Source organism: Thalassophryne amazonica, chromosome 7 (genome assembly GCF_902500255.1).
Source record: "Thalassophryne amazonica chromosome 7, fThaAma1.1, whole genome shotgun sequence".
Classification (NCBI taxonomy): domain Eukaryota; kingdom Metazoa; phylum Chordata; class Actinopteri; order Batrachoidiformes; family Batrachoididae; genus Thalassophryne; species Thalassophryne amazonica.
In genome coordinates, this window is record NC_047109.1 from 120,123,745 (window position 1) to 120,247,604 (window position 123,860).

General features: G+C 41.6%; 2 protein-coding genes across 4 annotated transcripts; both read left to right on the forward strand.

Annotated features, from left to right (window-relative positions):
- The first annotated feature begins 294 nt into the window (after positions 1-294).
- On the forward strand, positions 295-25,862 carry pnisr (PNN-interacting serine/arginine-rich protein). 3 transcript variants are annotated; one of them, XM_034175427.1, is made up of 12 exons: positions 312-366; positions 756-869; positions 8,898-9,074; positions 18,821-19,056; positions 19,414-19,576; positions 19,877-20,067; positions 20,212-20,367; positions 20,491-20,590; positions 21,158-21,211; positions 21,551-21,739; positions 23,645-24,722; positions 25,588-25,862. In XM_034175427.1, exons 2-12 carry the CDS (start codon positions 779-781, stop codon positions 25,619-25,621), a joined length of 2,469 nt encoding a protein of 822 aa, XP_034031318.1. In that variant the 5' UTR covers positions 312-366; positions 756-778; the 3' UTR covers positions 25,622-25,862. The 3 variants fall into 3 exon arrangements, with proteins under 3 accessions (XP_034031320.1, XP_034031318.1, XP_034031319.1); XM_034175428.1 differs by having other exon boundaries at positions 351-369; positions 758-869; XM_034175429.1 differs by lacking the exons at positions 20,212-20,367; positions 20,491-20,590; positions 21,158-21,211; ... (1 more) ...; positions 23,645-24,722; positions 25,588-25,862 and having other exon boundaries at positions 295-366; positions 18,821-18,992; positions 19,877-19,973.
- Positions 25,863-31,415: 5,553 nt separating this feature from the next.
- On the forward strand, positions 31,416-110,422 carry coq3 (coenzyme Q3 methyltransferase). The gene is made up of 6 exons (XM_034175432.1): positions 31,416-31,595; positions 36,093-36,230; positions 37,209-37,308; positions 41,178-41,435; positions 67,089-67,248; positions 109,808-110,422. The coding sequence occupies exons 1-6, from the start codon at positions 31,480-31,482 to the stop codon at positions 109,951-109,953; spliced, it is 918 nt and encodes a 305-aa protein (XP_034031323.1). The 5' UTR covers positions 31,416-31,479; the 3' UTR covers positions 109,954-110,422.
- The last annotated feature ends 13,438 nt before the right edge of the window (positions 110,423-123,860 follow it).

The following is a 123,860-nucleotide window of genomic DNA, read 5'->3' on the forward strand; positions in this document are numbered from 1 at the left end:
ACTCATAAATAGTTGGATGGATTCGTGTCAAAATTGGTGGGCATACTATTTGAATAGATGTCACGAGGTGATTTGTTTTTGGAGTAGTTTGGTCAAAAGCACACACATTTATATAAAAACGGCACAATCTGCAAAACTATTTTTATGTAACACCTGTTTTCAGCAAACTGTCTCAAAAACTGAATTTATGTAAAGAGAGCGCTTGAGCAAAGGTTGTAGTGTCACTGAGGTGCCAGTTTTGGCCGTGAAGGCGCGCTGTCCGACGGTTCGTGAAGGCAGCAGCTCCTCCTCTTCCGGAAGCGCTCAGTTCGCACGCAGCCGCCATTTTGACTCGGAGCTTCATTCGGAGCCTGTTTGGAAAAAAAAAAGGTGAGAATAAAGAGTTCAGCAAAAAACCCCACAAATCAGTTTCCTTCACATTTCCCATCATTACCACGGAACTGTGGTAGCGTGTGACGTTGGCGGTTAAATACACATCTGTTTATAGCGACGTAGCCTAGCTTTTAGCTCTGCTCACGGAGCGCCTGTTAGCTTGTTTAGGGCGATAGTCGCTCCCGACGAGACGATGTAAAGCTTTACGCACCCGAATATATTTTAGTGTTTTTATCAGTGATGACTTAAGACTCCCCACTAAATGATTTCTAGCAAAAGTGGAAACGCTCTTGTAGCTAGCTGGTGCTACTCTTTAGCGTCATTGACGTCACAATATCACGTTCGTTGCGTCCGGTGAGGTGATGACGTGTGTGACTGTTTGTAGGTGTGACCTGAGGCCGGGGTGATGTGGGACCAGGGAGGCCAGCAGCCATGGCCCCAGTGGCCTCTGAGCCAGCAGCAGTGGATGCAGTCCTTCCAGCATCAGCAGGATCCAGGTGACCCACTGAACCCGCTGCCGGACATGCGGCGTAGGGTTGACATTATCAATACGTAGAACTAGGGATGTGTATGGAAACCCAGTTCCTGTTAAGAATCGATAAATGATTCCATCCACCAACATCAATAGCCTTTCCTTGTCGGTTCTTTAGTTCACATTACGCTGGAGCAGCCATTGTTTTTGAGGGTGTGTATCCTCTGTTGTGGGACTAACTGCACAGCTCCAAACGACGTGCAGCTGTCTGCCAAGTAAAGTTGGAAAGATAGATTTTGATCTGAATTAATAACTTCAAAGGTAACCAAATGACACCTCTCTCCAAAAGTTGTAATACAGACAACAAACTACAACTGACCAAAATGAGACATCCTGCGTTCTTTATGAATTACACTGATCTTGAAGTGCCTCATTTATACCTGAAAGGAAATGCTTTTGACAAAAACAGATGATAAAGGTAAAACCGCTTAAATCATTCTAAAGTCAGTTTTAAGCAGAAACGAGGCCGTTTTCAGCAGAACTCAGCAAAACTCTGTGACGCTTTGAAATAACCAACGCACAGTGAACGCATCAGCTAGCAGCTTGTTTTGCCACAATGCTCTATTCGCTTCATCTGTCTTTTATGATGAAATAATGCTGAATTTGTGTGGAAGTGATTGTACAAAAGCTTCAGATATCTGTCGTTAAGATGGATGATGACGGGAATGAAGTTTTAAGCAGAAACGAGGTGATAATACGTTATGGGTTAAAGTTCTCTGTCACCACGATGGATTTCCGTAATTTGGAAAACTTAACCACACATACACGCGCGCACGTGGTGTTGAAATATGATAGTCTCACTGTCAAAACAACATCCCATTCTGCACTAATCAAAGCAGCAGCAGTGTCAGCATGGATGGCGCTGCATGGCGGAGGAAGGGACTGTGTGAATTTTCACTCCTCTCTGCTCTGTTTGCTGCTTGCCATGAGCCACGGTGCTTCTCCTCCCTATGTTTGTGGGAACATTGGCAGACCTTCCCCAAGTAGAGCAGGATGTGGCTTTGCTTTGAACCAATGAAGCAGTGCTTTGTTGGTTTTTTATTTGTATATGTCTATGACGTTTTCAGTGTTAGCATTAAGCTGTTCGCATCTCAGCACGTTTGTGTGCATTTGTTTTCTGTATAATAATTTATGGCTCAGTGTTTGTTGCCATAAAAGAGTCAGATGTATTACAAATTGTAATATTTTTAAAATTTATTTATATATATATATTAATAATAATAGCAACAACAATAATAGTAATAATAACTAATAATGCTACAATTCAATTTTAGAAAAACAAACAAAAAGAACCTGATAAAACAGAAAAGATAAAACCAACAATGAACATAAATAAATACATATAGAAATAAGTGTTTCCTGTGAACACCTAGTGACTCTTACACCTCCACTTCATCCTTGTTTTATTTAAGTTTAATGACAGTTTGTTCCGGTCAAACCACATCTAAGCTTTACACAAGAAAAAATAAAATGCAGTAAACTGCACATTTGTGTCTTTTTTCATGAAAATATCTTATTGTTGTTGTTGCCAATTTGGCTGCTCCCATTTTTGCCTCTACTGGTGGTTGGCTCTCACTGCGGTATTGTATCACTTCCTGTTCCGGAGCACAGCGGTGTTTTTCTGTATCTGTTAGCTGTTTAATCTGCGCAGTTAGATTGATCTAGTTATCTAGATTACGATTTGTTTCCCAGTGTAATCTTTACGTGCCTTAACTAAAGCACTCCTTCTGCTGAATCACCTCTAATTATTTACACATTATTCACTTTGCGTGTTTTTAGGAATCCGCTAGCTTAGCGTAGCTACTAGCTCTTAGCCGATTAGCATGGCGGCTTCTCCTGTCTCTCCCCGCACTTTTCTGCTCTGGGTGTGAAATGTTTAGTTATTCCTCGGCCTCCTTTAGCAGTAACGGTACTTGTAATAAGTGTAGCTTATTCGTAGCTTTGGAGGCCAGGCTGGGCGAATTGGAGACTCGGCTCCGCACCGTGGAAAATTCTACAGTTAGCCAGGCCCCTGTAGTTGGTGCGGACCAAGGTAGCTTAGCCGCCGTTAGTTCCCCCCTGGCAGATCCCGAGCAGCCGGGAAAGCAGGCTGACTGGGTGACTGTGAGGAGGAAGCGTAGCCCTAAACAGAAGCCCCGTGTACACCACCAACCCGTTCACATCTCTAACCGTTTTTCCCCCACTCGACGACACACCCGCCGAGGATCAAACTCTGGTTATTGGCGACTCTGTTTTGAGAAATGTGAAGTTAGCGACACCAGCAACCATAGTCAATGTCTTCCGGGGGGCCAGAGCAGGCGACATTGAAGGAAATTTGAAACTGCTGGCTAGGCTAAGCGTAAATTTGGTAAGATTGTAATTCACGTCGGCAGTAATGACACCCGGTTACGCCAATCGGAGGTCACTAAAATTAACATTAAATCGGTGTGTAACTTTGCAAAAACAATGTCGGACTCTGTAGTTTTCTCTGGGCCCCTCCCCAATCGGACCGGGAGTGACATGTTTAGCCGCATGTTCTCCTTGAATTGCTGGCTGTCTGAGTGGTGTCCAAAAAATGAGGTGGGCTTCATAGATAATTGGCAAAGCTTCTGGGGAAAACCTGGTCTTGTTAGGAGAGACGGCATCCATCCCACTTTGGATGGAGCAGCTCTCATTTCTAGAAATCTGGCCAATTTTCTTAAATCCTCCAAACCGTGACTATCCAGGGTTGGGACCAGGAAGCAGAGTTGTAGTCTTACACACCTCTCTGCAGCTTCTCTCCCCCTGCCATCCCCTCATTACCCCATCCCCGTAGAGACGGTGCCTGCTCCCAGACCACCAATAACCAGCAAAAATCTATTTAAGCATAAAAATTCAAAAAGAAAAAAATAATATAGCACCTTCAACTGCACCACAGACTAAAACAGTTAAATGTGGTCTATTAAACATTAGGTCTCTCTCTTCTAAGTCCCTGTTGGTAAATGATATAATAATTGATCACATATTGATTATTCTGCCTAACAGAAACCTGGTTACAGCAGGATGAATTTGTTAGTTTAAATGAGTCAACACCCCCGAGTCACACTAACTGTCAGAATGCTCGTAGCACGGGCCGGGGCGGAGGATTAGCAGCAATCTTCCATTCCAGCTTATTAATTAATCAAAAACCCAGACAGAGCTTTAATTCATTTGAAAGCTTGTCTCTTAGTCTTGTCCATCCAATTGGAAGTCCCAAAAACCAGTTTTATTTGTTATTATCTATCGTCCACCTGGTCGTTACTGTGAGTTTCTCTGTGAATTTTCAGACCTTTGTCTGACTTAGTGCTTAGCTCAGATAAGATAATTATAGTGGGCGATTTTAACATCCACACAGATGCTGAGAATGACAGCCTCAACACTGCATTTAATCTATTATTAGACTCTATTGGCTTTGCTCAAAAAGTAAATGAGTCCACCCACCACTTTAATCATATATTAGATCTTGTTCTGACTTATGGTATGGAAATAGAAGACTTAACAGTATTCCCTGAAAACTCCCTTCTGTCTGATCATTTCTTAATAACATTTACATTTACTCTGATGGACTACCCAGCAGTGGGGAATAAGTTTCATTACACTAGAAGTCTTTCAGAAAGCGCTGTAACTAGGTTTAAGGATATGATTCCTTCTTTATGTTCTCTAATGCCATATAACAACACAGTGCAGAGTAGCTACCTAAACTCTGTAAGGGAGATAGAGTATCTCGTCAATAGTTTTACATCCTCATTGAAGACAACTTTGGATGCTGTAGCTCCTCTGAAAAAGAGAGCTTTAAATCAGAAGTGTCTGACTCCGTGGTATAACTCACAAACTCGTAGCTTAAAGCAGATAACCCGTAAGTTGGAGAGGAAATGGCGTCTCACTAATTTAGAAGATCTTCACTTAGCCTGGAAAAAGAGTCTGTTGCTCTATAAAAAAGCCCTCCGTAAAGCTAGGACATCTTTCTACTCATCACTAATTGAAGAAAATAAGAACAACCCCAGGTTTCTTTTCAGCACTGTAGCCAGGCTGACAAAGAGTCAGAGCTCTATTGAGCCGAGTATTCCATTAACTTTAACTAGTAATGACTTCATGACTTTCTTTGCTAACAAAATTTTAACTATTAGAGAAAAAATTACTCATAACCATCCCAAAGACGTATCGTTATCTTTGGCTGCTTTCAGTGATACCGGTATTTGGTTAGACTCATTCTCTCTGATTGTTCTGTCTGAGTTATTTTCATTAGTTACTTCATCCAAACCATCAACATGTTTATTAGACCCCATTCCTACCAGGCTGCTCAAGGAAGCCCTACCATTATTTAATGCTTCGATCTTAAATATGATCAATCTATCTTTGTTAGTTGGCTATGTACCACAGGCTTTTAAGGTGGCAGTAATTAAACCATTACTTAAAAAGCCATCACTTGACCCAGCTATCTTAGCTAATTATAGGCCAATCTCCAACCTTCCTTTTCTCTCAAAAATTCTTGAAAGGGTAGTTGTAAAACAGCTAACTGATCATCTGCAGAGGAATGGTCTATTTGAAGAGTTTCAGTCAGGTTTTAGAATTCATCATAGTACAGAAACAGCATTAGTGAAGGTTACAAATGATCTTCTTATGGCCTCGGACAGTGGACTCAACTCTGTGCTTGTTCTGTTAGACCTCAGTGCTGCTTTTGATACTGTTGACCATAAAATTTTATTACAGAGATTAGAGCATGCCATAGGTATTAAAGGCACTGCGCTGTGGTGGTTTGAATCATATTTGTCTAATAGATTACAATTTGTTCATGTAAAATCTTCTTCACAGACTAAAGTTAATTATGGAGTTCCACAAGGTTCTGTGCTAGGACCAATTTTATTCACTTTATATATGCTTCCCTTAGGCAGTATTATTAGACGGTATTGCTTAAATTTTCATTGTTACGCAGATGATACCCAGCTTTATCTATCCATGAAGCCAGAGGACACACACCAATTAGCTAAACTGCAGGATTGTCTTACAGACATAAAGACATGGATGACCTCTAATTTCCTGCTTTTAAACTCAGATAAAACTGAAGTTATTGTACTTGGCCCCACAAATCTTAGAAACATGGTGTCTAACCAGATCCTTACTCTGGATGGCATTACCCTGACCTCTAGTAATACTGTGAGAAATCTTGGAGTCATTTTTGATCAGGATATGTCATTCAAAGCACATATTAAACAAATATGTAGGACTGCTTTTTTGCATTTACGCAATATCTCTAAAATTAGAAAGGTCTTGTCTCAGAGTGATGCTGAAAAACTAATTCATGCATTTATTTCCTCTAGGCTGGACTATTGTAATTCATTATTATCAGGTTGTCCTAAAAGTTCCCTAAAAAGCCTTCAGTTAATTCAAAATGCTGCAGCTAGAGTACTGGCGGGGACTAGAGGGAGAGGGCATATCTCACCCGTATTGGCCTCTCTTCATTGGCTTCCTGTTAATTCTAGAATAGAATTTAAAATTCTTCTTCTTACTTATAAGGTTTTGAATAATCAGGTCCCATCTTATCTTAGGGACCTCGTAGTACCATATCACCCCAATAGAGCGCTTCGCTCTCAGACTGCAGGCTTACTTGTAGTTCCTAGGGTTTGTAAGAGTAGAATGGGAGGCAGAGCCTTCAGCTTTCAGGCTCCTCTCCTGTGGAACCAGCTCCCAAAAATTTCAGTCAGATGAAAATTTATTGCTTTAACCCATGTAATATGTGAACTGCGTCTGAGGCATGCGCAGTAAAGGCAGGGGGGACCAAATTTTTTTTTTGGTGGGGGGGGCTGTTTGGTTGGCAACACCGCATCCAGTGTCATCAATCAAATGGTCTCACTTGGGAGAGTCAGCAGCATAATTTCTGAGCATCAGCAGTGATTCACTGATTATCACCTCATTTCTGCTTCAAACTGCCTCCAGTCATCTGTCTCAGCGACAGATATCTGAAGCTTTTGTACAATAATCATTTCCACATAAAGTCAGCATTATTTCATCATAAAAGATGGGGAAGTAATCAGGGCGGCACGGCAGCATGTCTGAGTCTGATGTGCTGCTGCGCCTATGTTATTTCGGCGCGCCAGCAGCAGTTCACTGATTATCGCCTCGTTTCTGCATAAAACGGATTTAGGAGGTTTTCCTATGCCATCTGAGGTTAACGATCACATTACTCCCTTTGATCGCTTTGGGTTTAGAGCAGCTGTGCCCAACCCTGTTCCTGGAGGGCTCCTACCCTGCATGTTTTCTAACTCTTCCTGTTCCACTTCCAGGCACTTAACTCTATCAGACGTGCTTAGCCAATCAACAGCTGGAAGAGACCACTTTAAAAAATCAGGTGTGACTTGAGTAGGTAGGTGTGGAAAACTTGCAGGCCAGGGGCTCTCCCAGAACAGGGTTGGGGACCCCTGATCTAGGATAATACAAAATATATATAGCAGGGTGCTCTATTTTTACATTCAAAGGTGAATGTAAAAAAAAAAAAAAAAAAATCAGAGACCCCTCCCATCCTGGATATTATTTGTTTGAATTGCTGCCATCAGGCAGATGATACAGGGCACTTAAGGCCAGAACAAACAGACTTAAAAATAGCTTTGTGGGAAGAGCTATTTGTGCACTGAAAGCTGCACCTTTAACTAGGTTTTATGTAGAATTTTTTAGGGTTATTTATTTTATTTATTTATTTATTTTAATTGTGCTTTTATATTGCTTTTTTATTGTTTTAATTTCATTGTCATGCACAGTATTTTTTTCCTGGTGCCATGTACAATTATAATAATAAATTCTATTCTAAAAAAAAAAAAGAACAAAAAAAGTTTGTGAATATAAATTCCAGACATACGGATCAGTCCTGGTTTACTGGCTCCTACTATTGCTCTCCTTCCCGTCCTCTGTCTTGTGTCCTGTCCTGTGTCTGTCCTGTTTCTCCTCCTCCTCCCCCTGAGTGAGGAGTTATGCAGTCTGATGGCCTGAGGGACAAAGGAGTTTTTCAGTCTGTTGGTCTTGCACTTGGGAAGCAGCAGTCTGTGGCTGAAGAGGCTCCTCTGGTTGCTGATGACGGTGTGCAGAGGCTGACTGGCATCGTCCATAATGTCCAGCAGTTTGTCCTGTGTTCTCTGCCACCGTCACCAGAGAGTCCAGCTTCATGCCAACCACAGAGCCAGCTCGCCTGATCAGTTTGTCCAGTTTGTCCAATATAAAGATGATTTACTGCCCCCTGCTGGAAAGGCATGTGAGTCCAAAATGTAATTAGCAACGTTAGCTAATATTCATAGCTTCTCCAGCTGTGCTCTGTTTGTCTGTGATCAAAGTTTGACCAGGCGTTGACATTAAGCTTTTTTGTGTACTTGTCCATAGGACAAGTAACCCTGGCAGTTTACTTGTCCTATAGGAAAAGCTGGTTGTCCGGACAAGGGAGCACTGCAGGTGCGAGCCGCGTGAAGTGTGCCAAAGGCATGCGATTGGCGCAAACTTTGGAAACATGAAGGCTTTCAACTGTAAAATAAAGCCTATAAATTGCCTGGCACAGGTGGAAAAAAAAAACTGTCTGCTGCTGCGCTCCCCTCAAACTCTCCCCAGAGAGGAAGAGTCTGACACATCAGAGGAGTTTTAAGGTTGATATAAGACTGACTTTTGGTTGTGCAAATAACTTTTTTGGTGCAAGTAAGTTTTTTGTTACTAGCACCAGTGCAAGTAGGTTAAAAAATGTATTTCGACCCCTGCTCACCACTAGTGTGTGCCTGGGCAGTGGTGCAGCTTGCAATGGTATAAAACATATGGAACCAAGTTTACACGGTAAATTGAACACAACACAAATGGGATGAATAATACATGTCACATGACATACAAAGCACCAACCAAATGACAAGGATCCTCTCAGCCATTACATAATGATGAAATGTTGGTGAAAGTGATGTTGGACCTCCAGTAACCTACAGTACATATAGCAGGAGTGTATTTTCAAGTGTTTATTTCTCTCTTTGCACAGGTCAAGTGGACTGGGCTGCCCTGGCGCAGGCATGGATAGCCCAGAAAGAATGCACAGGAGCAGAACCACAAAGCCTACAGCCTAATGGCCAGGACATCCCTGGCTTGGAGCCTACTACACAGAACAGTCATGGAAACTTCCAGAGTGAAACATCCTTTGGTAGAGTGTGGCAACCAGGTACACAGTTAGCCTCTCTATACCACGGGGATCTCTTCTCCTATGTTTCTAGATAATTCTGTCAGCTGTATTACTAATTTAGATCTGCTGAGATCTATTTACAGACCTACATCCTTTGTGACAGAGTTTGAGTTATTCAGGGTTGAAATTATTTTCAATGATTTGCTAGGAAATTGGCAGCAAGGGGTTAAATTTGATGCTTTTTTTGCCTGTATTTGGCTAATCTAGATGAAGGACGTAGTCATGGTAACGCCCCACCTCATTTCACACAGATTAATGGTTTTTGAACAGACACATTAAGATATCATACTGATGTAATGGCAGCATCTTACATTAACATTCATATCACAAGGACGACTCATCTTTTTTTTTTTTTTTTTTTGTAACTTTTTATTTAGGGTGTTTTTCCACAACTCAAAACAGAACATTACTTCAGACAAGTGATAAATTAAATAACATAAAAATTGTAATAAAGTGCAATGTATATAATATTGCATATGATAGTAAAGCACATACATCAATAAATATGTATTATATAGTGAAATAATATACAGTGAGGAAAATAAGTATTTGAACAGCCTGCTGTTTTGCAAGTTCTCCCACTTAGAAATCATGGAGGAGTCTGAAATTTTCATCTTAGGTGCATGTCCACTGTGAGACACATAATAAAAAATAAAAAAATTCGGAAATCACAATGTATGATTTTTTTTTTTTTTTTTTTTTTTATAATTTATTTGTATGTTACTGCTGCAAATAAGTATTTGAACACCTGTGAAAATCAGTGTTAATATTTGGTAAAGTAGCCTTTGTTTGCAATTACAGAGGTCAGGTGTTTCCTGTAGTTCTTGACCAGGTTTGCACATACTGCAGCAGGGATTTTGGTCCACTCCTCCATACAGATCTTCTCTAGATTTTTCAGGTTTGGAGTTTCAGTTCCCTCCAAAGATTTTCTATTGAGTTGCCCTAGCTGTGTATTTGGGGTCATTGTCATGCTGGAAGACCCAGCCATGACCCATCTACAATGCTCTTACTGAGGGAAGGAGGTTGTTTGCCAAAATCTCGCAGTACATGACCCCATCCATCCTCCCTTCAATACGGTGCAGTCGTCCTGTCCCCTTTGCAGAAGAGCACCCCCAGAGTATGATGTTTCCACCCCCATGCTTCACAGTTGGGATGGTTTTCTTGGGGTTGTTCTAATCCTCTAAACATGGTAAGTGGAGTTGATTCCAAAAAGCTCTATTCTGGTCTCATCTGACCACATGACCTTCTCCCATGCCTCCTCTGGATCATCCAGATGGTCACTGGTGTACTTCAAAGGGGTCTGGACATGTGCTGGCTTGAGCAGGGGGACCTTGCTGCCCTGCAGGATTTTAAACCATGACAGCATCATATGTTACTAATGTAATCTTTGTGACTGTGGTCCCAGCTCTCTTCAGGTCATTGACCAGGTCCTCCTGTGTAGTTCTGAGCTTTCTCAGAATCATCCTTACCCCACAAAGTGAGATCTTGCATGGAATCCCAGACCGAGGGAGATTGACAGTCATCTTGTGTTTCTTCCACTTTCTAATAAATAATCATAACAGTTGTTGTCTTCTACCAAGCTGCTTGCCTGTTGTCCTGTAGTCCATCCCAGCCTTGTGCAGGTCTACAGTTTTGTCCCTGGTGTCCTTAGACAGCTCTTTGGTCTTGGCTATGGTGGACAGTTTGGAGTGTGATTGATTGAGTGTGTGAACAGGTGTCTTTTATACAGGTAACAAGTTCAAACAGGTGCAATTAACACTAGATGAATCTGTGCGCGCGCACACACATACATACATATATATATATATATATATATATATATATGCCTCCTTGCTCTCGGCCGAGACGGTCACATTTTTCTCTTCTCCCTCCCTCCTTATCTTTCCTGCTTCTGTGGCGTGTTGTCTGTGAGGCTGCCAGCTTTGCTCTTCTGGAAACAGCAAAAATGGATCTGTTAAAGTGGTCTCTGAACGCAATTGACACTATTTTTTCTACAAGACACTCGGGAGTGGAGGACCTGACCTGTCCTGCCGGGACACATGTGATGGGTTACGTGATGGACAGTTGGAGGAAATGGCAGGTCATGTGCCTTTACACGCTGTCTGTAGAGGACGTCGAAGATGTGTATATATTTGGCATGGTGGTGACCCGGTTCCTGCTGTGTGGAGCGGGCATAGCGCTGGTTTACCGGAAAATTAAGAAAGTGGAAGCGGCAATAATTGGCCCGTCCAGGCTGCCGTACATGATTGATTCGATTGGAAGGGCAGTGTCAGCTCAGTCGGCGGGTGTTAACCGCGCGTTGGATACCATCTCCGGAAGAATGGCTGCACTGGAAAACCGCATTGATCGTCAGTAATGACCACATCTCCTCTCCTAATTCAGATGTATTGAAAGCCATTCTGTCTCAGACTGTGGAATCGTTCAGGCGTCTGCTAATCTGGATTTTCATTCGGCTTCCCAAAACACAGCTGCACTTCAAGGCCGCTGTGATAAAAACCTCCTGGAGAAGAACAACGCTCATGCCTCACTCACCTGGTCTCCCCCCGCCCTCAGCTTCTCCAGCTCTGACGTTGACAGTGGACTGTTCAGGGCTGGGCCCCTCCTCCCTCCAGAATGGACGAACAAGGCCGTTTATGGCGCCTAAAGGCGGCCTCCGAGTGTTCTGTCTGATAACTGGACTCTTACAAATCTCGGTCGTCGTCTCTCATCCTGTTGTTGTGTGTGATCATTGTTCATTGTGCTGATGGGTTTTTTCCTTCATTGCTGCTGCATGATTCAATGCAGCAGCAATGAAGGTTTTTCTTTCCCAAGTTTTACCTTGTGTGTGCTTTTTATATGTGTTCATGTACCGGGCCGGCTTATGTGTGTTGTGTGTTATGTGTCTGTCGTCATGAGGCCGGTCATGGTTTGCTCAGTCCTGCTGTTGACCTAAGGCAGGATATACATCTGGAGCTGGTCCCCAGGTGCCTAAAGGCGACTTCTGCTCCTAACTGGCAATTAGGATGGGTTAAATGCAGTAAACACATTTCATTGTGCAGGGAACATGTTCCTTTGTGCATATGACAATAAAATTCTTTTGAATCCTTGAATTAATACAGGTAAAGAGTGCAGAACAAGAGGGCTTCTTAAAGAAAAATTAACAGGTCTGTGAGAGACAGAATTCTTGCTGGTTGGTAGGGGGTCAAATGCTTATTTGCAGCAGTAACATACAAATAAATTATTAAAAAAAATCATACATTGTGATTTCCGGATTTTTTTTTTTTTTGATTATGTCTCTCACAGCGGACATGAACCTAAGATGAAAATTTCAGACCCCTCCATGATTTCTAAGTGGGAGAACTTGCAAATCTGCAGGGTGTTCAAATACTTATTTTCCTCACTGTGTGTGTGTGTGTGTGTGTGTGTGTGTGTGTGTGTGTGTGTGTGTGTGTGTGTGTGTGTGTGTGTGTGTGTGTGTGTGTATATATATATATATATATATGTGTGTATATATATATATATATATATGTGTGTATATATATATATATATATATGTGTGTATATATATATATATATATGTGTGTATATATATATATATATATATGTGTGTATATATATATATATATATATGTGTGTATATATATATATATATATATGTGTGTATATATATATATATATATATATGTGTATATATATATATATGTGTGTGTGTGCGCGCGCGCGCACAGATTCATCTAGTGTTAGAACTGCTTTCCAAAACGTTCTACACTCTTACACTTTAAAGTCAGAGAGATTCTTTGACCATGTGCTATCGCAGATTAAAAAGGTCCATTTTGATTTGTAACGAAGCCGTCATTTTTTCCATCATATTCCCTGTGTTGTAGCCTCTGTTTCCATTGTTACAGTTGGTGACTTCACGTTCTTCAAATTCACAGTAATGATTTTCTTGGCAATCAACAATAAAATACGTAAAACCTATCTTTTGTCAGCAGTGAAAACGTCAGCCAGTGTAACACAGAATAAATCAAACAGTACATTTGAAGGGACGTCTCCTTTAACAATTTTCTAAATCTCTTCTTTAATGTTTTTCCAGTACTCAAAAGTGACTGGGCAGTCTCAGAATATGTGTATGATTGATCCCCTATTTTGCCACATTGTTTCCAGCGTAAAGCTGCTGAGGAATTCTTTACAAAATTTGAAATAACCAAAGTGGTATAAAAATATCGGATTTTGAGTTTCCAGTTAAATTCTTTCCACTGCTGATACTTGATTGGCTAGAAAACTGTTTTGGGATTACTGGAACTGCTCTTGCATGGTTGACGTCTTATCTGTCTGGTTGTTCCCACTGTGTTTTGTGCAATGACGCTACCTCTGATTTTAGGGGCATTTAGTTCGGGATTCTGCAGGGATCCATTCTGGGTCCCCTGCTTTTTTCCCCTGTATATGGCAACCCTTGGGAACATTTTGCAGTGTTTTGGGGTTGCTTTTCATTGCTATGCTGATGACACTCAGTTGTATATGCTGATAGCTGCTGGAAATCCTGTCCACATAAAATCTTTACAGGACTGTCTCGCAGCAGTGAGAAGTTGGATGTCTAGCAACTTTCTACTTTTGAAGTCTGATAAGACTGAAATGGTGGTTCTTGGTCCAGCAAGACATCGGCATCAATTTGATCAGCTAGCGCTTAGCCTAGGTTTGTGTGTTATACATCATACTGATAAAGTGAGGAACTTTGGGGTAATTTTTGATCCTACGTTGTCCTTTGACCTCCACATTAGTGACATTACTAGGACTGCTTTCTTCCGTCTAAGAAATATAGCAAAGCTTCATCCCATCCTGTCTATGGCTGATGCTGAGACTCTGATTCATGCTTTTGTTCTAGATTGGACTATTGTAATGCTTTGTTTTCTGGTTTACCACAGTCCAGCATCAGGGGTCTTCAACTGGTTCAAAATGCTGCTGCCAGACTTCTGACACGAAGCAGTAGGTTTGATCATATTACGCCGGTTCGGTCATCCCTTCACTGGCTTCCGGTCTCTTTGAGATCGGATTTTAAAGTATTACTATTGGCCTATAAAATTGTTCATAGACTCGCGCCCCCTATCTGTCTGGCCTGGTTGAGTCCTATGTGCCGGCAAGGGCTCTGCGTTCACAGGGTGCAGGACTATTGTGTGTCCCGAGGGTGAAGAAAAAGTCCACGGGTTACAGAGCTTTCTATCACCGCGCCCCAGCTCTGTGAAATGATCTGCCTGTGCTGATACGACAGTCGGACTCTGTGGAGACTTTTAAAGCCAGGCTGAAGACACATTTGTTCTCCCTGTTTTATCATTAGTATTTTATATGATTGTGTCTTTTTTATTTCTTTTACTTCTTTTACCTTTTTAGGGTTAAATTTTTTTTATTATGTTTTAATCTTATTTCATTTTATTCTTCTTTTAAATGTTTGTGAAGCGCCTTGAGGCGATTAGTTGTGATTTGGCGCTATATAAATTAATAAATTATTATTATTACTATAAATTATTAAAAAGCCAACACTTCCCCTCTCACTTGACCCGATGGCTAAAATATTTCCTACAGAAACTTCTTTCAGGCCTTACAATTGATTTCCTTCTGTTTTTACTCTTTAACTCATTGAGTGCCAGCCATTTTCACAGTTCAGAACATCCCAGTGCCAGGATTTTTCAGCATTTGAGTGTTTTTTCAAGACCCATAGAAAATTTAGTTAGATTTCCATGTCAACAACAAATATACCGAAAGAAACTTCAGACTTTATCATCAGAACAAAACCGTTTGTTTGTACCTCTTTCCATTCTTTAGTAATTGTCTGCAGAACATGGGTGGGTATCACTAAAAATGCTGATTTCTGACAAAAAACTGAGAAAATTGGCTTTTTGTGACAAGCAACATTTCAAGGAGAAAATGTCTTTGATTATAATTGTTTTTGCTTCAGTGACATCTCAAACATTATGAAAAGTGATCCTATTGTATAATGCACAAAAAAAAAAAAAACATCAGGGGAGGGACTCCGTCTGTCTCTTCTCTCGGCGGCGCATCTTTTCCCTCTGGCTCCCGCGTATCGGACCTTTTTATTTTTTTCAAAAACTTGATGGATTTGAATCACGTGTGCTTGCATGAGCCTGTCGATTGCATCATTTGCTTGTAAGCAGCCTTTGTGTGAGGTGTGTGTCGTGCGCTCGGCGTTTTTTTATTCCAAGGAAAAAGACGGAACTACTGGAGCAGCGCGACTGCATCACAGTTTGACAGACAGCCAGGTGGAAACCAGTCGGATTAGGAGCGGTAGAACCGTAAGACGTCCGCACAACGGTGGAGAGCGAGCCGTGCTCCGGTCCACACTCACACTGCTACCACCCACAGAATGGGTTCCCTTGTGATTACAATTCTAATTTTTTTACACAAGCTAGATCAGCTGATTACCCCCCCCCCCCATAAAAAATGTAATTGGCGCAATAACGTGTCTTTGGCGCTGAGCGTTACTATCTGAAAAGACGTGTTTAAGCGTCAATGGCACTCAGTGAGTTAATAGATAAACCATTAAAAAATGACCAGATATATTTTTTGCCTGTATGCTGAAATTGGCCTGCATCAATTTTATTTTTATTTTTTATTTTGGTGGGTTTCACAGACTACGGTACAGCTGGTGCTCAGGACGTGTGCGTTTTAATGTTACTATGCTGTTTGTGCCTGTGGGGTTTTCCTGCTGACAGACATCAGTAGTCGGGCTGCAAACTCACATGGCGTGTTTTCAGAATTTATTATGGGGCAATAAATTGTAAGCATACATTTCACATGTAAATATTAATAAAGTCACTGTATACCACAAATATTGTTTTGATAGGTTTTAATCTCTTTAAATGATTTACATGTACTTGCATATAGTTCCAGTATATTTCAGAGCTCATTGCAAGTTAAGAAAAGACATTTAAAGAATAGTTTAAGCGAGTTCAGTGATAACTGTCCAATGCTATGGCATTTATATTAAGTACATATGCTACAGCATGAGGCAGGTATCACTGAAAGAAGATCTACAGAGACAGATTCTGTTATTACAGTCAGGTTTCCACAAACCCCAGCATAGAGACGGACAGAGTTTTCTGGGTTTGTTTTTTTGTTTGTTTTTTTTTTTCCCTGACGGAGCCTCGTCTCTAACCTGTTGTTCTTATCATGATGTCACAGGAAGTCCTGCTCATCTTGAAGCTGGTCTGTAACTTATAATTATGAGCCTAAATATGATTTGTGCCTAAATTAATATGTTCACATAAAAGTCATTTGTTTCAAATACTGATGAAAGTTTTCTGGAAATTTCTGTAAATCTTGTTTTTTTTCCTTTTTTACTTACATGGTGAATGTATCCGGGTTATTTTTTAATCCACAGTTGGTGGTGATAATGCACTGTTAGTTTTCAAACTGCCACTAAACTCAAAAGAAGAAGGGTTATTTTTGCTTTCCTGGCATGTCTTATTTAGTCTGTGGTCTGTTTGTAAAATTGTTTGGAAGCGTCTCTGATGAGATGTCACAGTGGACATTAAGTCTCTCATTTTCATGTCTTGATCTGAGACTGAAGGATAATGTTACGCAGCACCGGTGGACCACACAGCAGCCAGTGAGAGACACTGTTACAGATTTTACCATGAATTCTGCATTGTGTTGAAACAGCAAAAGCAATGAATGAAACGTTCTGCTGCAGGGAAAAGTTCATCATGAATAAATTCAGATGGGGCTGGTTCGACCAAAATGCTGACCGGATTTTTAAAATCATTTATACGGAAGCATTTACACTCCCAATAACTCTTTGATCTTATTATATCATGTTTTTGATGGAATTCTTTGTCAGTTGCTGTTATTTATTTCACACAAATTGAACTGTCTTTGGGATGAATTTACTTCAAATTGTCTCCATGCAGATGTGATATGTTAGCCTGCTAAATTTGCATTTTATGATTCTTCTGTCACATGGATGTGAAATATTAATGTGAATTAAAATATAAATAGCATGCTTGTAGAAGTCAGATATTGATGTGAAAAATGTTTTTGTGTCATTTTGCACAACACATAAGTTGAGTATCCCAGAAATGCTGACACACAAACATTTTTCACATCAATATCTGGCGTCTGCGAGCATATTAAATATTTATCATATTTGAATTCACATTAATATTTTACATGCATGTAACAGGAGAAAGCATAACATACTTGTATCATCACAATACAAGTTATGTGAAAAGACTCGTCTCTGGGGTGGAAAAATTAACCTGATTCAAGGATTCAAAGGAATTTTATTGTCATATGCACAGAAGAACATGTTCCCTGCACAGTGAAATGTGTCTACTGCATTTAACCCATCCTATTTGCCAGTAGGAGCAGAAGTCGACATTAGGCGCCCGGGGACCAGCTCCAGATGTACATCCCTGCCTTGGTCAACAGCAGGGCTGAGCAAACCAACACCGACCCATAACAAACAACACACACACAACACATAGGCCAGCCCGGTACATAAAACATATATATGAAAAGCAAAATACGAGGGATAAGGAGAAAAAAAAAACCCTCATAGCCGCTGCATTACACAGCGGCAATGAGGAAAAAAAAATCCCCATCAGCACAGAAAAACAATAATCACACAGACAAAAACAAGGACACAGGATGACAACTGAGATTTGAAAAGGTCCAGTTTATCAGAACACTCCGGAGGCAGCCTGTTTGGCGCCGTCAACAGCCTTGTCCGACAATCCTGGAGGGGGAGGGGCAGCCCTGAGCACAGTCAGCGTCAGAGCTGGAGAAGCTGAGGGGAGGGGGGAAGACCAGGGAGCGAGGCTTAAGTGTTGATCTTCTGAGGAGGTTTTATCACAGCCAAATGAATAGCCAGATTAGCAGACGCCTGAAAGATTACACAGTTCTGAGAACAGAGTGGCTCTCAATGCATCTGAATGTAGAATGTGGTCTTCACAGACGGTCAGAGCGGGTTTCCAGGGCTGCAATTCTATTCGAGATGTTTTCCAACGCGCGGTTAACCCCCGCCGACTGCGCAGCCACTGCCTTCCCAATCGAATCAATCATGTAGGGCAGCCTGGAAGGACCAATCAAAGCTGCTTCCACTTTCTTGATTTTCCGGTAAACCAGCATAGTGTCCGCTCCACACAGCAGAAAGCCGGTCACCACCAAGCCGAATATGTACACATCTTCGACGTCCTCCACAGAAAGCATGTAAAGGCACAGGACCTGCCATCTCCTCCACGAGTCCATCACGTAACCCATCACATGCGTCCCAGCAGGACAGGTCGGGTCCTCCGCCCCCGAATGTCTTGTAGAAAAAATAGTGTCAATTGCGTTCAGAGACCACTTTAACAGATCCATTTTTGTCGTTTTCCAGAAGAGCAAAGCTGCAGCCTCACAGACAACACGCCACAGAAGCAGGAAAGATAAGGAGGGAGGGAGAAGAGAAAAGTGCGTCCGTCTCGGCCGAGTGCAAGCTGGCAAAAAAATCCAACAAAAATAAAATTTTGCTGGGTAAATAGACCTGAAAATGCACCAGCTTGCATCCGAGAGTTCAAATGTTTCTGGGGAAGAACCCCCCCGCCGGGGGCTTCAGGGCCTTCGACCGTTGCCAAAAACTTTCAGGGTTTTTTTTTTTTTTTTTTTCATTGCCCACTTTCATCATTGTTCAAAGAATAAAAGCTTGATTTTCTATAATTTTATGTTTATATTCCAATGTTTTCCGTCACTAACAGAATGGGGAATTTCTGGCCAACCCCCACCTCCTCCACCTCCTGACCAGACCTGGATTCCTCCAGGGTCAGGACCGATGGATGTGGTCAACCCCAGTGAGGACAGCAACAGCCAGGACAGTGGAGAGTTCACCTCTGAAGCCCGCCATGGGGTTTATCCCCAAAACAGCCATGGGTATGGGGCACAGCCCGACAGCTACGCCATGGCCCCCTTGGCCATGAACCAGTTTGATTATCAGGTATGCAGATGCAACAGTAGAAACTGTTGAAGAGTTTGGCATTTAGTGTGTCACCAAAGTAACACCAGAAGGAGCAGTCCATAGAAACTGCCGGATCCCAGCTTGTAGGTGTATCAGTCGTTGCTTTCTTGTTGCGTTGCAGCAGAAAGTGTTCGATTGTTGAGACCCCAGCATGGTTTGGTATTACGAGATGACTTTACTCTTAAGAATTTCTTTAGAGTTGGCACAGACAGAGCCAGTACTCTGGAGTGAAGGATGAATACCAGCCATGCTCACTGGCTGTTTTTGGCAGCAGTATCAGAGTGCCTTTTGTGCCTTGGCTTGCTTTCATTTTATGTTTGTGCTGTTTCTCCACAGCATGGTGCTGCATCAGCTTTTGGCCCAACATCTGCAGGCTTTCCTTCCACTTATTGGCAGGGACCTTTACAGAATAGGCGGGAAAGCCGACCACCTGGGTTTAGAGACAGACCCCGCTCCCCTATCCAACTTCCTGTCAAACAGGAAGCCCCAGCAACACTAGGTAAGAGTTTTCCTATTCAAGAGGTGGCCAGCCATTCTTTTTAATACAACTGGAGCCGCATGCATGCTGTCCAGAGGTGTACGAACTGTTGAGAATATCTGAACATGTGTATTTAGAGTATTGGTTAAGGAAGCTCGTGGCACTCCACTATAGCTGTTGATTGGCTTGGGACATTTTCTTGGGTAGTTGGAGTACTACTTTACTCGCTACTCTCTGTTCACTAACATGAATAAAGTGAGAATATGCCCAATGTACAAACTGATACGAGGCTATCGTTTTGATCTTGGGTTTCATCTTAAGATGCTATAAAAAGACGAACGCTGCCGGCATGGATCCGAGAGGGCCTTGAAAAAATGGACAGAGACAAACAGAAGAAACTGGAGCAAGAGCGAATGGAGAAAGAACTTGAGGAAATGGTAAACGATGAAGACGAAGCTCATGATGCGGGTCAGCAAGTCGACGGGCCACGTGTTCCTCGCAAAAGCAAATTTGTAAGAATTCCATTTCTCCTTTTGAATGCATACTGCTTTGTTTGGAAAGGTAAATGACATTTGTGGTCAAGAAACACTGACTAGGACACATCTGAGCTGTAGCCATGATGTAGATCTGAAGTTCTCTTCTTCCGTTTGCATCAGGACAGTGACGATGAAGGGGACGAAGATGACGTTGACGATGATGCTGATGACAATGAAAAGATCTCCAATAAACAGGAGTTTTCCATCCAGAGCCCTTCGCCTCCTGCAGAGGACAGTGAATCTGAAATGACTGAGGAGGAAAAAGAGTACCAGCTGGTTGGTTGGACCATTCGGATTAGATCAGTTTCAACTAGATTTCTGTAGTTGATTTGGCCATTTGTTGGCCCAGCATTAATTGAAAATGGTGGTTTGTTTCCTAATGGTGTTTCTGTTTTTCAGATGATCATGACAAAAATGTTGCTGACAGAAATTCTCCTTGAGGTCACTAATGAAGAAATCCTGCACGTCGCTAAAGAAACTCATCGGAAAGCCACCAGAGGTTTGTTCTTGTCTCTTGCACCTATTGCATCAACAGTACTTGTCTGTAATTTAAGTTGGACTTAAGTCTGAATAAAATCCATTCTGTATTTGATAATGTTTTGAAATATCTTCAATTTTCCCATTTAAGATACTGAGCAGAACACTTAGGATTATGTCCAAATTGTGTTTTCAACCATTCTCTGCTAATGCGTCAGGAGATGACAGAGTGAATGTTTCTCAGTAAGAGTAGCTGAAATCATGCATTTCTGGTACAAGGTCTGGAAGAGCCTGTTGAATTACTCTGATTAAAGTCTCAGCATTGACTCTGGCCAGCACCCGCCGCCTCTACTCAAGTGACTTTGCATTAGTACAGATTGGTTCTTTCCCTCTTGTCCGACTGTTTGACTTGGAATGTGTGTCAGAAGTTTAACTCTCTCTCTTTTCTCCATTTTTTTTCTCTTGTTACCAATGGCAGCTGTTGTGAATAGTGCTTTATCTGTGACTCCCGTCTCTAGCGACTCATGCCTTTGAGAAAATGGCAGTATGTGTTTTAACATGTTGTCCCTGTTGTTGATGTGAATCAAAGCTCCTGCAAAACAGCTGGCACAGTCAAGTGCACTGGCTTCTCTGACTGGTCTCAGTGAGTATCCCTTTTTCTAATATTGGGGAGGGCACAGAGTTCTATATTTTTTTTTGGGGGGGGGGGGGGGGGTGCACAAGGGGAAAACTGCTTGGACAAGAAAAAACAAACTTCCAAATCATCTTCTGTCTCATTTTTAAGCTTGAGATACAAGTGTCATCTCAGTGATTGATTTGGGTTTTGTTTTGCACTTTGATGATAGAAGCATGCTGTTGAGTAGTATATGAGTGCCTTTGATGGGGAACGTGGGATTGAGGGGTTTCACCAGTGGAACCTGTTTATGAGGACAGATCTGGGTTTGCTCCGATGCTCAACAACGCGGGGGCTCTGTTGTGGCAGGCGGGCTTGGGGACTATGGTTCAGACGAGAGCGAGGACGACCGCAGTGTCCGAGGGTCCGAATCTTCCGACACGGACGAGGAGGAGTTGCGCCATCGTATCCGGGAGAAGCAAGACGCCTTCCGTCGCAAAGAGCGGGAAATGCAGCAGTTACAAGAAAAGCAAGCGCAAGAGGCTTTGCTTGCACGAGGTAAGGCAGGAAACTGGTTTTGGATTTTTAATCTGGAAGCACACTACATGGCTGAAGAGACTGCAGACAGATTGAGATCTGGAAGAGGTGGGAAAGAAGTGGGAGGTGTTTCTTTATTTTGTAGTTGATGTTTCTGTTGCTGGACACCAGCTATCACTGGATCAACAATAGTTGTGGATGATGTTAATTGTTACAATATAATTCCCTGCTGCAACCTTGTAATTATGGTCCTTTGCAGTCATGATGGCTTAGATTTGGAAGAGTGCGTGAGTCAAAATAAGACGTAATGGTGGAGCTTATTTTCCTCACTGCTGTATGTGTTTTACCCCTTTTAGATGGTTCTATCTAATGAGGTCTGGGACTTGGGCACCATGATGTCTTAGTGGCTAGCAGTATTGCATCACAGCAAGAAGGTCCTGTGTTCTCTACCCGCCTGGTCCTTTCAGTGTGGAGTTTGAATGTTCCCCCAGTGTCTGCGTGGGTTTCCTCCCAGCACTCAGTTTTCCTCCCACAGTCAAAAACTTGCTTATTTAGGGTCTGCTCCTTTCTCTGCCCCAGACCAAGGCAGCCTCTGCATCTGGATTTGGTTCCCAGGCGCCGGACTGGCTGCCCACTGCCCCTAGTGGTTGGATTGTGTCTAATTGTAATTAGGGTGGTTAAACGCAGAGGACTTTTGAGGAACGCAGAGGAAATTTCATTGTATGTACAATGACAATAAAGGCTCTTCTCTTTTAAGTACAGATCATCACAGGGTGGTACAAATTGGCCACAGTTGAGTAAGAGTTGATAAATGTGTTAAATGCATTACTTTTTAAGAGCTTGAACATGTTGAGCAGCTGTGAGATTTTGGTTTCTGTGCTTTCAGTTGAACTTTCCCAAAACACCTCTCACTTATCCATGCTTGGTGCCGAGTCCTCCTAACAAGCCACAGCACAAGTCATAAAAGTGTTATTTCTTTTCTGTTCTATTCTATTTGGTTATACTAATGTCTCTTCAGAAGAATAAAGGTCCAGGTCTTTAGGGTCCTGGTTTTTCCTGTGGGACAAACCAACAACCAAAGGTGACAACTGGATGTTTTTGGGACAAGGTTTCTTTGCAAGATGCTTGAGTCTCGCAATAATTAATTTGTGTCAAATGATGGGTTACTTAGAGAACCTCAGATGAGGAGGATCACCTGCACTGTGAGGGAATGTCTGGTGTGAAGGTTTGGCTGTGTGGTGTGTTTTTCTGTTCATGTTCCTGCACATAATTGCATCAGTGTTGAGGAACCCGATGGCTGGAGAAGGTCAAACGGACACCCATGTTTGACCTGGCTGCGGTAGAAGATGATTACTTTTTGAGAGTTGGGATGGATGAGTAGTGCCCCTGGGTGGTTGCCACCTAGGACATTTTGGGTGATTCTGTGATTTGCTGGATGCACTAGAACAGGCAGCCAGACCTGACTTGATTATGGTCAAACTACCAACCACCTCGGCCCAACGTGCACTCAACCTGGGACGGACTGGTTAAACTTGGTGCAACTGTGTAACTCCAGGCAAAGTCATGTACACACAGGGTGAACTCGCACTCGACTCGGGGTAGCTTGGGGTAAGTCTTTCCATACTTGGCTTGAAATTTAGGCTGCAGTTTTCAGCTATGCTGAGCACGTTGATCCAAGGTAGCCAGGAGTCACATCAAACTGTTGAAAAAGTTGAACATATTGAAAACTGGGACAAGTTTATCAGACCTTCCGAGACTTGTGCAGTCACTCCCTTTGGAAAACATGCCTCTAAACCCGTCCAGGTGTGAGAGCTGATTTTGTAAGTGGCCGTGGGCGTCGCCACAGACTGTCAGACGTGTAGTGTGCTTCCAGTCTGAGCCGCTGATGTCTTCTGATTGTGAATGACTGTCTGTTTGTTTTCGCAGAAGAAATGTTGAAGGAGAAAGTGAGCAGAGAAAAGGGGGCTTATGATGAGGGCCAGTCAGATATCCCACAGAAACAAGATGTGAAAGAGGGGGAGGCAGAGCCCATGGCAGAGAGGCGTAAGTCCCGTAGCGAGAGGGAAAGCAGTGAGGGCAGGCAGTCCGTTAGGGCGAAGGAGCGATCAGGGCGAGGCAGCAGCGATTCCCCAGCCAATGGTCACAGCAGCAGCTCCCGCTCCTCCTCCAGTCACAGCAGCAGCCCTTCATCTTCCTCCTCCTCTTCCTCCACCGCATCTTCCCGCAGTTCCTCCCCATCCTCCTCACCGCGCCGTAAAAGACGGCGCAGCCACTCTTCCTCCCGCAAGGCTCAGCGGCGCAGTCGCAGCCACAGCTCCCACAGGCGCCGCAGTGACAAAGGCAGGGACAGGAGGAGGAGCAGCAACGAGCGCTCAGGCCACCACAGAAATGACCGCAGCGCTTCCAGGGAGCGCAGGAGCTGCAGGAGCAGGTCCAGAGACAGGGGCAGGGCACGAGCCAGGGACAGCCACAGTCGGAGCAGAGAGAAGGGGAAAGATCGGGATAAAGAGAGGAAAAGGAGCAGAGAGCGCAGGGAGAGCAGTCACAGCAGCAAACACAAACTGAAAGCCACCAGCAGGGACAGGGAGAGGAGGAGGGAACGGAGCCGCAGTCACGACAAAGATCGGAGAAAGAGAGACAGGGAAAAGGAATCGGACAAAAGGAAAGAAAAGCCGAAGGTCAAAGAGAGAGAAAGGGAGAGGGAAAAAGGCAGCGCTGTAGTTAAAGAGGAGAACGGCAAATCCAGGAAGAGGAGAGAGACCGACTCTTACACGGACTCCCAGAGTGACAGGTATTCCCGGCAGGACAGCAAAACCAGCAAGAAGGGCTCTGCCAAAGCTAGCAAGAGGTGCTCAGACTCTGACTCCAGTAGGTCCCCTACCCCCGAGGTTAGCAAGGAAAAGAAATCTAAGAAATCCAAACGTAGTCGTTCAAGGTCGACGGAAAAACCTCACAAGTCTGGTAAGAAGGCAAGCCGCAAACACAAGTCTAAGTCACGATCAAGGTAGTATTCCTTTTTTACTTCTCTCTTTTGATTGTTCTCAGTCTGTGTCTCATTGTCATTTCTCAGGAGTCCTTTTAACTGACTTTATTTTGAAAAGTTATTGCCAAATTAAATCACACAAACTTGTCCATATATTAAAATGTTTCATTCTTAAAAGGTTTTTATTAAGTTCTTTGTTTTTTTAAGTTTATTATCTTGATTTCACAGGACTGCCCCCTGCTGTCTAATCAGAGAATAGCAGTCTAGTCAAATTGTGTTTCCACCCTGACAGAAAATTAGAATTGAATAATTATTTCCATTAAGGATGTCCCGATGCTGATTGAACGATTGGAATCGAGCCCAATCAAAGCATTTTTTATTGATTGCATTGGATAATTTCAACCAGAAGACATTTTTAACACATCAGAAGTCTGTTTTTTAACAACCTGAAACACAACCATTGTTCCATCAAAATCACTCATAGTTTTCAGTCGTAGTTTTACTCCTACAATCCAGCACTAAGTGGAACTGATGAGCCACATAAAGATTGTTTATTTCAGTTCTTTAAAAATAAATAAGGCATTAAGGAGCGTCTTGGATGGAAGGCTTAATTTTCCTTCCCTTTTTAATACATGGCAGAGCTGGTGGATTGACTTAATCTGTTTGCACTGTGCTCTGCAAGTGCAGTACCAAAGTCCAAGTATCAGATCGGGTCTCATTATCAGCACATACTCGATATTAAATGACAAAACAAAAACCTGATCGGGACATCCCTAATTGAGTATTCTGCAGACTAGGATGTGTGTCATGTTATAATATGGGGGTGCGGGGGGTGGATGGCTGAGTGTAATTAGTGCAGTATTAATGTGTCCACCTCTTTGTTTAGGTCGGCGTCACCCTCCCGTCGCAGCAGGCGCTGAGGAGCACAGTTGGCCTCTGGATCTGTGCACGCCCAACAATTTCAAATTCCATGAGTTGAGCAGGCTTGTCTCATTATAGAGGCAGTGGTATAGGTGACTCCCCCCCCCTCCGTACACTTCTCTCGCCTTTTGTAAATATATCTGCTTTTTAAAGTGTGACTGAAGAACAAGACATTTGGAATGGTAGGACTTTCTACTTGTATTGTTACACGACCTTCAAATCTTGGTGGACACTTAAAAATAATTTAAAAAATGCAAGTTGTCATTTTAAACTGTGACACAGTACACCCCCCCCAACATACTGTTGTAACTTGTACAATAAAACTTTGTCTCTGGTCTTCCTGACTGTGTCAGTGAGTTGCCGCATGTGTGGAAACGGCAAGTTTTCATGTCAGAAAAATTATAAATATACCAAAGAAAATGGTCAAATCCTCTATTAAGGTATGATGAGCTGAAGCAACAGGGTGACGTATTCTGAATGAGTCCTTCATGTGTACAGCCCCACGGCCCTGTACACATGAAGGACTCATAAGTTTACAGAGCATCCGGAAAGTATGTTTTATGTTTATTCCAAAATGGATGAAATTCAATTCTTCCTCAAAATTCTATGCATTATACAACATAACGACTGTGAAACTTTATTTTTGCATATATATATATATATATATATATATATGCAAAAATAAAAGAAATCACATTTCCATAAGTAATTCCATGTGTATATAAGTATTCACATTCTTTGCCATGAAGCTCTAAGTTGAGCTCAGGTGTCTCCTGTTTCCACTGATCATCCTTGAGATGTTTCTACAACTTAACTGGAGTCCACCTGGAGTCAGTTCAGTTGATTGGACATGATTTGTAAAGACACCTGTCTACATATAAGGTCCCACAGTTGACAGAGCACAAACTAAGCATGAAGTCAAAGGAATTGTCTGTAGACCTCAGAGACAGGATTGTCTGGAGGCACAAATCTGGGGAAGGGTACAGAAATATTTCTGCTGCTTTGAAGGTCCCAATGAGCACAGTGGCCTCCATCATCTGTAAATAGAAGAGGTTTAGATCCACCAGGACTCTTCCTAGAGATGGACGCCCGTCTAAACTGAGCGATCGGGGGAGAAGGACCTTAGTCAGGGAGGTGACCAAGAACCTGATGGTCACTCTGTCAGAGCTCCAGCATTCCTCTGTGGAGAGAGGAGAACCTTCCTGAAGGACAACCATCTCTGCAGTAATCCACCAATCAGGCCTGTATGGTAGAGTGTCCAGACAGAAGCCACTCCTTAGTAAAAGGCACATGGCAGCCCACCTGGAGTTTGACAAAAGGCACCTGAAGGACTCTCAGGCCAGGAGAAACAAAATTCTTTGGTCTGATGAGATAAATATTGAACGCTTTGGTGTCATGTTTGGAGGAAACCAGGCACCATCCCTACAGTGAAGCGTGGTGGCAGCATCATGCTGTGGGGATGTTTTTCAGCAGCAGGAACTGGGAGACTAGTCAGGATTGAGAGAAAGATGGATGCAGGTATGTACAGAGACATCCTGGATGAAAACCTGCTCCAGAGTGCTCTTGACCTCAGACTGGAGCAACGGTTCATTTTTCAGCAGGACAATGATCTTAAGCACACAGCCAAGATATCCTTGAGTGGCCCAGCCAGAGCCCAGACCTGAATCTGAACATTTCTGGAGAGATCTGAAAATGTCTGTGCACCGACGCTCCCCATCCAACCTGATGGAGCTTGAGAGGTGCTGCAAAGAGGAATGGACCAAACTGCCCAAAGATAGATGCACCAAGCTTGTGACATCATATTCAAGAAGACCTGAGGCTGGAATTGCTGCCAAAGGTGCAGTATTGTATACAACCCCTGGCAATAATTATGGAATCACCGGCCTCGGAGGATGTTCATTCAGTTGTTTAATTTTGTAGAAAAAAAGATCACAGACATGACACAAAACTAAAGTCATTTCAAAAGGCAACTTTCTGGCTTTAAGAAACACTATAAGAAATCAAAAATTGTGGCAGTCAGTAATGGTTACTTTTTTAGACCAAGCAGAGGGAAAAAAATATGGAATCAATTCTGAGGAATAAATTATGGAATCACCCTGTAAAGAAAATTGGATTTACATACAGAAAAGCTAAACGAAAGCCATCATTAACACCTAAACAGAAAAAAACAAGGTTACAATGGGCTAAGGAAAAGCAATCATGGACTGTGGATGACTGGATGAAAGTCATATTCAGTGATGAATCTTGAATCTGCATTGGGCAAGGTGATGATGCTGGAACTTTTGTTTGGTGCCGTTCCAATGAGATTTATAAAGATGACTGCCTGAAGAGAACGTAAATTTCCACAGTCATTGATGATATGGGGCTGCATGTCAGGTAAAGGCACTGGGGAGATGGCTGTCATTACATCATCAATAAATGCACAAGTTTACGTTGATATTTTGGACACTTTTCTTATCCCATCAATTGAAAGGATGTTTGGGGATGATGAAATCATTTTTCAAGATGATAATGCATCTTGCCATAGAGCAAAAACTGAAAACATTCCTTGCAAAAAGACACATAGGGTCAATGTCATGGCCTGCAAATAGTCCGGATCTTAATCCAATTGAAAATCTTTGGTGGAAGCTGAAGAAAATGGTCCATGACAAGGCTCCAACCTGCAAAGCTGATCTGGCAACAGCAATCAGAGAAAGTTGGAGCCAGATTGATGAAGAGTACTGTTTGTCACTCATTAAGTCCATGCCTCAGAGACTGCAAGCTGTTAGAAAAGCCAGAGGTGGTGCAACAAAATACTAGTGATGTGTTGGAGCGTTCTTTTGTTTTTCATGATTCCATAATTTTTTCCCTCTGCTTGGTCTAAAAAAGTAACCGTTACTGTCACAATTTTTTTTTCTTGATTTCTTATAGTGTTTCTTAAAGCCAGAAAGTTGCCATTTGAAATGACTTTAGTTTTGTGTCATGTCTGTGATCTGCTTTTTTCTACAAAATTAAACAACTGAATGAACATCCTCCGAGGCCGGTGATTCCATAATTTTTGCCAGGGGTTGTAGAGCAACAGACTTTTTCCAGGCTAAAGGATCTTCTAAATTAGACGCCATTTCCTCTCCAACTTACGGGTTATCTGCTTTAAGATACGAGTTTGTGAGTTATACCACGGAGTCAGACACTTCTGATTTAAAGCTCTCTTTTTCAGAGGAGCTACAGCATCCAAAGTTGTGCTCAATGAGGATGTAAAACTATTGACGAGATACTCTATCTCACTTACAGAGTTTAGGTAGCTACTCTGCACTGTGTTGGTATATGGCATTAGAGAACATAACAAAGAAGGAATCATATCCTTAAACCTAGTTACAGCGCTTTCTGAAAGACTTCTAGTGTAATGAAACTTATTCCCCACTGCTGGGTAGTCCATCAGAGTAAATGTAAATGTTATTAAGAAATGATCAGACAGAAGGGGGTTTTCAGGGAATACTGTTAAGTCTTCAATTTCCATACCATAAGTCAGAACAAGATCTAAGATATGATTAAAGTGGTGGGTGGACTCATTTACTTTTTGAGCAAAGCCAATAGAGTCTAATAATAGATTAAATGCAGTGTTGAGGCTGTCATTCTCAGCATCTGTGTGGATGTTAAAATCGCCCACTATAATTATCTTATCTGAGCTAAGCACTAAGTCAGACAAAAGGTCTGAAAATTCACAGAGAAACTCACAGTAATGACCAGGTGGACGATAGATAATAACAAATAAAACTGGTTTTTGGGACTTCCAATTTGGATGGACAAGACTAAGAGTCAAGCTTTCAAATGAATTAAAGCTCTGTCTGGGTTTTTGATTAATTAATAAGCTGGAATGGAAGATTGCTGCTAATCCTCCGCCTCGGCCCGTGCTACGAGCATTCTGACAGTTAGTGTGACTCGGGGGTGTTGACTCATTTAAACTAACATATTCATCCTGCTGTAACCAGGTTTCTGTAAGGCAGAATAAATCAATATGTTGATCAATTATTATATAATTTACTAACAGGGACTTAGAAGAGAGAGACCTAATGTTTAATAGACCACATTTAACTGTTTTAGTCTGTGGTGCAGTTGAAGGTGCTATATTATTTTTTCTTTTTGAATTTTTATGCTTAAATAGATTTTTGCTAGTTATTGGTGGTCTGGGAGCAGGCACCGTCTCTACGGGGATGGGGTAATGAGGGGATGGCAGGGGGAGAGAAGCTGCAGAGAGGTGTGTAAGACTACAACTCTGCTTCCTGGTCCCAACCCTGGATAGTCACGGTTTGGAGGGTAAATATCCACTAATTTTGATATTTGTTCTTCCAGGAGATGCTGAAAAAGTATCATTAGATAAAAATTTAATTCTGGGGCCCCACAGGGCCCTAGACCCCGGCTCCTGGACGCTGTGCACCCCCCCAGACCCCCTGCAAATTTTCCTCGGATTTCACAATTTTCATTTCACAGCCCTGTATGATAAATTTGCAAAAATTTCAATAATACACTTTCATGTCATTTTGGGGTGTTGAGTAGAATTTTAAGGGGAAAAATTAATTTTCTCCATTTTGGAGTAAGGCTGTAACAAAATGAAGAAAAAGTGAAGCGCTGTGAATACTTTCTGGATGATTTAAGTTTGTTGCCGTTGAGCTACTGTTCAAATCACAGAAATTTTCCTATTATGAGAAGAAACCTCAAGCAGATCAGACTGAGGGGACCATATGCTTTGGACACACTAAGAAAAGGTTGTCATAACACAGTGATAAAAATGTAGCTAAGAGACTATGTTCCCCAGTTTCATGATGACAGAGTGCTGAACAGACAACTAGGAAGCAGAGTCTGGTGTCCAGTCAAGTCAACTGGTGATTGCAAGGACACTAGCTGACCTTTAGAATGGGTTGTTTCCCTTCTTAATAACCCAACCCACCCACAGAATGATGGGATGGTGGTTTAGGGGTTAGCACTGATGCCACGTCAAGGTCATGGGATCAGATGCCCACATAGCATCTCAGAAACTGCAGGGAAGTAATCCAGTCCTAGAGAAACTGTACTCCTTTGAAAACTGTTTCCTTTTGTTTTTAGGTTTTTGTTTCGCAACTGCACAAAATCTGAAGGCGTGAATGCCACAGCGACGTCACAACCCGAGCCGTGTGCAAATGCGTCTGTAGGGGCGCTATTACAAATACTACATTTTCTTTAACCTAAAACTCACAAGCTGTAGGCGCGGAGACGTCACTTCCGGCGAAATGGCCAATCCGAAGGCGAGAAATCGTACCTCTGCAACGGGCCGCCTGATGAAAACACACTCGGGCTGCATTGTCTTTTGAAATCAGCTGGTTTTGTTTTGTCTCCAACAGTCAGCTGACGGCTCTCACTGCCTGGAAGGACGAAATTTATACACCAAGCTGAGCTGAAATGAACCATTATACATTAAATTGGCTTTATTGACGAGTCCAACCCCTTTGAAAAGCGACCAAATTATATGTATTTGTATTAAGTTCGGCGGGGTTTTCATCGGCCAAAAATGGCCACCAGAGGGCGCTCAGGTAAAGTCCACGGCAATCCATAATGACTGTAATCAATAAACCAAAGTAGAAAAACGCAAGAATTAAACAGGAAGGACAACGTGTAAGGTCCGATTTCTTAAAACCTCCTTCCTTTAAGAAAAACGGATAAAGTAAAATGTCAGTAAACTTTGGGAGTGAAGTTTATTTCATCTGTAAATGTTATTTTTCTTCATTTGTTATTTTCCCGCTCTCTCCGGGTGGAACTGTGACCCGGGTTCCGTGTTTCCACCCGAACGCCTTACGGAGGTAAAAACCCGCAGTCCGACTCCGACTGTAGTCGATCCGGATCAAACATGAAGTGGGTTCGGTCTTTCCGTCTGACGGTGGGACTGTGGCGGCGGAAAGCAACAAACTTTTGCCCTGCAGGTCGAACCGGGTTCGAACAGCCGAACCAACGACACTTCTGCAGGTAAACTATCGACTTTTTACAGATAAATATAACGCAGTTTAACATTAAATATGGTGAAAGTCCCGTGTAGAAACTAACCACAAACACTAAAAAACAATTTACAGCGTTAACAGCTCACGGAAATCTTAGACACGCCCACTGACCGGGACAAACTAAACCCCGGGCGGATGGTGGAGTTTGAAGCCGGTGTAAGAACCCGCACGTCCACTAGGTGGCGAGTATGCTTTAGCCGAAGATGGCCGAAGTTTACCGAGCCGGGCTCGGAGCTTTCCGTTTGTTGTGGTGGTTTCGTCTATTGGACCGAGGATGGTTTGTCTGAAGATGATGCAGCCAGAGTGTGCAGGTTGTCTTGCTGATGGCCGCACGTCAGAAAAGAAGAACCAGGACCTTGAAACCTCCAGAATGAAATGAACAGAGTGCCATAAACATAGGTTAATTCATATTCATAAACGGCCGTGCGCCATTGTGGGCCGTCCTTAAAGCTGTAGTAGCAGACCTTATTCTCTGTGAAGCCTGTAAAATTTTCACCGAAAGCCAGATTAATTTTTCGAATGGTTTCCAGCTGCCTGTCTCTAACAGTTTCTGAAAAAATTCTGATGGGAAAAAAAAGCCCAAATCATTCCGCCATTTCCTCGCAATGAAACAACGAGAGGGGTGGAGCAGTGCTCACTCAAAGCCTGCCCACAGGCGAATGACGCAACCAACATGCGTGGAAAAACTCACGCATGCACACGAAGGTTCAAGCTTGGCTGATTCACACGTGATTCAAATCCATATGGTTTTTGAAAAAAATAAAAAGGTACGATACTTTTCTAACAGAACTCGTACAAATAATCACTGATTTGCAAATGTGTTCAGATATCCACAAATGCAAATTTCATATTTGTAACTTGTAAATTGGTCTTTGGAAATAATGTTGTATTTGCAAATATAAAACTTAATTTGTAAAAAAAAAAATTACATTTGTAAAACTGGAAATTGTATTTGTGAATTGAGTTTCAGCATTTGTGGATCACCAATTACATGCAATCATCGCTTTCCTCTGTGACGTAATTTTGAGACATTCTTTTCGCGAAATCCACAGATCCACAAACAAATGCCTACTGATTCACAAACACACACTCACGCACACTGGATACCCACTAGATGGCAGTGTGGTTCCATTCATTACACAGCAGTCTATTTAGATCTCTCAGAGCCATTTGACTCATTTTGACTTCTGATATGAGCTGGACAGACATGGACTACATTAGATGATGACGACTGCTCTCCTTGTCCGTCCAGCTCATATCAGAAGTCAAAATGAGTTTATGTCACAGAGGAAAGCAAAAACAAAAATAAACAACTGTGTTTCATTTTGAAGTTATTAATTCCGACTGGACTCCATCATTCTAACTTGACTCGTCAGAGAGCCGCGCAGCGTTTGGAGCTGTGTGAACACAACAGAGGACGATTCTCGTTTCCTTCTCGCAACAAGACAGAAGTCCCAGTTAATAACTAATCTGCACAAACGTGACTCACGATTGACATATTCAGGGATGAAAGTGGTGAAAAACAAAAAAAGCTGAAACCCAAAATTACCCCCCAACACCACCTGCACGAAAATGTTTGAATTCTAGAAGCTCTGAAATGCAATCTGGGACTATTCCAGACGATAAACTGGAGTGAGTGCAGCATCCATTTAGTGAGAAAAACTTACAACTTTCCTTATTCAGATTCATTCCAGTAGTATTCTGCTCTTACTAGGATGCAGCAGTTTTCTAGTTTGTCAGATAGTTCTGGAGGAAATCACTGAAGAAATTAACAAACTGAAAATATAGTTTGACCGAAACAAACTGTCATTAAACTTAAATAAGACAGGGATGAAGTGGAGGTGTAAGAGTCACTCGGTGTTCACAGGAAACACATTTATTTCTGTATGTATGTATTTATTTATTTATTTATGTTCATTGTTAGTTGCTTTTATATTTTCTGTTGTGTTTCTATTCAGGTTCTTTTTGTCTCTTTCTCTAACATTGTATATAATAATCATTAGATTATTAATATATAAACAAAAATAAATTTAAGAAATACAATTTGAAAACAAATGCACCCGAACGTGATGACAGCTGCAAATGCGTAATGCTAACTTTAACATTGAAAATGCCATAGACATGCTAATGCGTTAGCATCGCTCCCGTTTTTAAGTTATAAAATACATCTATCAACTGTTTCAGAAGACCATAACAGGTCAGTTTAACATACAACCCCTGGCAAAAATTATGGAATCACCAGCCTCGGAGGATGTTCATTCAATTGTTAGAATAAAGTCAGTTGTAGAAAAAAAGCAGATCACAGACATGACACAAAACTAAAGTCATTTCAAATGGCAACTTTCTGGCTTTAAGAAACACTATAAGAAATCAAGAAAAAAGATTGTGGCAGTCAGTAACTGTTACTTTTTTAGACCAAGCAGAGGAAAAAAAATATGGAATCACGCAATTCTAAGGAAAAAATTATGGAATCACCCTGTAAATTTTCATCCCCAAAACTAACACCTGCATCAAATCAGATCTGCTCATTGACATTGACCCTATGCCATGACATTGACCCTATGTGTCTTTTTGCAAGGAATGTTTTTGCAGTTTTTGCTCTATGGCAAGATGCATTATCATCTTGAAAAATGATTTCATCATCCCCAAACATCCTTTCAATTGATGGGATAAGAAAAGTGTCCAAAATATCAACGTAAACTTGTGCATTTATTGATGATGTAATGACAGCCATCTCCCCAGTGCCTTTACCTGACATGCAGCCCCATATCATCAATGACTGTGGAAATTTACATGTTCTCTTCAGGCAGTCATCTTTATAAATCTCATTGGAACGGCACCAAACAAAAGTTCCAGCATCATCACCTTGCCCAATGCAGATTCAAGATTCATCACTGAATATGACTTTCATCCAGTCATCCACAGTCCACAATTGCTTTTCCTTAGCCCATTGTAACCTTGTTTTTTCTGTTTAGGTGTTAATGATGGCTTTCGTTTAGCTTTTCTGTATGTAAATCCCATTTCCTTTAGGCGGTTTCTTACAGTTCGGTCACAGACGTTGACTCCAGTTTCCTCCCATTCGTTCCTCATTTGTTTTGTTGTGCATTTTCGATTTTTGAGACATATTGCTTTAAGTTTTCTGTCTTGACGCTTTGATGTCTTCCTTGGTCTACCAGTATGTTTGCCTTTAACAACCTTCCCATGTTGTTTGTATTTGGTCCAGAGTTTAGACACAGCTGACTGTGAACAACCAACATCTTTTGCAACATTGCGTGATGATTTACCCTCTTTTAAGAGTTTGATAATCCTCTCCTTTGTTTCAATTGACATCTCTCGTGTTGGAGTCATGATTCATGTCAGTCCACTTGGTGCAACAGCTCTCCAAGGTGTGTTCACTCCTTTTTAGATGCAGCCTAACGAGCAGATCTGATTTGATGCAGCTGTTAGTTTTGGGGATGAAAATTTACAGGGTGATTCCATAATTTATTCCTCAGAATTGAGTGAGTCCATATTTTTTTTTCCCTCTGCTTGGTCTAAAAAAGTAACCGTTACTAACTGCCACAATTTTTTTTTTCCTGATTTCTTATAGTGTTTCTTAAAGCCAGAAAGTTGCCATTTGAAATGACTTTAGTTTTGTGTCATGTCTGTGATCTGCTTTTTTTCTACAAAATTTAACAACTGAATGAACATCCTCCGAGGCCGGTGATTCCATCATTATTGCCAGGGGTTGTACATGAATTGAAGTGTAATTGAATATTAAAGTGTATGTCTGTATTGATATGTAGTGTGTTGTGAATTTGTGTTTATGTTATTATGACTGTTATAATTGTTGGACTTGTACTAGCAGGGGTGGGCGTTGATAAGCTTTGCTTCTGCCCACACCCTTTCAGACTCACAGGCTTTGTTATATAACATTCATGTTATTTGTATGTTTCTGTTCTTTTGGATTTGTGTGTGTGTGCCGAATAAATCTATTCATTCATTCATATATAAATATTTTGCACTGGGATACCAATTAAACATCTTCAAACTATAAAGAAGCTGATGCTCATACGGCTGAGGGTATTTTAACGTTGTGTCATATTTTTAATGTTCCAGAGGCCAAAAAACAACAAATACATCTGAAAGTGTTCAGAAGGCAAAATCTGTGTTTTCCAGTTGAGTAATCTGAACCTGCTGCTGTTTTATTAATGCAAGTCTGAGACCATGAGCCAGTGCCCTGGGTCCTGCTTTGGTTCCTGGATGGCAACCACCCACACAGGCAGCCGGTCAATCCTCACCTCTCTAACATTACCATCGGCTGCAGCCAGAGGGAGTGTGGGCGTGCTGCATCACGCATCAGTACCATATTTCAAGTGTGTCATGCTTGTATCCTGTGTGTGTGTGTGTGTGTGTGTGTGTGTGTGTGTGTGTGTGTGTGTGTGTGTGTGTGTGTGTGTGTGTGTGTGTGTGTGTGTGCCTGCAGCACTCGGCCAGTCTCCCAAACCACACTGGACCCCAGTGAGGTGAAGAAGTTCCAGTCACTGTCCAGGAGGTGGTGGGACGAACAGGGAGAATTTGCAGCTCTTCACACCATGAATGACCTGAGGGTGCCGTTTGTACGGTATTGACATGTTTTATGTTTTATTTTGGGGGGGGGCAGAAACCTGCAGACGTGGTGTTTGAGCGTGAAGTAAAAAAAACATCAGTGTCACACTTCACTGCCACATGATGATCAGTTCATGACCCAGCTGCCTCAGAGGCTGTTGTTCTTCACTTCATGGTGGCGCTGTGACAGAGCCACTGTATATCTGAGGGGGCTGCTATGGCGCCACCCTCAGGCAGCATCTGAATGAGACACTGCCTGAGGATCCTTAAACAATCTGTTGCAGCAAAAGTCAAGGTCATTGGGGTCAAACGTCAGCGTTCCACTTGTGTGGTTTATTTGTGAATTGTCAGCTCAACGAGGTGATGCGTTATTCCACCGAGCTGCTTCATGCACATTTGTACTGTTGCAGAGTAAAGCCTTGCTCAGACCGAATAATAAATCAATGAATAATGAGCCACATATGGATTTGTCAGAAATTTCAGTGATTATTCCAATAATGAGCCACATATATGATGTTCTTCTGAATGAATTGCAGGAAACAGATGTTAAAAAAGGCTACAAGGGTTTTCTCAGAGTGGGACATGCTCTGTTGCAGGTGTCCTGTCCTGTTCTCGTAGGTGCCAGGTGCTCAGATATTGGGCCTCTAACGGCCTCGTACTCGCCACTAACATGCCTGTAACATCCTTGTTTGTCCTCATAGGATCTTATACACAAATCGTCCGTGCTATTTTTGCTAAATTTTGAACTTCTCGAAATCAGTGGCATGCTCAGAGATGACCCTCATTAGCAAAATATTCTGCCTCTAAGAGCCTCTATTCTCCCACAATTGTTGAATAACTCGACTTGCACAAAAAATTAATGCTGTGTGGTTTATTATTCATCATTAATTATTTGATCTGACCAGGGCTTTAAACCCTTCATGCTTTGAAACTCAAACGTATGAACTCTACATCAGCTGACTGAAGACAGTTTTACTACTTTCTGTCTGTTTAGAGATAATCTGCTGAGTTTGCACAGCAGCCATCGGCCTGGAAAACCACTGACAGGCCTCAGAATCCTGGACGTGGGCTGTGGAGGCGGCCTGCTCACAGAGGTAATAAAGATGTCTCAGTTTATTGTTTGGATGAGGATGCATTAAAAAAGAGAGGAAAAAGGGGCGTTTATCAGCAGAAATGGATATAGCATTCATAATATCTGTTCATTAGTGTATAATGGTGAAAAAAGTAGCAAACGCTAAGTAAAGGCATTTAGCGAGCTGTACACAAAGTTGAACAGTAAGGAAGGAGAAAAGGACTTGTGCCAATTGGCCAGACAAAGGGACAGAGCTGGAAAGGATGTGCAGCAGGTTAAGGTGGTAAAAGATGAACATGGTAATGTGTTGAGAAGGTGGAGGGAATATTTTGAGGATCTGATGAATGAGGAAAATGAGAGAGTAAATCAAGAAGTACAAGGGATACATAAGGACAGGCATGTGAGAATTTCACATTTCTGTGTAGTTACACATTTTTAAATTTCTGCCAAAGTGTTTTGTGTGAGGTATCTGTTTTGAAGGTGCACATATCATATTGTGGATTCACTTTCTTTCTCTTTTCTTCCATTAATTGATTCACATGTTGTTTGTTGCAATTTCTATTTACTGACACCAGCTACATAACAGGCCTAAAACCTTGTAACTTCACCTTTCACCCATTTCTCCCCCTCCCCTGTAGTTTTGAACCAGGACTGTTTGTCCCACAGAGAAACTCCTGAGTTTACCCTTTGCATTGGACTGCTTCTGTACCTGTCAATCCTGGATAGTCTGAGAGGAATTTGCTTTCAGCAAAGACACCCTGGTGTGGACGTGTCTTTTCAGAAAGAGTTCCGCTGGTGTCTTCCCAGTTGTCTTGTGTGGCATATTTTGGTAACCAAACAAGAAATTTGCAATGCAGTGTTGCAACAACATACCACCAAGTGCTCTGCTTTTGGCTAAGAACCTTTTAAAGTTCTGCGCCGGCCTCTCTGCCAGTCCATCGGAGGCTGGATGGACTGGCAGAGGTCCGTTATCAGTTACCACCTCTTTAGGTAACCCGTAAGCAGAAAACAAGTTCCTCAACACTTCCATTGTTTTGCACGTGGTAGAATTCTGCATATGTATGATTTCAGGTCATTGGGCGTACGCATCCATCACCACAAGAAACGTTTACTTTTTGGACTCTGCAAAATCAAGATGTGTTCTTTCCCACGGACCTGATGCCCACCTCCATGTGTGTACTGGTCCTGTAGCAGGAACACTGCACTGATGTTTGCAGATGTCACATTGGTTCACTTCTGTCTCAATATGCTGATCTAATGAAGGCCACCACATTACGCTTCTAGCCAAAGACTTCATTTTTATCGTGCCCCAGTGGCTGTCATGTAGCTCTAAAAGTAGCCCGTTTTTCACCCCAACACCCCATCACGGTGCCTCCACTCAGCTGAACAGCTGCTTCTTGAGGTACTGAGGTCCAAGCGAACGCTCAGAGGGCATCGAGGATTTTCTGAGCAGCTCCAAAAATTTGGAATGATCTACCTGCACATTAGGCCTCCTCACTGTCTTTTTAAAACCAATCTTAAAACCCGCTTTTAACACGATATGAGACTTTGATCTGTTTTAGTTGTTTTGCTTGTATATTGCTGTTTTTATGACCTTCATGTACAGCACTTTGTTTCAGTTTTGGCTGTTTGAAAGTGCTCTATAAATAAAGATGAATTGAGTTGAGACTCTCTGGAGTGACGACTCTGAATCCCCAAAGTAGTCAATCATCTTCCACAGTCAGATCAAATTTTCGTCTCACATACGGCTGAAAAGGCTCATCCGACACAGTGTGGAATCCCCGTCTGTTTCACGTGCAGTCTGCTGAGCAGTTATAGGCAGACTGTCGCGGTAAGAGACTCGAAACGCTGGGTTTAACCTCGGAAAATCTTCATCTGCTATTAGCAGTCTGGATAATGCATCTGCATCCCCATGTTGTTCTGACAGTTTGTACTTGATTTCGTAGGAGTATGCAGCTAAAATCAAGGACCATCTCTGCATCTGAGCTGCTGCTCGCGGCGGAACTCCTGTTTTTGGACCTAAGATTTTTAACAATGGCTTGTGATCAAAGTAAACTTATGTCCAAACAAATACTCATTAACTTTCATCACTCTAAACGCTAGGCCTAAAGCTTCTGTTTCAGTTTGTGAGTAGTTCTTCTCTGCTTTTGTGAGCATTCTAGAAACAAAAGCAATGAGCAACAACTAGATGTTTGTTGGTTCTTTCCTTAAAAAGAAAACACGACATTTCAGCTGCAGTTTGCCAGAAGGCACATGTGAGACTTAAGCTTTGATTTGATTTATTTGTTTTCCTGAAGTAAAGCCTTGGGACTTTGGCGAGTGCGGTCGCATCTCCTCCTCTCTCCTCTATCTCTGCTCCAACCTTCAAAGTCCCTACTTCACCGGACTGTGAATTCTTCAAACTGTATTTGGAATAACCATGGAATTGATCAGCTGGTCTCTGAACACTATTGACACCATTTTTTCAACAAGGAAATCAGGGCTGGGGGACCCTGTGTGCCCACATGGAACCTAGCCTGCGAGCTATGTTCTCGACACCTGGGAGAAATGGTGTGCTGCGTGCTTGGTACCACTCTCTGTGGAGGACGTCGAAGATTTATATATATTTGGTTTTATAGTGGGAGGGCTGGTGCTTATTGGTTTATGTGCTGCTGTGATCTACCGGAGAATTGGCAAGATGGCTGCTACCAGAAACACGACCCCTCACCTGCCCGTCATGATTAATGAATTGGGCAAGGCGATACATTCTCAGACTGCGTTAACCCTTGAACTCAGATGCAAGTTGGAAAACATCTCGGAGCAAATGTCCGCCTTGCAAAGGAAGATGTCGGAGACCAGGGAATACTCATGAATTGGATGTGGTCGGTCAGAGGAGCTGTAAATGGAATTTCTGTGTTTCTCTGCTCAACCCTAAACAAGGCAGGCTTGGCAGGCTTATCAGCCTCCGAAGGTCAAAACACACCGTTTGTTTTCCTCTAGAAGAATCTTTATGGCCCTGGTGAACCATTCGCTGCCCCTCTTATCTTTCTGCCCTCCCCTCTCACTCTCATTACCTCAGTTCGGATGACGGACTGTTTCAAAGTTTAGCGTACATAAACAATCAAACGTATATGTGCAGTTGTTTTAATTCTGATGTGGGCCATTATTATGTTCAACAGTAATAATTGTGGATTAACTGCTGTATTTTTGTCTGAGGTAATCGGGTGTGAAGAATGAATTGCCCTTTTAGGGATCAATAAAGTTGTTTGAATCTTCAATCTAAAACTTGACTCCAGGACAACGTGGCTGATGATGCATCAGACTGAAGTTCCTCACATCCACAGAAGCTTTTAGCCCCCTCAGTCATTGTCTCCGTGTCTCGGTGGCGTCCCTCTCTGATTGGTGTAAACAAAGTTCAAGACTTTCAGTGACTTGTAAATGTTCACGTATTGGCTCTAAAGGTGATGATCGTATATGTCGTCAAACTCTGAAAACATGGAGTATAAACATTCCTGTGATTCCAAAATGGTTCATGGAATATTTTTGTTAAATCCCTTGAATTAAAGCTGAAAGTCAAAATTATGAGCACAGTTTGCAAAATTTACAAAAAATGGTCTGCCTGAAATCTTAATGTGTGTGTGTGTGTGTGTGTGGAGGGCATCTCCACAGATCAGTCCTCTGAGACGAGACGTGTCCAGGTTATTTTCCTCGGGGGTTTCCCCACGTCATCAGTGATGGACCTGATTGTGGGGAAAAAACAAAAACTGCCACTTCTCCTCATCTAATAATAATTTGCACAGAAACAGACTAAAGAGGACGACAGGCAGCGGGGTCGGGGGTGTGTGGGCGCCGCTCGCCCTGTAACGGGGTTTGAAGACTGATCCGGGTTTCCTTCTGTTCCCTCCTCCGCAGCCCCTTGCTCGCCTGGGAGCTCAGGTTTTGGGCATCGACCCCGTCAATGACAGCATTCTCACAGCACGCTTACACTCTTCCCGTGATCCTGAGCTGAGCAGCCGACTCCGCTATCTGACCTGCACTCTGGAGGAGCTGTCAGCAGGAGGGGAGGCGGAGCCAGGGGAGCGCCAGTTTGATGCCGTTGTGGCGTCCGAGGTGGTGGAACATCTGGCCGACTTGGATGCATTTGCCTGCTGCTGTGGCACAGTGCTAAAGGTGGTTTCCAAGATCACATTTACTCACATTCTACACGTGTGTGGGGAAAAAAACAACTACTAGAGCATTATGCTAGATAGAGCGCAAACCTCCGCCAACACCAGTTTTCAATTCCACAAAATTTTGCTTTGGAAAAAATATTCGAGGCCAAAGTCCTGTAAGAAGTGACTTTTCATCAGCTAAAATATAAGACAAAAACTAAAGATCAAAAGGGTATTTCAATGTTAAAATGAATTATCTGCTAAATCTTCAATCCAGATCACACTTTGTCAGGTGACAGTGAGTGTCAGTCTGCACCTCACCTTCAGTTAGGAGTGTGATTGGGACACGTTTGATTAAGCTATAATGTAAAATATGCATTAAATGGGGTTTTCAGTATTAATTTTAAATGGTCACAAAATCTGTAATTTGGATCAGATCCGATGTAGCTGACTGAACGGTCCCCTCTAAAAATCGGTCCCCCTGCCTTCACTGCTCATGCATCATTTTGAAGTGTCAGCAGCGATTCAGTGATTATCACCTCGTTTCTGCTTCAAACTGCCTCCACTCATCTGTCTCAGCCACAGATATCTGAAGCTTTTCTACAACAATCATTTCCACATAAATTCAGCATTATTTCATCAGAAAAGACAGATGAAGCGATCAGAGCGCCGCAGCAGCACGTCTGAGTCTGACGCACCTCCGTCATTTCAGAGTGTCAGGAACGACTCGCTGATTATCACCTCGTTTCTGCTTAAATCTGACTTTAGAATGATTTAAGAGGTCTTACTTTGTCATCTGATGGTTAATACAAACTGACACACTGACAAAGTGACACACAAAGTGATCAAACATTATTCCTCTGAGTCAGACTCAGACGTGCTGCTGCGGCACTCTGATTGCTTCCTCCGCCTTTTCTGATGAAATAATGCTGAATTTATGTGGAAATGATTGTTGTAGAAAAGCTTCAGATATCTATTGCTGACACAGATGATGACTGGAGGAAGTTTGAAGCAGAAACAAGGTAATAATCTGTGAACACACAATTACTTCTGTTTTTATTTATGTATTTGAATTTTTTTTAATTATTTATTTAAATTGTACGTTGAATTGTTCCATGTAAGGCGCCTTGAGACGGCTTATCTGTGATTTGGCACATTATAAGCTCATTAAATTGAAATTGAACCGCGGCTGGCGCTTCGAAATAAAGCATGCGCAGTGAAGGCAGGGGGACCAAACTTTGTCAATCGATAAAGGATACCGTCCAATATAACCAGTTATGAATTTTTGAAAATTTGTTCGTTAAAGATAGGAATTATTTTTAAAAATTTTTCCTGACTTTCACCTGTGACCTTGAAAACTGAATCATGTCTTGCCTATCAGAATATGATTCTTCAGTAAAAATTTCATAACGATATATGAAAAATTCTGGGTTACAGGCTGTTCACAAACAGACAGGGGTGAAGACATACCTGGGCGGAGGTAAAAACCAGGGTCTGTATCCAGTGGTGGGCACAGTTCTGTTAACCACTAATTAGCAAAGCTAACTTTTTTGTTAGCTGACTAGCTTTTCAGCTAACTTTGAAAACCATGAGCAGACCAATTTCCGATAACTTTTAGACCGCCAACATATTTTTGTGGGCATAGCGAATAAAGATTAAGTTAAAACATTTGTAAAGCCTGAAATCATATATTTTAGTTCTTGTCTGTTACATGTTTTGTAGCAGACAGACAGCTCTATGTAGAGCTCAGTCCTCTGTCAGCAGAGGAGAGCTAGCTACCAGAGAGAAAGGAAGAGGGGGGTGAAAAAAGATAATTTATTTTCACAGCCATGCAGATGTGTCACAGGAGTCGTGCACAGCAAGGCAGTTTTGACTTATGGTTAAAAATTTTAACAGACTAATTCCGGACAGGTTATCGAAATTAACGTCACATTTGTCATTTTACAAAGTGAAAATAACAACTATATGTTTTTAGTTTTAAAGTAATGCACTAATTTTGAAGGTTTGAGCATTTACAAACACACATGCCAAAAGGCATTATGGGAAAATGGAACTTCCTGTCATTAGTGGTTGGTCGGTTTATAAAAACCAATACACAAGTTACTGTAATGTGTGTTGGTTTTTACAAATAAATCTGTATTTGTAAATATGTAATTTTTTTTCATTTGTAAAAAAAAAAACAAGTTTCAAAGTAATGCACTAGTTTTGAAGGTTTGAGCATTTACAGACATATGCCAAAAGGCATTATGGGAAAATGAGCTTCCTGTGTGACAGTTGGTATTCACACTCCCATCCAGTAGATGGCAGTGTTCATGGCAGTGTGCTCCCATAATGCCTTTTGGCATGTGTGTCTGTAAATGCTCAAACCTTCAAAACTAGTACATTACTTTAAAACTAAAACATATAACTGATATTTTCACTTTGTAAAAACAACAAGAGGTGACATTAGTTTTGATAACCTGTCCGGAATTAGTCTGTTTAAAATTTTAACCATAAGTCAAAACTGCCTTGCTGTGCATGACCCCTGTGACATGTCCGCAAGACTGTATAGCTGTGAAAATAAATGATCTTTTTTTTTTTTGTCTTCTCTTCCTTTCTGTCTGGTCACCAGGTCTCTTTTGCTGAGAGAAGGCTCATCTTAGACAGAAGCACTGGCTCGTTGTTGGTTGTGATTGCCTTTACCTGTGTCTGTTTGTCTGTATGTGGCCCTGCGACACAACTTTTTATTGTTTCAAATTCAGCAGTTGCTTGTGGCAAAATAATTAAGTGTATCCACACAAAAGATTAATTCTGGCCTATATAAGGTGCCTGAGCCCAGTGAAGCTGACCCCCCCACAGGGTTAGGGTTAGAGGCTGAGTTTGCCCTGTAATTTCTGACGGTACATGAACGCAGCATCAGCAGCGGCTTCTGTACTGTGTGAAAACATTCAGCTGGTCAAACTAAACACTAACGTTACAAAAACTAAGCAAACGATAAAAAACATCAAGAACGACTGCAAAAAGAAATGGGGATGAATTGGTTTTCAGTGGCATTCGTTCAGATTTTTCAACAGTTTAAAAATCCTGACGAAGCCGCTTGCTGCAGAAATGAAGCTAGTCGAAGGTTAAACGATGCCAATGAAAGTCAACGAAAGTCCAGATTTCTTGCTTCGTTTGGGCTTCGTTGCCCTTCGTTAAGAGCCTTTAGCCTACGAGTGATCCAGCAGGTGTCTGAGAGCAACTCTTAGCAATGAGAGGACAGAAACTCCTATCTTTGTGAGGAGGCGGGGTTGACCCCGTTGCTAGGTATGATGCAGTCCTCTAAGAGCTGTGATTGGTTGTCATAGAAAGTGGAGGGGAAATTAGCAAAACAGAAACAAATCGCTTTCCCCTCCTAGTCATGAATGGACAGTGAAACCAACCGATCATATAATCTGAACTGCATTAAGACGTGTTTAATCATGAAAATAATTTAATGTCATGATGAAACTCAGCAAAATTAAATTAATTGTTACACAGTTTCAAAATGTGTGAATGCACAGTTGTATGTAAAAGTTTGGGCACTCCTGATGAAGTCCATGATTTTCCTGTATAAATCATTGGTCGTTTGGGTCAGAAACTACTTAAATGTATCATATAACAGATTTCATAACATTGAAAATAATATTGATCCGGACTGTTTCTTTCTCAGATATAGAAATCACCACTGTAATTATTTTACTGAGGAACAATTTAAACAATATTCCTTCACAAACAGTTCGTTCTCTGTTGTACATTTTAACAGCAGAAGCCTTCCCATGAATTTTTCCAAAATGCAGGACTGTTTGAAAATTGCTAATGCATATTTTTCAGTTATTGCAGTTACCGAGACATGGTTAAAAGAATAGTATGTTAATTCTGTCCAACTTGAGGATTATGATTTTTTTTTTTTGTTTTTTTTTGTTTTTTTTTGCCAGAAATAGGGCAAATAAATCAAATCATGACTGTGAAATTGTTCAGAATATGTCTTTCTCTCTGGATGGTCTTACTGTGGAGATTGTTTTTGAAAAATCAGAAAACATAATTAGAAGCTGTATTTACAGAATATAGACACTTTTGTGGAGAAATTGACAGACATGTACATCTCAATTAGAAATAATAAGCTTTTATTTGTTTGTGGAGACTTTAATATAGATTTTCTAAATCCTCATGGCATTGATTGATTGATATACATATCAATCAATCAATCAATCAATTTTTTTATATAGCGCCAAATCACAACAAACAGCTGCCCCAAGGCGCTTTATATTGTAAGGCAAGGCCATACAATAATTATGTAAAACCCCAACGGTCAAAACGACCCCCTGTGAGCAAGCACTTGGCTACAGTGGGAAGGAAAAACTCCCTTTTAACAGGAAGAAACCTCCAGCAGAACCAGGCTCAGGGAGGGGCAGTCTTCTGCTGGGACTGGTTGGGGCTGAGGGAGAGAACCAGGAAAAAGACATACTGTGGAGGGGAGCAGAGATCGATCACTAATGATTAAATGCAGAGTGGTGCATACAGAGCAAAAAGAGAAAGAAACAGTGCATCATGGGAACCCCGCAGCAGTCTAAGTCTATAGCAGCATAACTAAGGGATGGTTCAGGGTCACCTGATCCAGCCCTAACTATAAGCTTTAGCAAAAAGGAAAGTTTTAAGCCTAATCTTAAAAGTAGAGAGGGTGTCTGTCTCCCTGATCTGAATTGGGAGCTGGTTCCACAGGAGAGGAGCCTGAAAGCTGAAGGCTCTGCCTCCCATTCTACTCTTACAAACCCTAGGAACTACAAGTAAGCCTGCAGTCTGAGAGCGAAGCGCTCTATTGGGGTGATATGGTACTACGAGGTCCCTAAGATAAGATGGGACCTGATTATTCAAAACCTTATAAGTAAGAAGAAGAATTTTAAATTCTATTCTAGAATTAACAGGAAGCCAATGAAGAGAGGCCAATACGGGTGAGATATGCCCTCTCCCTCTAGTCCCCGCCAGTACTCTAGCTGCAGCATTTTGAATTAACTGAAGGCTTTTTAGGGAACGTTTAGGACAACCTGATAATAATGAATTACAATAGTCCAGCCTAGAGGAAATAAATGCATGAATTAGTTTTTCAGCATCACTCTGAGACAAGACCTTTCTGATTTTAGAGATATTGCGTAAATGCAAAAAAGCAGTCCTACATATTTGTTTAATATGCGCTTTGAATGACATATCCTGATCAAAAATGACTCCAAGATTTCTCACAGTATTACTAGAGGTCAGGGTAATGCCATCCAGAGTAAGGATCTGGTTAGACACCATGTTTCTAAGATTTGTGGGCCAAGTACAATAACTTCAGTTTTATCTGAGTTTAAAAGCAGGAAATTAGAGGTCATCCATGTCTTTATGTCTGTAAGACAATCCTGCAGTTTAGCTAATTGGTGTGTGTCCTCTGGCTTCATGGATAGATAAAGCTGGGTATCATCTGCGTAACAATGAAAATTTAAGCAATACCGTCTAATAATACTGCCTAAGGGAAGCATGTATAAAGTGAATAAAATTGGTCCTAGCACAGAACCTTGTGGAACTCCATAATTAACTTTAGTCTGTGAAGAAGATTCCCCATTTACATGAACAAATTGTAATCTATTAGACAAATATGATTCAAACCAGCGCAGTGCCTTTAATACCTATGGCATGCTCTAATCTCTGTAATAAAATTTTATGGTCAACAGTATCAAAAGCAGCACTGAGGTCTAACAGAACAAGCACAGAGATGAGTCCACTGTCCGAGGCCATAAGAAGATCATTTGTAACCTTCACTAATGCTGTTTCTGTGCTATGATGAATTCTAAAACCTGACTGAAACTCTTCAAATAGACCATTCCTCTGCAGATGATCAGTTAGCTGTTTTACAACTACCCTTTCAAGAATTTTTGAGAGAAAAGGAAGGTTGGAGATTGGCCTATAATTAGCTAAAATAGCTGGGTCAAGTGATGGCTTTTTAAGTAATGGTTTAATTACTGCCACCTTAAAAGCCTGTGGTACATAGCCAACTAACAAAGATAGATTGATCATATTTAAGATCGAAGCATTAAATAATGGTAGGGCTTCCTTGAGCAGCCTGGTAGGAATGGGGTCTAATAAACATGTTGATGGTTTGGATGAAGTAACTAATGAAAATAACTCAGACAGAACAATCGGAGAGAAAGAGTCTAACCAAATACCGGCATCACTGAAAGCAGCCAAAGATAATGATACGTCCTTGGGATGGTTATGAGTAATTTTTTCTCTAATAGTTAAAATTTTGTTAGCAAAGAAAGTCATGAAGTCATTACTAGTTAAAGTTAATGGAATACTCAGCTCAATAGAGCTCTGACTCTTTGTCAGCCTGGCTACAGTGCTGAAAAGAAACCTGGGGTTGTTCTTATTCTCCTCAACTAGTGATGAGTAGAAAGATGTCCTAGCTTTACGGAGGGCTTTTTTATAGAGCAACAGACTCTTTTTCCAGGCTAAGTGAAGATCTTCTAAATTAGTGAGACGCCATTTCCTCTCCAACTTACGGGTTATCTGCTTTAAGCTACGAGTTTGTGAGTTATACCACGGAGTCAGGCACTTCTGATTTAAAGCTCTCTTTTTCAGAGGAGCTACAGCATCCAAAGTTGTCTTCAATGAGGATGTAAAACTATTGACGAGATACTCTATCTCACTTACAGAGTTTAGGTAGCTACTCTGCACTGTGTTGGTATATGGCATTAGAGAACATAAAGAAGGAATCATATCCTTAAACCTAGTTACAGCGCTTTCTGAAAGACTTCTAGTGTAATGAAACTTATTCCCCACTGCTGGGTAGTCCAGAGTAAATGTAAATGTTATTAAGAAATGATCAGACAGAAGGGAGTTTTCAGGGAATACTGTTAAGTCTTCTATTTCCATACCATAAGTCAGAACAAGATCTAAGATATGATGAAAGTGGTGGGTGGACTCATTTACATTTTGAGCAAAGCCAGTAGAGTCTAATAATAGATTAAATGCAGTATTGAGGCTGTCATTCTCAGCATCTGTGTGGATGTTAAAATTGCCCACTATAATTATCTTATCTGAGCTAAGCACTAAGTCAGACAAAAGGTCTGAAAATTCACAGAGAAACTCACAGTAACGACCAGGTGGACGATAGATAATAACAAATAAAACTGGTTTTTGGGACTTCCAATTTGGATGGACAAGACTAAGAGTCAAGCTTTCAAATTAATTAAAGCTCTGTCTGGGTTTTTGATTAATTAATAAGCTGGAATGGAAGATTGCTGCTAATCCTCCGCCCTGGCCCGTGCTACGAGCATTCTGACAGTTAGTGTGACTCGGGGGTGTTGACTCATTTAAACTAACATATTCATCCTGCTGTAACCAGGTTTCTGTAAGGCAGAATAAATCAATATGTTGATCAATTATTATATCATTTACCAACAGGGACTTAGAAGAGAGAGACCTAATGTTTAATAGACCACATTTAACTGTTTTAGTCTGTGGTGCAGTTGAAGGTGCTATATTATTTTTTCTTTTTGAATTTTTATGCTTAAATAGATTTTTGCTGGTTATTGGTAGATGGCAGGGGGAGAGAAGCTGCAGAGAGGTGTGTAAGACTACAACTCTGCTTCCTGGTCCCAACCCTGGATAGTCACGGTTTGGAGGATTTAAGAAAATTGGCCAGATTTCTAGAAATGAGAGCTGCTCCATCCAAAGTGGGATGGATGCCGTCTCTCCTAACAAGACCAGGTTTTCCCCAGAAGCTTTGCCAATTATCTATGAAGCCCACCTCATTTTTTGGACACCACTCAGACAGCCAGCAATTCAAGGAGAACATGCGGCTAAACATGTCACTCCCGGTCTGATTGGGGAGGAGCCCAGAGAAAACTACAGAGTCCAACATTGTTTTTGCAAAGTTACACACCGATTTAATGTTAATTTTAGTGACCTCCGATTGGCGTAACCGGGTGTCATTACTGCCGACGTGAATTACAATATTACCAAATTTACGCTTAGCCTTAGCCAGCAGTTTCAAATTTCCTTCAATGTCGCCTGCTCTGGCCCCCGGAAGACAATTGACTATGGTTGCTGGTGTCGCTAACTTCACATTTCTCAAAACAGAGTCGCCAATAACCAGAGTTTGATCCTCGGCGGGTGTGTCGTCGAGTGGGGAAAAACGGTTAGAGATGTGAACGGGTTGGCGGTGTACACGGGGCTTCTGTTTAGGGCTACGCTTCCTCCTCACAGTCACCCAGTCGGCCTGCTTTCCCGGCTGCTCGGGATCTGCCAGGGGGTAACATATAGCGAACTTCCTAGATTCTGTGTTCTGTATGGGACTATATCCGGCAATAACACACCCAACCAGGATTACCACAAACACTTTGACACTCACTGACAATATATTAACAAATGCAGTTGTTGGGAATTTAACGGGTGGATTACTTACTGGTGACATCAGCGAGCACCTGCCGGTTTTTGTTGTTTACGTTTCCAAATTTCAAAAGAAAAATAACAAAGGAATCTATGGCCAATCTTAGAATGGGTTATCGCACCAAGACTGTTGTGGCATCTGTATAGAGGACATTGACCAATCATATGAATCATTTATTTCCATTATCTCCAAGCTTTATGATAAACATTGTCCACTAATATTAAATGTTGCACATAATCAAAATACTGACAAACCCTAAAAAAACTAAGGGACTGATGAAGGCATGTAAAAAGAAAAAAAAAATTGTACAAGCAATTTTTAAAGCGTACAACAATTAACACTGAGAGCAAATATAAGACATACAAAAACAAGTTGACCAATATTATGCGATCTTGCAAAAGGCAGTATTATAGTGAGTTGTTAAAAAAAAAATGAGACAAACATCAAAGGTACTTGGAGGCTCTTAAATGAAATCATCAAAAATAAAACAGTTGTCCATGACTATCCAACATATTTCCACTCAAATACTGATACAGTGGTTAAATAAAAGAAAGTTAGATCATTTTAATGATTATTTTGCTAATGTGGGGAAGAATTTAGCAAATGCAGTTGTACCTTCTAATGTGAGCTCTGGGGATAACGGGACAATGAAGACTAATCTTTCGGATTCAATATTTTTCAGAGAAACTGATGAACATGAAATAATTAACATAGTACATAAACTAAAAGGGAAAAAATCAACTGATCATGATTATTTTGATATGTCATTAATAAAAAATATAATCGATTGTGTCATTAAACCGTTAACTTACATCTGTAACTTGTCATTAATGACTGGCAGATTTCCTTCCAAAATGAAAATAGCTAAAGTGATACCGCTGTTCAAATCCGGCGACAAGTGTTTTTTCAAACTACAGGCCAATCTCACTGTTACCCCAATTTTCAAAAATTCTGGAAAAAGTATTCATTAAGAGGTTGGATGATTTTTTTTCCAAACATCACATAATAAATGAGCAGCAATATGGATTTAGAAAAAAATCATACTACCTTCGTCAAACTTAACAAATTTAATTTCGTCAAATCAGGACCTTCAGCGTGCACTGGGGCGGTTTGCAGCCGAGTGTGAAGCGTCCGGGATGAAAATCAGTACCTCCAAATCCGAGGCCATGGTTCTTGACCGGAAAAAGGTGCTTTGCCCTCTTCAGGTCGGTGGAGTGTCCTTGCCTCAAGTGGAGGAGTTTAAGTATCTCGGGGTCTTGTTCACAAGTGAGGGACGGATGGAGTGTGAGATCGATAGACTGATCGGTGCAGCATCTGCAGTGATGTGGTCGCTGTATCGGGCTGTCGTGGTGAAGAGAGAGCTGAGTAGGGGGGCAAAGCTCTCGATTTACTGATTGATCTACGTTCCGATCCTCACCTATGGTCATGAGATTTGGCTCATGACCGAAAAAACGAGATCGCGAGTACAAGCGGCCGAGATGAGTTTCCTCCACTGGATGGCTGGGCACTCCCTTAGAGATAGGGTGAGGAGCTCCGTCACTTGGGAGGAGCTCGGAGTCGAGCCGCTGCTCCTCCACGTCGAAAGGAGTCAGTTGAGGTAGCACGGGCATCTTTTCCGGATGCCCCCTGGACGCCTCGCTGGAGAGGTGTTCCGGGCACTTCCCATTGGGTGGAGACCCCGGGGAAGACCCAGGACACGCTGGAGGGACTACATCTCTCGGCTGGCTTGGGAACGCCTTGGGGTTCCCCCGGAGGAGCTGGGGGAGGTGTGTGTGGATTGGGAGGTCTGGACGGCTTTGCTTGAGCTGCTGCCCCCGCGACCCAACTCCGGATAAAGCGGAAGAAAATGGATGGATGGAATCATACTACCTCACTGGCAGTAGTTGATTTTGTGGAACACATCACAAATGCAGTCGAAAACAACACACCGTAGGGTTTTTTTTTTTTTACCTACAGAAAGCATTTGATATTATAGATCATACCATGTTACTGGATAAATTATGGAAGTACAGCATCAGGGGAGTAGCACATGATTGGATAGCTAGCTCTTTGTACAACAGATATCAATATGTTCACTTGGGTGGGATAAATTCTGAGGGGTTTTTTGCGGGGTTTCCCAGGGCTCAGTCCTTGGGCCTTTGCTGTTTCCTTTGTATATCAATGACATATGTTTAGTTTCCAAGTTTGTGCGTTGTATTTTATTTGCTGCCGACACGACTGTGTTTTGTAGTGGGGATCATTTGGGACAGGTCCTGGGCACGATGGAGAAGGAACTACAGAAGTTCAAGGAATAGTTTGAGTCCAACAAATTGTCACTTCACTTTGGTAAATCACCGTGTATCATATTTGGTAACAAGCCCAGGACCTTATGTAGAAGTTTAAGAGTACACAATGTTGAACTTGAACTCGTAAATTAAGCTAAATTTCTGGGGGTCTTTATCGATGATAATATAAATTGGAAAACACATATAAATTATGTCAAATCTAAAATGTCAAAGATTATTGCCATCTTTTACAAAGCACAAGACTTCCTCCCCCAACACTCATTAGTTACCTTTTATCATTCATTACTTACTTTAATTAATTACCTACTGTATTGAAGTTCGGGGGACCACCTACAAAACTAACACAAATTCTTTACTCCAAAAGAAAGCCATAAGAATTATTAAAAGAAACCATATTGTGAGCCAACAAATCCATGTTCGTCCATTTGCATTTTTTGAAATTTTGGGATTTGACTGATTATATTATAATAATTATGTTCAAAGCACAAAATAAACTTCTCCCACTGTCCAGGACCTGTTCAAAATGAGAGACTCTGGTTATAACTTACAAGGCACATTGTTATTTCAGAAATCAAAGATACAAACTTCCGTAAAAAGTCATTGTTTTTCTGTAAAACGTGTTAACATTTGGAAAAAATGCCCGGATAACATAAAATCAACTGGTACTTTGGTAGGCTTTAAAAGACGCTACAGAAACTATTTGATTGCTCGTTATAGTATGTTGAATTAGATTTACTGCTTTTTTTTGGTGTACTACTGCTTGTACGTTTATGTTTTTGAAATTGTATTCAGAGAGATTAATTTATATTTGTATTAGGTATGTGTATAATTATTTATATACAGTGGGGAAAATAAGTATTTGACCCCCTGTCAGTTTTGCAGGTTTTCCAACCTACAAAGAATGGAGAGGTCTGTATTTTTTTTTTTTTATCGTAGGTTCACTTCAACTGTGAGAGACAGAATCTAAAAAAAAAAAAAAAAAAATCCAGAAACTCACATTGTCTGATTTTTAAATACTTCATTTGCATTTTATTGCATAAAATAAGTATTTGAACACCTACCAACCAGCAAGAATTCTGGCTCACACAGACCTGTTAATTTTTCTTTAAGAAGCCCTCTTATTCTGCACTCTTTACCTGTATTAATTGCACCTGTTTGAACTTGTTACCTGTATAAAAGACACCTGTACACACACTCAATCAATCACACTCCAACCTGTCCACCATAGCCAAGACCAAAGAGCTCTCTAAGGACACCAGGGACAAAACTGTAGACCTGCACAAGGCTGGGATGGACTACAGGACAACAGGCAAACAGCTTGGTAGAAGACAACAACTTTTATGATTATTTATTAGAAAGTGGAAGAAACACAAGATGACTGTCAATCTCCCTCGGTCTGGGATTCCATGCAAGATCTCACTTTGTGGGGTAAGGATGATTCTGAGAAAGCTCAGAACTACACAGGAGGACCTGGTCAATGACCTGAAGAGAGCTGGGACCACAGTCACAAAGATTACATTAGTAACACATGATGCTGTCATGGTTTAAAATCCTGCAGGGCAGCAAGGTCCCCCTGCTCAAGCCAGCACATGTCCAGGCCCATTTGAAGTTCACCAGTGACCATCTGGATGATCCAGAGGAGGCATGGGAGAAGGTCATGTGGTCAGATGAGACCACAATAGAGCTTTTTGAATCAGCTCCACTTACCATGTTTAGAGGATGAGAACAACCCCAAGAAAACCATCCCAACCATGAAGCATGGGGGTGGAAACATCATACTCTGGGGTGCTCTTCTGCAAAGGGGACAGGACGACTGCACCGTATTGAAGGGAGGATGGATGGGGTCATGTATTGCGAGATTTTGGCAAACAACCTCTTTCCCTCAGTAAAAGCATTGAAGATGGGTCATGGCTGGGTCTTCAGCATAACAATGACCCCAAACACACAGCCAGGGCAACTAAGGAGGGGCTCCGTAAGAAGCATTTCAAGGTCCTGGAGTGGCCTGGCCAGTCTGCAGACCTGAACTCAATAGAAAATCTTTGGCGGGAGTTGAAACTCCAAACCTGAATGATTTGGAGATCTGTATGGAGGAGTGGACCAAAATCCCTGCTGCAGTGTGTGAAAACCTGATGAAAAACTACAGGAAACATCTGACCTCTGTAATGGCAGACAAAGGTTTCTGTACCAATTGTTAAGCTCTGTTTTTCTAGGGGTCAAATACTTATTTTATGCAATAAAATGCAAATTAATTATTTAAAAATCATACAATGTGATTTTCTGGATTTTGTTTTTTAGATTCTGTCTCTCACAGTTGAAGTGTACCTACGATAAAATTATTACAGATCTCTCCATTCTTTGTAGGTGGGAAAACCTGCAAAACTGACGGGGTCAAATACTTATTTTCCCCACTGTACATATGTACAATTTTTATTTTTAATTCTTTGGTTAAAGGGGTAGGTCTCTACAAGCTTTGCTTCTGCCTGTACTCTTTCGGCCGCATGGGTGCAGTGTTGAACTATTTTCTCTTTTTCTTTGTATGTTTTGTTGATTTGCTTTGGATCCATGTGTGCCAAATAAAGGAATTCATTCATTCATTCTCAAACACAGTGATATTTGAGAAGTTAAGTGAAGTTTATAGGATTTACAGAAAGTGTGCAATAATTCTTTAAACAAAATTAGGCAGGTGCACAAATTTGGGCAACCCAACAGAAAAAAATCCAGCAATATTTAGTAGATCCTCCTTTTGCAGAAATAACAGCCTCTAAACGCTTCCTATAGCTTCCAATGAGAGTCTGGATTCTGGTTGAAGGTATTTTGGACCATTCTTCTTCACAAAACATCTCAGGTCTGTTGGTTTGCGAGTATGGACAGCCCATTTAAAATCACATCACAGATCTTCAATAGTATTCAGGTCTGGGGACTGAGATGGTCATTCCAGAATGTTGTACTTGTTCCTCTGCATGAATGCCTTAGTAGATTCTGAACAGTGTTTAGGGTCGTTGTCTTGTTGAAAGATCCAGCTCCGGTGCAACTTCAGCTTTGTCACTGATTCATGAACATTGTTCTCAAGAATCTGCTGATATTGACTGGAATCCATGTGAATCCTCATCTTGATTCCCAGTACCTGCACTGACCACACAGCCCCACAGCATGATGGAACCACCTACAAATTTTACTGTAGGTAGCAAGTGCTTTTCTTGGAATACTGTGTTCTTTTTCAGCCCCTTGTTATGTCCAAATAACTCAATTTTAGTTTCATCAGTCCACAGCACTTTATTCCAAAATGAAGCTGGCTTGTCCAAATGTGCTTTAGCATACTTCAAGCGATTCTGTTTGTGGCGTGTATGCAGAAAAGGCTTCTTCTGCATTACAGCATCATACTCTTTGTGCAAAGTGCACTGTATAGTTGAACAATGCACAGAGACACTATCTGCAGCAAGATTATGTTGTAGGTTTTTGGAGCAGGTCTGTGGGTTGACTATGACTGTTCTCACCATCATTCGCTTCAGCTTATCTGAGATTTTTCTTGGCCTGCCACTTCGGGCCTTAACTAGTACTGTCCCTGTGGTCTTCCATTTCCTCACTATGTTCCTCACAGTGGAAACTGACAGCAGAAATCTCTGAGATAGCTTTTTGTATCTTTCTTCTAAACCGTGATGTTGAACAATCTTTGTTTTGAGGTCATTTGAGAGTTGTTTAGAGGCCCCCATGTTGCCACTCACAAGAGATGCAAAGAAGGAAAACATTTGCAAATGGCCACCTTTAATACCCTTTCTCATGATTGGATTCACCTGTGTAAGGAGGTCAAGGGTCAGTGAGCTTACCAAACCAATTTTGTGTTCCAATAATTAGTGCTAAATGTAGTCAAATCAATAAAATGACAAGGGTGCTCAAATTTATGCACCTGCCCAATTTTGTTTAAATAATTATTGCACACTTTCTGTAAATACTAGAAATTTTATTTCACTTCTCAAATATCAGTGTGTTTGTCTGCTATATGATATATTTAACTGAAATTTCTGATCCAAACAACCAATGATTCATAAAGGAAAATCATGGAAAGCATCAGGGGGGCCCAAAACTTTGCATACAACTGTACCTCATTCACATGCCGATTATCTGTATATTAAAACTGCGCGCGTTTATTTAGTGTTTTTTTTATTTATTTCCTTTATATAGCGCCAACTCACAACAGAGTTGCCTCAAGGTGCTTCACACAGGTACGGTCTAACCTTACCAACCCCCAGAGCAACAGTGGTAAGGAAAAACTCCCTCTGAGGAAGAAACCTCAAGACCAGACTCAAAGGGGTGACCCTCTGCTTGGGCCATGATGCAGACATAAATTACAGAACAATTCACAGAACAATTCACGGACGAATATACAAGAATTGCTGTTGGTGCACAGGACAGGAGAATTGCCATCACAAACACAACTCCCATCTCTGGATGGAGCTGCACCTTAAACAGAGGAAAAAAAACAGAATCAGGCATCAGAAAGACAAAAAATACTGTATAATTTGCCAGCATTAATCAACAAGAAAAACAGAAGAAATACTAAGGTGATCGCCGGCCACTAGCCCTAAGCTTCATTAAAAGACCCAGAATTTAGGTGAAGTTGAGGCCGCGGCCCGCTAATTACTAATAACATGATTTAAAAGAGTAAAAAGCATAAAACAAAACTGTACCAATATGCTAGCCATATGAAAGGGAAAATAAGTGCGTCTTAAGTCTGGACTTCAAAGTCTCCACAGAATCTAATTGTTTTATTGATGCAGGAAGACCATTTCACAGAACAGGGGCATGATAAGAGAAAGCTCTGTGACCCACAGACTTCTTATTCACCTTAGGGACACAAAGTAATCCTGCACCCTGAGAACGTAAAGCCCGGGCCGGTACGTAAGGTTTAATTAGGTCAGCTAGTTAGGGAGGTGCCAGTCCATGAACAATTTTATAGGTTAGTAGCAGAACCTTAAAATCTGATCTCACTGGGACAGGAAGCCAGTGAAGAGATGCCAAAATAGGTGTAATGTGGTGAAACTTTCTGCTTCATGTCAAAAGTCTCGCTGCAGCATTTTGAACCAATTGGAGAGCCCTAATGCTGGACTGCGGTAAACCAGAAAATAGAACATTGCAGTAGTCCATTCTGGAAGAGATGAACGCATGGATCAGGGTCTCAGCATCAGCAATAGACAGGATGGGACGAAGCTTCGCTATATTTCGCAGGTGGAAGAAAGCAGTCCTAGTAATTTTTCTAATATGGAGGCCAAAGGACAACGAAGGATCAAAAATTACCCCAAAGTTCCTCACTTTGTCAGTGTGATGTATGACACACAAGCCTAGGCTGAGTGTTAACTGGTCAAATTGATGCCAATGTCTCACTGGACCAAGAACCATCATTTCAGTCTTTTCAGAGTTTAAAAGTAGGAAGTTTCTAGACATCCAACTTCTCACTGCTGCAAGGCAATCTTCTAAGGATTTTATGTGAACGAGATTACCAGCAGTTATCGGCATGTATAACTGAGTATCATCTGCATAGCAGTGAAAGGTAATCCCAAAACGCCGCAATATGTGTCCAAGGGGTGCTATATAAAGGGAGAAAAACAGGGGGCCTAAGACAGACCCCTGCGGAACCCCAAATTTCATGTCACTAAGGTTCAAGGTAGTGTTAGTGTACAAAACACAGTGAGAACGACTGGTCAAGTATGACGTCAGCCATGCAAGGGCACTCCCAGTAATCCCAAAATAATTTTCCAGCCTATCAAGTAGAATGTGATGATCCACTGTATCAAATGCAGCACTGAGATCTAACAGCAACAGAACCGTAGTGGTGTCCGAATTCATTGTAAGCAGAAGAGACTTTAGTGAGAGCCGTCTCTGTGGAATGATATTTTCTAAAAGCCGACTGCAGTGGCTCGAAGAGATTATTCTCAGTAAGATAGTCTATGAGCTGCCGTGACACCACTTTTTCCAGAATTTTAGAGCAAAATGATAGATTTGATATCGGCGAATAGTTTTTCAATACACTAGGGTCAAGATTAGGTTTCTTAAGTAATGGTTTAATCACTGCAGATTTGAAACATTTAGGAACAGATCCAGAAATTAAAGAAAGATTAATAATTTCCAGCACAATCGGCCCAAGAGTGGGCCACAGGTCCTTAAACAGTTTTGTTGGTATAGAATCAAATAAACACTTTGTGCTTTTTGTTGATGTTACGAGTTTCGTCAGCATGTCTAGAGAGATACTATCAAATTCTGTAAATCTAGGTAAGACCTCAGTAGTGGCACCCACCTCAATAGCAGGGTGTAGTGGCTGGGTTAAGGCATGCTGGGATATGTTCAACCTAATGTCATCTATTTTCTTCTCAAAGTAATCTAGGAAATCTTGTGCTGTAAAAGGAGAGCGAGCTACAGGTGGTTGTCCATGAATAAGTGTTGCACCGTGTCGAACAAGAACTTTGAGTTATGCTTGTTTTTGTTGATCAAATCAGAGTAGTAGGTCCGCTTTGTAGCCAATAATGCATGCTTATAGTCTAAGATAGCATCACACCACGCAAGGTGGAATACTTCTCATTTTGAATGACGCCATTTCCGTTCTCGACCTCTTGCTTTATGCTTGAGGTCATGCAGATAATCATTGAACCAAGGTGACTGCGATTTGGGGGAGCACGGTTTCAACAAAGGTGGTGCAATCATGTCGAGTGTTGTTTTGAGCACTGAGTTTAAACTATCTACAAGTCTGTCTACTGACTGGGTATTTGTCAGAAGTGAGGCTAAGACATCAGGCAGTCTAGCTTCTAGTTCAGTCTTAGTTGAGGAGTTGATGCATTGCTGCAGTGATAAATAAGGTTGTTGTTCCACTAAACACGGCAGCGAAACTGTAAACTTAATAAGTGAGTGATCAGAGACCACTGATGTAAGAGGCATGATGTCAATATTCAGAGACCACTGATGTAAGAGGCATGATGTCAATATTCGTGACAGCAATACCATGTGCGAGAACCAGATCCAGGGTATTTCCACTAATGTGCGTCGAATCCCGAATGCATTGCCGAAATCCTGATGCATCCACAGTTTCCATAAATGATTTGCAGAGGGGATCCGAAGGATTATTTATATGAACGTTAAAGTCACCAATGATCAGAATGTTATCTGCTCTAGTTGACAAGTTAGAGATGAATGCACCAAATTCATCTAAGAATTCAGAATATGGGCTAGGTGGCCTATATACAGTGACAAAGTAATACGGCTGATTTTTATTCTTCTGACCTTGGCAATGCGTAATATCCTGCGCGGAGCAGAGAATCAGATGCTCAAACGAGTTAAAATTGCTACCCCCAACAGCTAATAAGCTAAACCTAGATTTATAAATAAGAACAACAACCCTGCCTTGCTTCGCATCACGAGGGACGTGACTAAATGTATATGCTGGTGGGCAGGCTTCATTTAAGGGGAGGACACCTGTAGGTTTAAGCCAGGTTTCACATAACCCAATCATATCTAAGTGATGATCAATAATTAAATCAATCAACAATGATTTTGAGGACAGTGATCTTATGTTAACGAGACCCGGTCTAAGGACTTCAGTGGGGTTGACAGTTGAACTGTTTGGGTTTAGGGGTGGTTCCAGAGTGGCATATATAAGATGCCTAGAAGTAGGTTTAGGTTTAAGACATTTCACGCGCGTTGTAGGTATCAGACACGAAATCTTTGCTATTACTGGAACAACCACTGGGCCATCCTCAATTTCAACATGATCCAATATAGTAATGGGTATTAAGTTTGCAAAGCATATCCCTCTATGATTTTTATGGACACATCTACGGGAGCAGGCCACAGTCTCAACTTGTTGAATTTCCCTCCTTGGCAGATAAACTGCACTATCACCATAGTGGATGTTCTGTACTAATTTCCCCACTAAGCTAATGCATTCCACACCCACATTTGTCATAAGCCTTGCAGGGTCTCTAATCACCTGCTCCGTGGCCTGCTGTAGATTCCTAATGTTACCCTCCCTGTAGAGCTCTATCTATGTTCACAGACAAGATGGCAACGCCTTCCCCAGTAGGGTGGAGACCGTCCGGCATCAGCAGGCCACGGCGGCCCAGAACGAAGGCCAGTTATCAATAAAGCTAAAGCCTTGCTGTTGACAAAACTGCGCCAGCCACCTGTTTAATGATGTCAGCCTGCTAAACGCCTCATCAGTACCCTGGGAGGGGAGGGGACCATAGACTATTAATCGATGCCGACACATCTTTCTGGCAAGGTCACAAGTCCTCTCTATGTCCATTTTTGTGACCTCTGAGTTCTTCATCCTGATATCATTGGTGCCGATGTGAATAACTATATGACTATATCTCATGTCATGTTCCTTCGTCTGTCTTCCCTTCTGCAGCGTCAGCACCCTAAGATGGGATGCAATGTCGGGAGCTCTGGCCCCAGGAATACATTTAACATCAGCCGGCGTCTGTAACCTGACTTTGCGGGTGATAGAATCCCCTTTCACTAAAGTCCGGTGTTTTGGCCTGGAGATAGGAGTGGAAGTCACTTGTGGGCTCAGAGAATTCACATCAGGCAAATCCAAGGGGGAGAACCGATTCACACTTTGCAGTGGCGAGTGTGATCGGGGTGCCACAACCGGGCACCAAGCCCTACGGGGCTTCCTCCGCCTTGCCACAGTCCGAAAACCGTCCTCCACAGCCGGCGTTTCTAGGCTGATGCTAATGGGTTCGCTAGCCGGCCCAGCACTAACCTCATCTGGAGTGCCCATAACATCTAACTCCACTGCGCTATGAAGCTGCTCTAACTTATGGACACGGCTCTCTAAGAGACCCACCCTATCTTCCAACATCATGTAGGATTTATGGAGGGTGTAAAGTAGGTAAAGTAGTGTACTTTGTGCACTAAGAAATTCAAGAATATAGCCAAGCAAGCACAAGCTCACCAATAATGGATTAGCTGACCACTCCTAAGGCTCACACAGATGCAGATAAATGAATTAAAGGTCACAGCAGTTACACTGAATGAGTAGCAGAAGTATTAGAAATGTAGGAACAGTAAATATATATATACCACACCTAAGATTAACACAAGAGTAAAGTACTAAGCTAAAGTTCACAACAGTTACACCAACAGTTAACTAACAGAAGTATATAAAAAAATGAAATGAAAAAATTAAAACGAGGGTCCAAAGTCACTAACGCAAGCTAACCGCTAGCGAAAATGCTAGCCGCTCCTAAGATTTACACAGGAGTAAAATAATTACTTGAAAATTCACAGCAGTTCGACTTAAAAACTAACAGAAGTATTAACCAGGTAAAAAGAACCAGCTATAAAAATGATGGGTGGGAAGGGAGGAGTTGACCTAGCTAGCGAAAGCTAACTGCTAGCGAATTACAACAGGACTATAGATAAATAACATTCAGAGTAGATACAATTAATAACCAGAAGAGTGCTAAACAGAAATAAAACGTATACAACCGTGTGAAATTCAGAATAGCGTCACAACAACAAACAATCCATCGGAAACAAGTTGCCAGATCTGTGAGCCAGCCATTTAGTAAGTTCAGTGTAAGTACATAGTCAGGTATACACATAACTGGTATTCATGGTGCTGTTGCATGCTAAAGAATAAATGATGTGCAGCAGAAAACACAAGGGAAGTGCTTCATAAGAGGAAAGCAAAGACAGATTGTAGGAAAAGTGTTTCCCTCTGCTGTGCATCAATGATGTTTAGCGCACATGAGCTCAGTGAGTACCAGCTTGTCACCCCTGTACATTGTATAATTGTAAATACATAAAAAATACATGGATGACACAAGAAAGTAAAAGCGCTTATTTCCATTATGGTCCATTTAAAATTCAAATGACAAAATAGAAGTAATAATAAAAGGAAATAACAATATTTATAATACTGATAATGATACTATTAACAGTGTGTATATGATAACAATAACCTAAACAATTTATAAATATATTAAGACAGTAAATTAACATAAAATAATTACATAGCTCAAGCTGGTAGTGTGTTACTGACGTGCTGTCATCCTACGTACGGACAATATCTCTGCTTCCTCTCTGTCGTTTCTGCTGTCTTCTCTGTTTAAGACACTCTTAGAAGTCTTCCTCTTACCAGTCTGGCACCTTAGGAGCTCTCTTAAGGCCTAAGGTGCTTTGCAGACAACTGTCATCTTATCAAGGGAAAATTGTAAGAAATGTCTAAGAATTTGAGGAACTCTCAGATTTTTGTTAGAATAACGTCACTAGGAGCTATTTTTAGCCTGAGGCTGCTTCGTGGATACGGGGCCAGGTGTTGGTGTGACGTGTCAAATCTGTGTATCAGTACTGTGACATCATCATCATCATCATCTGTGTCTTTGGTCTGTGTGTTAGTTTAAGAAAAACCCCTTCAGTTGTTGCTGCTGCGTGACGACTCAAGGCGTGATCTCTTCATGTTGCCAAATCTGTCGACACTTATGCCTTTTTATGAAGAAAAGCAGAATGTTTTAAATGACTTTGTCCAGAACATCGTCTCTTCTGGTACATTCCTTTATTTTGTCCCGGTTCCACTCTTCTCTTGTTTCCTGGATTCTGTTGACAGTGAATCTGTTCGAACCTACTTTTTGTTCTTGTGAGACTCCACTTGTCTCCACTGGACTGTGCAGTGAAAACATCTCACACCTTCTCCCAGTTTATTCTGTTTTCATGCACAGAAGATTGTTTCAGATATTAAAACTAAATTGAACATAAAATGGATAAATGCAAAACACATAAAAAAAGATATTTGCAGGAGCAATAAAAGTTGTCCAACACCAAATTGTTCTGTCCAAAAAAGTATTAGCAACTAAATCTACCAAGCTACACTGAAAGCTGACTTCCCGTGGGAACCCACCAGGCCCACAGGAACTCGAACCCACCAGGCCCACGGGATCAGGAATATTTTAATACGTGAATGAAAAATATTGTCAGGGTTTGAGTTTTTGCCTGCTTGTCTGTTTTATTTTTGTCTGTTCTGTTTTATTATTTTCATTGATTCATTGGTTTTCTGTGTGTTTATTCTCTTGCTGGGTTTTTCTGCTTGGGTCTGTCTTCTCTGTCTCTCTTGTCTGTCCCTGGGTTGTTGGTGGTGGGCGTTTCCCTTTCTGGCCACACCCTTTTTCTGGTGCTTTCCATGCACACCTGTTGCTAATTTGCAGCTCATCACCTGGGGTTATATAAGCACTGGGTGCATTTGCTCCTCACCAGTTTGATGCACCTTCTCTCAGGGAAGCCACCGAGTCACTGATTGCGCCATAGACGTCCGTATCCTGGTGGCCAAAAGTGAATGTAACCCAGCCGCGTTCCGAGACGTCTTCTTCCAGGGGCTGTTGGCCGACATACAGGTCCAGCTGATCATTCTCTTGTTCCATAGTCCTGCCTGCCTCAGTGTGTTTCTCGACCTCCTGCCCTTTTTCTGACCTTGCCAAAGCCTGATAAATGGTAAATGGACTGCATTTATATAGTACTTTTCCATCTGCATCAGACACTCAAAGCACTTTACAATAATGCTTCACATTCACCCAGAGGCTGCTGCCATACAAGGTACTCAGTAAACACCAGGAGCAACTAGGGGATTAAGGACCTTGCCCAAGGGTCAGGCTGGGATTTGAACTGAGGATCCTCTGGTCTCAAACCCAACGCTTTAACCACTAGACCATCACCTCTCCTGATGATACTTGTACTTATGCTGTGTTTTTTGGATTGCCTTTTTGTGTACTGACCACTGCTATCCTCATCACTAAAGTCGTGTACCATCCAGAGCTGTTTGTGTGAGGCTCACATTTATGTCCAAATTTCCTTGACTAACCTGCCTGTCAGATCAATCTGGCTAACAATGGACACAGCAGGCTCAGACCCATTCCAGCTGGCGGTACACCACCATAGTCGGCAGCTCGCACAGCAGGACGACCAGCTTACTGCGCAGTTCCGGGTTTAGTGAGCTAGCTAAACCCCAGGACGCCTTCATGTTGACAGTAAGCACATGAGCCAGACTGAATCCTCAGGCTACGTCGGACATGTCCACCAGTAATTCCAGTGTACCACCACTGGCACCATCAGCAGCCTCACCGGCTTCGTACCTGCTCCTGTGGTCTGCAGCCAGTTGTCACGACCAGAACGCTTCTCTGGGGAAACCGGTGATGTCAGACCGTTCGTCACACAGTGTGAGCTACACTTTCTACACATCTTCACCCAACTGGGTGAAGATAACATATATGCTGCATCCTGGGCAACCGCTGAATGGGGTTGACAGTCCTCTACCTGTGCTTCACTTCATGCCTTAACCACAGCTCTTTAACAGGTTTTTCAACACACTGCTCCAGGACACAAAGCTGCACGCTCCCTGATGAGGCTGAAGCAGGGCAGCCACTGAGTCACTGATTGCCCAATAGAGCGCTTCGCTCTCAGACTGCAGGCTTACTTGTAGTTCCTAGGGTTTGTAAGAGTAGAATGGGAGGCAGAGCCTTCAGCTTTCAGGCTCCTCTCCTGTGGAACCAGCTCCTAATTCAGATCAGGGAGACAGACACCCTCTCTACTTTTAAGATTAGGCTTAAAACTTTCCTTTTTGCTAAAGCTTATAGTTAGGGCTGGATCAGGTGACCCTGAACCATCCCTTAGTTATGCTGCTATAGACTTAGACTGCTGGGGGGTTCCCATGATGCACTGTTTCTTTCTCTTTTTGCTCTGTATGCCCCACTCTGCATTTAATCATTAGTGATTGATCTCTGCTCCCCTCCACAGCATGTCTTTTTCCTGGTTCTCTCCCTCAGCCCCAACCAGTCCCAGCAGAAGACTGCCCCTCCCTGAGCCTGGTTCTGCTGGAGGTTTCTTCCTGTTAAAAGGGAGTTTTTCCTTCCCACTGTAGCCAAGTGCTTGCTCACAGGGGGTCGTTTTGACCGTTGGGGTTTTACATAATTATTGTATGGCCTTGCCTTACAATATAAAGCGCCTTGGGGCAACTGTTTGTTGTGATTTGGCGCTATATAAAAAAATTGATTGATTGATTGATTGCGCAATAGACCTCTGTATCCTGGAGGCCAAAAGTGAATGGAACCCAGCCGCATTCCTAGACATCTTCTTCCAGGGGCTGTTGGCCGACATACAGGACCAGCTGATCACCAATGACCACCCAGAGGACTTAGACGAGTTCATTGAGCTGGCCATTCGCACCGATTGACACCTACAGGACCGGCCTCGCGGAGGCAGTCGTCAGCAGGATTGCTGCGTGGACACACCTCCGAGTCGCTCTTCCTCCTCCTTGACTCAGGCTCGGCCCAACTCATCTCTGCACAGCACTGAGGAGCCAATGCAGCTAGGGCACACACGTGTGTCTCCAACAGAGTGACGGCGCCACCGTGAGGATGGACTCTGTTGCTACTGTGGACAATCAGGACATTTGATTTATAATTGTTAGGCCAGGGGTGTCGCCATGCAGCCAAGGCCGGAGTTACGGGGTGAGTCTTAATTCCATCTCCTCTGTCTTGGCACAAAATATAACCCCAGCTAAATTAATGTCCAATCACGCTACTGTGGCTGTTTCAGCTTTTGTTGATTTGGGTTCAGATGCCAACTTGATTTTGTCTTCTCTTGCCAGGTCCCTTCACCTTAAGCTGTATAAGCTTTTGCGCCCTCTGGTGGTACGTGCCGTGGATGGCCACGTATCGATGGATGGCCCAGCAGACTTTTTGTCCCCGAAGCCCTCAGGAGGGATGTGATTAGCTGGTGCCATGAAAGCTGTCTATTTTGCCATCCAGGAATTAAAAAGACTTTATCTGTTGTACAGCAAAGATTCTGGTGGTCAGGGATTAATAAGGATGTTGCAGAATATGTCAGTCCTTGTCAAGTTTGCGCTATGCATAATTCGTCCAACCGTTTGCCTGCTGGCACCTTGTTAACACCTGTTCCCACTTGCCCGTGGATGCACATTTCCATAGACTTTGTAATCAATTTTCTACCTTCTAAGGGACACACTGTGATTTTATCTGTTGTAGCTCGCCTGTCAAAGATGGTACATTTCATTGTCAGGGTTTGACTTATTTTCATTGATTCATTGGTTTTCTGTGTGTTTATTCTCTCGCTGGGTTTTTTTCTGCTTGGGTCTGTCTGTCTCTGTCTCTCTTGTCTGTCCCTGGGTTCTTGGTGGTGGGCGTCTCTCTCTCTGGCCACACCTTTGTTCTGGTGTTTTCCACGCATGCCTGTTCCTAATTTGCAGCTCATCACTTGGGGTTATATAAGCTCACTGGGTGCTGTTGTTCCTCGCCAGATTGATGTGCCTTGTGCCTTCTCTCCAGCTTTCATTCTCGTGTTCCATAGTCCTGCCTGCCTCAGTGCGTTTCTCGATTCCTGCCCATTTTTCCGACCTCGCCTAAGCCTGATGATTATTGTACTGCTGCTGTGTTTTTGGACTGCCTTTTTGGGTACAGACCACTGCTATCCTCATCACTAAAGGCTTTTACCAACCAGAGCTGTTTGTGTGAGACTCGTATTTGTGTCCAAACGCCTTTAACAAATCTGCCTGTCAAATATGGCCAAATATTCCTTAATATGGAAGTTGATAATTATTTTGGTGCCTCTGGGTCACTTTGGTTCTGGGTTTCTGTCACACAGTCTTATTTTTGAAGTGATTTGTGTATGAACTGATTCATTATTATTTTATCTTACTGGTGGTTAGTGGACCTGTAGTGTGATATTAATGGTGCATTAATTAAAGAATTGGACATTGACCATATGGTGCACAGATTCTGACTCTCACTGACGTAATGGCGGTCAGGCGTCACGCTCGCCCTCCCTCCCTCCTCACAATATGTTTATTCTTTCATGTTGTGATCATTCACAGTGTAAAATGGAGGAAATACTGAGGCACAGTACGAGAGGATGAATATGAAAAGTGAGGCTCAAACTGAAGCTTCCTCGTGTTCTGTGTTCACAGCCCGGCGGCTCAGTCTTCATCACAACCATCAGTCAAACCACCATGTCATACCTGCTGGGGATCGTCATGGCTGAGCAGGTGCTGCGTATCGTTCCAGGCGGGATGCACGAGTGGGAAAAATTTATCACTCCCACGGAACTGGAGCGCCTCCTCGAGTCCAGTAAGTCCACTGTGTGTATTCCCGTTTATAAATGATTAATATTAGTCAGGGTTAAAAATCAGCCCCCAGAAAAAGAATGAAAACCATTAAACGCCTCATTCAGTCATTGTCTGACACTGAGGCCTATCTGGCTCACGGTGGCAGCAGAACAAGCGGCTCAATCCACACTTCTCTATCCTCAGCTCAGTCCTCTAACTCTTCCAGGGGGGGAACCCGATGTGTTCCCAAGCCAGCTGAGAAATACAGCTAGCTCCTTTTGATGCAAAGAAGAAACGGCGCTGATAGGCGAGCTTCTCATCCTGCCCCTGATAGTAAGTCCAGATACCTGATGGAGGAATTTCAGTTCTGGACTCTAGAACAATGTTCAAAACACATTTTGAAATACTTTAGAGCAATGTTTTGAGTTAGCATTGCTAATTTGTAGAACTGACAAAGATCTTGCCACTGTTTGTTTATTTGTTTATTTATTCGGATCCCCATTAGCTGCAGCTACTCTTCCTGGAGTCCACACAAGTTTACCAACACAAATCAAAAGACATTCAAAAATATATATATATATAAAAAGACAAAAAAAGAGGAAGAAAAAATAAAACAAATTCCAATCAAATTAAATCAATCATCACACATGGTCAGTCTATATACACACAAAAAACATGTCTATACGTGATCAAAGGTCAAACCTAGAATGCTTCTCATACCAACAGATGCAACCTTAGACTTTCCTTAAAAAGAACATTCATTTGAAATGAGTTTAATACAGTTGGGTAATAAATTTAATTCCTTCATACCCCTGAATATGACAGTGTTTTTTTATGGCATTAGTAACGTAAAGTTTCCCACCACAGCATGTCTGGTTATGTATCTATGATTTTCTGAACTGAAAGAAAAATTCCTAACCAAAATACAAAGTAACTTAGTGACAATAATCTTTCTGGTAAAAATAATCAGTGAATATAAAAGTCTGTCTTTAACTAACAGCCAGTTTAATTTTTTATGCATTGTGGTGATGTTAGTCCTATAACTGCACTTAAGTGCTATACGAGCAGCTCTATTTTGAATAATTTGTAATTTATTCATCATTTCTTCGGAGGCATTTGACCAAACTGCCAGGCAATAGTCCAGATATACTAACAATAATGCTTTAATAGCATAATTCAAAGTTGAACAACTTAATAACCCTGCATGTCTTCTCATAATTGATATACCCCTACCCATTTTTACAAAACTATTATTTATATGATTTTTCCATGATAATTTTGAATCTACAATAACACCCAGCATGTTGGGAAAGTGTTGGTACACGGACCCACAACAGGGGGCGCAAAGGAACGGACAATGGAGTAGGTCAAATAACAACACTTTACTGTTGTGAATGTGCACAACAAATACAACAGATTACAACAATAGATCAGAATCAATTCACAAAGGTGTCGTGTGGGCAGGCTCGAAGATAGGAGACACCTGTCCAAAGCAAAACCGGAACCACACGATTTCCTCCGCCACCAGACCCCGGGAATACTGCAGCCGCCAAGTCCCGAACTCCCAGGTGGCCACTGCCTCCGTGTGTCGGACCTGGTACTGCTGGCGAGGAACAAAAACACAATTAAACGTGGGCGCCTTTGCACCCAGTAATCCGCACGGCAGGAAAGCTACCTCCACCTCTCGTTGGAAAAAAGGTCTGTTATCACTCACAAAAATCACAAAAGGTTACTGTCAAGCAGTCAGCTGAGAATATTACCTTCCAGGTAGAACGATATCTCGGCAAAGAGGTGGAGACGTCGTCCTGCTGATGTATCCCTGCTGATTGGTAACAGCTGTTGCAGGTGATGCGTGACAGCTGTCACCCTAGCTGCTCCTGTGAGGCGGCTGCGCCCTCTGGTGCCTGGAGCCCGCACTCCAGGCAGGGCGCCCTCTGGTGGTGGGCCAGCAGTACCTCCTCTTGTGGCGGCCCACACAACACAGCAGCTTGGTCTCATGCACTTGATTTAGTCTCATATTGTTAATTTTAATGCTTAGTACAGGATTTTTCATAATAACACAACTAGAGCCAATAATCATGCAATTAGTCTTTACTATATTTAACACTAGCTTATTGGACATAACCCAGTCAACTACCTCATGCAGTTCCATATTTAAAACAACTTCTACGTAAATCATAATGCGAACTGTTTATACAGATGTGTAAATAGTTGAATCATCTGCATACATTGCTATACTGACTTTATCAAAAATATATGGTAAATCATTTGTGAAAATTGTAAATAATAGTGGACCGAGGCAACTCCCTTGTGGCACTCCACATACAACACTCCTGGTGCTAGAAAAACTGCCATTAAAAAAACACTGTCTGTGTCCTCTTAGATAATTATAAAACTAAGTCAGAGCTGATAGCTCAAGACCATAACCAGCAAGTTTTTTCCAATAACAAATCATGATCAATGATATCAAATGCAGCAGAGAAATCAAGAAACACAGTGCCGACTATATTCTTCTTTTCGACCTCTCTGAGCCATTCATCAGACATCTGAGTCAACGCCGTGGCAGTGGAGTGACTCTTTCTATATACATGCTGAAAATCAATAATTAAATTATTCAGCGAAAAATAATTACTGATTTGCTCATATACAATAAACGCCATGATTTTTCCGAACACAGGTAGGAATACTTATTGGTCGACTGTTGGAAGTCGAGAACGGAGTTTTCTTATTTTTCAGTAGTGGAAATTTTTAGCCTGTTTCTACGCTTTGCGGACATGTGTTGCAAGTAAAACTGAGTTTTTATTATATAAAAACAGGAGCGATACAATCAGCTGCTAGTCTGAGAAGCCTACTGTCCCCAGCCATATGTTCTATCTATTATTTAACTGTACTTTTCCTTTCCTATTCTGTTGTATATTTATTATTTGTCCATGAAGTGATGTCTTTCTTTTGATACAGACTCTTTTTTTTTTTTTTTTTTTTTGAACTGAGGAAATGTTTTGACACTATCTCCAGTTCTGTCTATTGTTGAATTTTGGTTTTAACTTCCTTTGCTGTTGTACAGTTTCCCATATTTGCCCATGTAGTGGACATCATGTTTCGTCCTGTAGTGGCTAGCTTCTTAGCGTAGCCACTACCATGGAACGCCGTGACGAGTGAACGGCGTGTTAAGTGTCCAGCAAGCTGACACACACTTTCTGAGTTTTCACAAAATTTTTAAAAGTGTTTTTGACAGTTTTTCCAGCATCCACCAATCATCTAAAACTTAAAAAATGATGCCTGTGAAGGCAAGCACCTCCACTAACCATCCAGCAGGTGGCAGTGTGTCTGTGGCATAGAGATGTGTCTTAGTACAAGAGAGTGCAGTCGCACCGAGACACGTGCCGGCAAGGGCCCTGGTCGCCATTGTGACACCGGGCAACTCAGTGGACTGCGTGCACTGACGCTCATAGAGCTCGTGAAGAAGCAGCTGGAAAATGCCGGAATGCTGCACATGTTGCCAAAGCCACAACCGGAGGCAGAAGGCAGACAACATTTCCTTCCATAATTGTAGTCACTATGACAGTTAGTCACTCAGCTGGGTGAGGGGAGAAATCCGTTTTCTGACGTGCTTCAAATCATAAAAAAAAAGAGAAAAAAATCACTGTTAAAATTGGGTGATGTTCCTATTTATTTTACATTTTACAATAATAATTCTACTTAACCTAAACAGAGTCTATAGCGAAAAGGTGAAAGCGATAGCGGTAAAACTGTGTGCCTCTCCCGCACCCGAGTTAATTAAAAAACCCACATCACCTGTGGCTGCCTTAATACACCTGGTGCACCTCTTTACCGCCACTAGTGTGATAACACAAAAAATAATGTATAAAGTGACAAACAACAACCACAGATGGCACCTATAAAAATAAACGTTATCTAACTCGTAAGAAGGAATGAAAATGCAACTGTTTTACCAATCCGTTACAATATATATGTTATCAATAGTGACCTTTGAGACAAGGTTCCAAATGTTTCTCCACCGCACAATGCACACAAAACAACCTGCAGCTGGAGATAAATTCTCTGAGATTCTGGCAGTGATGGGAGATGGTTTCATCAGCCAAGTTCTGAGAGCTACAAAATGATTATGATTAATGAATATTGTTATCTAGCGTGGTGTCAAGCAGGGACAAAAGCGGGTCACACTGGCATGACAAATTGTGCGGACACAGTGCAGGGACCAAATTTGTGGAAGTGTCAGGGTGGCTAATTTAACTGAATTATGACATATACAATTTCCAAAATAACAAAAATTTCTTTTTCATTTTCAGGAATAGTATTTCCTGAAAATGAGGAACAGCATCAGCCATACACAGGATGGGACGAATCTTTTCCATATTTGTAGGTGGAAGAAAGCAGTCCTGTAATATCTTGATGTGGAGGTCAAAGGACAAGCTGAGGATCAAAAATTACCCCAAGGTTCCTCACTTTGTCAGTGTGATGTATGACACACGAGCCTAGGCTGAGTGTTAACTGGTCAAATTGATGCCGATATCTCAGTAGACCAAGAACCATCATTTCAGTCTTATCAGAGTTTAAAAGTAGGAAGTTTCTAGACATCCAACTTCTCACTGATGGAAGGCAATCTTCTAAGGATTTTATGTGGATGAGATTACCAGCAGTTATCGGCATGTATAACTGAGTATCATCAGCATAGCAGTGAAGGCAATCCCAAAAACACCACAATATGTGCCCAAGGGGTGATATATAAAGGGAGAAAAGCAGGGGGCCTAAGACAGAGACCCCCTTTGGAACCCCAAATTTCATGTCAATGGCGGTATGTCGTCAGCCATGCAAGGGCACTCCCAGTAATCCAAAATGATTTTCCAGCCTATCAAGTAGAATATGATGATCCACTGTATCAATGCAAGCACTGAGATCTACAGCAACAGACCGTAGTGGTGTCGAATCCATGTAACCAGAAGATCATTCACCACTTTAGTGAGACGCCGTCTCTGTGGAATGATATTTCTAAAGCAGACTGCAGTGGCTCAAAGAGATTATTCTCAGTAGATAGTACCCGAGCTGCCTGTGCACCACTTTTTCCAGAATTTTAGAGAAAAAATGATAGATTGATATTGGCCGATGGTTTTCAATACACTAGGGTCAAGATTAGGTTTCGTAAGTAATGGTTTAACAGGTGACCCAAGAGTGGGCCACAGGTACTCTAAACAGTTTTGTTGTATAGGATCAATAACATTCAGGTTGTGCTCTTTTGTAGGACGTTATGAGTTTTGTCAGCACGCCTAGTGAGATACTATCAAATTCTGTAAATCTAGGTAATACCTCAGTATGGTGCCCACCTCAATAGCAGGGGGTAGTGGCTGGGTTAAGGCATGATGGGATATGTTTAACTGATGTCAATCAATCAATCAATTTTTTTATTATAGTGCCAAATCACAACAAAACAGTTGCCCCAAGGCTCTTATATTGTAAGGCAACGGCCATACAATAATTATGTAAAAACCCCAACGGTCAAAACGACCCCCTGTGAGCAAGCACTTGGCTACAGTGGAAGGAAAAACTCCCTTTTAACAGGAAGAAACCTCCAGCAGAACCAGGCTCAGGGAGGGGCAGTCTTCTGCTGGGACTGGTTGGGGCTGAGGGAGAGAACCAGGAAAAAGACATGCTGTGGGCGGGAGCAGAGATCGATCACTAATGATTAATGCAGAGTGGTGCATACAGAGCAAAATGAGAAAGAAACAGTGCATCATGGGAACCCCCCAGCAGTCTCGTCCTATAGCAGCATAACTAAGGGACTGGTTCAGGGTCACCTGATCCAGCCCTAAACTATAAGCTTTAGCAAAAAGGAAAGTTTTAAGCCTAATCTTAAAAGTAGAGAGGGTATCTGTCTCCTGATCTGAATTGGGAGCTGGTTCCACAGGAGAGGAGCTGAAAGCTGAAGCTCTGCCTACCATTCTACTCTTACAAACCCTAGGACTACAAGTAAGCCTGCAGTCTGAGGCGAAGCGCTCATTGGGGTGATATGGTACTACGAGGTCCTAAGATAAGATGGGACCTGATTATTCAAAACCTTATAAGTAAGAAGAAGAATTTTAATTCTATTCTAGAATTAACAGGAAGCCAATGAAGAGAGGCCAATATGGGTGAGATATGCTCTCTCCTTCTAGTCCCCGTCAGTACTCTAGCTGCAGCATTTGAATTAACTGAAGGCTTTTTAGGGAACTTTTAGGACAACCTGATAATAATGAATTACAATAGTCCAGCCTAGAGGAAATAAATGCATGAATTAGTTTTTCAGCATCACTCTGAGACAAGACCTTTCTGATTTTAGAGATATTGCGTAAATGCAAAAAAGCAGTCCTAAATATTTGTTTAATATGCGCTTTGAATGACATATCCTGATCAAAAATGACTCCAAGATTTCTCACAGTATTACTAGAGGTCAGGGTTATGCCATCCAGAGTAAGGATCTGGTTAGACACCATGTTTAAGATTTGTGGGGCCAAGTACAATAACTTCAGTTTTATCTGAGTTTAAAAGCAGGAAATTAGAGGTCATCCATGTCTTTATGTCTGTAAGACATCCTGCAGTTTAGCTAATTGGTGTGTGTCCTCTGGCTTCATGGATAGATAAAGCTGGGTATCATCTGCGTAACAATGAAAATTTAAGCAATACCGTCTAATAATACTGCCTAAGGGAAGCATGTATAAAGTGAAAAAAATTGGTCCTAGCACAGAACCTTGTGGAACTCCATAATTAACTTTAGTCTGTGAAGAAGATTCCCCATTTACATGAACAAATTGTAATCTATTAGACAAATATGATTCAAACCACCGCAGCGCAGTGCCTTTAATACCTATGGCATGCTCTAATCTCTGTAATAAAATTTTATGGTCAACAGTATCAAAAGCAGCACTGAGGTCTAACAGAACAAGCACAGAGATGAGTCCACTGTCCGAGGCCATAAGAAGATCATTTGTAACCTTCACTAATGCTGTTTCTGTACTATGATGAATTCTAAAACCTGACTGAAACTCTTCAAATAGACCATTCCTCTGCAGATGATCAGTTAGCTGTTTTACAACTACCCTTTCAAGAATTTTTGAGAGAAAAGGAAGGTTGGAGATTGGCCTATAATTAGCTAAGATAGCTGGGTCAAGGATGGCTTTTTAAGTAATGGTTTAATTACTGCCACCTTAAAAGCCTGTGGTACATAGCCAACTAACAAAGATAGATTGATCATATTAAGATCGAAGCATTAAATAATGGTAGGGCTTCCTTGAGCAGCCTGGTAGGAATGGGGTCTAATAAACATGTTGATGGTTTGGATGAAGTAACTAATGAAAATAACTCAGACAGAACAATCGGAGAGAAAGAGTCTAACCAAATACCGGCATCACTGAAAGCAGCCAAAGATAACGATACGTCTTTGGGATGGTTATGAGTAATTTTTTCTCTAATAGTTAAATTTTGTTAGCAAAGAAAGTCATGAAGTCATTACTAGTTAAAGTTAATGGAATACTCAGCTCAATAGAGCTCTGACTCTTTGTCAGCCTGGCTACAGTGCTGAAAAGAAACCTGGGGTTGTTCTTATTTTCTTCAATTAGTGATGAGTAGAAAGATGTCCTAGCTTTACGGAGGGCTTTTTTATAGAGCAACAGACTCTTTTTCCAGGCTAAGTGAAGATCTTCTAAATTAGTGAGACGCCATTTCCTCTCCAACTTACGGGTTATCTGCTTTAAGCTACGAGTTTGCGAGTTATACCACGGAGTCAGACACTTCTGATTTAAAGCTCTCTTTTTCAGAGGAGCTACAGCATCCAAAGTTGTCTTCAATGAGGATGTAAAACTATTGACGAGATACTCTATCTCCCTTACAGAGTTTAGGTAGCTACTCTGCACTGTGTTGGTATATGGCATTAGAGAACATAAAGAAGGAATCATATCCTTAAACCTAGTTACAGCGCTTTCTGAAAGACTTCTAGTGTAATGAAACTTATTCCCCACTGCTGGGTAGTCCATCAGAGTAATGTAAATGTTATTAAGAAATGATCAGACAGAAGGGAGTTTTCAGGGAATACTGTTAAGTCTTCTATTTCCATACCATAAGTCAGAACAAGATCTGAGATATGATTAAAGTGGTGGGTGGACTCATTTACTTTTGAGCAAGCAATAGAGTCTAATAATAGATTAAATGCAGTGTTGAGGCTGTCATTCTCAGCATCTGTGTGGATGTTAAAATCGCCCCCACTATAATTATCTTATCTGAGCTAAGCCCTAAGTCAGAAAAGGTCTGAAAATTCACAGAGAAACTCACAGTACGACCAGGTGGACGATAGATAATAACAAATAAAACTGGTTTTTGGGACTTCCAATTTGGATGGACAAGACTAAGAGTCAAGCTTTCAAATTAATTAAAGCTCTGTCTGGGTTTTTGATTAATTAATAAGCTGGAATGGAAGATTGCTGCTAATCCTCCGCCTCGGCCGTGCTACGAGCATTCTGACAGTTAGTGTGACTCGGGGGTGTGACTCATTTAAACTAACATATTCATCCTGCTGTAACCAGGTTTCTGTTAGGCAGAATAAATCAATATGTTGATCAATTATTATATCATTTACCAACAGGGACTTAGAAGAGAGAGACCTAATGTTTAATAGACCACATTTAACTGTTTTAGTCTGTGGTGCAGTTGAAGGTGCTATATATTTTTTTCTTTTTGAATTTTTATGCTTAAATAGATTTTGCTGGTTATTGGTAGTCTGGGAGCAGGCACCGTCTCTACGGGGATGGGGTAATGAGGGGATGGCAGGGGGAGAGAAGCTGCAGAGAGGTGTGTAAGACTACAACTCTGCTTCCTGGTCCCAACCCTGGATAGTCACGGTTTGGAGGATTTAAGAAAATTGGCCAGATTTCTAGAAATGAGAGCTGCTCCATCCAAAGTGGGATGGATGCCGTCTCTCCTAACAAGACCAGGTTTTCCCCAGAAGCTTTGCCAATTATCTATGAAGCCCACCTCATTTTTTGGACACCACTCAGACAGCCAGCAATTCAAGGAGAACATGCGGCTAACATGTCACTCCCGGTCCGATTGGGGAGGGGCCCAGAGAAAACTACAGAGTCCGACATTGTTTTTGCAAAGTTACACACCGATTTAATGTTAATTTTAGTGACCTCCGATTGGCGTAACCGGGTGTCATTACTGCCGACGTGAATTACAATCTTACCAAATTTACGCTTAGCCTTAGCCAGCAATTTCAAATTTCCTTCAATGTCACCTGCTCTGGCCCCCGGAAGACAATTGACTATGGTTGCTGGTGTCGCTAACTTCACATTTCTCAAAACAGAGTCGCCAATAACCAGAGTTTGATCCTCGGCGGGTGTGTCGTCGAGTGGGGAAAAACGGTTAGAAATGTGAACGGGTTGGCGGTGTACACGGGGCTTCTGTTTAGGGCTACGCTTCCTCCTCACAGTCACCCAGTCAGCCTGCTTTCCGGCTGCTCGGGATCTGCCAGGGGGGAACTAACGGTGGCTAAGCTACCTTGGTCCGCACCGACTACAGGGGCCTGGCTAGCTGTAGAATTTTCCACGGTGCGGAGCCGAGTCTCCAATTCGCCCAGCCTGGCCTCCAAAGCTACGAATAAGCTACACTTATTACAAGTACCGTTACTGCTACAGGAGGCCGAGGAATAACTAAACATTTCACACCAGAGCCGAAAAGTGCGGGAGAGCCAGGAGAAGCCGCCATCCTAAATCGGCTAAGAGCTAGTAGCTACGCTAAGCTAGCGGATTCCTAAAAACACGCAAAGTGAATAATGTGTAAATAATTTAGAGGTGATTCAGCAGAAGGAGGGCTTAGTTAAGGCACGTAAAGATACACTGGGAAACAAATCGTAATCTAGATAACTAGATCAATCCTAACTGCGCAGATTAAACAGCTAACAGATACAGAAAAACACCGCTGTGCTCCGGAACAGGAAGTGATACAATACCGCAGTGAGAGCCAACCACCAGTAGAGGCAAGCAAGAGATCCAAGTGCCACTAAGAAGTGCTGTGATGTGTTCTATTTTCTTTTCAAAGTCAATACCAGGAAATCTTGTGCTGTAAAATGAGACCACGAACTACAGGTGGTTGTCCATGAATAAGTGTTGCCACCGTGTCGAACAGAACTTTGAGTTATGCTTGTTTTTGTTGATCAACTAGAGTAGTAGGTCCACTTTGTAGCCAGTTATGCGTGCTTACAGTCTAAGATAGCATCACCACACGTGAGGTGGAATACTTCTAATTTTGAATGACGCCATTTTCCTTCTAGACCTCTAGCCTTATGCTGAGGTCACACAGGTAAACACTGAACCAAGGTGACTGTGATTTGGGGCGGAGCGCCGGTTTTAACACAGGTGGTGCAATGATGTCAAGTGTAGTTTTGAGCACTGAGTCTAAACTATCACAAGACTGTCTACTGATGGGTATTTGCCATATGTGAAGCTAAGACATCAGACAGTCTAACATTGAGTTTAGTGTAGTTTAGGAGTTGATGCATCGCCATAGTGATATATAAGGTTGTTTTTCCACTAAACATGGCAGCAAAATGGTAAACCTAATAAGTGAGTGATCAGACACCACTGATGTAAGAAGCATGATGTCAATATTTGTGACAGCAACCACGTGTGAGAACCAGATCCAGGGTATTTCCACTAATGTGAGTCCTTAATGCACTGCTGAAATCCTAATGCATCCACAATTTCTGTAAATGATTTGCAGAGGGGATCAGAAGGCTTATTTGTCTTGTTGTGAAACTTTACCCATAATGCACTGCAGCATGTGTGTCCAAACACTAAAACCTTCCAATTAGTGCCTTACTTGAAACTAAAAGATTTAGCTGATATTTTCACTGGATAAAATGCCAGACATGGCGTTAATTAAATAACTGTCTGGAATTGGTTTGGTTAAAATTTTAACCATAAGTTAAAACTGTATGCCTGTTGATGACTTGCGTGATATGCCAGCGAGTCTGTATGGTGTAAAGAGAAATTGGCTTTATTCCTCCTCCTCCGTCACCAGGTCTCTTTTGCTGACAGAAAGCTAATCTGATGCAGAAGCGCTGGCTTGTTGATGTGTCAGTAGCTGCTAGTGTACTGAAATCAATACTGAAAGTTATCGGTTTAACTTTTATCTGTAACTTCTACTAAATTTTTTTTAGGGGTTTATCAGTTTAGCTTTATAAAAGACAACTTTTCAGTTAGCGGATTAGCTGTTATCAAAGCTAACCTTTTGGTAGCTGTGCCCACCACTGCTGGTAGGTCTAGTTATTTTTTTTTTCCTTATTATTTTTTACCCACTAAATACAATACCGGAGACTCGACCATACAAGCTGGAGAGGTGCCAGTTTCAGAAACCTCAGAAACCTGCGTTATTAAAATGATCTGATGGACCTTAACCTTCTGAGCAAATCCAGGACGAACATCCTGTTATAAACGTGGCCACAGGAAGTTGGCCTTCCCTTCATAAACAGTAACCTCTGATCTGCACAAAACTCATGGCTGATGCAGAGTAGTACAGAGGAGACTTGAAAAAAATAGTTGTGACTTGGACACTAGGGGGTTGCCATCAGCCTCTACAGTATATATCTCAGAATTGGGTAATGGGAATTGTGCCAAATTTGACATGGATAATCTGGGGCAGGTCTACTTGAAATACATATGTCCATCATGATTGTTTGAAAGGAGGTGTGAACTATGGGCTTTTTAATTACAAAAGCGGGTGTGGCTCCCACATTTAACCCACTCACTCATCCATCTTCAACCGCTTACTCCAATTAAGGGACGCACGGGGCTGGAGGCTATCCCAGCAGTCATAGACGTTGAGGCGTGGTTCACCCTGGACTGGATGCCAGTATGTTGCAGGGCCACATACAGACAAACAAACACAACAAAAAAAAGCGCTATATAAATGCAGTCCATTTACCATTTACATTCACACCCCACGCACACATACGCACAAAGTTTTCCAATCCACCTAACTTGTGTGTCTTTGGATGCGGGAGGAAAGCCAGAGCAAACCCACACAAACTCCACACAGAAAAGCCACAGGTGGGAATCGATCCCATGACCTTTGCTGCTGTGAGGCAACAGTGCCTAATCACTAAGCCACCATGCTGCCCACCATTCAGCCTATCAAGCTGAACCTTTTAGGGATGATGCAGACCAGCACAAGGTAGGGCCACCGAAAAAATGTACATTTTGTGCCTCCAGGTGGTGCTGTAATTAAGAAATTGCATTTTCTTAACTTTTTTGACCAAAACTCCAACACCATACATTGTACAATCAACATTCATACATTGACATGCTACTTTGGGGTGTGACAAGTCTTGTAATATAAGCCACACCCAGTTCTGTTTTTCAGTTTTTACACAGCATTGTAAAATATTTAAAAATCTTTAAAATATATCTTGTCCCAAGCTGTCACTTTGATCAACACCAGTCTTTGCAAGTGGAATCGACTCGACCTTTAGTAATTTAAGTTTTTAAAATGAGCTTGGTAGGTCAAAAGCTGCCAACTTTTATAAAGGAGAACCTACTGCATAGAGCAGTCAAAACAGAAAATCTTGTATATCTTAACACCATTACTTGAAAGAAACGTGAAACTTTTCACGATACATAGTAACGAGTAAAGGCTGTCTGCCAAATTGGGAGATGTAGGTCACTAGAGGGCACCACAATGTAAGAATGGCAAAAATGGACTTAAAATACATGCACCGAATTGCATTTAGTTCACTTTGTTGCAGTTGTGGATTACATACGAGTTGAATTTGGAGATGACTGCATAAAATGGGCGTGCCTTATTATGTCATTTACACTTGAATGACACTCTTTTATGTTGTGTGCTGGCGACAGCACAAAGAAGAGTGACACTGGATGAGTGCTGAACCTGTACCCTTCCCCAGACTTGTGAGAAATGTGGGCTGTGTTGGTGACATTGAACTGGAGTGTCTCACAGGAGTTTCAGAGAGAAGGACCCTCAATGAGATACTGGGCCTCGCTGAGGCTCAGAGGCAGTCCGTGTGCATACCACAACCTGCACATATGTTCAGTGGACACTCATGTGTTTCTTATTAGGATGATTAAATCCATTTAACATGAAACATGGTCCAATGACAGAGAAAATGAACAAAAAGCTGCCTGCAGAATTTCATAGTAGTTCAGTCACAAATTGTTGCCACAAGTGGGGAGTAATATATCTGAAATTGGATGCACAGAGAAGCATGAACTTCATATCGCAACAACTTATCCATCAAAGACCAGCAATGATCAAAGAAGAATTTTCTTTTATTTTTCACCATGAATAGCTTTAAATTGCACTGCAGATGCAATATTTGTTCTGAGGTGCTGATGGAGAAGTGTGAAAAGGCTAGAAGGGAGTTGCATTGCTGTTTGTGGACCTATAGAGAGTTTGCGTGCTAAGAGAAATGTATATTGTATGAAGAAGTCTGGTTTTGGCAGAAAAGTATGTGAAGGAAGTGCAGGATATGTGCAAGGACAGCCACCACACTGAGTCTGGGTGTGCTTGAGGTTCCTTGCTTTAATCAAAATTTCTGAGTTTTTTTTTCCTGAATACGATGTTTGCTCAGGGGATGGTTCAGGTTACACCTTGTTCAGAAGAAGCACCTTTAAGTGACTGATAATCTGTTTGTCTTATTTAAAAAATATTCACCTCAGTCCATTGTCCAGTCACCTCTGACCTTTATATTGCCATAAAGAGATTATTTCTGTCAATGTTGCTGCTATTTGGTAGAACACTTGAACAGATATGAAGGTCAATTAGATTTTGAATATTGGTTTTACTGGTTTTATTCATTCTAGTGCCACCTAGTGTTTTCACTGGCCATTTCTTTTATATGGCGAGTTTCTCCTGACATCTGCCAACTCTGTATAATTTCACATTTGAGCTCCGCCTGGTTTATTGTTGCCCAACACTTTTTGTGCCTAGAGAAAAGAAAAAAAATCAGCCCAAAATGAAGGGACCCTGATGACCTTTGATCCACAGGATCAAACACAGGAGACCTCATACCGCTGTGATTGGTGAATGTGATTCCTTTCTAATCATGTAGGCCACGCCCATTTGTGCCAGGTTTGATGTAGTTTTGCCTGGGAGCTTCTCTGTGTCCCTGCTTTTTTTGTGTGTGTGTGGGGGGGGGCTTAATATTTGCTTGCAGATCTGTCTTTGGTGAGCTGCAGATGTCAGCATTGAGTTCTTGTTCCTGTTTAAACAAGAACACGTGTTTTGTTTCTTTGTTCTTCCTCACTGTCCTCCTCTGTTCTTCCTCTGTCAGATGGTTTTCCGTGCAGTCAGTCAGGGGATGCTGTACCAACCCGCTGTCAGGCAGCTGGAGCTGGACGAGCAGTACCGCTGTCAACTACGCGCTCCATGCCATCGAATGAGGGACGGGCCCCAGACGGACGGCGCACACAGCTGAGCCCGGCAGACGGAACGATCCAGCCAGACGTGTCGGGTCTGGCGTTTCGGGTGAGACGGAGGTTATTGATGATGATGATCAGTGAGGAGGTGGATTGTGCTTCTGCCAGCAGAATGCCCTAGACCGTGCCACAGTCAGCACGGTCGTCAGCTTTGACTCAAACCCTCGTGTTTTCCGAATGTTGCAGTTAAATCTGTGGCATTTCTAAAACAGTGATGTTGGCATTATTTGTGTGTGGTGGTGTTTGCTGTAATCTGCACACTTGAGAGAGACACACACACACACACACACACACATACTCTGGGAAGTCGTGGACGTATTTTAATTTCACCTTTATTTAGCCAGGTTAGTCCCATTGAGACCGAGACTTTTATAAGGGAGACCTGGACAGTTATAAAGTCTCCAGTCCACCAAACCTGTGTGTCTTTTAAATGTGGGAGGAAACTGGAGCACCCGGAGGAGAACCCACACAAACACGGGGGGAACACGCAAACTCCACACAGAAAGGCCACAGGTGTGAATCAAACCCAGACCTTCTTGCTGTGAGGCAGCAGTGCTAACCACTGGATCCACTGTGCTGCCAGTATTAACATGAATCAGACCACAGAAGAAGTTGTGCTTCCATCATCTGTGTCCTTAAAAAGATGAGAACGGCTTCCAGTTACTTCCTGTTCTGCCGCCAAACCTCTTGAGGAGCTCAATTCACACTATGTGCAAATTAAACTGCACCTGCTCCTGATTTCCATCATGCCTGTGGTCTGATTATTAACAGCAACACCAAATATGTCCAGCAGGTGGCAGACGTGTATTGTAAGCACAGAACCAGATTGGCTCCAAGCTTGTAATTAAATGAGCAAAGTAAATGTTCTGTTTGCATTAATCTGGTGCATCAATGTTGACCTCATTGTGTTTTTTATTCCTTGTTATTTGCCCTTTAAACTTGGAGAAGTACAAGTTGATACCAGTTATTGTTTTAACAGATGACATGCTTTTATTAAGAATAAGGAGAATGTGGGCGTTTGACCGCAGACGTGATCCACAAAGTTTCAACCTTTAATGTAGTAAGAAACATACAACAATCTGTGTTGACTCCGCCCCTTCCTAGGCCTGCCATGGTCTAGTGTCTCACACTGAAACAGTCTCCCTGCAACACATTTCAATGAATTATCACCTTTGTTTCTGCTTCAACTGCCTCCAGTCATCATCTGTCTCAGCGACATATATCTGAGGCTTTTGTACAACAATCATTTCCACCAAAAATTCAGCATTTCATCACAAAAGGCGGCGGAAGCGATCAGAGCGCCACAGCTAAATGAGCTGCTAGTTGATGCATTCACTGCGCGTTGGGCATTTCAAAGTGTCACCGAATTTCGCAGGAATTTCTGCTTAAAACAGCCTCGTTTCTGCTTAAAACTGACTTTAGAATGATTACGAGAGTTTTACCTTCGTCATCTGAAGCTTAATAATCACATTAATCCACTTGATTGCTTTGGGTGTAGAGAGTCAGACGAGCTGCTGTGGTCAGAAATGACGCTGCGTGAGCAAAAGGCGGAGCGATTTTTAGGGGCGGACCGTTCAGTCTGCGACACTGGGTGCCAGGCTGTGGGTGCACACTGCCCCTAGTGGTTGGATTGTGTCTAACTGTAATCAGGACAGTTAAATGCATTAAATGTACAATGACAATAAAGGCTCTTTAATTAAAAATATCATTTTTAAAGTTTATGCCTGATGGAATAAATTCACACAGACTGTTCCAGAAACAGACGATCGTGTTACGTTCATCTCTCAGCCTTTAACAAACATTATTCTGTTTAATGAACTCACATCAACTGCTTCACATCATTTACTGTTTTATACACAGCTAAATAATAAATCATCTCCAGTAAATCAGCTCTAATTATACAGTTTTCCAACATTTAGTCAGTCCTTATTTATAATCCAGTTAATCATAGAACTTTTTGCTTCTTCTTGGCTCTTTTCCATATCTCTTTTAAGTTTGATTTGATTTTGATTTGATCATTTATTTAGTCCCCATGGGGGCAATTCAGGTGCAGTCAGCAGTAAAAATTACATTACATTCATAAAACCACATCATACAAATTCATAAAAAACATAAAAAGACAGCAGAATAAATATATAAACAAGAGCCCAGAAATAAGGTACGAGTCAGTATAGACTTAAGTGCAACAGTGAGTCCTTAGGTGTTATTTAGGAGAGCAATGGCTGTGGGAATAAACGAGTTTTTTAATCTGTTGGTTCTGCATCTGGGCATTACCAGGCGTCTGCCCGAGGGCAGAAACTTAAATTGTGGGTGCAGAGGGTGTGCAGAATCGGCCATAATTTTCGTGGCTTTTGACACAACCCTTGTTTTAAAAAGGTCCATAATGTCCGTGCACTGAGTTCCCACAATTTTACCACATTCCTTGACAATATTACAAAGAAGATTGTGATTCTTAAGGTTCAATAGGTTAAGCCGACAGGAAGGAAAAGGTTAACACAGACTCCACAAAGCAACTGTAGAACATTTTCATGAAGACACCATCTACATTATAATTCCTAAGTTTCGCAGAAAGTGTGTTTGCTTATCAAATCTATCTGTAATCTTTGATTTGTGGTGAACACAGTTTTAGTACAGATAATGTCATGATTCTCTATCAATAAAAGCAAATTTATGAAGAATTGATTTCGAACAAAGGAAAAAAAATAACCAAAAAATGCCAACCAAGAAAGAAGTAAAGGCTTATACACTCCTCCCCTTCTCACTATTCATATTAAAAACACATGACAACTTAATTACACGTAATCATGTACATCCAAGGTATTTTCCATCCAGTAGCCACCCAGTGCTGAGAAAAATAAACCAAAAAATACTTGTCTGTGACCACTCTTGAAGTCTTCCTTCTGTACATTTTTGTATGTGTACAATTAATTTGACATAGCATTGTTGGCTTTCGCTGCTGCATTAATTGTGTTTACAGAATGCTAAGTATCAAAATCCACAGATTTTTCTCTTCATTCACAACAGCAGCTGATTTTCCTTCCATACGGCTAACGTGGGTTTTTACTACTTACAGTGGTGTAAAAAGTATTTAGTCAGTCCCTGATTGTGCAAGTTCTCCTACTTAGAAAGATGAGAGAGGTCTGTATTTTCATCATAGGTACACTTCAACTATGAGAGACAAATGAGAAAAAAAAAAATCCAGGAAATCACATTGTAGGATTTTTAAAGAATTTATTGTAAATTTAAACCACGAGTTTAAATAAAGAAATTAGAGCCCCCCCCCAGACAGGTGGTCAAACGCGGTAATTGCACCAAAGAAACAATTTTCTGTCATTCTTGCAAAGTGTATAGAAGCAGGGTAAACAAAAATAAATAAATAGCCTATTTAAAGATTGCAACCATAAGAACCATGGTGCAATCTGTGTATATAAGGAAAGGAATTTACAAAATGATCTGGACTGATGGCTGCATTTACATTCCCACCAATTACGCAGATACAAATTCTGGCAGGCCCACAGACCAAATCAAATCAATTTTATTTATATAGCACCAAATCACAACAAACAGTTGCCCAAGGGGCTTTTATATTGTAAGGCAAAAGCCATACAATAATTACGGAAAAACCCAACGGTCAAAACGACCCCTGTGAGCAAGCACTTGGCGACAGTGGGAAGGAAAAACTCCTTTTAACAGGAAGAAACCTCCAGCAGAACCAGGCTCAGGGAGGGGCAGTCTTCTGCTGGGACTGGTTGGGCTGAGGGAGAGACCAGGAAAAAGACATGCTGTGGAGGGGAGCAGAGATCAGTCACTAATGATTAAATGCAGAGTGGTGCATACAGAGCAAAAGAGAAAGTAACGTCTGGAAGCGCTGCACTGGGTCAGTGCTCGCTCCCGCACCAGGGGATACAAATTCTGACGGGGAGAACTTTAGCATGAAAACGGCACCGTGGCGCTGAGAGAGATCCACGCTACCAGAAATCCACAAGCTGCCGACCAGTTTAGCCTCGCCGGCCTCCTGCAGAGCGTCACAGCGGAGCTCTGAAAGCGGAGGTCGGTCTTCAAGTCCTGAGCGATTTCTCTCACCAGGTGCTGGAAGGGCAGCTTGTGGATCAGCAGCTCGGTGGATTTCTGGTACCAGCGGAGTGCCACAGTGCCAGGCCTGTAACGGTGAGGCTCCTTCACACCGCCGGTAACCTGAGCGCTCTCCTGGCGGCTTTGGATTTGGATTACCGGCGGTCTGCTTGGTTGTGTCCATATTAAAGCTTCCTTCAGATCTGCTGAGCCAGGTCTCTGTGTGTGTCACTTAGAAAGCTCGTAACACTCCGCTGCAAGCCTGTAAAATGAGCGACCGCTTCATTTTCATGCGGCGATGCGGCGATGCTGCGCTGCGTTCACTGTCTCGTGTGCATTTGGGACTCATCGGTTTTTAGGTATAGGTGTTTAAAGTTTTTAAACATCAAAAATGACCAAGAGTGGTCTAGAATTACTTTTAATAGACATCTTTAGCATCACTTGATTTACAGGCATCAAGACAAACACAGTGGAGAGAAACTGTCATATCTATCAAAGTACCACGTTTCCTGAATGCAACATCATGTGAGGACTGATTGCTCTCCTGTCACTCACAATTCCACGCCCCTCTCAATCGAAGCCACGCAGAACGGGGCCAAAGTTTGAAACTGAAAAAATAAGATCTGAAAGTGGAAAAAAAGATCTGAAGGTGAAAAAAAGAATATATCAATCAATCAATCAATCAATCAATTTTTTATATAGCGCCAAATCACAACAAACAGTTGCCCCAAGGTGCTTTATTGTAAGGCAAGGCCATACAATAATATGTAAAACCCCAACGGTCAAAATGACCCCTGTGAGCAAGCACTTGGCTACAGTGGGAAGGAAAAAACTCCCTTTTAAACAGGAAGAAACCTCCAGCAGAACCAGGCTCAGGGAGGGGCAGTCTTCTGCTGGGACTGGTTGGGGCTGAGGGAAAAAACCAGGAAAAAGACATGCTGTGGAGGGAGCAGAGATCGATCACTAATGATTAAATGCAGAGGGTGCATACAGAGCAAAAAGAGAAAGAAACAGTGCATCATGGGAACCCCCCCAGTCTACGTCTATAGCAGCATAACTAAGGGATGGTTCAGGGTCACCTGATCCAGCCCTAACTATAAGCTTTAGCAAAAAGGAAAGTTTTAACGCTCTATTGGGGTGATATGGTATCCGAGGTCCCTAAGATAAGATGGGACCTGATTTTAATTAACTGAAGGCTTTTAGGGAACTTTTAGGACAACCTGATAATAATGAATTACAATAGTCCAGCCTAGAGGAAATAAAGCATGAATTAGTTTTTCAGCATCACTCTGAGACAAGACCTTTCTAATTTTAGAGATATTGCTAATGCAAAAAAGCAGTCCTACATATTTGTTTAATATGCGCTTTGAAGACATATCCTGATCAAAAATGACTCCAAGATTTCTCACAGTATTACTAGAGGTCGGGTAATGCCATCCAGAGTAAGGATCTGGTTAGACACCATGTTTCTAAGATTTGTGGGGCCAAGTACAATAACTTTTTTTATCTGAGTTTAAAAGCAGGAATTAGAGGTCATCCATGTCTTTATGTCTGTAAGACAATCCTGCAGTTTAGCTAATTGGTGTGTGTCCTCTGGCTTCATGGATAGATAAAGCTGGGTATCATCTGCGTAACAATGAAAATTTAAGCAATACCGTCTAATAATACTGCCTAAGGGAAGCATGTATAAAGTGAATAAAATTGTCCTAGCACGAACCTTGTGGAACTCCATAATTAACTTAGTCTGTGAAGAAGATTCCCCATTTACATGAACAAATTGTAATCTATTAGACAAATATGATTCAAACCACCGCAGCGCAGTGCTTTAATACCTATGGCATGCCCAATCTCTGTAATAAATTTTGGTCAACAGTATCAAAAGCAGCACTGAGGTATCTAACAGAACAAGCACAGAGATAGTCCACTGTCCGAGGCCATAAGAAGATCATTTGTAACCTTCACTAATGCTGTTTCTGTACTATGATGAATTCTAAAACCTGACTGAAACTCTTCAAATAGACCATTCCTGCAGATGATCAGTTACTGTTTTACAACTACCCTTTCAAGAATTTTTGAGAGAAAAGGAAGGTTGGAGATTGGCCTATAATTAGCTAAGATAGCTGGGTCAAGTGATGGCTTTTTAAGTAATGGTTTAATTACTGCCACCTTAAACCTGTGGTACATAGCCAACTAACAAAGATAGATTGATCATATTTAAGATCGAAGCATTAAATATGGTTAGGGCTTCCTTGAGCAGCATGGTAGGGATGGGGTCTAATAAACATGTTGATGGTTTGGATGAAGTAACTAATGAAAATACTCAGACAGAACAATCGGAGAGAAAGAGTCTACCAAATACCGGCATCACTGAAAGCAGCCAAAGAAAACGATACGTCTTTGGGATGGTTATGAGTAATTTTTTCTCTAATAGTTAAATTTTGTTAGCAAAGAAAGTCATGAAGTCATTACTAGTTAAAGTTAATGGAATACTCAGCTCAATAGAGCTCTGACTCTTGTCAGCCTGGCTACAGTGCTGAAAAGAAACCTGGGGTTGTTCTTATTTCTTCAATTAGTGATGAGTAGAAGATTCCTAGCTTTACGGAGGCTTTTTTAGAGCAACAGACTCTTTTCCAGGCTAAGTGAAGATCTTCTAAATTAGTTAGACGCCATTTCTTCTCCACTTACGGGTTATCTGCTTTAAGCTACGTTTGTGAGTTACCACGAGTCAGGCCTTCTGATTTAAAGCTCTCTTTTTTAGAGGAGCTACAGCATCCAAAGTTGAATCTGAAATATGAATGAAAATAAATTATTTGATCAAAATAATTACAGAGCTGAATCAAAAATTATTTAACTGAAAGATATATATCTTACACATTTTTATTTTGATAATACTTTTTAAATGATTATAAAATTCAAGAACAAAACATTGAATTTCAGTTTCAACATTTATTTTTTCAATCTTTTTTGTTTTCAGATTACAAAACTTTTGACCTGGATTTAGCTCCGTAGTGGTAGGGGGTCAATACTTATTTTATGCAATAAAATGCAAATTAATTATTTAAAAATCATACAGTGTGATTTTCTTTTTTTTTTTTAGATTGTCTCACAATTGAAGTGTACTATGATAAAAATTACAGACCTCTACATTCTTTCTAGTGGGAAAACCTGCAAAACTGACAGGGGTCAAATACTTATTTTCCCCACTGTATAGAATTTGCATGGCTTTGAGAATGTTGACCCCACTGTATTTTTCAAAATGAAAAGGTATACTGGCATTAGAGGCCATGAATTGAGCTTGGAAGTTAACAGATCTAGATAGAAGAAGAAGATTTAACGTGGGTAACCAACGAAAGTCTACGACTTGTTTCCAGAAGGGCCCACGACACGTGTCACTCCTCCCATCCCAGCACTGATGTTAAGAGTGCCAGTCGGGAGCGTGGTTGCAATCAGGAAGCGAACCCAAGTCGCTGGCATCCCAGTCCAACGTGCAAGCTGTTACGCCACCACCTCCCTTGATGTGAGAAAAGTTTTCTTTAGTAACCGAGCAGTAAAGATTTTTAACAGTTTGCCACCTGAAGTGTTTTATCCTCCAGTAATAGATATTTTTAAAGCAAAATTTGGTTTGTACTACAGTATAATGAATGCCACCAGATTTATAAAATTGTTAATAGCTGTTTTTATGTGCCTTTATATACAATCATGTATACAAATATTTTACACAATAAAATGAATTAAGAATGATTAAACTATGAGTTATCTGTCCAAAGTAAGCACATTTGTTAACTATGATCTTGCGTTCCTGAAACTGTGACACAATAAGTATTTCTCTCTACACCCTCCATAATTACGTATTTAATAGTTTTCCACAAATCTGGGCTTGTGACACTTGGAGTTAGTTAACCGCATACACAAATATGTCCCCACTGTGAGTTTAAGTTATTAGTGAAATGACATCATTTCACTGTTGACAACATCAGTGACAAAGGCACAGCCGCAGCTCCTTTGAGCTAAAGGGTAAACTGACGTTCATGTCCTCTACTTACTTCCGGGGGCAGAAACACCCACTTTATCAGAGGTTTCGCTAAATTACGCGCAAACAAAGTGAAAATGCAAGATAAAAGTCACGATGCGGTGGAAAATCAATCAATCAACTTTTTTCTTATATAGCGCCAAATCACAACAAACAGTTGCCCCAAGGCGCTCCACATTGCAAGGCAAGGCCATACAATAATATGAAAACCCCCAACAGTCAAACGACCCCCTATGAGCAAGCACTTGGCCACAGTGGAAGGAAAAACTCCCTTTTAACAGGAAGAAAACCTCCAGCAGAACCAGGCTCAGGGAGGGGCAGTCTTCTGCTGAGACTGGTTGGGGCTGAGGGAAAGAACCAGGAAAAAGAGATCGATCACTAATGATTAAATGCAGAGTGGTGCATACGGGCAGCAAAAGAGAAAGAACAGTGCATCATGGGAACCCCCCCACAGTCTACGTCTAAAGCACATAACCAGGGATGGTTCAGGGTCACCCGATCCAGCCAACTATAAGCCTCTAAACAATTTATAAATATATTAAGACAGTAAATTAACATAAAATAATTACATAGCTCAAGCTGGTAGTGTGTTACTGACGTGCTGTCATCCTACGTACGGACAATATCTCTGCTTCCTCTCTGTCGTTTCTGCTGTCTTCTCTGTTTAAGACACTCTTAGAAGTCTTCCTCTTACCAGTCTGGCACCTTAGGAGCTCTCTTAAGGCCTAAGGTGCTTTGCAGACAACTGTCATCTTATCAAGGGAAAATTGTAAGAAATGTCTAAGAATTTGAGGAACTCTCAGATTTTTGTTAGAATAACGTCACTAGGAGCTATTTTTAGCCTGAGGCTGCTTCGTGGATACGGGGCCAGGTGTTGGTGTGACGTGTCAAATCTGTGTATCAGTACTGTGACATCATCATCATCATCATCTGTGTCTTTGGTCTGTGTGTTAGTTTAAGAAAACCCCTTCAGTTGTTGCTGCTGCGTGACGACTCAAGGCGTGATCTCTTCATGTTGCCAAATCTGTCGACACTTATGCCTTTTTATGAAGAAAAGCAGAATGTTTTAAATGACTTTGTCCAGAACATCGTCTCTTCTGGTACATTCCTTTATTTTGTCCCGGTTCCACTCTTCTCTTGTTTCCTGGATTCTGTTGACAGTGAATCTGTTCGAACCTACTTTTTGTTCTTGTGAGACTCCACTTGTCTCCACTGGACTGTGCAGTGAAAACATCTCACACCTTCTCCCAGTTTATTCTGTTTTCATGCACAGAAGATTGTTTCAGATATTAAAACTAAATTGAACATAAAATGGATAAATGCAAAACACATAAAAAAAGATATTTGCAGGAGCAATAAAGTTGTCCAACACCAAATTGTTCTGTCCAAAAAAGTATTAGCAACTAAATCTACCAAGCTACACTGAAAGCTGACTTCCCGTGGGAACCCACCAGGCCCACAGGAACTCGAACCCACCAGGCCCACGGGATCAGGAATATTTAATACGTGAATGAAAAATATTGTCAGGGTTTGAGTTTTTGCCTGCTTGTCTGTTTTATTTTTGTCTGTTCTGTTTATTATTTTCATTGATTCATTGGTTTTCTGTGTGTTTATTCTCTTGCTGGGTTTTTCTGCTTGGGTCTGTCTTCTCTGTCTCTCTTGTCTGTCCCTGGGTTGTTGGTGGTGGGCGTTTCCCTTTCTGGCCACACCCTTTTTCTGGTGCTTTCCATGCACACCTGTTGCTAATTTGCAGCTCATCACCTGGGGTTATATAAGCACTGGGTGCATTTGCTCCTCACCAGTTTGATGCACCTTCTCTCAGGGAAGCCACCGAGTCACTGATTGCGCCATAGACGTCCGTATCCTGGTGGCAAAAGTGAATGTAACCCAGCCGCGTCCGAGACGTCTTCTTCCAGGGGCTGTTGGCCGACATACAGGTCCAGCTGATCATTCTCTTGTCCATAGTCCTGCCTGCCTCAGTGTGGTTTCTCGACCTCCTGCCCTTTTTCTGACCTTGCCAAAGCCTGATAAATGGTAAATGGACTGCATTTATATAGTACTTTTCCATCTGCATCAGACACTCAAAAGCACTTTACAATAATGCTTCACATTCACACCAGAGGCTGCGGCCATACAAGGTACTCAGTAAACACCAGGAGCAACTAGGGGATTAAGGACCTTGCCCAAGGGTCAGGCTGGGATTTGAACTGAGGATCCTCTGGTCTCAAACCCAACCTTTAACCACTAGACCATCACCTCTCCTGATGATACTTGTACTTATGCTGTGTTTTTTGGATTGCCTTTTTGTGTACTGACCACTGCTAATCCTCATCACTAAAGTCGTGTACCATCCAGCTGTTTGTGTGAGGCTCACATTTATGTCCAAATTTCCTTGACTAACCTGCCTGTCAGATCATCTGGCTAACATGGACACAGCAGGCTCAGACCCATTCCAGGCTGGCGGTACACCACCATAGTCGGCAGCTCGCACAGCAGGACGACCAGCTTACTGCGCAGGTTCCGGTTTAGTGAGCTAGCTAAACCCCAGGACGCCTTCATGTTGACAGTAAGCACAGTGAGCCAGACTGAATCCTCAGGCTACGTCGGACATGTCCACCAGTAATGTCCAGTGTACCACCACTGGCACCATCAGCAGCCTCACCGCTTCGTACCTGCTCCTGTGGTCTGCAGCCAGTTGTCACGACCAGAACGCTTCTCTGGGGAAACCGGTGATGTCAGACCGTTCGTCACACAGTGTGAGCTACACTTTCTACAGCATCTTCACCCAACTGGGTGAAGATAACATATATGCTGCATCCTGGGCAAACCGCTGAATGGGTTGACAGTCCTCTACCTGTGCTTCACTTCATGCCTTAACCACAGCTCTTTAAACAGGTTTTTCAACACACTGCTCCAGGACACAAAGCTGCACGCTCCCTGATGAGGCTGAAGCAGTGCAGCCACTGAGTCACTGATTGCCCAATAGAGCGCTTCGCTCTCAGACTGCAGGCTTACTTGTAGTTCCTAGGGTTTGTAAGAGTAGAATGGGAGGCAGAGCCTTCAGCTTTCAGGCTCCTCTCCTGTGGAACCAGCTCCTAATTCAGATCAGGGAGACAGACACCCTCTCTACTTTTAAGATTAGGCTTAAAACTTTCCTTTTTGCTAAAGCTTATAGTTAGGGCTGGATCAGGTGACCCTGAACCCATCCCTTAGTTATGCTGCTATAGACTTAGACTGCTGGGGGTTCCATGATGCACTGTTTCTTTCTCTTTTTGCTCTGTATGCCCCACTCTGCATTTAATCATTAGTGATTGATCTCTGCTCCCCTCCACAGCATGTCTTTTTCCTGGTTCTCTCCCTCAGCCCCAACCAGTCCCAGCAGAAGACTGCCCCTCCCTGAGCCTGGTTCTGCTGGGGGTTTCTTCCTGTTAAAAGGGAGTTTTTTCCTTCCCACTGTAGCCAAGTGCTTGCTCACAGGGGGTCGTTTGACCGTTGGGGTTTTACATAATTATTGTATGGCCTTGCCTTACAATATAAAGCGCCTTGGGGCAACTGTTTGTTGTGATTTGGCGCTATATAAAAAATTGATTGATTGATTGATTGCGCAATAGACCTCTGTATCCTGGAGGCCAAAAGTGAATGGAACCCAGCCGCATTCCTAGACATCTTCTTCCAGGGGCTGTTGGCCGACATACAGGACCAGCTGATCACCAATGACCACCCAGAGGACTTAGACGAGTTCATTGAGCTGGCCATTCGCAACCGATTGACACCTACAGGACCGGCCTCGCGGAGGCAGTCGTCAGCAGGATTGCTGCGTGGGACACACCTCCGAGTCGCTCTTCCTCCTCCTTGACTCAGGCTCGGCCCAACTCAATCTCTGCACAGCACTGAGGAGCCAATGCAGCTAGGGCACACACGTGTGTCTCCAACAGAGTGACGGCGCCACCGTGAGGATGGACTCTGTTGCTACTGTGGACAATCAGGACATTTGATTTATAATTGTTAGGCCAGGGGTGTCGCCATGCAGCCAAGGCCGGAGTTACGGGGTGAGTCTTAATTCCATCTCCTCTGTCTTGGCACAAATATAACCCCAGCTAAATAATGTCCAATCACGCTACTGTGGCTGTTTCAGCTTTTGTTGATTTGGGTTCAGATGCCAACTTGATTTGTCTTCTCTTGCCAGGTCCCTTCACCTTAAGCTGTATAAGCTTTTGCGCCCTCTGGTGGTACGTGCCGTGGATGGCCACGTATCGATGGATGGCCCAGCAACTTTTGTCCCCGAAGCCCTCAGGAGGGATGTGATTAGCTGGTGCCATGAAAGCTGTCTATTTTGCCATCCAGGAATTAAAAAGACTTTATCTGTTGTACAGCAAAGATTCTGGTGGTCAGGATTAATAAGGATGTTGCAGAATATGTCAGTCCTTGTCAGTTTGCGCTATGCATAATTCGTCCAAACCGTTTGCCTGCTGGCACCTTGTTAACACCTGTTCCCACTTGCCCGTGGATGCACATTTCCATAGACTTTGTAATCAATTTTCTACCTTCTAAGGGACACACTGTGATTTTATCTGTTGTAGCTCGCCTGTCAAGATGGTACATTTCATTGTCAGGGTTTGACTTATTTTCATTGATTCATTGGTTTTCTGTGTGTTTATTCTCATCGCTGGGTTTTTTTCTGCTTGGGTCTGTCTGTCTCTGTCTCTCTTGTCTGTCCCTGGGTTCTTGGTGGTGGGCGTCTCTCTCTCTGGCCACACCTTTGTTCTGGTGTTTTCCACGCATGCCTGTTCCTAATTGCAGCTCATCACTTGGGTTATATAAGCTCACTGGGTGCTGTTGTTCCTCGCCAGATTGATGTGCCTTGTGCCTTCTCTCCAGCTTTCATTCTCGGGTTCCATAGTCCTGCCTGCCTCAGTGCGTTTCTCGATTCCTGCCCATTTTTCCGACCATCGCCTAAGCCTGATGATTATTGTACTGCTGCTGTGTTTTTGGACTGCCTTTTTGGGTACAGACCACTGCTATCCTCATCACTAAAGGCTTTTACCAACCAGAGCTGTTTGTGTGAGACTCGTATTTGTGTCCAAACGCCTTTAACAAATCTGCCTGTCAATATGGCCAAATATTCCTTAATATGGAAGTTGATAATTATTTTGGTGCCTCTGGGTCACTTTGGTTCTGGGTTTCTGTCACACAGTCTTATTTTGAAGTGATTTGTGTATGAACTGATTCATTATTATTTTATCTTACTGGTGGTTAGTGGACCTGTAGTGTGATATTAATGGTGCATTAATTAAAGAATTGGACATTGACCATATGGTGCACAGATTCTGACTCTCACTGACGTAATGGCGGTCAGGCGTCACGCTCGCCCTCCCTCCCTCCTCACAATATGTTTATTCTTTCATGTTGTGATCATTCACAGTGTAAAAATGGAGGAAATACTGAGGCACAGTACGAGAGGATGAATATGAAAAGTGAGGCTCAAACTGAAGCTTCCTCGTGTTCTGTGTTCACAGCCCGGCGGCTCAGTCTTCATCACAACCATCAGTCAAACCACCATGTCATACCTGCTGGGGATCGTCATGGCTGAGCAGGTGCTGCGTATCGTTCCAGGCGGGATGCACGAGTGGGAAAAATTTATCACTCCCACGGAACTGGAGCGCCTCCTCGAGTCCAGTAAGTCCACTGTGTGTATTCCCGTTTATAAATGATTAATATTAGTCAGGGTTAAAAATCAGCCCCCAGAAAAAGAATGAAAACCATTAAACGCCTCATTCAGGTCATTGTCTACACTGAGGCCTATCTGGCCACGGTGGCAGCAGAACAGCGGCTCAATCCACACTTCTCTATCCTCAGCTCAGTCCTCTAACTCTTCCAGGGGGGGAACCCGATGTGTTCCCAAGCCAGCTGAGAAATACAGCTAGCTCCTTTTGATGCAAAGAAGAAACGGCGCTGATAGGCGAGCTTCTCATCCTGCCCTGATAGTAAGTCCAGATACCTGATGGAGGAATTTCAGTTCTGGACTCTAGAACAATGTTCAAAACACATTTTGAAATACTTTAGAGCAATGTTTTGAGTTAGCATTGCTAATTTGTAGAACTGACAAGATCTTGCCACTGTTTGTTTATTTGTTTATTTTATTCGGATCCCCATTAGCTGCAGCTACTCTTCCTGGAGTCCACACAAGTTTACCAACACAAATCAAAAGACATTCAAAAATATATATATATATAAAAAGACAAAAAAAGAGGAAGAAAAAATAAAACAAATTCCAATCAAATTAAATCAATCATCACACATGGTCAGTCTATATACACACAAAAAACATGTCTATACGTGATCAAAGGTCAAACCTAGAATGCTTCTCATACCAACAGATGCAACCTTAGGACTTTCCTTAAAAGAACATTCATTTGAAATGAGTTTAATACAGTTGGGTATAAATTTAATTCCTTCATACCCCTGAATATGACAGTGTTTTTTATGGCATTAGTAACGTAAGTTTCCCACCACAGCATGTCTGGTTATGTATCTATGATTTCTGAACTGAAAGAAAAATTCCTAACCAAAATACAAAGTAACTTAGTGACAATAATCTTTCCTGGTAAAAATAATCAGTGAATATAAAGTCTGTCTTTAACTAACAGCCAGTTTAATTTTTTATGCATTGTGGTGATGTTAGTCCTATAACTGCACTTAAGTGCTATACGAGCAGCTCTATTTGAATATTTGTAATTTATTCATCATTTCTTCGGAGGCATTTGACCAAACTGCCAGGCAATAGTCCAGATATACTAACAATAATGCTTTAATAGCATAATTCAAAGTTGAACAACTTAATAACCCTGCATGTCTTCTCATAATTGATATACCCCTACCCATTTTTACAAAACTATTATTTATATGATTTTTCCATGATAATTTTGAATCTACAATAACACCCAGCATGTTGGGAAAGTGTTGGTACACGGACCCACAACAGGGGGCGCAAAGGAACGGACAATGGAGTAGGTCAAATAACAACACTTTACTGTTGTGAATGTGCACAACAAATACAACAGATTACAACAATAGATCAGAATCAATTCACAAAGGTGTCGTGTGGGCAGGCTCGAAGATAGGAGACACCTGTCCAAAGCAAAACCGAACCACAACGATTTCCTCCGCCACCAGACCCCGGGAATACTGCAGGAGCCGCCAAGTCCCGAACATCCCAGGTGGCCACTGCCTTCCGTGTGTCGGACCTGGTACTGCTGGCGAGAACAAAACACAATTAAACGTGGGCGCCTTTGCACCCATATCCGCACGGCAGGAAAGCTACCTCCACCTCTCGTTGGAAAAAAGGTCTGTTATCACTCACAAAAATCACAAAAGGTTACTGTCAAGCAGTCAGCTGAGAATATTACCTTCCAGGTAGAACGATATCTCGGCAAAGAGGTGGAGACGTCGTCCTGCTGATGTATCCCTGCTGATTGGTAACAGCTGTTGCAGGTGATGCGTGACAGCTGTCACCCTAGCTGCTCCTGTGAGGCGGCTGCGCCCTCTGTGCCTGGAGCCCGCACTCCAGGCAGGGCGCCCTCTGGTGGTGGGCCAGCAGTACCTCCTCTTGTGGCGGCCCACACAACACAGCAGCTTGGTCTCATGCACTTGATTTAGTCTCATATTGTTAATTTTAATGCTTAGTACAGGATTTTTCATAATAACACAACTAGAGCCAATAATCATGCAATTAGTCTTTACTATATTTAACACTAGCTTATTGGACATAACCCAGTCAACTACCTCATGCAGTTCCATATTTAAAACAACTTCTACGTAAATCATAATGCGAACTGTTTATACAGATGTGTAAATAGTTGAATCATCTGCATACATTGCTATACTGACTTTATCAAAAATATATGGTAAATCATTTGTGAAAATTGTAAATAATAGTGGACCGAGGCAACTCCCTTGTGGCACTCCACATACAACACTCCTGGTGCTAGAAAAACTGCCATTAAAAAAACACTGTCTGTGTCCTCTTAGATAATTATAAAACTAAGTCAGAGCTGATAGCTCAAGACCATAACCAGCAAGTTTTTCCAATAACAAATCATGATCAATGATATCAAATGCAGCAGAGAAATCAAGAAACACAGTGCCGACTATATTCTTCTTTTCGACCTCTCTGAGCCATTCATCAGACATCTGAGTCAACGCCGTGGCAGTGGAGTGACTCTTTCTATATACATGCTGAAAATCAATAATTAAATTATTCAGCGAAAAATAATTACTGATTTGCTCATATACAATAAACGCCATGATTTTTCCGAACACAGGTAGAATACTTATTGGTCGACTGTTGGAAGTCGAGAACGGAGTTTTCTTATTTTTCAGTAGTGGAAATTTTTAGCCTGTTTCTACGCTTGCGGACATGTGTTGCAAGTAAAACTGAGTTTTATTATATAAAACAGGAGCGATACAATCAGCTGCTAGTCTGAGAAGCCTACTGTCCCCAGCCATATGTTCTATCTATTATTTAACTGTACTTTTCCTTTCCTATTCTGTTGTATATTTATTATTTGTCCATGAAGTGATGTCTTTCTTTTGATACAGACTCTTTTTTTTTTTTTTTTTTTTGAACTGAGGAAATGTTTTGACACTATCTCCAGTTCTGTCTATTGTTGAATTTTGGTTTTAACTTCCTTTGCTGTTGTACAGTTTCCCATATTTGCCCATGTAGTGGACATCATGTTTCGTCCTGTAGTGGCTAGCTTCTTAGCGTAGCCACTACCATGGAACGCCGTGACGAGTGAACGGCGTGTTAAGTGTCCAGCAAGCTGACACACACTTTCTGAGTTTTCACAAAATTTTTAAAAGTGTTTTTGACAGTTTTTCCAGCATCCACCAATCATCTAAAACTTAAAAAAATGATGCCTGTGAAGGCAAGCACCTCCACTAACCATCCAGCAGGTGGCAGTGTGTCTGTGGCATAGAGATGTGTCTTAGTACAAGAGAGTGCAGTCGCACCGAGACACGTGCCGGCAAGGGCCCTGGTCGCCATTGTGACACCGGGCAACTCAGTGGACTGCGTGCACTGACGCTCATAGAGCTCGTGAAGAAGCAGCTGGAAAATGCCGGAATGCTGCACATGTTGCCAAAGCCACAACCGGAGGCAGAAGGCAGACAACATTTCCTTCCATAATTGTAGTCACTATGACAGTTAGTCACTCAGCTGGGTGAGGGGAGAAATCCGTTTTCTGACGTGCTTCAAAATCATAAAAAAAAAAGAGAAAAAAATCACTGTTAAAATTGGGTGATGTTCCTATTTATTTTACATTTTACAATAATAATTCTACTTAAACTAAACAGAGTCTATAGCGAAAAGGTGAAAGCGATAGCGGTAAAACTGTGTGCCTCTCCCGCACCCGAGTTAATTAAAAAACCCACATCACCTGTGGCTGCCTTTAATACACCTGGTGCACCTCTTTACCGCCAACTAGTGTGATAACACAAAAAATAAATGTATAAAGTGACAAACAACAACAACAGATGGCACCTATAAAAATAAACGTTATCTAACTCGTAAGAAGGAATGAAAATGCAACTGTTTTACCAATCCGTTACAATATATATGTTATCAATAGTGACCTTTGAGACAAGGTTCCAAATGTTTTCTCCACCGCACAATGCACACAAAACAACCTGCAGCTGGAGATAAATTCTCTGAGATTCTGGCAGTGATGGGAGATGGTTTCATCAGCCAAGTTCTGAGAGCTACAAAATGATTATTGATTAATGAATATTGTTATCTAGCGTGGTGTCAAGCAGGACAAAAGCGGGTCACACTGGCATGACAAATTGTGCGGCACAGTGCAGGGACCAAATTTGTGGAAGTGTCAGGGTGGCTTAATTTAACTGAATTATGACATATACAATTTCCAAAATAACAAAAATTTCTTTTTCATTTTCAGGAATATTATTTCCTGAAAATGAGGAACAGCATCAGCCATACACAGGATGGGACGAATCTTTTCCATATTTTGTAGGTGGAAGAAAGCAGTCCTTGTAATATCTCTGATGTGGAGGTCAAAGGACAACGTAGGATCAAAAATTACCCCAAGGTTCCTCACTTTGTCAGTGTGATGTATGACACACGAGCCTAGGCTGAGTGTTAACTGGTCAAATTGATGCCGATATCTCAGTAGACCAAGAACCATCATTTCAGTCTTATCAGAGTTTAAAAGTAGGAAGTTTCTAGACATCCAACTTCTCACTGATGGAAGGCAATCTTCTAAGGATTTTATGTGGATGAGATTACCAGCAGTTATCGGCATGTATAACTGAGTATCATCAGCATAGCAGTGAAAGGCAATCCCAAAACACCACAATATGTGCCCAAGGGGTGATATATAAAGGGAGAAAAGCAGGGGGCCTAAGACAGAGACCCCTTTGGAACCCCAAATTTCATGTCAAATGTCGAGTATGTCGTCAGCCATGCAAGGGCACTCCCAGTAATCCCAAAATGATTTTCCAGCCTATCAAGTAGAATATGATGATCCACTGTATCAAATGCAGCACTGAGATCTAACAGCAACAGAACCGTAGTGGTGTCCGAATCCATTGTAACCAGAAGATCATTCACCACTTTAGTGAGAGCCGTCTCTGTGGAATGATATTTTCTAAAAGCAGACTGCAGTGGCTCAAAGAGATTATTCTCAGTAAGATAGTCCACGAGCTGCCGTGACACCACTTTTTCCAGAATTTTAGAGAAAAATGATAGATTTGATATTGGCCGATGGTTTTTCAATACACTAGGGTCAAGATTAGGTTTCTTAAGTAATGGTTTAACAGTTGACCCAAGAGTGGGCCACAGGTCCTTAAACAGTTTTGTTGGTATAGGATCAAATAAACAGGTTGTGCTTTTTGTAGACGTTATGAGTTTTGTCAGCACGCCTAGTGAGATACTATCAAATTCTGTAAATCTAGGTAATACCTCAGTAGTGGTGCCCACCTCAATAGCAGGGTGTAGTGGCTGGGTTAAGGCATGATGGGATATGTTTAACCTGATGTCAATCAATCAATCAATTTTTTTATATAGTGCCAAATCACAACAAACAGTTGCCCCAAGGCGCTTTATATTGTAAGGCAAGGCCATACAATAATTATGTAAAACCCCAACGGTCAAAACGACCCCCTGTGAGCAAGCACTTGGCTACAGTGGGAAGGAAAAACTCCCTTTTAACAGGAAGAAACCTCCAGCAGAACCAGGCTCAGGGAGGGGCAGTCTTCTGCTGGGACTGGTTGGGGCTGAGGGAGAGAACCAGGAAAAAGACATGCTGTGGAGGGGAGCAGAGATCGATCACTAATGATTAAATGCAGAGTGGTGCATACAGAGCAAAAAGAGAAAGAAACAGTGCATCATGGGAACCCCCCAGCAGTCTACGTCTATAGCAGCATAACTAAGGGATGGTTCAGGGTCACCTGATCCAGCCCTAACTATAAGCTTTAGCAAAAAGGAAAGTTTTAAGCCTAATCTTAAAAGTAGAGAGGGTATCTGTCTCCTGATCTGAATTGGGAGCTGGTTCCACAGGAGAGGAGCCTGAAAGCTGAAGGCTCTGCCTCCCATTCTACTCTTACAAACCCTAGGAACTACAAGTAAGCCTGCAGTCTGAGAGCGAAGCGCTCTATTGGGGTGATATGGTACTACGAGGTCCCTAAGATAAGATGGGACCTGATTATTCAAAACCTTATAAGTAAGAAGAAGAATTTTAAATTCTATTCTAGAATTAACAGGAAGCCAATGAAGAGAGGCCAATATGGGTGAGATATGCTCTCTCCTTCTAGTCCCCGTCAGTACTCTAGCTGCAGCATTTTGAATTAACTGAAGGCTTTTTAGGGAACTTTTAGGACAACCTGATAATAATGAATTACAATAGTCCAGCCTAGAGGAAATAAATGCATGAATTAGTTTTTCAGCATCACTCTGAGACAAGACCTTTCTGATTTTAGAGATATTGCGTAAATGCAAAAAAGCAGTCCTACATATTTGTTTAATATGCGCTTTGAATGACATATCCTGATCAAAAATGACTCCAAGATTTCTCACAGTATTACTAGAGGTCAGGGTTATGCCATCCAGAGTAAGGATCTGGTTAGACACCATGTTTAAGATTTGTGGGGCCAAGTACAATAACTTCAGTTTTATCTGAGTTTAAAAGCAGGAAATTAGAGGTCATCCATGTCTTTATGTCTGTAAGACAATCCTGCAGTTTAGCTAATTGGTGTGTGTCCTCTGGCTTCATGGATAGATAAAGCTGGGTATCATCTGCGTAACAATGAAAATTTAAGCAATACCGTCTAATAATACTGCCTAAGGGAAGCATGTATAAAGTGAAAAAAATTGGTCCTAGCACAGAACCTTGTGGAACTCCATAATTAACTTTAGTCTGTGAAGAAGATTCCCCATTTACATGAACAAATTGTAATCTATTAGACAAATATGATTCAAACCACCGCAGCGCAGTGCCTTTAATACCTATGGCATGCTCTAATCTCTGTAATAAAATTTTATGGTCAACAGTATCAAAAGCAGCACTGAGGTCTAACAGAACAAGCACAGAGATGAGTCCACTGTCCGAGGCCATAAGAAGATCATTTGTAACCTTCACTAATGCTGTTTCTGTACTATGATGAATTCTAAAACCTGACTGAAACTCTTCAAATAGACCATTCCTCTGCAGATGATCAGTTAGCTGTTTTACAACTACCCTTTCAAGAATTTTTGAGAGAAAAGGAAGGTTGGAGATTGGCCTATAATTAGCTAAGATAGCTGGGTCAAGGGATGGCTTTTTAAGTAATGGTTTAATTACTGCCACCTTAAAAGCCTGTGGTACATAGCCAACTAACAAAGATAGATTGATCATATTTAAGATCGAAGCATTAAATAATGGTAGGGCTTCCTTGAGCAGCCTGGTAGGAATGGGGTCTAATAAACATGTTGATGGTTTGGATGAAGTAACTAATGAAAATAACTCAGACAGAACAATCGGAGAGAAAGAGTCTAACCAAATACCGGCATCACTGAAAGCAGCCAAAGATAACGATACGTCTTTGGGATGGTTATGAGTAATTTTTTCTCTAATAGTTAAAATTTTGTTAGCAAAGAAAGTCATGAAGTCATTACTAGTTAAAGTTAATGGAATACTCAGCTCAATAGAGCTCTGACTCTTTGTCAGCCTGGCTACAGTGCTGAAAAGAAACCTGGGGTTGTTCTTATTTTCTTCAATTAGTGATGAGTAGAAAGATGTCCTAGCTTTACGGAGGGCTTTTTTATAGAGCAACAGACTCTTTTTCCAGGCTAAGTGAAGATCTTCTAAATTAGTGAGACGCCATTTCCTCTCCAACTTACGGGTTATCTGCTTTAAGCTACGAGTTTGCGAGTTATACCACGGAGTCAGACACTTCTGATTTAAAGCTCTCTTTTTCAGAGGAGCTACAGCATCCAAAGTTGTCTTCAATGAGGATGTAAAACTATTGACGAGATACTCTATCTCCCTTACAGAGTTTAGGTAGCTACTCTGCACTGTGTTGGTATATGGCATTAGAGAACATAAAGAAGGAATCATATCCTTAAACCTAGTTACAGCGCTTTCTGAAAGACTTCTAGTGTAATGAAACTTATTCCCCACTGCTGGGTAGTCCATCAGAGTAAATGTAAATGTTATTAAGAAATGATCAGACAGAAGGGAGTTTTCAGGGAATACTGTTAAGTCTTCTATTTCCATACCATAAGTCAGAACAAGATCTGAGATATGATTAAAGTGGTGGGTGGACTCATTTACTTTTTGAGCAAAGCCAATAGAGTCTAATAATAGATTAAATGCAGTGTTGAGGCTGTCATTCTCAGCATCTGTGTGGATGTTAAAATCGCCCACTATAATTATCTTATCTGAGCTAAGCACTAAGTCAGAAAAAGGTCTGAAAATTCACAGAGAAACTCACAGTAACGACCAGGTGGACGATAGATAATAACAAATAAAACTGGTTTTTGGGACTTCCAATTTGGATGGACAAGACTAAGAGTCAAGCTTTCAAATTAATTAAAGCTCTGTCTGGGTTTTTGATTAATTAATAAGCTGGAATGGAAGATTGCTGCTAATCCTCCGCCTCGGCCCGTGCTACGAGCATTCTGACAGTTAGTGTGACTCGGGGGTGTTGACTCATTTAAACTAACATATTCATCCTGCTGTAACCAGGTTTCTGTTAGGCAGAATAAATCAATATGTTGATCAATTATTATATCATTTACCAACAGGGACTTAGAAGAGAGAGACCTAATGTTTAATAGACCACATTTAACTGTTTTAGTCTGTGGTGCAGTTGAAGGTGCTATATTATTTTTTCTTTTTGAATTTTTATGCTTAAATAGATTTTTGCTGGTTATTGGTAGTCTGGGAGCAGGCACCGTCTCTACGGGGATGGGGTAATGAGGGGATGGCAGGGGGAGAGAAGCTGCAGAGAGGTGTGTAAGACTACAACTCTGCTTCCTGGTCCCAACCCTGGATAGTCACGGTTTGGAGGATTTAAGAAAATTGGCCAGATTTCTAGAAATGAGAGCTGCTCCATCCAAAGTGGGATGGATGCCGTCTCTCCTAACAAGACCAGGTTTTCCCCAGAAGCTTTGCCAATTATCTATGAAGCCCACCTCATTTTTTGGACACCACTCAGACAGCCAGCAATTCAAGGAGAACATGCGGCTAAACATGTCACTCCCGGTCCGATTGGGGAGGGGCCCAGAGAAAACTACAGAGTCCGACATTGTTTTTGCAAAGTTACACACCGATTTAATGTTAATTTTAGTGACCTCCGATTGGCGTAACCGGGTGTCATTACTGCCGACGTGAATTACAATCTTACCAAATTTACGCTTAGCCTTAGCCAGCAATTTCAAATTTCCTTCAATGTCACCTGCTCTGGCCCCCGGAAGACAATTGACTATGGTTGCTGGTGTCGCTAACTTCACATTTCTCAAAACAGAGTCGCCAATAACCAGAGTTTGATCCTCGGCGGGTGTGTCGTCGAGTGGGGAAAAACGGTTAGAAATGTGAACGGGTTGGCGGTGTACACGGGGCTTCTGTTTAGGGCTACGCTTCCTCCTCACAGTCACCCAGTCAGCCTGCTTTCCCGGCTGCTCGGGATCTGCCAGGGGGGAACTAACGGTGGCTAAGCTACCTTGGTCCGCACCGACTACAGGGGCCTGGCTAGCTGTAGAATTTTCCACGGTGCGGAGCCGAGTCTCCAATTCGCCCAGCCTGGCCTCCAAAGCTACGAATAAGCTACACTTATTACAAGTACCGTTACTGCTAAAGGAGGCCGAGGAATAACTAAACATTTCACACCCAGAGCAGAAAAGTGCGGGAGAGACAGGAGAAGCCGCCATCCTAAATCGGCTAAGAGCTAGTAGCTACGCTAAGCTAGCGGATTCCTAAAAACACGCAAAGTGAATAATGTGTAAATAATTTAGAGGTGATTCAGCAGAAGGAGTGCTTTAGTTAAGGCACGTAAAGATTACACTGGGAAACAAATCGTAATCTAGATAACTAGATCAATCTAACTGCGCAGATTAAACAGCTAACAGATACAGAAAAACACCGCTGTGCTCCGGAACAGGAAGTGATACAATACCGCAGTGAGAGCCAACCACCAGTAGAGGCAAGCAAGAGGATCCAAGTGCACTAAGAAGTGCTGTGATGTGTTCTATTTTCTTTTCAAAGTAATCCAGGAAATCTTGTGCTGTAAAATGAGAACGAACTACAGGTGGTTGTCCATGAATAAGTGTTGCCACCGTGTCGAACAAGAACTTTGAGTTATGCTTGTTTTTGTTGATCAAATCAGAGTAGTAGGTCCACTTTGTAGCCAGTTATGCGTGCTTACAGTCTAAGATAGCATCACACCACGTGAGGTGGAATACTTCTAATTTTGAATGACGCCATTTTCCTTCTAGACCTCTAGCCTTATGCTTGAGGTCACACAGGTAAACACTGAACCAAGGTGACTGTGATTTGGGGGAGCGCGGTTTTAACACAGGTGGTGCAATGATGTCAAGTGTAGTTTTGAGCACTGAGTCTAAACTATCCACAAGACTGTCTACTGATTGGGTATTTGCCATATGTGAAGCTAAGACATCAGACAGTCTAACATTGAGTTTAGTTGTAGTTTAGGAGTTGATGCATCGCCATAGTGATATATAAGGTTGTTTTTCCACTAAACATGGCAGCAAAATGGTAAACCTAATAAGTGAGTGATCAGACACCACTGATGTAAGAAGCATGATGTCAATATTTGTGACAGCAACCACGTGTGAGAACCAGATCCAGGGTATTTCCACTAATGTGAGTCCTTAATGCACTGCTGAAATCCTAATGCATCCACAATTTCTGTAAATGATTTGCAGAGGGGATCAGAAGGCTTATTTGTCTTGTTGTGAAACTTTACCCATAATGCACTGCAGCATGTGTGTCCAAACACTAAAACCTTCCAAATTAGTGCCTTACTTGAAAACTAAAAGATTTAGCTGATATTTTCACTGGATAAAATGCCAGACATGGCGTTAATTTAAATAACTTGTCTGGAATTGGTTTGGTTAAAATTTTAACCATAAGTTAAAACTGTATGCCTGTTGATGACTTGCGTGATATGCCAGCGAGTCTGTATGGTGTAAAGAGAAATTGGCTTTATTCCTCCTCCTCCGTCACCAGGTCTCTTTTGCTGACAGAAAGCTAATCTGATGCAGAAGCGCTGGCTTGTTGATGTGTCAGTAGCTGCTAGTGTACTGAAATCAATACTGAAAGTTATCGGTTTAACTTTTATCTGTAACTTCTACTAAATTTTTTTAGGGGTTTATCAGTTTAGCTTTATAAAAGACAACTTTTCAGTTAGCGGATTAGCTGTTATCAAAGCTAACCTTTTGGTTAGCTGTGCCCACCACTGCTGGTAGGTCTAGTTATTTTTTTTTTCCTTATTATTTTTTACCCACTAAATACAATACCGGAGACTAGACCATACAAGCTGGAGAGGTGCCAGTTTCAGAAACCTCAGAAACCTGCGTTATTAAAATGATCCTGATGGACCTTAACCTATCTGAGAAATCCAGGACGAACATCCTGTTATAAACGTGGCACAGGAAGTTGGCCTTCCCTTCATAACAGTAACTCTGATCTGCACAAAACTCATGGCTGATGCAGAGTAGTACAGAGGAGACTGAAAAAAATAGTTGTGATTGGACACTAGGGGGTGCCATCAGCCTCTACAGTATATATCTCAGAATTGGGTAATGGGAATTGTGCCAAATTTGACATGGATAATCTTGGGGCAGGTCTTACTTGAAATACATATGTCCATCATGATTGTTGAAAGGAGGTGTGAACTATGGGCTTTTTAATTACAAAAGCGGGTGTGGCTCACACATTTAACCTCACTCACTCATCCATCTTCAACCGCTTACTCCAATTAAGGGACGCACGGGGCTGGAGGCTATCCCAGCAGTCATAGACCGTGAGGCGTGGTTCACCCTGGACTGGATGCCAGTATGTTGCAGGGCCACATACAGACAAACAAACACAACAAAAAAAAGCGCTATATAAATGCAGTCCATTTACCATTTACATTCACACCCCCACGCACACATACGCACAAAGTTTCCAATCCACCTAACTTGTGTGTCTTTGGATGCGGGAGGAAGCCAGAGCAAACCCACACAAACTCCACACAGAAAAGCCACAGGTGGGAATCGATCCCATGACCTTTGTGCTGTGAGGCAACAGTGCTAATCACTAAGCCACCATGCTGCCCACCATTCAGCCTATCAAGCTGAACCTTTTAGGGATGATGCAGACCAGCACAAGGTAGGGCCACCGAAAAATGTACATTTTGTGCCTCCAGGTGGTGCTGTAATTAAGAAATTGCATTTTCTTAACTTTTTTGACCAAAACTCCAACACCATACATTGTACAATCAACATTCATACATTGACATGTACTTTGGGGTGTGACAAGTCTTGTAATATAAGCCACACCCAGTTCTGTTTTTCAGTTTTTACACAGCATTGTAAAATATTTAAAAATCTTTAAAATATATCTTGTCCCAAGCTGTCACTTTGATCAACACCAGTCTTTGCAAGTGGAATCGATCGACCTTTAGTAATTTAAGTTTTTAAAATGAGCTTGGTAGGTCAAAAGCTGCCAACTTTATAAAGGAGAACCTACTGCATAGAGCAGTCAAAACAGAAAATCTTGTATATCTTAACACCATTACTTGAAAGAAACGTGAAACTTTTCACGATACATAGTAACGAGTAAAGGCTGTCTGCCAAATTTGGGAGATGTAGGTCACTAGAGGGCACCACAAATGGAAGAATGGCAAAAATGGACTTAAAATACATGCACCGAATTGCATTTAGTTCACTTTGTTGCAGTTGTGGATTACATACGAGTTGAATTTGGAGATGACTGCATAAAATGGGCGTGCCTTATTATGTCATTTACACTTGAATGACACTCTTTTATGTTGTGTGCTGGCGACAGCACAAAGAAGAGTGACACTGGATGAGTGCTGAACCTGTACCCTTCCCCAGACTTGTGAGAAATGTGGGCTGTGTTGGTGACATTGAACTGGAGTGTCTCACAGGAGTTTCAGAGAGAAGGACCCTCCATGAGATACTGGGCCTCGCTGAGGCTCAGAGGCAGTCCGTGTGCATACCACAACCTGCACATATGTTCAGTGGACACTCATGTGTTTCTTATTAGGATGATTAAATCCATTTAACATGAAACATGGTCCAATGACAGAGAAAAATGAACAAAAAGCTGCCTGCAGAATTTCATAGTAGTCAGTCACAAATTGTTGCCACAAGTGGGGAGTAATAATCTGAAATTGGATGCACAGAGAAGCATGAAATTCATATCGCAACAACTTATCCATCAAAGACCAGCAATGATCAAAGAAGAATTTTCTTTTATTTTCACCATGAATAGCTTTAAATTGCACTGCAGATGCAATATTTGTTCTGAGAGTGCTGATGGAGAAGTGTGGAAAAGGCTAGAAGGAGTTGCATTGCTTGTTTGTGGACCTATAGAGAGTTTGAGTGCTAAGAGAAAAGGTATATTGTATGAAGAAGTCTGGTTTGGCAGAAAAGTATGTGAAGGAAGTGCAGGATATGTGCAAGGACAGCCACCACACTGAGTCTGGTGTGCTTGAGGTTCCTTGCTTTAATCAAAATTTCTGAGTTTTTTTTTTCCTGAATACGATGTTTGCTCAGGGGATGGTTCAGGTTAAACCTTGTTCAGAAGAAGCACCTTTAAGTGACTGATAATCTGTTTGTCTTATTTAAAAAATATTCACCTCAGTCCATTGTCCAGTCACCTCTGACCTTTATATTTGCCATAAAGAGATTATTTCTGTCAATGTTGCTGCTATTTGGTAGAACACTTGAACAGATATGAAGGTCAATTAGATTTTGAATATTGGTTTTACTGGTTTTATTCATTCTAGTGCCACCTAGTGTTTTCACTGGCCATTTCTTTATATGGCGAGTTTCTCCTGACATCTGCCAACTCTGTAAATTTCACATTTGAGCTCCGCCTGGTTTATGTTGCCCAACACTTTTTGTGCCTAGAGAAAAAGAAAAAAAATCAGCCCAAACTGAAGGACCCTGATGACCTTTGATCCACAGGATCAAACACAGGAAGACCTCATACCGCTGTGATTGGTGAAGTGATTCCTTTCTAATCATGTAGGCCACGCCCATTTGTGCCAGGTTTGATGTAGGTTTTGCCTGGGAGCTTCTCTGTGGTCCCTGCTTTTTTTGTGTGTGTGTGGGGGGGGGCTTAATATTTGCTTGCAGATCTGTTCTTTGGTGAGCTGCAGATGTCAGCATTGAGTTCTTGTTCCTGTTTAAACAAGAACACGTGTTTTGTTTCTTTGTTCTTCCTCACTGTCCTCCTCTGTTCTTCCTCTGTCAGATGGTTTTTCCGTGCAGTCAGTCCAGGGGATGCTGTACAACCCGCTGTCAGGCAGCTGGAGCTGGACGAGCAGTACCGCTGTCAACTACGCGCTCCATGCCATCAGAATGAGGGACGGGCCCCAGACGGACGGCGCACACAGCTGAGCCCGGCAGACGGAACGATCCAGCCAGACGTGTCGGGTCTGAGCGTTTCGGGTGAGACGGAGGTTATTGATGATGATGATCAGTGAGGAGGTGGATTGTTGCTTCTGCCAGCAGAATGCCACGACCGTGCCACAGTCAGCACGGTCGTCAGCTTTGACTCAAACCCTCGTAGTTTTTCAGAATGTTTGCAGTTAAATCTGTTGCATTTCCTAAAACAGTGATGTTGGCATTATTTGTGTGTGGTTGGTTTTGTGTAATCTGCACACTTGAGAGAGACACACACACACACACACACACACACATACTCTGGGAAGTCGTGGAAGTATTTTAATTTCACCTTTATTTAGCCAGGTTAGTCCCATTGAGACCGAGACTTTTTATAAGGGAGACCTGGACAGTTATAAAGTCTCCAGTCCACCAAACCTGTGTGTCTTTAAATGTGGGAGGAAACTGGAGCACCCGGAGGAAACCCACACAAACACGGGGGGAACACGCAAACTCCACACAGAAAGGCCACAGGTGTGAATCAAACCCACGACCTTCTTGCTGTGAGGCAGCAGTGCTAACCACTGATCCACTGTGCTGCCTATTTAACATGAATCAGACCACAGAAGAAGTTGTGCTTCCATCATTGTGTCCTTAAAAAGATGAGAACGGCTTCCAGTTACTTCCTGTTCTGCCGCCAAACCTTTGAGGAGCTCAATTCACACTATGTGCAAATTAAACTGCACCTGCTCCTGATTTCCATCATGCCTGTGGTCTGATTATTAACAGCAACAACCACATATGTCCAGCAGGTGGCAGACGTGTATTGTAAGCACAGAACCAGATTGGCTCCAAGCTTGTAAATTAAATGAGCAAAGTAAATGTTCTGTTTGCATTAATCTGGTGCATCAATGTTGACCTCATTTGTGTTTTTATTCCTTGTTATTTGCCCTTTAAACTTGGAGAAGTACAAGTTGATACCAGTTATTGTTTTAACAGATGACATGCTTTTATTAAGAATAAGGAGAATGTGGGCGTTTGACCCGCAGACGTGATCCCACAAAGTTTCACCTTATAATGTAGTAAGAAACATACAACAATCTGTGTTGACTCCGCCCCTTCCTCTAGGCCTGGCCAATGGTTCCTAGTGTCTCACACTGAACAGTCTCCCTGCAACACATTTCACTGAATTATCACCTTGTTTCTGCTTCAAACTGCCTCCAGTCATCATCTGTCTCAGCGACATATATCTGAGGCTTTTGTACAACAATCATTTCCACAAAAATTCAGCATTTCATCACAAAAGGCGGCGGAAGCGATCAGAGCGCCACAGCTAAATGAGCTGCTAGTTGATGCATTCACTGCGCGTTGGGCATTTCAAAGTGTCACAGAATTTCGCAGAATTTCTGCTTAAAACAGCCTCGTTTCTGCTTAAAACTGACTTTAGAATGATTTAAGAGGTTTTACCTTCGTCATCTGAAGCTTAATAATCACATTAATCCACTTGATTGCTTTGGGTGTAGAGAGTCAGACGAGCTGCTGTGGTCAGAAATGACGCATGCGTAGATGCAAAAGGCGGAGCGATTTTTAGGGGCGGACCGTTCAGTCTGCGACACTGGGTGCCAGGCTGTGGGTGCACACTGCCCCTAGTGGTTGGATTGTGTCTAACTGTAATCAGGACAGTTAAATGCATTAAATATGTACAATGACAATAAAGGCTCTTTAATTAAAAATAATAATTTTTTAAAGTTTATGCCTGATGGAATAAATTCACACAGACTGTTCCAGAAACAGACGATCGTGTTACGTTCATCTCTCAGCCTTTAACAAAACATTATTCTGTTTAATGAACTCAACATCAACTGCTTCACATCATTTACTGTTTTATACACAGCTAAATAATAAATCATCTCTCAGTAAATCAGCTCTAATTATACAGTTTTCCAACATTTAGTCAGTCCTTATTTATAATCCAGTTAATCATAGAACTTTTTGCTTCTTCTTTGGCTCTTTTCCATATCTCTTTTAAGTTTGATTTGATTTTGATTTGATCATTTATTTAGTCCCCATGGGGGCAATTCAGGTGCAGTCAGCAGTAAAAATTACATTACATTCATAAAACCACATCATACAAATTCATAAAAAACATAAAAAGACAGCAGAATAAATATATAAAACAAGAGCCCAGAAATAAGGTACGAGTCAGTATAGACTTAAGTGCAACAGTGAGTCCTTAGGTGTTATTTAGGAGAGCAATGGCTGTGGGAATAAAAGAGTTTTTTAATCTGTTGGTTTTGCATCTGGGCATTACCAGGCGTCTGCCCGAGGGCAGAAACTTAAATTGTGGGTGCAGAGGGTGTGCAGAATCGGCCATAATTTTCGTGGCTTTTGACACAACCCTTGTTTTAAAAAGGTCCATAATGTCCGTGCACTGAGTTCCCACAATTTTACCACATTCCTTGACAATATTACAAAGAAGATTGTGATTCTTAAGGTTCAATAGGTTAAGCCGACACAGGAAGGAAAAGGTTAACACAGACTCCACAAAGCAACTGTAGAACATTTTCATGAAGACACCATCTACATTATAATTCCTAAGTTTTCGCAGAAAGTGTGTTTGCTTATCAAATCTATCTGTAATCTTTGATTTGTGGGTGAACACAGTTTTAGTACAAGATAATGTCATGATTCTCTATCAATAAAAGCAAATTTATGAAGAATTGATTTCGAACAAAGGAAAAAAAATAACCAAAAAATGCCAACCAAGAAAGAAGTAAAGGCTTATACACTCCTCCCCTTCTCACTATTCATATATTAAAAACACATGACAACTTAATTACATGTAAATCATGTACATCCAAGGTATTTTCCATCCAGTAGCCACCCAGTGCTGAGAAAAATAAACCAAAAAATACTTGTCTGTGACCACTCTTGAAGTCTTCCTTCTGTACATTTTTGTATGTGTACAATTAATTTGACATAGCATTGTTGGCTTTCGCTGCTGCATTAATTGTGTTTACAGAATGACAAAGTATCAAAATCCACAGATTTTTCTCTTCATTCACAACAGCAGCTGATTTTCCTTCCATACGGCTAACGTGGGTTTTTACTACTTACAGTGGTGTAAAAAAGTATTTAGTCAGTCCCTGATTGTGCAAGTTCTCCTACTTAGAAAGATGAGAGAGGTCTGTAATTTTCATCATAGGTACACTTCAACTATGAGAGACAAAATGAGAAAAAAAAAAATCCAGGAAATCACATTGTAGGATTTTTAAAGAATTTATTTGTAAATTTAAACCACGAGTTTAAATAAAGAAATTAGAGCCCCCCCCCAGACAGGTGGTCAAACGCGGTAATTGCACCAAAGAAACAATTTTATCTGTCATTCTTGCAAAGTGTATAGAAGCAGGGTAAACAAAAATAAATAAATAGCCTATTTAAAGATTGCAACCATAAGAACCATGGTGCAATCTGTGTATATAAGGAAAGGAATTTACAAAATGATCTGGACTGATGGCTGCATTTACATTCCCACCAATTACGCAGATACAAATTCTGGCAGGCCCACAGACCAAATCAAATCAATTTTATTTATATAGCACCAAATCACAACAAACAGTTGCCCCAAGGGGCTTTATATTGTAAGGCAAAAGCCATACAATAATTACGGAAAAACCCCAACGGTCAAAACGACCCCCTGTGAGCAAGCACTTGGCGACAGTGGGAAGGAAAAACTCCCTTTTAACAGGAAGAAACCTCCAGCAGAACCAGGCTCAGGGAGGGGCAGTCTTCTGCTGGGACTGGTTGGGCTGAGGGAGAGAACCAGGAAAAAGACATGCTGTGGAGGGGAGCAGAGATCAATCACTAATGATTAAATGCAGAGTGGTGCATACAGAGCAAAAAGAGAAAGTAACGTCTGGAAGCGCTGCACTGGGTCAGTGCTCGCTCCCGCACCAGGGGATACAAATTCTGACGGGGAGAACTTTAGCATGAAAACGGCACCGTGGCGCTGAGAGAGATCCACCGCTACCAGAAATCCACAAGCTGCCGACCAGTTTAGCCTCGCCGGCCTCCTGCAGAGCGTCACAGCGGAGCTCTGAAAGCGGAGGTCGGTCTTCAAGTCCTGAGCGATTTCTCTCACCAGGTGCTGGAAGGGCAGCTTGTGGATCAGCAGCTCGGTGGATTTCTGGTACCAGCGGAGTGCCACAGTGCCAGGCCTGTAACGGTGAGGCTCCTTCACACCGCCGGTAACCTGAGCGCTCTTCCTGGCGGCTTTGGATTTGGATTTACCGGCGGTCTGCTTGGTTGTGTCCATATTAAAGCTTCCTTCAGATCTGCTGAGCCAGGTCTCTGTGTGTGTCACTTAGAAAGCTCGTAACACTCCGCTGCAGCCTGTAAAATGAGCGACCTGCTTCATTTTCATGCGGCGATGCGGCGATGCTGCGCTGCGTTCACTGTCTCGTGTGCATTTGGGACTCATCGGTTTTTTAGGTATAGGTGTTAAAGTTTTTAAACATCAAAAATGACCAAGAGTGGTCTAGAATTACTTTTAATAGACATCTTTAGCATCACTTGATTTACAGGCATCAAGACAACACAGTGGAGAGAAACTGTGTCATTATCTATCAAAGTACCCACGTTTCCTGAATGCAACATCATGTGAGGACTGATTGCTCTCCTGTCACTCACAATTCCACGCCCCTCTCAATCGAAGCCACGCCAGAACGGGGCCAAAAGTTTGAAACTGAAAAAATAAGATCTGAAAGTGGAAAAAAAGATCTGAAGGTGAAAAAAAGAAATATCAATCAATCAATCAATCAATCAATCAATTTTTTTATATAGCGCCAAATCACAACAAACAGTTGCCCCAAGGTGCTTTATATTGTAAGGCAAGGCCATACAATAATTATGTAAAACCCCAACGGTCAAAATGACCCCCTGTGAGCAAGCACTTGGCTACAGTGGGAAGGAAAAACTCCCTTTTAACAGGAAGAAACCTCCAGCAGAACCAGGCTCAGGGAGGGGCAGTCTTCTGCTGGGACTGGTTGGGGCTGAGGGAAAAAACCAGGAAAAAGACATGCTGTGGAGGGGAGCAGAGATCGATCACTAATGATTAAATGCAGAGTGGTGCATACAGAGCAAAAAGAGAAAGAAACAGTGCATCATGGGAACCCCCCAGCAGTCTACGTCTATAGCAGCATAACTAAGGGATGGTTCAGGGTCACCTGATCCAGCCCTAACTATAAGCTTTAGCAAAAAGGAAAGTTTTAAGCGCTCTATTGGGGTGATATGGTACTCCGAGGTCCCTAAGATAAGATGGGACCTGATTATTAATTAACTGAAGGCTTTTTAGGGAACTTTTAGGACAACCTGATAATAATGAATTACAATAGTCCAGCCTAGAGGAAATAAATGCATGAATTAGTTTTTCAGCATCACTCTGAGACAAGACCTTTCTAATTTTAGAGATATTGCGTAAATGCAAAAAAGCAGTCCTACATATTTGTTTAATATGCGCTTTGAATGACATATCCTGATCAAAAATGACTCCAAGATTTCTCACAGTATTACTAGAGGTCAGGGTAATGCCATCCAGAGTAAGGATCTGGTTAGACACCATGTTTCTAAGATTTGTGGGGCCAAGTACAATAACTTTAGTTTTATCTGAGTTTAAAAGCAGGAAATTAGAGGTCATCCATGTCTTTATGTCTGTAAGACAATCCTGCAGTTTAGCTAATTGGTGTGTGTCCTCTGGCTTCATGGATAGATAAAGCTGGGTATCATCTGCGTAACAATGAAAATTTAAGCAATACCGTCTAATAATACTGCCTAAGGGAAGCATGTATAAAGTGAATAAAATTGGTCCTAGCACAGAACCTTGTGGAACTCCATAATTAACTTTAGTCTGTGAAGAAGATTCCCCATTTACATGAACAAATTGTAATCTATTAGACAAATATGATTCAAACCACCGCAGCGCAGTGCCTTTAATACCTATGGCATGCCCTAATCTCTGTAATAAAATTTTATGGTCAACAGTATCAAAAGCAGCACTGAGATCTAACAGAACAAGCACAGAGATGAGTCCACTGTCCGAGGCCATAAGAAGATCATTTGTAACCTTCACTAATGCTGTTTCTGTACTATGATGAATTCTAAAACCTGACTGAAACTCTTCAAATAGACCATTCCTCTGCAGATGATCAGTTAGCTGTTTTACAACTACCCTTTCAAGAATTTTTGAGAGAAAAGGAAGGTTGGAGATTGGCCTATAATTAGCTAAGATAGCTGGGTCAAGTGATGGCTTTTTAAGTAATGGTTTAATTACTGCCACCTTAAAAGCCTGTGGTACATAGCCAACTAACAAAGATAGATTGATCATATTTAAGATCGAAGCATTAAATAATGGTAGGGCTTCCTTGAGCAGCCTGGTAGGGATGGGGTCTAATAAACATGTTGATGGTTTGGATGAAGTAACTAATGAAAATAACTCAGACAGAACAATCGGAGAGAAAGAGTCTAACCAAATACCGGCATCACTGAAAGCAGCCAAAGATAACGATACGTCTTTGGGATGGTTATGAGTAATTTTTTCTCTAATAGTTAAAATTTTGTTAGCAAAGAAAGTCATGAAGTCATTACTAGTTAAAGTTAATGGAATACTCAGCTCAATAGAGCTCTGACTCTTTGTCAGCCTGGCTACAGTGCTGAAAAGAAACCTGGGGTTGTTCTTATTTTCTTCAATTAGTGATGAGTAGAAAGATGTCCTAGCTTTACGGAGGGCTTTTTTATAGAGCAACAGACTCTTTTTCCAGGCTAAGTGAAGATCTTCTAAATTAGTTAGACGCCATTTCTTCTCCAACTTACGGGTTATCTGCTTTAAGCTACGAGTTTGTGAGTTATACCACGGAGTCAGGCACTTCTGATTTAAAGCTCTCTTTTTTAGAGGAGCTACAGCATCCAAAGTTGAATCTGAAATATGAATGAAAATAAATTATTTGATCAAAATAATTACAGAGCTGAATCAAAAATTTATTTAAACTGAAAGATATATATCTTACACTTATTTTTATTTTGATAATACTTTTTAAATGATTATAAAATTCAAGAACAAACATTGAATTTTCAGTTTCAACATTTATTTTTTCAATCTTTTTTGTTTTCAGATTACAAAACTTTTGACCTGGATTTAGCTCCGTAGTTGGTAGGGGGTCAAATACTTATTTTATGCAATAAAATGCAAATTAATTATTTAAAAATCATACAGTGTGATTTTCTGGATTTTTTTTTTTTAGATTGTCTCACAATTGAAGTGTACCTATGATAAAAATTACAGACCTCTACATTCTTTCTAGGTGGGAAAACCTGCAAAACTGACAGGGGGTCAAATACTTATTTTCCCCACTGTATAGAATTTTGCATGGCTTTGAGAATGTTGACCCCACTGTATTTTTCAAAATGAAAAGGTATACTGGCATTAGAGGCCATGAATTGAGCTTGGAAGTTAACAGATCTAGATAGAAGAAGAAGATTTAACGTGGGTAACCAACGAAAGTCTACGACTTGTTTCCAGAAGGGCCCACGACACGTGTCACTCCTCCCATCCCAGCACTGATGTTAAGAGTGCCAGTCGGGAGCGTGGTTGCAATCAGGAAGCGAACCCAAGTCGCTGGCATCCCAGTCCAACGTGCAAGCTGTTACGCCACCACCTCCCTTGAATGTGAGAAAAGTTTTCTTTAGTAACCGAGCAGTAAAGATTTTTAACAGTTTGCCACCTGAAGTGGTTTTATCCTCCAGTATAGATATTTTTAAAGCAAATTCTGGTTTGTACTACAGTATAATGAATGCCACCAGATTTTAAAATTGTTAATAGCTGTTTTTATGTGCCTTTATATACAATCATGTATACAAATATTTTACACAATAAAATGAATTAAGAATGATTAAACTATGAGTTATCTGTCCAAAGTAAGCACATTTGTTAACTATGATCTTGCGTTCCTGAAACTGTGACACAATAAGTATTTCTCTCTACACCCTCCATAATTACGTATTTAATCAGTTTTCCACAAATCTGGGCTTGTGACACTTGGAGTTAGTTAACCGTCATACACAAATATGTCACCACTGTGAGTTTAAGTTATTTAGTGAAATGACATCATTTCACTGTTGACATCATCAGTGACAAAGGCACAGCCGCAGCTCCTTTGAGCTAAAGGGGTAAAATATGACGTCATGTCTCTACTTCCAGGGGCAGAAACACAGCACTTTATCAGAGGTTTCGCTAAATTACGCGCAAACAAAGTGAAAATGCAAAGATAAAGTCACGATGCGGTGGAAATCAATCAATCAACTTTTTTCTTATATAGCGCCAAATCACAACAAACAGTTGCCCCAAGGCGCTCCACATTGCAAGGCAAGGCCATACAATAATTATGAAAAACCCCAACAGTCAAAACGACCCCCTATGAGCAAGCACTTGGCCACAGTGGGAAGGAAAAACTCCCTTTTAACAGGAAGAAACCTCCAGCAGAACCAGGCTCAGGGAGGGGCAGTCTTCTGCTGAGACTGGTTGGGGCTGAGGGAAAGAACCAGGAAAAAGAGATCGATCACTAATGATTAAATGCAGAGTGGTGCATACGGAGCAAAAAGAGAAAGAAACAGTGCATCATGGGAACCCCCCCACAGTCTACGTCTAAAGCAACATAACCAAGGGATGGTTCAGGGTCACCCGATCCAGCCCTAACTATAAGCCTTAGCGAAAAGGAAAGTTTTAAGCCTAATCTTAAAAGTAGAGAGGGTATCTGTCTCCCTGATCTGAATTGGGAGCTGGTTCCACAGGAGAGGAGCCTGAAAGCTGAAGGCTCTGCCTCCCATTCTACTCTTACAAACCCTAGGAACTACAAGTAAGCCCGCAGTCTGAGAGCGAAGCGCTCTAATGGGGTAATATGGTACTACGAGGTCCCTAAGATAAGATGGGACCTGATTATTCAAAACCTTATAAGTAAGAAGAAGAATTTTAAATTCTATTCTAGCATTAACAGGAAGCCAATGAAGGGAGGCCAACACGGGTGAGATATGCTCTCTCCTGCTAGTCCCCGTCAGTACTCTAGCTGCAGCATTCTGAACCAACTGAAGGCTTTTTAGGGAACTTTTAGGACAACCTGATAATAATGAATTACAATAGTCCAGCCTAGAGGAAATAAATGCATGAATTAGTTTTTCAGCATCACTCTGAGACAAGACCTTTCTGATTTTAGAGATATTGCGTAAATGCAAAAAGGCAGTCCTACATATTTGTTTAATATGCGCTTTGAATGACATATCCTGATCAAAAATAACTCCAAGATTTCTCACAGTATTACTAGAGATCAGGGAAATGCCATCCAGAGTAACGATCTGGTTAGACACCATGCTTCTAAGATTTGTGGGGCCAAGTACAATAACTTCAGTTTTATCTGAGTTTAAAAGCAGGAAATTAGAGGTCATCCATGTCTTTATGTCTGTAAGACAATCCTGCAGTTTAGCTAATTGGTGTGTATCCTCTGGCTTCATGGATAGATAAAGCTGGGTATCATCTGCGTAACAATGAAAATTTAAGCAATACCGTCTAATAATACTGCCCAAGGGAAGCATGTATAAAGTGAATAAAATTGGTCCTAGCACAGAACCTTGTGGAACTCCATAATCAACTTTAGTCTGTGAAGAAGATTCCCCATTTACATGAACAAACTGTAATCTATTAGACAAATATGATTCAAACCACCGCAGCGCAATGCCTTTAATACCTATGACATGCTCTAATCTCTGTAATAAAATTTTATGGTCAACAGTATCAAAAGCAGCACTGAGGTCCAACAGAACAAGCACAGAGATAAGTCCACTGTCCGAAGCCATAAGAAGATCATTTGTAACCTTCACTAATGCTGTTTCTGTACTATGATGAATTCTAAAACCTGACTGAAACTCTTCAAATAGACCATTCCTCTGCAGGTGATCAGTTAGCTGTTTTACAACTACCCTCTCAAGAATCTTTGAGAGAAAAGGAAGGTTGGAGATTGGCCTATAATTAGCTAAGATAGCTGGGTCAAGTGATGGCTTTTTAAGTAATGGTTTAATTACTGCCACCTTAAAGGCCTGTGGTACATAACCAACTAACAAAGATAGATTGATCATATTTAAGATTTAAGCATTAAATAATGGTAGGACTTCCTTGAGCAGCCTGGCAGGAATGGGGTCTAATAAGCATGTTGATGGTTTGGATGAAGTAACTAATGAAAATAACTCAGACAGAACAATCGGAGAGAAAGAGTCTAACCAAATACCGGCATCACTGAAAGCAGCCAAAGATAACGATACATCTTTGGGATGGTTATGAGTAATTTTTTCTCTAATAGTCAAAATTTTGTTAGCAAAGAAAGTCATGAAGTCATTACTAGTTAAAGTTAATGGAATACTCAGCTCAATAGAGCTCTGACTCTTTGTCAGCCTGGCTACAGTGCTGAAAAGAAACCTGGGGTTGTTCTTATTTTCTTCAATTAGTGATGAGTAGAAAGATGTCCTAGCTTCACGAAGGGCTTTCTTATAGAGCAACAAACTCTTTTTCCAGGCTAAGTGAAGATCTTCTAAATTAGTGAGACGCCATTTCCTCTCCAACTTACGGGTTATCTGCTTTAAGCTACGAGTTTGTGAGTTATACCACGGAGTCAGACACTTCTGATTTAAAGCTCTCTTTTTCAGAGGAGCTACAGCATCCAAAGTTGTCTTCAATGAGGATGTAAAACTATTGACGAGATACTCTATCTCACTTACAGAGTTTAGGTAGCTACTCTGCTCTGTGTTGGTATATGGCATTAGAGAACATAAGGAAGGAATCATATCCTTAAACCTAGTTACAGCGCTTTCTGAAAGACTTCTAGTGTAACGAAACTTATTCCCCACTGCAGGGTAGTCCATCAGGGTAAATGTAAATGTTATTAAAAAATGATCAGACAAAAGGGAGTTTTCAGGGAATACTGTTAAGTCTTCTATTTCCATACCATAAGTCAGAACAAGATCTAAGATATGATTAAAGTGGTGGGTGGACTCATTTACTTTTTGAGCAAAGCCAATAGAGTCTAATAATAGATTAAATGCAGTGTTGAGGCTGTCATTCTCAGCATCTGTGTGGATGTTAAAATCGCCCACTATAATTATCTTATCTGAGCTAAGCACTAAGTCAGATAAAAGGTCTGAAAATTCACAGAGAAACTCACAGTAACGACCAGGTGGACGATAGATAATAACAAATAAAACTGGTTTTTGGGACTTCCAATTTGGATGGACAAGACTAAGAGACAAGCTTTCAAATGAATTAAAGCTCTGTCTAGGTTTTTGATTAATTAATAAGCTGGAATGGAAGATTGCTGCTAATCCTCCTCCTCGGCCCGTGCTACGAGCATTCTGACAGTTAGTGTGACTCGGGGGTGTTGACTCATTTAATCTAACATATTCATCCTGCTGTAACCAAGTTTCTGTAAGGCAGAATAAATCAATATGTTGATCAATTATTATATCATTTACCAACAGGGACTTAGAAGAGAGAGATCTAATGTTTAATAGACCACATTTAACTGTTTTAGTCTGTGGTGCAGTTGAAGGTGCTATATTATTTTTTCTTTTTGAATTTTTATGCTTAAATAGATTTTTGCTAGTTAAGTGGACATGTGTTGCGGTTTGTTTATGACCCGGAGCTCAAACGTGTGGAAGCGGTTTTGCAGGCGAGAGAACGGAGCGACTCTGGTTAGCTGTGTAGGTTTAAAGCATGGAAACGATGTGATTAAGGTTTATTTTGTTTTATTAAAACAGAGAAAACCATTTCCACAATAACCAATCACGTAAGAATAATTTGTTTGTTTTGTTTTGAAGGTGACTCCCACACTGGGCACAAAAGGGCCTCATGTCAAGTTACCAACGTTTAACACATCGAAACTGAGTGTTTTCTGAATTTGCCTTCAAAACAAAAGTGGCCCAATGACCCCACACCACAGCGTTACTGTACTTCTCTAAACACGGTTATGTGTGCAGCGTGTGGCTAACACACAAACAATACCAGCATTCTTTAGAGTACATGCACTAAATCAATTGAAATCAGCTCATCTTAAAAACACTTAGAAAATAGGTGTTTTCTAAACTGTAATGTAAAAGAAAACCTGGTTTTTGTGTGAATGATGGCGAAACACCTGCTCCTTTCCAATTAAAGCAACAGGTGCTGCCATAAAACGGTCTATGAGTGCCGAGGGTTCATACAACCCCTGGCAATAATTATGGAATCACCGGCCTCGGAGGATGTTCATTCAGTTGTTTAATTTTGTAGAAAAAAAGCAGATCACAGACATGACACAAAACTAAAGTCATTTCAAATGGCAACTTTCTGGCTTTAAGAAACACTATAAGAAATCAAGAAAAAAAATTGTGGCAGTCAGTAACGGTTACTTTTTTAGACCAAGCAGAGGAAAAAAATATGGAATCACTCAATTCTGAGGAATAAATTATGGAATCACCCTGTAAATTTCCATCCCCAAAACTAACACCTGCATCAAATCAGATCTGCTTGTTAGTCTGCATCTAAAAAGGAGTGATCACACCTTGGAGAGCTGTTGCACCAAGTGGACTGACATGAATCATGGCTCCAACACGAGAGATGTCAATTGAAACAAAGGAGAGGATTATCAAACTCTTAAAAGAGGGTAAATCATCACACAATGTTGCAAAAGATGTTGGTTGTTCACAGTCAGCTGTGTCTAAACTCTGGACCAAATACAAACAACATGGGAAGGTTGTTAAAGGCAAACATACTGGTAGACCAAGGAAGACATCAAAGCGTCAAGACAGAAAACTTAAAGCAATATGTCTCAAAAATCGAAAATGCACAACAAATGAGGAACGAATGGGAGGAAAGTGGAGTCAACGTCTGTGACCAAACTGTAAGAAACCGCCTAAAGGAAATGGGATTTACATACAGAAAAGCTAAATGAAAGCCATCATTAACACCTAAACAGAAAAAAAAAAAAAGGTTATAATGGGCTAAGGAAAAGCAATTGTGGACTGTGGATGACTGGATGAAAGTTATATTCAGTGATGAATCTCGAATCTGCATTGGGCAACATGATGATGCTGGAACTTTTGTTTGGTGCCGTTCCAGTGAGATTTATAAAGATGACTGCCTGAAGAGAACATGTAAATTTCCACAGTCATTGATGATATGGGGCTGCATGTCAGGTAAAGGCACTGGGGAGATGGCTGTCATTACATCATCAATAAATGCACAAGTTTACATTGATATTTTGGACACTTTTCTTATCCCATCAATTGAAAGGATGTTTGGGGATGATGAAATCATTTTTCAAGATGATAATGCATCTTGCCATAGAGCAAAAACTGTGAAAACATTCCTTGCAAAAAGACACATAGGGTCAATGTCATGGCCTGCAAATAGTCCGGATCTTAATCCAATTGAAAATCTTTGGTGGAAGTTGAAGAAAATGGTCCATGACAAGGCTCCAACCTGCAAAGCTGATCTGGCAACAGCAATCAGAGAAAGTTGGAGCCAGATTGATGAAGAGTACTGTTTGTCACTCATTAAGTCCATGTCTCAGAGACTGCAAGCTGTTATAAAAGCCAGAGGTGGTGCAACAAAATACTAGTGATGTGTTGGAGCGTTCTTTTGTTTTTCATGATTCCATAATTTATTCCTCAGAATTGAGTGATTACATATTTTTTCCCTCTGCTTGGTCTAAAAAAGTAACCGTTACTGACTGCCACAATTTTTTTTCCTGATTTCTTATAGTGTTTCTTAAAGCCAGAAAGTTGCCATTTGAAATGACTTTAGTTTTGTGTCATGTCTGTGATCTGCTTTTTTTCTACAAAATTAAACAACTGAA

Bases quoted from the DNA above. Each gene is read 5' to 3' on its own strand.
- coq3 (XM_034175432.1), top strand. From the start codon at position 31,480: ATGAAGTGGGTTCGGTCTTTCCGTCTGACGGTGGGACTGTGGCGGCGG. The intron at 36,231-37,208 runs GTATTGACATGT...CTGTCTGTTTAG, and splicing joins CTGAGGGTGCCGTTTGTACG to AGATAATCTGCTGAGTTTGC. The intron at 67,249-109,807 runs GTAAGTCCACTG...TTCCTCTGTCAG, and splicing joins GGAGCGCCTCCTCGAGTCCA to ATGGTTTTTCCGTGCAGTCA.
- pnisr (XM_034175427.1), top strand. From the start codon at position 779: ATGTGGGACCAGGGAGGCCAGCAGCCATGGCCCCAGTGGCCTCTGAGC. The intron at 19,057-19,413 runs GTATGCAGATGC...GTTTCTCCACAG, and splicing joins TGAACCAGTTTGATTATCAG to CATGGTGCTGCATCAGCTTT. The intron at 21,212-21,550 runs GTGAGTATCCCT...CTGTTGTGGCAG, and splicing joins GGCTTCTCTGACTGGTCTCA to GCGGGCTTGGGGACTATGGT.